The 110,190-nt window shown below is 44.4% G+C and overlaps 3 protein-coding genes across 22 annotated transcripts in view; 2 read left to right on the top strand and 1 right to left on the bottom strand.

Moving 5' to 3' along the window:
* Nucleotides 1–12,037: 12,037 nt before the first annotated feature.
* Nucleotides 12,038–82,525, bottom strand: LOC132383080 (protein FAM227A-like). Of its 10 annotated transcripts, none has more exons than XM_059953840.1 (14): nucleotides 82,474–82,523; nucleotides 82,126–82,263; nucleotides 78,179–78,261; nucleotides 74,026–74,080; nucleotides 70,625–70,677; nucleotides 64,626–64,769; nucleotides 60,450–60,548; nucleotides 56,952–57,056; nucleotides 49,606–49,735; nucleotides 43,710–43,823; nucleotides 36,894–37,003; nucleotides 28,362–28,512; nucleotides 22,283–22,353; nucleotides 16,993–17,128 (listed from the first exon to the last, which is right to left on the bottom strand). In XM_059953840.1, the coding sequence occupies exons 1-14, from the start codon at nucleotides 82,499–82,501 to the stop codon at nucleotides 17,051–17,053; spliced, it is 1,359 nt and encodes a 452-aa protein (XP_059809823.1). In that variant the 5' UTR covers nucleotides 82,502–82,523; the 3' UTR covers nucleotides 16,993–17,050. The 10 variants fall into 10 exon arrangements, 4 of the variants coding, with proteins under 4 accessions (XP_059809823.1, XP_059809822.1, XP_059809824.1 ...); XM_059953839.1 differs by lacking the exon at nucleotides 16,993–17,128 and adding an exon at nucleotides 17,142–21,818 and having other exon boundaries at nucleotides 82,474–82,525; XR_009508539.1 differs by lacking the exons at nucleotides 16,993–17,128; nucleotides 36,894–37,003 and adding an exon at nucleotides 12,038–12,081.
* A 274-nt stretch (nucleotides 82,526–82,799) lies between these two features.
* cby1 (chibby homolog 1 (Drosophila)) lies at nucleotides 82,800–92,971 on the top strand. 11 transcript variants are annotated; one of them, XM_059953844.1, is made up of 7 exons: nucleotides 82,800–82,942; nucleotides 84,222–84,331; nucleotides 85,275–85,421; nucleotides 86,384–86,484; nucleotides 86,797–86,902; nucleotides 89,811–89,926; nucleotides 91,809–92,971. In XM_059953844.1, the coding sequence occupies exons 4-7, from the start codon at nucleotides 86,407–86,409 to the stop codon at nucleotides 91,887–91,889; spliced, it is 381 nt and encodes a 126-aa protein (XP_059809827.1). In that variant the 5' UTR covers nucleotides 82,800–82,942; nucleotides 84,222–84,331; nucleotides 85,275–85,421; nucleotides 86,384–86,406; the 3' UTR covers nucleotides 91,890–92,971. The 11 variants fall into 11 exon arrangements, with proteins under 11 accessions (XP_059809827.1, XP_059809832.1, XP_059809828.1 ...); XM_059953849.1 differs by having other exon boundaries at nucleotides 85,327–85,421; XM_059953847.1 differs by having other exon boundaries at nucleotides 82,810–82,901.
* Nucleotides 92,972–108,261: 15,290 nt separating this feature from the next.
* The window catches only part of LOC132382743 (extracellular serine/threonine protein kinase FAM20C-like), a 43,208-nt gene continuing 41,279 nt past the window's right edge, over nucleotides 108,262–110,190 (top strand). Inside the window, exon 1 of the mRNA XM_059953194.1 lies at nucleotides 108,262–108,928. Within this exon, the coding sequence (XP_059809177.1) occupies nucleotides 108,477–108,928 (452 nt within the window). The 5' untranslated portion in view covers nucleotides 108,262–108,476. The remainder of the gene's footprint in view (nucleotides 108,929–110,190) is intronic.

Consider the following 110,190-nt stretch of genomic DNA (forward strand, 5'->3'; position numbering starts at 1 on the left):
CAACACCAGGCTGCCGAAAGCTTCTTCAACCTTCACGTCCATCATCATCCATGCCTGCTGCCACTTCTGCACCTGTGTGGCTCCTGATTCCAACGAGGTTCAGAGGGAACAATGTGAAGGAAAGGTATCACTCAGATTTCAACAGCTTGGAAAAATAAAGACAATAGGATGAAGTCTTTATCTCACTTCCCACAAAACAAATGTTACACAGCCCCAACACTCACCAAGCCCTGCTGATCGAACCCAAATACTCTTCGGATGCCCTCTAAACCTCCTCCGCTCCAGCTTCAACATTTCCTACTTTCTACCCTCTCCGTGCCTATCATGATTTTGTATACCTCTATCAGATCCCCCTTCAGCCTCCACCGTTTGAAGGAAGGAAAACAAATCCAGCCCACCTGGTCAATGTCCATCCCTGACAATGTTCTGGGGAATCGCCTTTGCACCTAGTTGGATGAGGTAGACTCTTAACCTGACAATCTACCTCATTGTGGCCTTGCAACTTATTGTCTGCCTTCAGTTCCTCTGTAAGACTTTATTCTGCACCCTGGTATTGTCTTCCTTTCTCCTACCTCAGTACTCTGCTGTATCTGAATGAATGGCATGCAAAGAGAGTGTTTCGCTGTACCTCAGTATACAGTGTATAACAATATAAATCCATTTACCATTGACATCACATTTTCCCTGCACCGTGGAAACCAGAACTGCTCACAAAACTCCAGCTGCATCCTAACCAAGCTGTGACATTGAACTCACAACTCCATGCTGATAGGTTTCACGGTCTGGCTAATTAAGGTAAGTATCCAGAATGAAGAAAAGTATCTTGTTGGACTTCTCGCTGCCTCAGCAGAACTGTCAGCATAATCAAAGACCATCAGGTAGAAGGTACACAACCCTGAAAACACATCCCACCAGGCTCAAGGACAGCTTTTAGTGAACGATTGAATGGTTCCCTCGTGCAATAAGATCGCCTTTTGACCACACTATCTACCTCATTATGAGCCTCCACCTTATTGTTTCCCTGCACTGCACTTTCTCTGGAGCTGTTACACTTTATTCTGCACTGTTTTTGTTTCACCTTGTTCTTTCTGAGCGACTGGGTAATGAATAGATCTGTATGCAAGTATCAGACGCAAAATGCTGGAGGAACTCAGCAGGTCAGGCAGAATCCATGGAAATGAACAGTCAAAGTTTTGGGCTGAGATCCTTCTTCGGGACTGGAAAGGAGGGGGGAAGATGCCAGAATAAAAAGTGGGGTGGAAGGAGGGTAAGGTTACAAGTGAAGCCAGGTGAGTGGGAAAGTGCTGGAGAGGAAGGAATCTAATAGGAGAGTAGACTTAGGAGAAAGGGAAAGAGGAGGGATACCAGGGAGAGGTGATAGACAGGTAGAAAGGAGGTAAGAAGCCACTGTGGGGAATAAAAAAAGAGGGAAGCAGGGGAGGGAAAATTTCTTTTTCTGGAAGGAGAAATCAATATTCATGCAATCAGGTTGGAGGCTACCCGTTTGGAATATAAAATGTTACTCCTCCACCCTGAGGGTGGCCTCATTATGGCGCAAGAAGAGGCCAAGGACCAACACGGTGGAATGGTAATAAGAATAAATAAGAATGGGCCACTGCGATGTTCCACTTTTGGCAGATGGAGCGGAGGTGGTATAACTGTATGCAAGACAAGCTTTTCGCTGTATCTCGGTATGGGTAACAATAATAAACCAATTCTGATTCCAATGTCTTTGTCATCAAATTGGACAATAGCATAGAAAATAAGAGCAAGAATAGGCCACTTGACCTCTTCAGTCTGCTCTGCATTCAAAATGATCCTCCTTCCCTTTTTCCTAAGGTCCATTCTCCTCTGCTGAATTTGATCATGGCCTTTTTGAGCTATTCCCCACAGCCCTGATTCCTCGAGCTCTGACCTCTCTCCCCCAGTACTTTATGCCCCAATGAAAGAAGGCAAGCCCCCTGTATCCCTTCTTCACCATCTCATCTGTCTGTGGTGCCACCTTCAGGGATACCTGGACTTGTGCACCAAGGTCACTCGGTTTCACAATGCTCCCGGGGGTCCCACCATTTACTGTGTCATCGCAAACGAGAGAATGTTGGAAACCCAAGCAACACACACAAAATGCTGGAGGAACTCAGCAGGTCAGGCAGCATCAACGGAAAACAGTAACCAGTCGATGTTTCAGGCCAAGACCCTTCATTGGGACTGGAGAAGAAGATAATAATTCAGAGTAAGAAGGTTGGGGGGAAGGGTGGAAGAAATACAAGGTGGCAGGTGACAGGCGAAACCTGGTGAGGTGGGGAGCTGGGAAGTTGATTGGTGAAAGAGATAACGGGCTGGAGAAGGGGAACCTGATAGGAGAGGACAGAAGGAAAGGAAAGGAGGAGCGTCTGATGGGCAGGCAAGGAGATAAGATGAGAGAGGAAAATGGAAATGTGGAATGGTAAAGGGGGGGCAATTACCAGAAGTTCAAGAAGCCGATGTTAATGCCACCAGGTTGGAGGCTGCACAGACGGGATATAAGGTGTTACTCCTTCAGCCTGAGTGTGGCCTCATTGTGGCAGTAGAGGAGGCCATGGACTGGCATGTCGGAATGGGATTGGCAAGTAGAATTGAAATGGGTGGCAACTGGGAGATCCGCCTTTTCTGGCGGACGGAGCACAGGTCCTCGGTGAAGTGGTCTCCCAATCTACATTGGGTCTCATCGAAATACAGGAGACCACACCTGGTGCTCCCGCCTTCTCTCTCCAGTCCTGTAAATGGGTTTTGGCCTGAAACATCAACTGTTTACTCTTTTCAAAATGCTGCTGAGTTCCTCCAGCATTTTGTGCATGTTGCTTTCACTGTGTCTGTCCCAGCCTTACTAGTCCTTCCAAAGTGCACTACCTCACACTTTCCACCATTAACTTCCACCTGTTATCCCACCAATTGATCACTATCATCCTGTTTCCTAAAACGACCCTGCACAATATTGACAGCATCACCAACGTTCATGTCAACAGTGAAGTTACTAATCATGCTCCTACATTCACACCTGCTTTGTTGGTGTAAGCCTCGAAAAACAGCAAGGATCTCACTGGTCACAGGCTTCCAGTCGCCAAAGCAACACCCACTTCTCCTGTCACCAAGACAATTCGCCAACTGACGCTGGATCCCATAGAACATAATGTTCGGCACCGATCTCTTGTCTGGGACCATGTCAGTGGTGTTACAGATGTCTACCTATTCGGACGGGTGTTCCTCCACGTTTCCTTGAATTAATCTCTGCCTTTTCCTATGTAAATTAATCATGCCTCTCAGAGTTTTTATATAACTTTCCCAACACCAACATTAGAATCACTACCTGGTTTATCCCCGCTGCCCTTCTTGAATGGAGCTACCACATTTAATGCTTTCCAGCCTTCTACCTCACCTACCTTCTACCTGTGGTTGGTGAAGGATTTAAAAAATTATTTATTGAGATACCACATGGATCAGGCCCTTTGGCTCTTGAAGCACCACTGTCCAGCAACCCCCAATTTAACCCCAGCCTAATAATCATGGGGCAATTAACTGACCAATTAACCTACTTGGCAGCCTTGGACTGTGGGAGGAAACTGGAGCCAACCAGGGTAGGTCTTACATAGTAAACAGGAAGGCACTGTGGGGTGTGGTAGAACAAAAACAGAGGATGGTCATACAGTTTGGTAGAAGAAACAAGAAGAAGAAAGCTCTTAACTCTGAGTGGAGTCATTGAGATGCCACCGTGATGGCATTTTTTTTTTTAAGCAGGCTGTTGCGAGCCAGCATGCATGGAGAGTGTGCAAGGGAGCCGGCTGGATTTGAACTCAGGAGCCTTCGCTCCCAAGTCCAGTGCTGATGCCACTACGCCACCAGCTGGCAGAGAAGAAATAAAAGCATAGACTATTTTGTTATCAGGGAGAAAATTCAAAAGTCTGAAACGCAAAGTGACTTGTGTAGGATTTCCTAAAGGTTAACTTTCAAGTTGAGTCAGTAGTAAATTGTCATAGCAAATGCAATGTTAGCATTACGTTCAAAAGGAATAGAAAATAAGAGCAAGGATATGATGCTGAAGCTTTAAAAAGCTGCTAGCATAATCAAAGACCCCACCCAGCCTGGATATTCTCCCCTCTCCCCTTGGGCATAAGATGCAAAAGCTCACCACCAGGCTCAAGATCAGCTTCTATTCTACTGTTTTTAAACCGTTGTACGATAAATGGACTCTTGGCCTCTCGATCTACCTTGTTATGATCTTGCACCTGATCATTTACCTGAACTGCACTTTCTCCGTAGCTTTTACCCTTTATTCTGCCTTGCTATTGTTTTACTTTATTCTAGCGCAATACACCGTGTAACCATATGATCTGTATGAACAGAAGCTTTTCACCGTATCCTGGCACACGTGACTATAATAAATGAATAGGAATACCTTCAGCCCATAAAGTCCATTCTGATTATCGGCTGCCTATTTACATGAATCCTATATTAATCCCATTTTCCTCTTCTCTCAACATAGTCATAAACTCCTCTCCAATTCTACCGCTCACCCACTCACTTGGGGGCAACTTACAGTTAAGCTACTAACCCACAGCTCTTTGACATGTGGGAGGAGGCCCATGCCGTCCACACAGACAGCGTCAGAAGTCAGGATTGAACCCAGGCCTTTGCCGCCTGACTGGCCTGCGGCACTCTGCTACTCTCAGGCCAATGCGGTGAGCTTGTGCTGCTGGGATTTCAGCTGATAACCCATGATAATTTGAATGCTAGTCCTTCTCCCAGTGATTTCAGCTGAACTGCTGTGGGTGTTTCTGGGGATGGTAAACAAACACAGGCTCCATGGGGAGCGAGAATGAGAGCAGAGTTTTGGAAGAATGTGTCTATGTATCACATAGATAGCATTAGCTGCTATTGCATCTACACAGGTCTCAGAACAGCAATCCCGACTAATCCCATTTGGCCTGCAGACTTGTAACTTCCTGCACTTCAGTTATTTCTCTTGAAATGTGTTGAGGGCCATTCTGCATCTACCATCCTTTCAGGCAGTGTGTTCAATGTCTCCAGAATTTGTTTAGTAAAGCCATTTCTCAACCCGCCATCATTCTTCATAACCATTCAATGTCTGAAACTGTTTGACAATTATCTTATGCTTCGTTCCATTAAAACAGTTGTGGACCTACCTTACCATTTTCTCTTGCATTAACCTTAGTTATTAACCTTACAGATGAGTCTGCACGTGGGACCTTTGTTGAAATACAAATGGAGTTGCCTGGTGTCTCAGGGCTGGGTGTGTCTGCACCCGAACCAACCACCCCCCCATTCCGGCACACCTTCTCTGCCACCTGTCCCACACCCCTCCCGGGGTGATCCTCCCTCACCTTCCCCAACATCCTTTGCTACCGGCAGGTTGACAAACTCGCCTCTCTGATTCATTTCATCAGGCGTAACATTCTGCAATCCAGTCCAGCCAGACCTTGATAGACGCGTGCCTTTCTCAATGTTGATTTGTAAGTCCAGTCTATATTTTTCAACAAATTTCTCATCAGCAGTGGTGAGGCAACCAGCAATTATTTGGCCTGTCGCTCAGCCCCCCCTTTTAAGAAGTACAAACATTCAAACATATGAATTATGAGCAGGGTTTGGCACCCCAGACCTGGTCTGACATTTAATAAGATCATGGCTGGTAGCATCTGCGTTCCTGTTTTACTGCAGTAATTCCCTCTCCTTCATTCATCAAGAACTTATCTACTTCTGCCATAAAAATATTCAAAGAAAGTTTCTGCCGTCTTTTGAGGAAGAGAGTTCCAAAGACTCATGACCCTCAGTACAAAAATGTTGCCTCAAAAAGACTTTAGTAAGGCCACATCTTGTCGCATTCAGTTCTGATAGCCCTCATTACAGGAAAGACGTGGAGTCTTTAGAGAGTGCAGAAGAGATCTACCCAGGATTACAGTGCTTGTGTTATAAGGAGAGGTTAGACAAAATTGGGTTATTTTCTCTGGAGTGGCAGAGGCTGTAGGGAGATCTGACAGAGATTTATAAGATTACGCGAGGCATAGATAGACGGCCAGGATCTTTCCCCAGGGTTGAAATGTACCAGAGGGTATGCATTTAAGGTGAGAGGGGATAAATTTAAAGGAGATGTGTGAGACAAGTCTTTTTTTTACCCAGAAAGTGGTGATACCTGGTATGTGCTAGCGGGTGAGGGGGTGGCAGGTGACTGGAATGTACTAGTGGGGGGGGGGTGGTGGGTGCCTGCAATGTGCCATCAGGGGTAGTAGAGGAGGGGAATACAGTTAAAACATTCATGAGGCTCTAAGATGGACAGAATCAAAATCAGAATCAAATTTATTATCGCTGACATAGTGTAACGAAGTGAACTGTAGCAGCAGTACAGTGCACAGACCTGAAAAAGCAGATAGTGCAGTGTAAAGGAATAGAGGTAGTCTGCACAGGTTCATTGGTATCTCTGCACAGAGTGCTGACCTGCTGAGTTCCTCAGGCAGTTTTCACACCTCTGTAACTCACAGCTGTGCAGTCTCTCGATGTTTAGATTATACTGTATGTTTCTTTGTTCCCTGCCCATACCATACCCCATTTGCCATACAAGACCATAAGACCTAGGAGCAGAATTTGGCCATTCAGCCCATCGAGTCTGATCCCAGATCCCACTCAACCCCATACACCTGTCTTCTTGCTATATCTTAACCTACTCTCCCCTAACTTAACTACATCTCCCTGTAACCTCCTTATGTCCTCCTCACAACTTGTTTTCTGACATCAATTTAGTGTGAGAGAGGAAAGATTTAAAAAGGATCTGTGGTCAATCTTCTTCACCCAGAGCGTAGTGCGTAAAGGCAACAAGCTGCCAGAGAAAGTGTTTGGGGCAGATATGATAGCAGCATTTAAAAGGTGTTTGGACAGGTAAATGGATATAAAAGGTTTAGAGGGAAATGGCACTAGCTTAAGTGGGCATCTTGGTCAGAAGGATGAGTTGGACTGAATGATCTATTTCCATGCTGTATGTCTCTATCTTTGCATCATGAACACATTTTGCAACCATAATTGAATTATAAATAAAATACATATCTATTTATAAAAGTTAAAGCACTAATTCCATTACACAACACCCATTACGTTTTGCCAAGCAATTAAATAGGATGCCACAGTAACGCAGCAGTTGGCATGATTACAGCTCGGGGTGCCTGAATTCGGAGTTTAATCCTAGCGTCCTCCGTAAAGGATCTGTACTTCCTGCGGAATGCACGGCTCTTCTCCAGGTGCAATTAATCAGATGGGTTACTTGCCCAGTGATTAGTTTAGGGTTAAATCAAGTTTGTCAGGGGTTGCTGGGTGCTGAGACTTGAAGGCCTGGAAGGGTCTGTTCTGCACTGTATCTCTAGGTAGATTTTTAAAATCTGTTTTGTCTACTGTTTCCAGAAAGCCAATCTTTCATCACATCGTGAACTGTATTTTCCACAATGAACTTCATGGAAATCTAAGTGTTTCCTTTTACCCACAAAACTTGTTTCTTTTTCAAAGAACTCTAATAACCTGAACAAACATGTAACCAGTGTAAGGATGCAGCCAATCTAATGAAATGGATTAAAACCAACACATCAACCATCTCATTGGCTACTTTTAAGACCCTCAGATGCTGAATAGGACCCTGAGATACTTCAGCCTGAATTTATCCGATTGATTGTAATGCTCCTGAAATCAGAATCAGAATCAGGTTTATTGTCACCGGCAGGTGACGGGAAATTTGTTAACTTAGCAGCAGCAGTTCAATGCAATACATAGAGAGAAAAGAATAATAAAATAAAACATAATTATAAATAAACAAGTAAATCAATTACATTAATTGAATAGATGATTTTAAAATGTGCAAAACAGAAATACTGTATATTAAAAAAGAGAGTGAGGTAGTGTCCAAAGCTTCAAATTCCATTTAGGAATCGGAATGCAGAGGGGAAGAAGCTGTTTCTGAATCACGGAGTGTGTGCCTTCAGGTTTCTGTACCTCCTCCCTGATGGTAACAGTGAGAAAAGGGCATGCCCTGGGTGCTGGAGGTCCTTAATAATGGACGCTGCCTTTCTGAGACACCGCTCCCTGAAGATGTCCTGGCTACTTTGTAGGCTTGTGCCCAAGATGGAGCTGACTAGATTTGTAACCTCTCTCCCAACTTTAGATTTGCAATCATTTCTGAGATGTTGGTAAATTGGTTTATTATTGTCACATGTACTGAGGTAGAATAAGAAATCTTTCTATTGCACACCATTCATGTGGATCGTTTCATTACAACTGTACTGAGGCAGTCCGGGTTAAAGCAATAGTGGAATGCAGAATAGTGTGTTACAGGTTCAGAGAAGGCCACGGGAGCAGAATTCGGCCATTCCGACCATTGAATCCCCACTGCCATTTGATCATGGCTGATTTATTTTCCCTCTCATCTCCATTTTCCTGTCTTCTCCCCAGTAACTTTTATGCCCTTCCTAATCAAGAACCTATCAAGCTTTGCTTTAAATATGCACAATGAATTGACCTCAGCAGCCGTCTGTGGCAAAAATTTCCACAGATTCACCAGCCTCTGGCTACAGAATGTCCTCCTCATCTCCATTGTGAAAGGAATGGCCTATTCTGAGGCTACTGCTCCTGGTCCTAAATGCTCCCACTGTTGGAAACATGTCCTCCGCATCCACTCTATCTAGGCCTTTCAATATTTGTAGTTTCAATGAGCTCCCCTCCTCCATTTTTCCAAACTCCAGTGAGAACAGGCCCAGAGCCTCAGCATTAACCCTTTCATTCTCAGGATTCCCAGGAAAGTGCAGTGGAACCAGCACAAGGTGTAAGGCCATAACATAGACATCATAGACTGTGATGTCAATAATCAATTATCGCACTATGGAACCATTCAATGGTCTTAAAACAGTGGAATAGAAGCTGTCCTTGACCCTAGTAGTATGTGAATTTGTGTCTTCTGCCTGATCAGAGGGAGGAGGAGGGAGAATGTCTGGAGTGGGTGAGGTCTATGAACATGCTGGTTGCTTTACTGAGGCAGTGAGAAGTGTAGACTGAGTCCATGGAGGGGAGGCTGGTTTCTGTGATGTGCTGAGCTGTGTTCATAACTCTGCATTTCCTATTCCCTGCAGTGAAGTCTGGTGCAAAACTCTTTGAATTCTATCTGCTAGTCTCCCATGATGAATTCTCTCGACTCACTTTCTAAAGGCTCACTCTGTTAACTTCTCTTTTTTAAAATATTTATAGGAACACTTCCCAAATGTATTCATACTTCTAGGCAGCTTTCTCTCAGACTCTCATTTTTCCTTGCATAATAATCATTTGGCCGTTCTTCACTTATTAAAAATTCCATTTAGTCTTCTGATCTATTGCCACATTTGTTCAAAAATATGCTTTTTTATTTAAGATAATCTGTTTAAGTTAATCACAGATAATTTATAATGGAACTTTATTTCTCATTGTAGTTTTACTATTACGTCTGTATGCTCTGTTCTTTCCTGACACCATTTTATTACCTCACTTTTTCCTTTTCTTCAGCCCTCACCAGAAACCATGAACTAGCCCTTAACTAGCAAGCCCTTAACTACTTGTTTTAATGCCCATTATCTTTGTGGTTTTCTTTTAAATTTGGACTCCTTCAGAAACCATATAACAATTACAGCACGGAAACAGGCCATCTCGGCCCTTCTAGTCCATGCCAAACGCTTACTCTCACCTAGTCCCACCAACCTGCACTCAGCCCATAACCCTCCATTCCTTTCCTGTCCAATTTATTTTTTAAATGACAATATCAAACCTGCCTCTACCACTTCTACTGGAAGCTCATTCCACACAGCAACCACTCTCTGAGTAAAGAAGTTCCCCCAGTGTTGCCCCTAAGCTTTTGCCCCTTAACTCTCAACTCATGTCCTCTTGTTTGAATCTCCCCGACTCTCAATGGAAAAAGCCTGTCCACGTCAACTCTATCTATCCCCCTCATAATTTTAAATACCTCTATCAAGTCCCCCCTCAACCTTCTACACTCCAAAGAATAAAGACCTAACTTGTTCAATCTTTCTTTGTAACTTAGGTGCTGAAACCCAGGTAACATTCCAGTAAATCTCCTCTGTACTCTCTCTACAAAGAACATCCCTCTTTGTCCTATTTACATTATTGAGCCCCACCCCAAGCCCTCTGGCTCTGAGTAGTCCTAAACCCAGGCACTGGGTGGGCAAGGTGGCCTTTGGATAACATTTACCTTCATTCCTCAAATGCTTATTGTAATATTTATCCAATGCCTGCACTCTGTCCATAACATTTCCCAGAAATCTGGTTAATCCAGATCAAAGCCTTACTCACCCTGGTGGAAAGGAGCCTGCCCCGGTGTTTATTTTGTCCATCCCAGATGTTGTTTCCTGGAAGAAAAAGTAGAAATTACTGCCAAGGGAAGTGAGAACTTTCGGGACTGGGGACGTACACTGCAAGAGTTGTAGACACAGCTCGGTAATTGTGGAACTCATGGACACTGTCTACGCTTTTCACTGCCTCAGTAAAGCAGCCAGCATAATCGTACACCCCCACCCCTCCCAGATGTTCTCCCTTCTCCCATCAGGCAGAAGATGCAAAAGCCTAAAAGCACGTAGGACAACGTGAGTGGCAGGGCAGAAGGTACTGCTGGTCCTCTATTGAGGGGAAGGCCTTAGAAACGAGAAAAGTCAACAGAAAACCAGAAAGCAACTGAAAATGAATGAGCAACATGGGGATTCTGTGGCCGGAACTGAGTAACAACACAGCTCACGTCACTTTGAGGCCATTTGGCCAGCCATGCCTATCCTAGCTCTCCAAAAGATGTGATCAATAACGTCCCTTATCACCTGGAAAATGCTTTTTCACACCTCCTATGGAATATGATCCACATGCTTCCAGGCCGTGACCACACCTCTGTGTGAGTTAATCTATTGAGTCTGGGGTAGCACAGGTAGCATGGTGCTTAGCACAACGCGTTAGTACCAGTGACGCGGGCTCAATTCACGCTACTGTAAGAATCTCATCACCATGTGCGTTTCCTCCCACAGTCCAAGGACGTGCCAGTTGGTAGGTTAATTGGTTGTTGTAAATTGTCCTGTGATTAGGCTAGGGTCAAGGGTTGCTGTGCAGCGCAGATTGAAGTGCTGGAAGACTCTATTCTGAGTGTATCGCAATAAATAGATAAATTTCCCACTTGATTTATTGCTACTGATTTTAGATTTTGGCCAAACGACTTCAGGTGACTCCATTTTTGCACTACTTGCTGCAATCTCTCTTGCATGATACTTCTCCCTTCAGCCACCCAGTCGAGGTGGCAGGGCCTGTGCCTGACAGCGAGGAACGAGCTGACTTTCGACAGATTTAAGCACCGGGCCATATTGGGAAGGTCGGGTAAGGCTGAATCCAGGCAGCAGGGCCTGTGCCTGACAGCGAGGAACGAGCCGACTTTCGACGGATTTAGGTGCCGGGCCATATTGGGAAGGTCGGGTATGGCTGAATCCAGGCGGCAGGGCCTGTGCCTGACAGCGAGGAACGAGCCAACTTTCGACAGATTTAAGCACCGGGCCATATTGGGAAGGTCGGGTATGGCTGAATCTAGGCGGCAGGGCCTGTGCCTGACAGCGAGGAACGAGCCGACTTTTGACAGATTTAAGCACCGGGCCATATTGGGAAGGTCGGGTATGGCTGAATCCAGGCAGCAGGGCCTGGGTCCGAGTTTGAGAAACAAGCTGAGGTTTGGCTGATTTAGGCGCAGGGCGAAATCAAAGAGGTCATGGTTTCGGGGGCCGAAGGAGAGGGACGGGTTGGTGTTCAGCTCACTGCTTGGCAAGGTTTACTCATTTTGGCTCTGAACTGAGGCTGTGGCCTGCAACTAACGTGCTCTCGATCTGGCTGCAACTGGCTTTGTGGTTGTGAATTTACTTCTGTGAAGCTTAGTTCTTAATGTTATTTGCTTACTTTTTATTGTTGGCACAACTTGGTTTTGTTTGCAAGTTCAGTGTTTGACATCCTCCTTTTTTATGGGTTCTCTGGGTTTCTTTGCTTTGTGGCTGCCTGTATGTACAGAGACAAATCACAAGGTTGTACATAGTATACATACTTCAATAATAAATGTACTTGAACTTAGGTGCCACCAAAATCTCATCACTGGCTGTGATTGTGAATCTCCTTCTACCCACCCACTCCAAATCCTCGACATCCATCGTCAGGGTGGGCTGAGAAATGGTTCTGTTCGTCACCACATTTGTGAAAACAATTACAACTGGAGTGGAGCATAATTGTAACAATTTCTGGAATGAATTCTGCCTTTGATACCACAGGGCTTGTGGTGAACTGCACCTGTGACAATGAAAATAGAGTCCTGTGTTAGATCACAAGGGGCAATACTCTACCCATGCTCCCCTCCTTGGAGTGTTGCCCAGTAAAATGACTCTGCTCACCCAGGCCCTTAGCCGGCTGTGCGCTTCTCCCGGCACGAATGGATGTCCAGTTCGTGGCATCCAGAAATGGAGACAATGCACCAGCCCAGAGCCAGCAGGGATGCGCAAAATTTTTCACTTTTAGCAACCTTCAAGTATTTGTGTACGTTTTCTCAGGTTTGCTTTTGTGTGTTAGAATTGCGAAGGCGGAACTCTCTGTCACGTTGCTTGGCTTGAAGTACGTCACATGGGCACTTTAACACCTTAAATTAGATCCTCCACGCGGCTGCACAGTTCACACTCAGAGACACAAGAGGTTCTGCAGATGCAACAAACACATGCTGGAGGAACTCAACAAGTCAGGCACCATCGATGCAGGGAAATAAGCAGTTGACACTGTGGGCCAAAATACTTCAACAGGACTGGAAAAGAAGATGGTAGAAGGCAGAATGAAAAGTGGAGGGGAGGGGAAAGAGTGCAAGCTGGCAGGTTATAGGACACGGACACACACACACACACACACACACACACACCCCCCCCCCCCTACCTGGAGGAACTCAGCAGGTGAAGAAGGAGGAAAGGGAAGCACCTGGGCAAGAGAGTACAATCAACATTTCGGGCTGAGACTCTTTGACAGGACAGGAGAAAAAAAGATGAGGAGTCAGAGTTAGAAGGTGGGGGCAGGAGAGGAAGAAACACAAGGCGATGGGAGAAACTGGGGCCGGGGAGAGGCGAAGTAAAGAGCTGGGAAGTTGGTTAGTGAAAGAGATGCAAGGCTGGAGAAGGGGGAAATCTAATAGGAGAGGACTGAGGCCACGGAGGAAAGAAAAAGGGGGAGGAGCATCAGAGGGAGGCGATGGGTAAGATAAGTGAAAGAGGGAAAAGGGGATGGGGAATAGAGAAGGAGAGTGGGGCCATTACTGGAAGTTTGAGAAATCGATGTTCATGCCATCAGATTGGAGGCTACCCAAACAGAATATTGTTCCTCCAGCCTGAGTATGGCCTCATCGTGACAGTTGAGGAGGCCATGGATGGACATGTTGAATGGAAATGGGAAGTGGAATTAAAATGGATGGCCACTGAGAGATGCCACTTTTTCTGATAGGTAAGGCTGGGTGAGGGGAAAATTGTGTGGGTGGTGAGGGGGATAAGTAAGAAGCTGGGAGGTGATAGGTGGAAGAGGTAAAGGGCTGAAGAAGGAGGAAAGGGAAGGGAGGAATAATTTCACACTCAGTCTGCTCGCTGTTGCCCGTAGGACTCGATGTACTATTAAACACTAGCCTCAAAATGAGTTGGATCAGTTATTGCCTCAAATCTCCAGTGACCCAGATTCTATCTTGACCTCCAATGCCTGGGGGAGTTTGCATGTTCTCATTGTGACCAGGCGATTTCCTCTGGGTGCCTTAGTTTCCTCCCAAGCCCAAGTGGGTCAGCCACTGTACTTTACCCTGGTTGTGTACATGGGTGTTGGAATCATGAGAGTTGACAGGAATGTGGGGAGACTGATATCAAACTGGGACCAGTGATTGCTCAGACTGGTCTCGGTGCACCAATTAAATCAGTGATCAAATGGCTGACTAATCTTTTCTGGCTAGAGGAGTCCATATGCTTCAACTTCCCCTCACATTCATGTGCCTATCTCAACATCTCTTAAAAGTCCTAGTACATCTGCCTCTGCCACCACACCAGGCAGGACATTCCAGGAACCCAGCACTCTGTGTAAAAAAACTGCCCTTCGCATCTCCTTTGAACTTACCCCCTCTCACCTGGCTAAAGAAATTTCCCTCCATCTCTGTTCTAAATGGGCGCCCCTCTATCCTGAGGCTGTGCCCTTTTGTCCCAGACTTACCCTTTCCACATCTGCTCTGTCTGGGCCTTTCAAGAAGATTTCCCCCTCCCCCCATCCTTCTAAATTCCAGCAAATAAAGGCCCAGAGTCATCATACATTCCTCCTGTGATAACCGGGAATCATCATTGTGAACCTGCTCTGAACCCTCTCCAATGCCAGCACATCTTTTCTCAGACGAGGAGCCCGAAGCTGTTCCCAATTAGCTGAAAGTGCCAAGGCTGCCCTCGGATTGGCCCTTGGGCTGAGTGTGTTACTTCACTAACTTTCTGTGTTGCTGCTGCAGTTTCTTCTTCTTCTCCCTCAGCTTCAGCAAGCTCTGATACCCCTCTTCAATCGCGTCACGATAAGTCGGAGTGTCATCTGTAAATCCAGTGTTAAGAGAAAAGGCAAGGAGGATGACATTTCAAATAATTGATGCTTGACACAGCAAGGCTGACTCTCCAGCCAGGAGAATAGTGCAGAGATAATAAGCTCGTTTTCAGTAAATGGCCTGATTCTTTACTGTCCCTAATGGGCTGGATTTCAAAAGCAATTGTCAAGTCAATAGGTCAAGAGTGGCTCAAACCAGCCCATGGAGAAAGGACTGCGGATGGGAGAGAGATACTGCGTAGGGTCACTGATCAGAGTAGCTCCAGAAAAGAGGTCACCTCATGGGCAAAACACATTTATCAGCACAGTATGCAGAGAAGCTGTAATATCAGTTATTGGAGGGTACATCTTGTACTACCACAAATCCTGTCTTAACAGCAGGACTCAATAACAGATGGTGGTGGTGGTGGTGGGGAGGGGGGATAAATTGATTTTAGCCTGAACTTAACTCTAAAGATATGAGATTCTGCAAGGGTATGAAAGGATAGTACAATATTTATTCAGTGAGAATATAGAACAAAGGACATAGTCTCTGACTAAGGGGCCAGCCAAGGAGAACTGAGATGAGAAAAATTACCGTGGGGCGCCACGGCAACATAGCGGTTGGCGTGAAGCGATTACAGCTCGGGGTGTTCCGGAGTTCGGAGTTCAATTCCGGTGCCGTCTGTCGGGAGTTTGTAAGTTCTCCACACGACCATGTGGGTTTCCTCCAGGAGCTCCCCACAGTCCAAAGATGTACCAATTAGTATATCAATTAGTCATTGTGAACTGTCCTGTGACTAGGCTTGGGTTAAATACATGGGTTGCTGGGCAGTGCGGATCATTGGGACGAAAGGGTCCATTCAGCACTGTATCTCTAAATAAATAATTCTCTAATGACATAGTCGTTGAACATATTCTAGGCTGAGACTGACAGATCGGTGGACAATAAAGGAAGCTGCAGGTGTGGGGATTACGCAGCAAAGAAAAGGCACAGGACCAGCCAGTGTTTTACTGGATGGCTGCTCTGGTGTGTGAGGCCCAAAGATCTATTTGTATTTGTTACATGCTTCTGATCATAAGTCCCGTTACCAACGGTCAAAAACTCAAGATTGGATGGAGCCTTAATAGCAGTATGGGTTGTTCTCCCTCTCTCTCTCTCTCTAAATGTAAGAAAGGATGAGGCCACCCTTGGGGTGGAGGAGTAACACCTTATATTCCATCTGGGTAAATATCAATTTCTGCTTTCGGTGAACAAATTTCCACCCCCTCCTCTATTCCCCTTTTCCTTCTTCTCACTTGCCTATTACACTATTACTTACCCCCGGGTCCCTTCCTCCTATCGTCCACTCTTGTCTCCTATCAGATTCCTTCTCCTGCCCTTTCCCACACACCTGACTTCACCTATCACTTTCCAGCCAGCCTCCTCCCCCACCTACCCCCTTCATTTCCAGCCCTGAAGAAGAGTCTCGGCCCGAAATGCCGACTGTTTGCTCATTTCCACAGATGCTGCCTGACCTGCTGAGTTCCTCCAGCATTTTGTGTGTGTTACATAAGAAAGAAGTTCACTTAGCCCAAACCTTGGGATTGTAGAACCACAAATACCCACCCTATTCACCAATGGCTCCAGAAGTTGCCAGAGCACATTCACATCACTGGTTAAGACAGCAGCACAGGCAGTGCAAGAACACCCAATGCCCTCAAACATCCTCAGGCATGGCAGCTGTCCTCTCTTAGCTCCATCATAAGAGAATTGGCCTTTTCTGGGAAAAGACACCATCAAGCAGCAGTGTGTTTCTGCGTTTTTTACAGAGATGGATACCTGATGGCATGTCCTCAACAGTATAGCTCATTCCATCCTACTTCACAATTTAATCCAAAGGAGCTGCTTTCTAAATATATAGTTGAGTACTCCAAACCAGGATATTATGATGAATTAATCTTACAACAGCACTTTACTCTCCCTACGTCTTCTGGAATTTTGTATTGAAATGAATCCAGTTTGTTTCTCTCCTTTCAGCTCAGTGTTGCGCTTGGACTCCTGTGTGAAGGCTTGACCTCGTCTGCACATGGGGACACTGAGCCTGCCACGAAACACAGGAGAGGGAAACCAACAGCTACACAAGTTCCCCGCGGTGATGCACGTGAACCACAGCCAGAGTAAGAGCGCGATTGTTGAGGAAAGAAAACAGTAAAAGGATATGGTGGAAGATGCTGGATCTCGGTTCTTGTCACAAAGATGTTTTCTCCAGATTTTGGTTCCAGTTTCAGACATTGAAGGAAGTTCAGAACAAGAGGACTGAGGCCGTACAAATTGAATAAATTCCTAACAAAGTCCGGCCCCTGTCTGGCTACTGGGGGCTGTGGGATAGAAGAGATGAAAACACCATGGGTCTTGGCAGTATTCTCAATCCCATTTTCTGGCCCATTCAGAGTCCTCGGTCCCAATCTCTGGGACAGTACACATAAATGGCATGAGAGGAGGCTGTAAAGTTGATGAGTTGAATGAGAGTGTAGGATTGATAAGGTTATAGACACCATAAAGCGTCGGCAACACGCACAACACGCTGGAGGAACTCAGCAGGTCAGGCAGCATCCATGAAAATGAACAGTCAACATTTCGGGGGTCATCCTGACGAAGGGTCCCGGCCCGAAATGCTGACTGCTGAGTTCCTCCAGCGTGTTGTGTGTGTTGCTCTGACCACAGCATCTGCAGAGTATTTTGTGTTTATAAAGTATTGGTAGTTGGTAGATAGAGTCCAAAGTTTGAGAATTTGGATAAATATTAACAAAATGTATTGATTCAGATTGAATTTTTTCTGTAAGGATAAATACATGTACCAAAGAAGGCAGTACAATCGATGTGGACCTCAGTAAGGGCTCACGTAGGCTGACGCTTTTGTTGCAGGAAACAGGGGGTGGGCTTTGGGTTCTGATGTTTCTGTCATTCATTCTTTGGGATTTTTTTTCTGTTTCGTAGATGTCTGTGAAGAATAAAAATTTCAGGCTGTATACTGTATACATTCTCCGATATTCAACGATTGAACATAGCTAACTGATCCAAAGGTTCGAGGACATGGGACTCAAAGCTGGTTGGGAAATTGGACTTAGCAGGAGTCAGAAGGTGGAGATAGAGGGTTGCTTTGGTGATTGGAAGACTGCAGTAAGAGTTGTATCACATGGATCATGACTGAAACCCCACGGTTTGTCATGTACATGAGCAGTTTGGATATGAATGATGAATGTAGGAGGTAGGAATAGCAAGTTTGCAGACAATACAAAAATGTTGATGATGCTGATACTTAGGGGAATAGTCATAATTCACAAGATTCTATCGATTAGTTGGTGGGGTGAGCTGAGAAGTGGAGAATGGAACTTAATCCTGTTAAGTGCAAGGTGGTGCATTTTGTGAGAATTAATCAGAATAGAATATACAAGATGAATAACCATATATAACCATATAACAATCACAGCATGGAAACAGGCCATCTCGGCCCTCCTAGTCCGTGCCGAACTCTTAATCTCACCTAGTCCCACCTACCCGCACTCAGCCCATAACCCTCCACTCCTTTCCTGTCCATATACCTATCCAATTTTACCTTAAATGACACAACTGAACTGGCCTCTACTACTTCTACAGGAAGCTCATTCCACACAGCTATCACTTTCTGAGTAAAGAAATACCCCCTCGTGTTTCCCTTAAACTTTTGCCCCCTAACTCTCAAATCATGTCCTCTCATTTGAATCTCCCCTACTCTCAATGGAAACAGCCTATTCACGTCAACTCTATCTATCCCTCTCAAAATTTTAAGTACCTCGATCAAATCCCCCCTCAACCTTCTACGCTCCAATGAATAGAGACCTATCTTGTTCAACCTTTCTCTGTAACTTAAGTGCTGAAACCCAGGTAACATCCTAGTAAAGTGTCTCTGCACTCGCTCTAATTTATTGATATCTTTCCTATAATTCGGTGACCAGAACTGTACACAATATTCCAAATTTGGCCTTACCAATGCCTTGTACAATTTTAACAGTACTCAATACTCATTACTCAATTACTCATTAGTAAAATTGAGTACTCAATGCTCTGATTTATAAAGGCCAGCGTTTCAAAAGCCTTCTTCACCACCCTATCTACATGAGACTCCACCTTCAGGGAACTATGCACTGTTATTCCTAGATCTCTCTGTTCCACTGCATTCCTCAATGCCCTACCATTTACCCTGTATGTTCTATTTGGATTATTCCTGCCAAAATGTAGAACCTCACACTTCTCAGCATTAAACTCCATCTGCCAACGTTCAGCCCATTCTTCTAACTGGCATAAATCTCCCTGCAAGCTTTGAAAACCCACCTCATTATCCACAACACCTCCTACCTTAGTATCATCGGCATACTTACTAATCCAATTTACCACCCCATCATCCAGATCATTTATGTATATTACAAACAACATTGGGCCCAACCCTGAGGCACCCCACTAGTCACCGGCCTCCATCTCGATAAACAATTATCCACCACTACTCTCTGGCATCTCCCATCTAGCCACTGTTGAATCCATTTTATTACTCCAGCATTAATACCTAACGACTGAACCTTCTTAACTAACCTTCCATGTGGAACTTTGTCAAAGGCCTTGCTGAAGTCCATATAGACTACATCCACTGCCTTACCCTCGTCAACATTCCTCGTAACTTCTTCAAAAAATTCAATAAGAATATGAATGTTCAGTCTATAGAGAGTACTGAGGAACAGAGGGACCTCAGTGTACAATTCTAAGGATCCCTGAAGATGGCTAAAAGTTGGTGAAGAAGCCATCCAAGATACTTGCCTTCAATAGCCAGAGCACAGAATACAAATGTAGGGAGGGCATCATATAACTTTATCAAGTTTTGTTTCAGCCACAGGTGGAGTACTGTGCACAATTCTGGTCACCACACGAGAGGAAGGATATGATTATGCCGGAGAAGGTACAGTGGAGGTTCATGGGATGTTTCATAGAATGGAGGGTTTAGTTATGAGGAGAGATTGGATAGGCTGGATTTGCTTTCCTTGGAGCAAAGGAGGAGAGAAGGAGAGAGAGAAGAACTGAAAGAGATTCGCAAACTTGAGCAGCACAGATTTCTCCTTAACAGAGATATCTGAAACAGGAGGACAGGGGTTAAGCTGGGGTGTAAGAGGTTTTGACAGGATCCAGAGAAGAATTTTTTCACCCAGGTAGCTGAATTCTTGAACGGAATGTAGTGATTCTCACAACAGTTAAGTAGAAGCTGAGCACGGGATTTGCCATGGTAGAGTGGGCTATGGATCAAGTGCTGTCAAATGGATTTAGATCAGATTGTTCAACATGTCATGGTGGGCTGCAGAGCTTGTTTTTGTGCTGTATGGCTCTTTGACTCTAATAGAATTGAGGAATGAGCTGAAAAAGCACGATTATGGTAGATGATGGGAAGATCGAAGAATGGTATCACAGATGGGAGAAGACAGGATGGAAGGAAATGTTAAGTATGTTAAGTGGTGTTGGAATCGGTTGTTTTTTATGTCTTTAGTAAGTTTTTAGCAAGATTAAAATTATAGTTTTACTAACATATAACATAGTTTTAACTTGCATTTTTCACAATAAGTGGTGTTAGACCCCACCTACTGGTGGCAAAGCAATATGACAGTTACATAACGGTTTACCAACTTTTATTTTTCATTGTCTAAAATGTTTTAATTGGCCCTTCGCTGTCTCAAAAATGTGGCTTCACCTCAGTATAAAAGATCAAGTCAACAAAAGACAACATCCTTCTGCAGTTGTACAGGGCCCTGGTGAGACCACACCTGGAGTATCGTGTGCAGTTTTGGTCTCCAAATTTGAGGAAAGACATTCTTGCTATTGAGGGGGTGCAGCGTAGGTTCAAGAGGTTAATTCTCGGGATGGCGAGACTGTCATATGTTGAAAGATTGGGCTTATATACACTGGACTTTAGAAGGATGAGAGGGGATCTGATTGAAACATATAAGATTATTAAGGGATTGGACACGCTAGAGGCAGGAAACATGTTCCTGCTGATGGGTGAGTCCAGAACCAGAGGCCACAGTTTAAGAATAAGGGGTAGGCCATTTATAACGGAGTTCAGGAAAAACTTTTTCACCCAGAGAGTTGTGGATCTATGAAATTCTCTGGATGCTTTCAAGAAAGAGTTAGATAGAGCTTTTACAGATAGCGGAGTCAAGGGATATGGGGAGAAGACAGGAATGGGGTACTGATTGTGGATGATCAGCCATGATCACAGTGAATGGTGGTGCTGGCTTGAAGGGCCGAATGGCCTACTCCTGCAACTATTGTCTATTATTGTTCTTGTTTTAGTATCTTATTCTTGTCTTTTTATTAGGTTCTTTCCTTTAGTTTCATAATGATTTATCATCTTTCATTGGCTGTGTTATCTCCTAATTGGCTCTTCACTTATCTCAGTACAAAGTGCCAGATTCTGCAAATATCACCATCTAGTCCTTGCCTTTTCATTAGGTTCTTTCCTTTAGTTTCAAACTTTAAATAAACAATCGTAAAGCAACAAGTTTTCGACTCATGGACTCCTAAAAGAACCCGCGGATTGAAAAATCCCCCGATCTGATACTGGAGATACTTGGGCGTGGAGGGAGATGCCAGAGCTACGGCGAGGCAGGGATGGAGGGAAGATCGAGGGAAATGGGAGAGGGAGATGCCACAGCTACAGTGAGGCAGGGATGGAGGGAAGATTAGCCTGATCGATAGGTAAAGATCATGATAAAAGGATACTGTGGACAGATGGAAAAAAACAGATTGAAGGTATGAAAGGAATTGAGAGATAAAGTGCTAGGTTTGGTGGAATGTTATTTAGTAGCTGGTTTGGTAGAGTTAATGGATATAATGAGATGAACTGTGTGGCTGAGGGCTTTGATGGTCACTGTTCAGGGACAGGATACAGAACTGAGAGATTTGGGGAGTAGGTAGATAGATAAACTTGAGGAATGTCATCAGCTGCAGGATCGGTAGGTTTCACCGATGTGGGGAACTTAACAGATTCGTTATTGTGGTGGAGTAGTTTGGGCAACATGGTGAGGGGTGACACAGACACGAGAAAATCTGAGGATGCTGGAAATCCAAAGCAATACACACAGACGCTGGAGGATCTCAGCAGGCCGGGCAATATCTGTGGAAAAGAGTAAACAGTCGGCATCTTGGGCTGAGACCTTTCATCAGGTAAAAGGCTGGTTTAAGGAATGAGCTGAGAAGGAGGACTGGTGGCATTGAGTGATATGGCGAATAGCGGGGTTGTGTGTTTGGGATCTATGGGAGGATCTATGTGTAGGTAAGCTGAATTGGTGAGATGGTAGGTTTGAGGGATATGGAGAGACGATGGGAGATCGGGATTGAGAGCTGGATTTGAGTCATAGCAAGACAGCATGAAGAGTGGGACTGGAAGACTGGAAGGTTGGAAAAGTATCTGGTTGAAAAACTCTGGGATATGCTAAGTAAACGGTGAAGGAATGGCTTGTTGGATGTTCAAATGTTCTCAGTTTTGCACTTCCGGTCTGGCTGGGACAGGAATATGACAGGAATGCTTCTGGTGTGGTGTGGTGGGCTGGTAGTGGGGAATGTGTGCATGTGGCTCACCTCTTTCTGAAGGGGGAGGTGGCTCATTCCAGAACTTCTCACGATCTCTCTGCTTACCGACGATACAGCGTCTACAGGGATTGAATCACAGAATTGTAGAGCGGTCACAGCACAGCCCACGCTAACTCTCTACTACCACAAGCCCCTCTTCCACAGCACTGTAAACATTTCTGCACCATATACGCTCAGTTGCCACTTTATTAGGTACACCTGTGCACCTGCTCATTAATGCAAATATCTAATCAGCCAATCATGTGGCAGCAACTCAATGCATTAAAGCATGCAGACACGGTCACGAGGTTCAGTTGTTGTTCAGACTGAACAAGAGAATGGGGAAGAAATGTGATTTTGACTGTGGAATGATTGTTGGTGCCAGATGGGGTGGTTTGAGTATCGCAGAAATAGCTGATCTCCTGGCATTTTTTTATGCTCAGCTGTCTGGAGTTTACAGAGAATAGTATGAACAACAAAGAAAAAGAGTGGTGGATCTGTGGATGAAAACACCTTGATAATGAGAGAGGTCAGAGGAGAACGGCCCGACTGGTTCAAGTTGATAGGAAGGTGGTAATAACTCAAATAAGCACGCGTTACAACATTGTGTGCAATAGAGCATCTCTGAACGCATAGCACATTGACCCTTGAAGTAGATGGGCCACAACAGCAGATACATACATACACACACTCAGGAGGTACCTAATAAAGCGGCCAAAGTATACAGTCAGCCCTCCTTATCTGCGGGGGATTGGTTCCGGCACCCCTTGCGGATACCAAAATTCGCGGATGGTCAAGTCCCTTATCAACCTGTCTCAATGTGGTGGACCTTAGGACCCAGCGGAACCCCAGACCTTATTTAACCTGTCTCAGAGCGGTGGACATTTGGACCCGGTGCCAGAGCTCTGAATCCGCGGTGTTTCTGTTCACAAAAATAATCATGATCACGATTGAAAATAAAGTGGAAATAATAAAGCCATCGGAAAGAGGTGAAACGCCATTGGTCATTGCAAAAGCGTTAGGCTACAGTCGGTCAACGATCGGAACAATTTTAAAGGATAAAGTGAGAAAGGCTCTGCTCCGATGGAAGCTACAATTATTACTAAGTAACGCAGTGGTTTAATTATTAAGAACGTATCTTTCAGTGCTGGGCTCTTCTGCTCTCGAGCCCAGCGCTGAAACATACGTTCTTAAGTGTTTTATATGCATAGAAAGGTAAAATATATACTATATACTAAGACAAATGTTTGACTAACTGACGCTAAATAATACCGGTTGTACCTGTTCTGACTTATTTAGTAAAAGAACTTCCAATTTTTTTCGATCCCGATGCACGATAACCCACGCACATCCTCCCGTATACTTTAAATAATCTCTAGATTACTTATAATACCTAATACAATGTAAATGCTATGTAAAAGAGTTGTTATACTGCATTGTTTAGGGAATAATGACAAGAAAAAAAGTCTGTACATGCTCGAACAACAAGTGCTGGAAGAGCACTTCTGGGTTTTCGCGATTCGCGGTTGGTTGAATTCGCGCATGCTGAATCTGCGGATAAGGAGGGCCGACTGTAATGCTAATGGCACTTTCATGAATAATGCGTGCTAGGTGTTAGAAGGGTGCTCAGAAGTTTCACAGTCTGGGGAAAGTCGCTGTTACCCAGTGTGGTGGTCCTTGTTCTTCTGCTGTGATACCTTCTGCCAGATGGTGGGGGGGGCGAAGACACTGTGGGACTGGTGGAAGGGGTCCTTGACAACGCTGAGGGCTCTGAAAACGCTGGTATATTGGGGTGGGGTGGGGAAGAGAGACCCCAGTCAGGGGGTGTCCCAATCTGTCTCAGGCCCTTGCAGTCAGATGCCTTGCAATTTCATTAGCAGATGGTGATATAGCTGGGATCAGGACACTCTCAATGGTACTCTGGTAGAATGTGGCTAGAATGGAGGCAGGAAGCCTTGTTTGCCTCAGTCACCTCAGGAAGTGGAGGCACTGCTGTGCTTTCTTGACTAAAGAGGTGGCGTTGAGGGACCAAGTGAGATCAGCCGTGATGTCCACGCCAAGAAACTTGGTGCTCCTGGCTCTCTCCACAGGGGAGCAGTTGATGAGCAATAGGGCGTGATTAGCCTGTAACTTCCTGAGGTCTACAATGATCTGTTTGGTCTTGTCCACGTTGAGACTCAAGTTGTTGTGTTCGCATCAGCCCTCAAGTTGTTCTACCTCCTCTCTGTACGCTGACTCATCATTGTTGCTCATGAGGCTGTTGTGTCATCAGTGAACTTAATGACGTAGTTAGAGATGGATCTTGCAGTACAGTCATTTGCAGAGGTTTGAGCTGATCTAATAGTTGTGAGATCACCTATCTCCGTCAGTTATAGTCCTGATTTCAGCTTCACCTTCAGAGCTCATTTTCTCAGACTCGGTACGGCTCCTGGTCTTCTGTACTTCCCATAGATTCTGATTTGATGCAATGGTTGAACAAGGATATGCCAGGCACGAGGTTATAGAATGCTGTGGTGTACATTTCTGCTGCTGCAGATGGTCCACAGGTTCTAATGAAGGCCTAGTTCTGAGCTGTCTTTTGCATTGGTGACCAATCCCATTCAATATATCAGTGGAAGATGTCCCCAGCTGAGCCACTGACTTTTCGGAGTTTGCAGGGGTAAATTACAAGGATAGCATATTTTTTGAAGTGTTCATCTGACATCTTAAGGAAAGGCACTCAGAGAAGGAGTAGGCGACATCCAGGTGGAGGATGGGAGGCAGGCAGGGAAGCCTCAGTCTACAGCTCACTCTAAAACTGTTACACCAAATTGGAAAAATGTTGAGTGAGTTCTATCGCCGAGGACTTGATAGTGAGGGTAATAGACAGGTACTTTGGTGCTAGGGCACATCCAGAATGATGAGTTGCTTCCCTTGTATTAAGGTCAATGATAGCACAAAATAGATACAGGTCGCTCTGAAGGGAAAGACGTTATAGTCTACAATGGTACAATGGCAAAGCTATAAAGTGGATGAGGTCCCTGCAACACAAATTTAGGGAGATAGGTAGTATAGTAACGAGTGGGATATCTAAAGTCATAATCTCTGGATTAGTTCCAATGTCACATGCTTCTGAAAGAATTATAGCTCCAATATAGAGCTAGAGGGAAGGATTTAAATTTCTGGATCCTTGGGTAAGGTGGAAATGTTGCACCAGACCCGGAATGATCCAATTTCCTTGCGCAGAGGTTTACTTCCACTGTTAGGGAGGGTTTAAACTTGGAGTATTGTGAGCAGTTTTGGGCTCCTTATCTAAGAATGTACTGCATGTGCTAGCAGTGGAGAAGGTCCAGAGGAGGTTCACGAGAATGATCCTGGAAGTGAAAGGGTTAATGTATGAGAAGCCTTTGATGGCTCTGGGCCTGTACTCACTGGAGTTTCAAAGAATGGGGGGCTGGAGGGGAAACTTATTGAAACCTATCAAATATTGAAAGGCCTAGATAGAGTGTTGGTGGAGAGGATGTTTTCTGTAGTGGGGGAGTCTAGGAACAGCGAGGAGGAATTTCTTTAGCCAGCAGATGGTGAATCATTGCCATAGATGGCTGTGGAGGACAAATCATTGGATATATTTAAAGCAGAGGTTGATAGGTTCTTTATGTCAGGGCATCAAAGGTTAGAGGGAGAAGGCATAAGAATGGGGGTTGAGAGGGATAATAAATCAGCCTAGATGGAATAGAGGAGCAGACTCAGTGGGCTGAGTGGCCTCATTCTGCTCCAATATCTAGTGATCTAGTCTAACAACAGGGGTTGGGGCACAAAATACGTGTCCCTTTGTGGGATAGATACAGTCAAATAAAGAAAGAGGCAGTTCAATGTGCAGAGCAGATGGAGGTGTAATAAACCATTGGAAGGTGAAATTGCATCTATTTTAATACAAGGGTCTGATTGGTAAAAATGTTAAACTGAGAGCCTGATCAGCACATGGAATATGATACTTTTCCTGTCACAGAGGTCTGATGAAAGGCAGGACTGGTAAGTCAATATTCTAAGATTTAGAATATCCAAGTAAACTAGGACCAGGTAATTGTGAGTGAGGAGTTGGTATCACAAGTCAGTGATGAGTAGGTGCACAAAAAAATTACAGGGAGGTGTGTGAGTGTTTGAATTAAAATATCAAGGACTTCTAACTTCCTCAATATTAACTGACATGGCCAAACTATGAAAGGTTTAGAGGAAATATTCACAGGAGCCTTTTGGAGATAGTCCAACTGGAGAAGGGGCAATAATAGAGGGAATGTAACCAGGCAAGGTCGGAGTGTGAGTGCGAGAGCATTTTGAAATAGTGACCACAGCTCTCTAAGTTTCACGGACTGTATACCTGGCATCTGTGCTGGAACCCTTTCTGCTTACTATATGCATATATAATAACAATTTGGATATGAATGTCGAAAGTAAGATTAATAATGACACAGAAAGTGGCAGTGTTGTTAATGGTGAGGAAAATTGCAGGCTACAGATCAATCTAATGAAGTGCCGTTGATTCATTGCAACCCTGTGGTTACTGAAGTTGTCCACGGGGTTTTTCATGATACAGAGTAAATTTGCCAGGACTTTCTTCTGACCTGGCTGGATTTGAACCCAAGGCCACTCACTCCAAAGTCCAGTGCTGATGCCACTACACCACTGGCCAGTCAATGAAGATTTAGTCTCCTACGATTATCACACTGCTCCTTTGTACCTGATACCATGAGAATGCACACAGAGGGTGCTTGTGCTTCTGTGCATGGGGGTCTTTCACACATGCACACAGAGCACCCGTGCAACCCAATTTCACCCGGATGGAAGACACACTCGCTGAGTTCCTTTTTGCAACATGAACAACCCTCAGAACCAAATGCAAATACAGTGGATTCCGCTTAATTGGACCATCGGTTAATCTGGGAAGCTGCTTATTTGGGACAATTCTTAAAAGACAAAAACTAATAGAGAAAATAGCTGGGATTCCCTTCATTTATTTGGGACACAATGCCACTTAACTGGGGCAGGAGACTTGCCGAACAGTTTTTAACTAGTGTCAATCACGTGCACCTGTCTGGCCATTAGACACTATGTCATGCTTGGACCAAACTGTTTTTAAATATTTTTGTCATAGAGTCATAGAATCATAGAAAAATACAGTGCAGAAACACTTCAGCACATCTAGTCTGTGCCAAACCACTTAAACTGCCTACTCCCATTGACCTGCACCCGGATCTTAGCCCTTCATACCCCTTCCATCACTGATAATTGCTGAGAAATAAGCAGTAAGGAAATTCAGACAACACACACAAAATGCTGGAGGAAGTCAACAGGCCAGGCAGCATCTAGGGAAATGAGTAAATTGTCGACGTTTTGGGCAAGGCTCTTGGCACGAAACGCCAACTGTACTTTTTTCCATAAATGCTGCCTGGCCTGCTGAGCTCCTCCAGCACTTAGTGTGTGTTTCTTGGATTTCCACCATCTGCAGATTTTCTCTTGTTTGTGAAAGTAAATTCCAAACTGTTTTGTTCACTGCAGTTTCAAGCATTCATGCTCGGAGATGCCAGAGACAGCTGGGGGTTGAAACGAATCAGCTTCACTACTTCAACAAGTGGAACTATGAAGAATTTGAAGGTATCAACAATCATCTTGAATGTTAAAATGAAAACGAAGATTTGGAGGAGGCAGTTGTCAAAAGCATTGTATAAAAGCAGTCCATTATCTGCACAAGGAGTTTGAGCTGATTGTGTTCATTTACAGATAATCAAAAGAACACAGCATCATATACTGGATGAATTCTCCATCAATAACCATTAGGAACTAATACACAGTTTTATAGTACTGTAGTAGCAAAGGTAGTGTTCTAATTTGTTCTGTATTTCATTTAAAGGCCCAACTTGTTACTCAGTTAAATGATACTTATACCTTTTTAACTATTTCCATGAATCTTCAGCTATTTAGGGCAACTGCTTAATTGGGCCAAAACGGATTGGTCCCACTGGTGTTCAAATTAACTGGAATCCACTGTACTTTATTCACAGCACTTGATAATGTTTTGCTCATCATTCATGCAATATGGCTCCATTCTCACCAGGGGACCTGGCTGGCCGTTCATCCCTTTGGCAGGTCTCGGTTTCCAGCAGATCTGTAATGGATTCCTGTTGGCTTTCTAAACTCTTCGGTTTGGATGGTGAATCTAGTGGCAGTCTTGACAAGATGTTTTCTTTCCTTTCTGTAGAAAGCTGAACGCAGAAAATCGTTTTAAAATTTCATTTTCAATCTTCTTTTATTGATTTTTAAACAAAAAAAGATGCAAATCAGAGGTTATATCAAATACATAATGCAAAAAATATACAAACAACAAAAGGGATATATACCGTCAAAGTCATATAAATATAATATTAAGCTATTGTGTATAAACAAAGAGCCACAACTCCTTTTGGCAATTCATACAAAGAAAAGACTGGAAGTCCAGATTCTTCAAAGATTCTTGGACATTAAAGATAGATTTTTCAAGCTTCCCATTGGTATCCGTCAGCTTATCAATCTTAGTATTGAGCGATCCAAATTCAAACTTCATATCTTGTATTGAAGAGAATATTCCTGCTAAAGTAACAGGTTCCTCTGGTTTCTTTACTTGTTCAGTTTGTTCCATTTCAGGAAAAGTCTTGCCGCTTCTCAGTTCAATACCAGGTCAACTTCCGGCCGTCATAATTAAATCATAAATCTTTCAACAAAAGTAATAAATTATCAGATTTGAAAGGAGTCTGCCAGTGGGATGTAAAATATATTTTAAAAAAAGTGGAGCCGCTATAAAGTGTGTCTCACTGCATGCACTGCAAAATGGAGTCTGTACGCAGAAAATCAGCATTAGTTGTCAAGTGGAATTGAAACCAATATTCAAAACGTAACTAGTTTTTCCCTGGTCCCTTCACCCTCAAACATCCTCTTTAAATGAAATGTTTCTACCATAAGCATCCAGTCCAAAGCACCCCACTCTTCTGTCTCTTGTAATATATTCAAACAACGTGGAAGTGAGATACCAGAAAAGTTTGTAGTTGCAGAGAACCACGAGGGTGTCAGTACCGAGAGACCACTCCCTTTGCAAAGTCCTCAAAAGCTCTTCCACTTCCAGCAACCACAACCCTCCTCAAGCCACTTTCCATGCAACTACAGAAGATGCAATAACTGCCCTTTTACATCCCCACCATTCAGGGACCCTGTTCAAAGTAAATTTATTATCAAAGTACATACTGTGTATGTCACCATATACAACCCTGAGATTCATTTTCTTGTGAGCAATCACACTAAATACAAGAATTATAATAGAATCAAGGAAAGACTGCACTCAATAGGATGGCGTGCAACCAAAATATAAGAAAAGGTATAAGAACAAAAGATCAAACTGTGGAAATACATAAAGAAAGAGGGAAAAAATGAAATAATAATAAATTGAAAGACTATGGAACATGAACAGGGTTTACATTGTCCCAATCATAATATCTATAGCTGTTATCATCTCAAAGACACTACACAATAGTATTAAACAATTAGGGCTACACATATTTATGTAAATCTTCAGAAAACCACAAATCTAAACACTTTAGAATAGTCCAAAAGTTCCTAGCAATTGAGAAATGTGTATGTGCTTGGCTATACCTGTACCTCAGGTTTTATCAGCTTAAACTGAGAAAAAATATAAATAATAATCATAAATAAGCATTGAGAACATGAGATGAAGAGTCCTTGAAAGTGAGCTAATAGGTTATGGGAACAGTTCAGCGATGGGACAAGTGAAGTTATCCCCTCTGGTAGAAGAGAGATCTGTGAAGGCATGCTGATCATAATCCATCTGTCTGGTGGAGATTTTGATAGAAGTAAACTACTGACCTGTCCACCTCTGGGTTGTCACTTTGGAAACCAGAGCGCCCGAAGGAAACCCACACAGTCACAGGGAAAACGTACAAACTTCCTACAGACCGTGACGGTAATTGAACCCGGTCGCTGGTGCTACCATGCCACCCCCCACAAATAATATTGAGAAGATGAAATGTAGAGTTCTTGTAGTGAGTCTGTAGGCTGTGGAGTTGGATCAGAGCTGAGGTGAGAGTGAAGTTAAGCACAATGGCTTGGGAGCTTGATGGTTGTAGGGAAATAAATGTTACTGAACTTCATGGTGTGGGCCTCAAGGTTCCTGTACATCCTGCCCGCTGGTAGAAGTGAGAAGAGAGCATGGCCTAGATTGGATGTGGGTGGGAGGGTCCTTGATGATGGATGTCGCTTTCTTGTGGCAGCGCTCCTTGTAAATCTGCCGGAAGTCAGGATTAAATCCTGGTCACTGGAACTGTGACGGCTGCTCTACACACTCTCCCTTGGTCTACACCCTATCACTGACTCTCCCTTTTCATCCCTCTACCCCTGCCCCTCTCTTCAGCTTAAAACATATTTTTCCTCACTTTTCCAGTTCTGACGAAAGATCGTTTATGTTATACACAATGTAACACTGCCTCTACTGCTTTGGGGAGCAATAGGCTACTTACGACAGAGATCTCTTTCTTTCACTAGTTCTTACCTTTACTCAAAGTGATTCAATTTCCTGACATACTGAGCCAAGATTTCTCTAAGATCCCAATGTTACCCTTTAACACAGATACCTTTCCCCATTTTCAATTCTGCTCTCTCAGGTAACTTGAATGTACCAGATGTCATCAGTGTTTATATGGGACCTGTAATGTTAGAATCAGAGACAGGTTTATGGTCACTGACTAAGATGACATGGAATTTGTTGTTTTGTAACAGCAGTACAGTGCAAGTTGATAGAATTGCTATAAGCTATTAAAATAAATAAATAGTGCAAAAAGTTACTCCTTTTTTACACTATTTAATTTTGTAGTTCACAGTAATGTTTAATGACTTTGCGCTGTATTGTTGCCACAAAACAACAAATTTCACATTATCTAAGTCAGTGACTACAGCCTGTAATATTATGACCAGGTAGTGTTCTAGGTAATAATTCCAGTAAGATGACAGCACACTCTGTCTCAGCAGCTTCTATGGGGTCAATCAAGGATGTTGTCCTTTTCTGGATGTATTTTTTGACAATTTCAAGACCCGGCTGGACATTAAGAACTCAAAGTGCTGCAGGTCCACCCCATCAGAGAGTTGCTCGTTGGTGGAGCACTGAAGGAACTGGATGGTGCAGATCGTGCTGACGCCTACGTCAGAGGAGTCAGCATGCAAAGGAAGTGTGCAGTCTAACACCGAGTGGCTTTCCTTGTGATCGCAGGACCCTGTTGGACATTGTTAATGTGCAATGCTGCAAGTCCGATTCACTGATTTATTGATGGACAGCGGGTGGGGGGTGGGAGCGAGGGAGCTGCATGGACTCGTTCATAATGAGAACTAGGCCTCAGGCCACAGAGTCGCCTGTGTGCAGCCACCCTGGAGAGAGGAGTCAGAGTTAGAGTCATAGAAAAGAACAGCACAGAAACAGGCCCTTTGGCCCATCTAGTCCATGCCAAAACGTTTAACCAGCTTACTCCCACTGACCTGCACTGGGACCACAGCTCTCCCTATCCCTACTATCCACGTTCCTATCCAAACATCTCTTAAAAGTCGCAATTGAGCTCACATACACCACCTGCGCTGGCAGCTCGTTTCACACTCATGACCCTCATGTTCCCCTTAAACCACCTTTCACCCTTAACCCATGACCTCCTGTTGTAGTTGTAGTTTCAACCAACTTGAGTGAAAAAAGCCTGCTTGTATTTATTTCTTTCTTTATTTATTTCTTTCTTTATTTATTTATTTCTTGTATTTATTTCTGTATCACTCTATAAATCTCTCAATCATCTATGTTCTACAGGATAAAATTCTAGCCTATTCAATCTTTCCTTATAACTCAGATCCAATCTTTCCTTATAACTCAGATCCTCCAGTACAGGTAACATCCTTGTAATTTTCCTCTGTACTCCTTAACCTTTCAAATATTTACCTATCTCCACTTTACTTAAATCTCATGATGTGGCCTCTGCCGGAGGCAACATGGTGTGGCAACATGCTGGAGTTGGTGCTGCCCCCTACTGCTCACTCAGCAAAATACAAGCCGTATTGAGTTTGACTACAGATTGTTGCAACAGATACGCACGCACTCAAGGTCTTGGACTATATTTTTTGTGACTGTATTTTACTGCTATCTTATATGTGCTACATGTGCTTTATACTGTGTGTGACTGTCGGTACTGTGTTTTGAACCTTGGTCCTGGAGTAACACTGTTTCGTTTGGCTGTATTCATTTGTATTCATGTATGGTTGAATGACAAATAAACAAACTTCTTTGCTGCTTTAATTCTGAAAGTAAATATACGGACCTTAGATTTTGATAAGTTGTGCTTGAATTAGAAAATAGCCTCTCGTATAATTACTCTCTTAGTTTCAATCCAAAGGATCATTCATGACAGGAGAACTCAATCCTGTGGTGTGCTTCTCCCTTGCTATGTGGGACATCTCTCGTGGCAAGTGTGTGTGCAGTATGTGTGCACACTGAGCTGCTGACTGACTGCGTTCTACAGCGAGAGCTGTCTCTGAACCCACAACAGAGCATCACATTGTGGACAGCGCGTTTCGTGAGCTGGTCACTACAAAATTGTTGGCTGAACATTATGTGCCGTTCTGATGGTACTGGAGAGGGTGTAGAGGAGATTCACTAGTACAGGAGGTTTCTGTTATGGGGAGAGGATGGATGGGCTGGGCTGGGTTTGCTTTGAGTGGAGGAGGCTGAATGGGGACCTGAGAGGTCCACAATTATGAAGGCATAGACAGGGTAGATAATGAGAAAACTTCCCTTATGCACTGTCTAAAACCAGAGGGCATAGGTCGAAGATGACAAGTTGGAGCATTTGAGGGAGTGTGGTGCAGAATCTGCAAACAATATTTTTCATGCAGATCGAGTTTAGAATCTGAGAAGATGCAAGAAACAATCTGCTGGAGGAACCCAGAGTGTTGAGAAGCATCTGTGGGGGGGGGGGGAAGAGTAGGAATGGTCAATATTTTGGGTCGAAACCCCGTGAGAGGACTGGGTGTAGAGAGGGAAGATAGCCAGTTTAAAGAGGAGAGGGGCTAGGTGATTGGTGGACCAAGGAAGGGTGAAGGATTGAATCAGGAAGGGGGGAGGATATTGCTGGGAGACAGGTGGGGAGAGGAGAATGTGAGAGTGGAGACAGCAAGGAGGATGATATTAAAACTTTACTGTACCTAGCTTCTCATTACTTATGTTTTTACACATAGCTAGGTTTCAACTTAGAACTTAAATATTAAACGGGGTAGGAATAAACCACTTGACCCCTTCAGCATTTAATGTAATTTTCCTGTGTCCCTAGATTCCTCAAATACCCAAAAATTTATCAATCTCTGACCCAAATATACTCTAACTACTGGGCCTCCACAGCTCTCTGGTATAGGGAATTCCAAAGAGTCACCATCTTCAGGGAAAAGAAATTACTTCTATCCCTTCCCTAAACATTCGACCTCTTGTCTGAGACAGTGGCTCTTATTTTCCCAAGCCAGGAGAAACATGTACACTCAGACCATTTTATTCGGTCTAGTAGGTACCTGGTAAAATGGCCACTGAGTGTATGTTCTTGGTGTTCTGCTGCTGTAGCTCACCCACTTCAAGACTGAATATGTGCATTCAGAGGTGCTATCCTGCACACTGTTGTTGTAACGTGTGGACATTTGAGTTATTGCCACCTTCCTCTCAGCTGGCCATTCTCCTTCGATCTCTCACTAACAAAACATTTTCACCCACAGATGTTTTTTTGTTTTCTGCAACAGTCTCATAAACTCTAGAGACTGTTGAGCATGAAAACATCAGGAGGTCAGCAGCTTCTGAGATCCATAAACCACAGTGGAAAAAAACAATTATTCCACGGTCATAGTCACTTAGCTCACGTTTTTACCCGTTCTGATATTTGATCTGAACAACAACTTGATCTTGACCATGGCTGCATGATTGTATGCATTCAGTTGCTGATTGATTGATTAGATATTTGCATTAACAAGGTGTACCTAATAAAGTGGACACTGCGTACATGTCCTATAGTGTATGTTTCAATGAGATCACCCATCATTCTTCTAAATTCTGAAACATCTAGGCTCAGTGTGCACCCAGGACACACCCTTTTCTCATTGCTACCATCAGGAAGAAGGTACAGGAGCCTGAAGGCACACACTCAATGATTCAGGGACAGCTTCTTCCCCTCTGCCATCCGATATCTGAATGGATATTGAACCCATGAATACTACCTTCCTACTTTTTTATTTCCTATTTTAGTATTACTTATTCAATTTAATCAGTGAAATATATAAACTAACTCAGTCTTCTTTTTCTCTGTTATTATGTATAACATTGCAGTGATGCCACAAAGTTAACAAATTTCACGACATATGCCAGTGATATTAAGCCTGATTCTGATTTCTTCTTGTGTGACAAACCTACCATCTTTCAAACTGACATGGCAAATTCCCCCTGCTGTCTTGTTCTCGGACGCAAATCCCTCCTTGGGTAGGGTGGCCGGACCCGCACACAACATCCGGCCTGACTGTTTATTCGCTTCCATAGTTGCTGCCTGGCCTGCTGAATTCTTCCAGCTTTTTGTGTGTGGTGCCCACAGTATTGCAGGTGCAGTTACACCAAGGCCTCTTTACTCTAGTATTCAAATCCTCTTGCAATAAAGACCAAATATACCATTTGCATCTGTTACAAACCCTCAGGTTTCATTTACTGTGGACTGTCGCTTTAAGCGCCTGAGTGAGGCGGGACTATGATGTCAGTCACAGGCTGAAGTGGTTTGTTTTGGATTTTTACAGAGAGAGAGAGAGGCCTTCAGTCGTAAGAGAGGCATGCTGAAATTTCAGCTTGTCACTGCTATGGTTTGGAACTCTTTGATGCCCAAAAGATTGGGTTAAACATCGGCACACAGTGCACAACAAATGCGTGACTGTCGCTTCATATAATCTATAGGAGTGGATTTTGGGATATCTTGTGGGACCACTTATGTGTTAACCCTTGCATGGGTCTGTTGTGTGGTAACCAGTGGAAGACGATATGCCTGTGACAGGTCACTTTTGGTGATAATTCATACGTGGATTTGGAATGGCACGATGGACAAGATCTACGACGATTGTTAACTCGTTTCCAGTGTGGAACCTGTGGAATACTTCGTACTCACCTTTTTTCTCCAGTACAAAGTGGATTACAAATATCTCTCTCCCAACACTTCTTACATGGATGTCTGAACTTTCCTACTTAACCAGCTCAAGACTCTAAACCTTGTTCCCCCAAGACCAATAGTTTGGGAGCTATATTTACACCCATATATACATATAACACTGTTAACTTCTGTTTATCTTGGTTGAGTTACTATATTATAAGTAGTTATTAATAAAGATAGTGGTTTTAACATCAAAACCTGACTCAGTGTGAAATCTCTTGCTGCTGGTTTGTTTCTAAAACGTTACATTTCATAACAAATTTGGGGCTTGTCCGGGACATGGACAGGTTTGGAGCTTATTGATTGATTGATTACCGATCTTATTGGCTACTTTTCTTTTGATTTACTTGGTTGTGGAAATCAGCAGCAATGGATATTGGGGCATTTCTGGAAACGCCAACCCCTGAGGCTTTAGAGAAGGCCAAAAAGGATGAATGGTTGGCCATTGCTATTGAGCTAAACCTTACTGAGATAAAGCGGGCTATGAGGAAGCCAAAGATTCAGAAGAAAATAGTTGAGCACTATATATCTACACAGGTGTTTGATGAGGAGGTGTTAAAGAGGTTTCCTGTGAGTAAAGAGGAGATACAGTTACAAATGGAACAAATGAAGCTTGAAATATTTAAATTAGAGGCTGAGGAAAAAGACAGAGGCAGCTTGATGCCAGAGAAGCAGACAAACAGAGTGAAGAAGCAGAAAGGCAGAGGCAGTTTGAGATGGAGAAGTTAAGGCTCGAGAGAGAAGTTGCTGGCTCTGAGGAACTGGTCATACCGTTTATTGGCAGCCAGGAAATTAAACTGGTCTCTTCATTTGATGAGACTGAGGTTGATAAATACTTCCAGCATTTTGAGAAAGTGGCTCAGAGTCTAAATTGGCCAAAAGAAAGCTGGTCTCTCTTGTTACAGAGTATAATTAAGGGTAAGGCTCAACAAGTTTACTCTGCCTTATCAATTGGAGATGCAGTTAACTATGAGACAGTGAAATGGACTGTACTTAAATCCTATGAATTGGTTTTATAAGCCTTTAGGCAATAGTTTAGAAATTTGAGGAAATCTGTGAACCAGACTCCATGTGAAATCTATTGCTGCTGGTTCCTTTCTAAAATGTTACAATTCATTACAAATTACTAATTGTTTGCTCTAGCTTTGCATTTGCTTTCAATGTACAAGAACACCCAGGTCTCTCTGAACACCAATATCTCTCAGCTTCTCACTATTTAAAGAATACTTTGCCTTTTTAGTTCTGTCACCAGAGTGAAGGACTTCACATTTTCCACATTATTGCTAACAACTTGGCAAAACACTTTAGAATTTATTACAAAATCAAGCCATCATTCTCTGCTCTTTACTCACCTTGTTGCTCACCTTGAGGGACATGGATGTGGGCCTCTTAGATTTTGACGTTGCTGTGAGTGGGCCTAGTCCGGAGGATTGATTTAAGTTGAAAAGGATTTTTTTTATCCCTACAAAATAGATAAATCCATTCACTGAAGCCACTATGTCTCTCTCTGGATGACACCCACACCAGTTCAAACAACCCAACCTACAACCTGGTATTAAAGAAGTAGGGGGTAGAAAAGCAACCCAAAATTCATACAAGACATTTCATATTGAGATTTCACCCCATCTTCCATTCTCTCTGTTATAACTTCCTGTTGACTGTATGGTACACCCCAACCGTGCCAGCATCCGGGGTTCAGACGCTCTGATCTTCCGGAGCAAGGATAGCTGGTGTAGTCCCTTCAAAGATTCTGGCTGCTCTGTTAATTGGCGGCCATGTTTTGGTGCCAGGATTTGGATAATTAAAGAGCACCTGAACTCAGGTTTGGTGCTGAATCGTCCGCTCAACCTTGGTTTGGTCTGCGATTGCATTTAGAATTTCTGTCTTGTTAGGATCCTTGTCTAGCATCTGGTCAAGTACCTTTTTTTACATCTCAGTCTCGAATTCGTGTCTAGGGTACTCCAGTACTTAGGTCATTAACATCCTCGCCTAAGTCTCTCATCACAGTCCCATTCCCACATCAATGCTCTGTTGTACCCCCCACTGTGAAAACTGCCTGCACATACCACCCACCTCATCATACTCCTTCTCCTCATCACTTTCTTCCCACTCTGCTTCTCCCTTTCACCCCTCTCTCTCCTTACTACAGCCTTCTGCAGCTCACCGCCGCTTTCCCTGTCAAATTAATAATCCATTATCTGACACCGAATTACATTCCCAGAAAGTGTGACATGAATCGGAACAACATCGTGAATCCCTTTTCTAGGCTGAAGGTTAAGCCAAGAGACAGGCCAGTGCTAGCAAGTGGTGACCGTGTGGGGTGGGTAGGAGGGGGCAGATAAGTGACAGAGGGTAGTGGTTTGGATGAAGAATAGAGCGTGAATAAAGCACTTACCTTTGCAGTTTTCAGGTTTGGGGTTGCTCTACACTCAGGACAATGACTGAATAGATGACACCATTGCTCATCAATACCAGGCAAGGTGAGTGCTGATGGATTCAGTTTAGGCAATGACGAGTGAAGCAATAATGAATAAACAAGGTTAAGGCGAGGACTGCCTGTACTCTCAGCAGTGATGACCATGATATGACTTTCTGGTTAATTAAAAGCCTATCAGGCAAGGAAGTCTGCCGACCTTAGCCAGTCTGGTCCATGTGGATATTTTGTTTTGAATACAACTGACAAGGGCAGGATGATGGGCATCTTAGAACACAGGACAGTAAACACACTACAGGCCCTTTGGCCCACAATGTTGTGTCGACATGTTAACCGATTCCAAGATCAATCTAACACTCCCCTCCAACGTAGGCCTCCATTTTTCCTTTCATCCATGTGCCTATCTAAGAGTCTCCTGAAACCCCCTAATGTATCAGCCTCTACCACCAGCCCAGGTGGTGCATTCCACAGACTTACCACTCTCTGTGTAAAATAACCTACCTCTGATATACCCCTAAACTTTCTCCTCATCACTGTTGGATCTCCATTTATTTTCTGATCCTTGGGGTTCAGAAATGATGAGTAGTCTTAATTCCATGATTTTGGTTTAAGTTAGAGTGCAAACAAGCATACAAACACTAAGCAACTTAAGTAAAGAGCCAAGAAATGACGCCAGGAGGTGTATGGGCACGAAGACAAAGGAATAATGAAGCCAAGATGGCACCTCTGAAAAATCCTTCACTTTTATAGATAAAATAAGGGAAATTCCTTTGATAGAGAATAAACTAATTAATAGGCTATATAATTAAAACAATTACACCACATGGGTGATGTGCTGGTAATTAGCCAATGAAAAATGAGAAAGGTTAGAAACCGTTAGTTTAGCTGCTTTACCACTTTCTGCCAGTGAGTGGGGATGAACCACCACGTACATGAGCTTGTTAAAAAGTACCACTCTTATAAAAACAGTTACTAAAAAAACAATGGCTTCCAACATCATCTTAAAAATATGCCCTCTTGCATTAGCCATTTCTTCCTTCAGAATAAGGTGCCTGCTATCCACTCTGTTGATCTTGTGGATCTATATCAAGTCTCCTCTCATCCTTCTTCACTCCAAAGAGAAGAGCCCTAGCTTGGTTTCTATATGGACTGAGCAAGGTCTTTGACGAGGTCTCAGATGGAAGGCAAGTCTGGACGATCAAACGGCATGGGATCCAGGAGGAGCTATGTAGCTAGGTGGACACAAATGGGTTTTATGGTAGGAAGCAGAAGGTGATGGTTTAATGTATGGTGACGGCAACAACACTAGAAATACCTAAAAATGATGAGCTGCGTGCCCAGTGATGCTGTAACATGCAAGTGCTGAACAGAGATCACAATGTGAAATAGCACGAGCTAGACAATTCCACAACCAAAAGCTCTGCAGTCCTATCACAACCAGAGGTGAAGGGCGGTGGACAATTAAACTGCTCACAAATAAGCACCAAAACACCTCCATCCTCGTTCCTGCTGGGGCAAATCATGATCCCAATAACGAAAATCAAACAAAAAAAAACCTGCAGATGCTGGATATCTTAAATAAAAGCAGAAAACATTGGAATCACTCAGCAGGTCAGGCAGTATCTAATGGAAAGAGACAACTGATGCTTCAAGTCCTGCACCCTTCTTCAGATCTGGGAAGAGATAAAATTTCTGCAACAGCATGGGTGGGGGAGAGTTGTGTAGAGCAAAGGGAACTCCCCAGATCAGGCCAAATGATAAATTGTGGCAGGTTATGGTCCTTTGTTTATGGATTGTGTAAGGATAAATAGTGGGATTTTCCCAGCAGACCAGACGATACAAATAAAAAAATGATGACATGCAGAAATAACTAGTTCTGATCCAGAAAGAAAGAAAGAGATACCTGACATTGGTGAATTTGAGACTGAATTCTGCGTGTGATGCTGTGGGTGCAGTACTGAAGATCTGCACCCTAGAGCTTACCATGTCTCTGGTCCAAAAGTTCCAGTACAGGTACTCACTGGCAAACAGGGTCTTGGTTATGATAAGGATTTTGTCAAGAAGAAATCTTCAATGAAGCCAGAAACAAAAAATAGAAATATGCTGTATATACTCGGCAGATGACAAGGATGGTTAGGACCCAAATGCTGGAGTATCCAAAGCAAGGATTGAGAACTGAGTACAAAATAAATGCTAGACGCTATCAACTTAGGCTTACAACTGAGCACCAAACCTCAGTTCAGGAGCTCTTTAAGTACTCCATTCTTGGTGTCCAAATCACAACTGCCAATTTGTGAGACCGCCCTGAACCCTCAAAGGGACTGTGCCAGATATCCATACTCTGGAGAGTTAAACCATCTAAATCCCAGAAGCAGGCATGGCTGGGAGCGTCTCATAACAGAAGAACCAGGTTAACACTTCAGATTAATGATCATGCCCTCTACTCAAACCTCTTATCATGTTAAACATCCCATGGTGTTTGAGGTAATTTATGAAAATGGACAGAAGATTAGCTGACCAGCAGAAGGCAGAGAGTGCAGATAAGGGGGTCCCTTTGTGAGTACAGTGACTAGTGGGATTCTGTATGGGCCAGTGTTGGGACCACAACATTTAACTTTATACATTAATGATTTGGACCATGGAACTGATGGTAATGTGGCTATATCTGCAAACCATACCAAGATACTGGTAGTGTTGTGGAGGTAGGACGTCTGCAGAAGGACTTCGACAGGTTAGGCGAGTGTGCAATGAAGTGGAAGATGGAATACAGTCTGGGGGGGAAGTGTGGCATTTTGCACTTTGGTAGGAAATATACAAAAGCAGACTATTTTCTAAATGGGGAGCAAAATCACAAATCAGTGGTGCAAAGGGACTTGAGAGTCCTAATCTGGGATTTCCTCAAGATTAATTTACACGTTGAGTCGGTAGTAAAGAACGTAAATGCAATGTTAGCATTCATTTTAAGAGGAACAAAAAGGTAAAAACCATGATGCACTGCTGAGGCTTCATAAAACGTTGGACAGAGCTCATTTGGGATATTGTGTTGGTGCTGGAGAGGAACCAGAGGAGGTTCACGGGAATGAAGGGCTTAAGAAGAGGAGTGTTTGATACTTCCAAGCCTATAGTTGATGGCGTTAAGAAGGATGGGGCAGGGGGAGGGGGTGAATCTCATTGAAACCTGCTGGGACCTGAAGGGCCGGGATAGAATGGATGTGGAGAAGCTGTCTCTATCATCAGGAGAGTTTTGGATCTAAGGGCACAGTCTCAGAATAAAGGGACAACCCTTTAAAACTGAAATGAGGGATTTCAAAAGCTAAGAGAGTGGTGAAACTGTGGAATTGGTTGCCAAGGGGACTATGGAGGCCAGTTGGGTGTATTTAAGGCAGAGGTTAGCAGATTATCAATTGGTAAGGGAGCTAAGGGTAATAGAGAGTAGGAGGGAGAATCCAGTTGGAAAAAAAATCAGAGCTGACTTGATGTGCATATAGAACATACAAATCTACAGCACATTACAGGCCCTTCGGCCCACAATGTTGTGTCGACCATGTAACCTACTCTAGAAACTGCCTAGAATTTCCCTATCACATAGCCCTCTATTTTTCTAAGCTCCATGTACCTATCTAAGAGTCTCATAAAAGATCCTCTACCACCATCGCTGACAGTGCATTCCATTCACCCACCACTCTCTGTGTGAAAAACATACCTCTGACATTCCCCCCATACCTACTTCCAAGCACCTTCAAACTATGCCCCCTTGTGTTAGCCATTTCAGCCCTGTATGCTCGAATTCCGCTCGCAGCTTACAATCTGCGTGAGTCTGGTTCTCTTGCTATGCTGCCCAACCTGCTGAGTATTTCCAGCAATATCTGTATTAATTTCTGTTTAGAACCATTTGCAAGTGTTACGTATTCAGGCAACAATAAATATATGAGTTCGGCAAGGGTTTCTTATAACCAACAACACGTTTATTAAACACAGAAAACAAACCCCCCAAAAGTAAACAAACACTACCGTAACCGGAAACAGCTGCTGAGCGGCTGTTCAAACAGTTCTTAAAGTGATATTCCAAAACAGTTCTTTAAAGTGGTATTCCAAAACAGTTCTTAAAAGTGGTATTCCAAAACAGTTCTTAAAGTGATATTGCCAAAAGTTCGATATGCTCACAGTCCATTTAAAAGGAGAGACTTTACAGGACGATTTAGGTTCTCTTTCACGTCGCTTGCTTCGATCCCCGACGTCGAACTTCCCACGAAGAATTTACGAAACAGAACGGCTTAAAGGCACTGACCTTTCCTTCCTCACTATCCTCAATCCTTTCTGGTAAACCCAGGGATTAACACGAAGATAGTCAACGAAATCTTTAACTTCCAACTTTGAATCTTCACTCTCCTCTAATTCTCAAACTAACAGAATCATAAAGAACCTGCTGGCAATGACCTTTTAAACTTTAGGCATTAAATAAAAACTTCATCCTTCAACTAAACTGCGTCATCACTTCAAACACGCAGTGGCATGAAGTCAACCTGGCAAATCCAGCCACGAACTGCCCCTCCTCACAGGGTGGGGTCTACCTTTTATAACCTGTAAAAAAAACCCGTCACATGATCTCTACTGGCGGGAAAATGACGTCATTCCACCATCACCTCAAGTCCAGTACAGCTTCAACCCCAGTCACATGACAAGGGCCCCACTGTCATGTGTCACGAGTACGTAACACAAGTTTTACTTGAACAGTGCGAACAATTCCCTATTCCTTCTATACAATACATTAAGCATGCAATTAATCATGTTGAAAGTAAAAAGGAGACATTTAAAGTCTTTATGTGCATCAAGGTAGCTGAATCCTTGGGGTCTGAAAAGATGTATCCCCATAAAAAGCTTCCTGCAAAAGCAGGAAGAGAGGAGGTTACTGGGGCCTTGACAGGGATATTTAAATCTTTGTTGGTCACAGATGAGGTGCTAGATGACTGGATGTGCTACCTTTATTCAAGGACAACAGTGATAAGCTGAGTAATATTATATTAATAGCATGGAAATTTGTTGATGAAGTTGTGAAGTGTAGGATGAATCTGCATTTGGAGAGGTCGGGATTCATCAGGGATACCAACAAGGACCCTCTGAATAATCCCGTCGGCCTTATTTAAGATGTTGTTACATATATTGATGAAGACAATGTAACTTACATGTACCATATTTTCTCCTCCCACTTCTCCACTGTCATCCATCCCTCCGATCGTTACTATCCTTTCCCATTTCTCCACCCCTCCTCTTCCATTTACCCCTTTCTACCCATCACCATTACCTTCTCCCCAACAGTCCCTCAGCCAATTTCCCTCCCCTTCACTCACACCCTCTCCTCCCTCTTCAACTTCTTCCCTTTCCTTAACTTTCCCTCCCTCCACCTAACTCATCCCTCTTACCCTTTTCTTCCTGTCCTCTCCCTCCTCCTTTCAATCATTCAAACCTTCATGTCCAATTCACATCTACAATGCTCCCTGTCACTATTCTATTCAACATGAACTCCCCTCTTGTTCCTACTCCTATCAATCCTCTTTCCCTCACCCCATCAATCTCCAACTCTCTCCCATTAATTATTAATCCTGCCCCTCCCCTGCACCAACTTTTCTCAACAGCCCTACATTTCTTTCCACCTCCCCTTTTAACTCTACCCCAGTGTCTTCCCAACATCCTCTCCCCTCCCAACAAGAACCCTCTCTCTTCCCCTGCCAATTACCTTTCTTATTTTGCTCTCCATCCTGTGCTGTGCGTGACATTGCGTCTTTAACTTCTTGTGACAGTAAAGCATCACAGTTCCAGTTCTTAAATATTTTCGGGGTTGGACGAATGCCTGGAAGGAAGAAACAAGATCTAGCATGGCACGAACACAAGAGAGAATGCAGATGCTGGAAATCCAGTGTAACACATGCAATCTTCAATGGGACCCTACCACCAAACACAACTTTACCTCCACTCCCACCTCTCTGCTTTCCACAGGGATTGTACTCTCTGTGATTCCCTCGTCCATCTGTCATTCCCCACTAATCTCGCTCCTGGCACTTATGTGGAAGAAGTACAACACCTGCCATTCACCTACTCCCTCACTTCCATCCAGGGACCCAAACAGTCCTTCCAGGTGAGCTAACACTTTACCTGTGAGTGTTTTGGGGCCTCCTCTACATTGGTGAGACACAACGTAAATTAGGGACCACTTTGTCAAGTACCTTTGCTCCATCTGCAACCAGCAAGATTTCCTGATGGCCAATCATTCTAATCCCCACACCGGTTCAGATACATGTTGATGGTCTGCAAGGCAAGGGTGGGCGCCCTTCTCTTCATAGGTCCCTCAGTTCCAATACACTTCCTGCCATTCATAGTAAGTCTTATGCTGGTTTGACTTTCCAAAATGCATCATCTCATATCTGTTTTGAAATCCATTTGTCATTTCTCAGACCACTTCCCTATCTGATCAAGATCTCCTTGTAATCTACGATAATCGATTTCACTATCAACATCCTAATTTTGTGTCATCCCCAATACTGGACATTGGGTATAGCATGAAAACATGGGGCCAAAGAATTATATAGTTTTCTGGTAAGGGGTTCACGAGCCTCTAACAGACTGGAGGAGTGCAGTTGAGGATGGGGGACCTAGGCCCAGGAATTAGTGTTGAAGCAGCATTGTCAGTCATTTGTGAAATTCATAGAATTGAAGGAGGCCACTCAGCCCATTAGGTCTGTACTGGAGCTAACATAGGGTTATTCACCATGTTAAAAAAGGCCCTTCAGCTCACCTTGTCCATGATGACCAATGTGCCTTCCTGAGCTGCTTCCATTTGCCTGCATTTGGACCGGAGACCTCTAAAACTTTTAAATATTGTAATTGTACCCACCTCTACCAGTTCCCTTGACAGCTCCTTCCATGTAATCTCCACCCACTGTATGAAAACTTTGCCTTTAAACCTTTCCTCAATCAACTTAATCTTGCACTCTCGAGGAAATCTGCAGATGCTGGAAATTCAAGCAACACACACAAAATGCTGGTGGAACGCAACAGGCCAGGCAGCACCTATAGGGAGAAGCACTGTCGACGTTTTGGGCTGAGACCCTTCATCAGGACTAACTGAAAGGAAAGACAGTAATTGATTTGAAAGTAGGAGGGGGAGGGGAAAATGCAAAATGATAGGAGAAGACCGGAGGGGGTGGGGTGAAGCTGAGATCCAGACAGATGATTGGCAAAAGGGATACAGAGCTAGAGAAGGGAAAGGATCATGGGATGGGAGGCCTAGGGAGAAAGAAAGGGGGAGGGGAGCACCAGAGGAAGATAGAGAACAGGCAGAGTGATGGGCAGAGAGAGAAAAAAAATCTAAATATATCAGGGATGGGGTAAGAAGGGGAGGGGCATTAACGGAAGTTAATTCTGCTTGCAAGTATAAGTGTCACGCCTGCCCTTACACTTCCTCCCTCACCACCATTGGGTCCCAGACAGTCCTTATAGGTGAGGCGACACTTCACCTGTGAGTCGGCTGGTGTGGTATACTGCGTTCGGTGCTCCCGGTGCGGCCTTCTATATATTGGTGAGACCCGACACAGACTGGGAGACCGTTTCGCTGAACACCTACGCTCTGTCCGCCAGAGAAAGCAGGATATTCCAGCAGCCACACACTTTAATTCCACGTCCCATTCCCATTCTGATATGTCTATCCATGGCCTCCTCTACTGTCAAAATTAATCCACACTCAGGTTGGAGGAACAACACCTTATATACCGGCTGGGTAGCCTCCAACCTGATGGCAAGAACATTGACTTCTCTAACTTCCGTTAATGCCCCTCCTCTCCTTCTTACCCCATCCCTGATATATTTAGATTTTTTTTCTCTCTTTGCCCATCACTCTGCCTGTTCTCCATCTACTTCTGGTGCTCCCCTCCCCCTTTCTTTCTCCTTAGGCCTCCTGTCCCATGATCATTTCCCTTTTCTAGCTCTGTATCCCTCTTGCCAATCACCTGTCTGGCTCTCAGCTTCACTCCACCCCCTCCGGTCTTCTCCTATTGTTTCGCATTTTCCCCTCCCCATACTACTTTCAAATCTCTTACTATCTTTCCTTTCATTTAGTCCTGATGAAGGGTCTCGGCCCGAAACTTCGATAGCGCTTCTCCCTATAGATGCTGCCTGGCCTGCCGCATTCCACCAGCAATTTGTGTGTGTAATCTTGTACTCTCTAGCTTTAGATTCCTCCATCCTGGAAAAGTGACCATGACTATCCACCTTATCTCTGAAGCCTTCCAATGAGTTCCTACGCAGGAGGTTTGTCAGCATGTTTCGAGCACATCAGAGTGTATTGGAGGTAATATACTGGACTGAGGATTGGTTATCTGACTGTGACCTGCAGGGTACCATAGCGATTGGTATTTGGTATTTGCAACCTAACCTTCTTTTGCCGAGAGGACAAGATGCTACTTTTCTGAGTTTGCTGATGGTGTTGTGAGGAAGAAAACAGATATAAAGAGCCTCCACTGAAGCACAGGGAGGCTGAGTGAATGAGTTCATGGCAGATGGAATATAATGTGGAAGAAAAAAAATAGAAAAGCAGTGTTTGTGTTAACTTGTCAGAGATTGGGAGTATTGATGTTGAAGAGAGTTAGGTGTCCTTATAAACTCTACTCTGCTGACACAGCAAGCAATTAAAGCAGTAAATCATACATTGGTCTTTGTTAGGCTGGGATTTAAAGACAGGAGCAAAGATATCACAGAGTAGGTATGTGGGGCATTGGTATCTTGTGCAGTTTTCATTTATTTAAGCAAAAATGAACCTGCTGACCATAGAGGAAGCACAACACAGGTTCCTATGACAGCAGAAAGAGAGATGAGGCTGACTTATCCTTAACTTTTTAAAGTTTAGAAAAACTGAGAAGCGATCTCATTGAAACCCAAAAACTCTTTTACAGGGCTTGAAAGGCTAGGTGCAGCAGGAGATTTCCACTGGTTTAGGAGTCTCGGGCCAGGGGACACAGTCTCAGTGTAAGGGCGCAAGTTTAGTAAGTCTGAGATGTGGAGAAATGTTTTCATTGGCAAATTTTTAGAATCCCCTGCCCCAAGAGCTCCGGACACTCATTCATGGAGTCCATCCAGATCAGGGATTAGTAGATTTCTTGATATTAAGGAATGTAGTGACAGTGCGGGAAGGTGACACTGAGATAAAGTTTAGCAGTGGTTTCAGTAAATAGCAGAGCTGGCTTAAAAGCTTAAATGCTCTGCTCTTACTTCAACTGCTTTTTGTCTCACTTTCTTCAATGAGGAGGGAGATATCTGTGTTGGGAAGGAGCGCTTAGAGAGAAATGAACTGAGAACAAAAAGTGCAGCTTGAAAAAGAATCCTGTTGCTGGCTTGTCTGACAGCATGAAAGATCTTACACACTTGTAAGGAATGTCGGAAGGAACAACGTTCTTGTAAGCTTCAGTGTCATACACTTGTTTTAAAGTTCAAAATGAATTTATTATCAAGGTACATGTACGTCACCATATACAACCTTGATATTCATTTTCTTGCGGGCATACTCAGTAACTCTAAGAACCGTAACAGAATCAAGGAAAGGCAACAAACTGTGCATATACGAAAGAGGGGAAAAAAGCAATAAATATTGAGCATGAGATGAAGAGACCTTGAAAATGAATCCATAGGATGTGGGAATGGTTCAGTGATGGGGCAAGTGAAGTTAGCCCCACTGGTTCCAGAGCCTGATGGTTGTGGGGTAATAATTGTTCCTGAGCCTAGGAGTATGCGTCCTGAGCCCCCCCCCCCGTTGTACTTTGTTCCTGGCGGCAGCAGCGAAGAGAGAGCATGTCCTGGGTAATGGGAGTTCTTGGTGATGGATGCTGCTTTCTTGTGACAATGTTTCATGTAGATGTGCTCAATGGTGGGGAATGTTTTACCCATGATGGACTGGGCTGTATTCACTCCTGTCTATAATATCTCGTTTCCATATCAGGCTGTGAATCGAACAGTCAATATACTTTTCACCAGACATCCATAGAAGTTTGTTAAAATACTAGGTATCAAGCTAAATCTTTGCAAACTTCTAAGGAAGTAGAGGCGCTGCTGTGCTTTCTTTGTAAGTGCATTTATGTGGTGAGCCAGGAAAGGCCCTCTGAAGTGATAGATAACACAGAGAAATTTAAAATTGCTGACCCTCTCCACCTTTGATCCCCCAATGAGGACTGGCTCATTGACCTCCAGTATCCTTCACCTGAAGTCAATAATCAGCTCCTTGATCCTGCTGACATTGAGTGAGAGGCTGTTGTCAGGGCACCATTCAGCCAGATTTTCAATCTCCCTCCTATATGCTGACTCGTAACCACCTTTGATCTGGCCAGTGATAGATGTGTTGTCAGCAAACTTAAATATGGCATTGGAACAGTGTTTAGCCACACAATTGTAAAGGTAGAATGAGCAGAGCAGGGAGACTAAGCACACAGCCTCATGGTGTAGCTGTGCTGATGGAGATTGTGGAGGAGATGTTGTTGCCAATCCAAACTGACTGGGGTCAGCTATTTACAAAATTTTAGTTACCAAATGTTATTTACAAAATTACAATGGTCACACCTCCTTCTTGTGACCATCTATCACTGATCTTTCACTCCTCTTCACTTCCAGTTCACCAGCAGTCCGACTGTACACAGCCCACCTATTCTTCTGCAAATCAGTGAACTACCCTGCTGACTATTATCTGTGCACACGTATTGTATCATAAAACAGTCACTCCTGCTTCTGCTTAACATGTGATAGCCTTTTCAACTTTATTGGCTGGGAGAGCTATTTTGTTGCATTGGAAAGGGCTGTCCTCCATTATGTCTTGATTAAGCTTGGAGAAAATTAGAAGTCAGACGTTTGATACATCTATCAAATTTGAGCAAACCTGGCGACCTTTTAGTCAATATTTTCATATGATCTAATTTTTTTTCTTTTCCTTTCTATTATTTTAGGTAAATTTTTTTCTTCTCCCTCTGCGAAGTTTCAGATTTGACCAGAAGGATGTTTTCTGTTTTTTTGTAACTTTATCCTCAAATGGATTGCCAAGTTCCTTTTTTTTTGTTTTTGGTTAGTTTAGTGGGTTTTTTTTCTTAATAATAGAAAATTTCCAGTCTTTTTTTTGTATGAATTGTCAAGAGGAGTCGTGGTGCTCTGTTTATTAATACTAGCCTAATATTATATTATACATGATTTTGACAGTGTATATCCTTTCTTTGCTTGTACATTTATTGTATTATGTATTTGATATAATTTCTCCTCATTTGTATCTATTCATATAATTTTTTTTAAATCAATAAAAAAAGATTGAAAACAAAATGAAAACAGTCACTCTGGCTAATGGTTCACAGTGCTATAATCTCTCGTCTACTCTTGACGAAATCCATACTCCACCAACTACCTGAAGATTTCTACCACACTTCACTCTACATTGCGCTGTCCATACACAGCTAGAGCCCCCTGTTTACCACCATCCCACCTCCTCACAGTCCATACCATCAGCACCAAATCCAACTCCCCTCCCCACCCAACCTGGACCCCATCTTACTCTCTGTCTGTATCAAACCTTGTGCAGATCCATTTGCATTGTATTACTCAGAGTTCTTTACCTCCAAACCAACGGTAGACAACATCGCACACTTTAGCTTTGAAGTCATTGTTGTGGAACTGAATCCAGGACTGGGGGAAGCTGCAGCAGAAACTGGTGTACACAGCTTGACTGAGAGTGCTGGGAAACTCCTGGGGAAAATGAGGGCAACAGTAATATTGAGATCTGGGAGCACATTCTTTCCATAAGCAACAAGCCAACACAAGTAGTCCCGATGAAGTGTCTCGGTTCAAAACATCAATTGTTTACTCCCCTCCATAGATTCTACCCCACTTGCTGAGTTTCTCCAGCATTTTGTGTGTGTTGCTTGTGTTTAAAATCAGCAAAAGGTTCCTTTGAATCCATCGGCCACAAGCAAGGAGATGGATCACCCAGTGCTTATTTATCCTTTCTGATAGAGCACGTCACCACTTTCCTATCCTATCTCCACCAGCCTGAAAGGGTTGTGGGACAGGTAGACATACTGTACACCTGTGGGAAAAATGCAAATGCCAAAAATCTGAAATAAAAACAAAATGCTAGAAACACTCAGCAGGTCAGGCAACATCTGAGAAAAGGAAACAGTTAAAGTTTTGTACCTCCAATCTGCTAAATGTTTCAAGTATTTTCAGAATTACATACCTAACGCATTATCAGATGCCATACTTGGCGGCAGGCTTGGGCGGTCTACAGACAGGCTTAGGAGAAAAATACACCCTGAAAGCATTTATGTGTAGGAATGGCTGATGACAGGACATCAATTATTGTGCATTCAATAACTTTAGTGTGCTAGAACACCCTAAAGCATTTCACAGAACTGCTATCAAACAAATTTAGACATGTAGTTGTATCATGGCAGATGACCAAAAGCTTGGTCAGAGATGCAGTTTCTCAGGGTGTGATGCTTAAGAAAATAAACTCTAAAGCTTAGGGTTGTGGAGGTTGTTGGCACAACTGCCAATGGTAGAGGAACAAAATTCGGAGATGGGCAGACAGGCTGCTGGAATTGGCAAGGATAGGAAGGGAAATGAAAACAAGCCTGCATATCTTAAAATGATGGCAGAATTAACTGGCAGCCAAATGTAGATTGGCAAAGAATTTATGAATAGGACCTTGACTGTAGGTTTATGGAGGACAAATGAAGCTGCTTGGTCAAAGGTGCAAAGACATAATTAAACCAGACAGAATAAGGGCAAGGGCTTCAGCATCAGGGGAGAAGAGCTGGTGGAGCCGGACAATGTTACACATTTGGAACTCTTGGAGGTGGTACAGATGTGATGAACTCAGGCAAAGTAATTACATGGAGGCTGTAATCAGTCTGGTTCCATTTTAGATGGGTGTCTGAATCAGGATGGATTCAGTAACTGAGGACAGAGGCGATGGCGTTGTCTTCCTGATGCTTAGAGAAGAACTCTGTTCATCCAATACCATCAAGTTAGAGACCATGAAGGGGTCGACTGGTTAGTGGGGGATGTAGAGATGCGAGTTACCATTACCACTATACTTTATTGTCACCAAACAATTGATACTAGAGTGTACAATCATCACAGTGATATTTGTTTCTGTGCTTCGTGCTCCCTGGAATACAAATCAAAGTAAATATAATAAAAATTTAAATTATAAATCATAATTAGAAAATAGAAAAGGGAAAGTACGGTAGTGCATGTCAGGTCTGTATATTTGGAAGGTACGGCCTAGATCCGGGTCAGGATCTGTTCAGCAGTCTTATCACAGTTGGAAAGAAGCTGTTCCCAAATCTGGCCTTACGTATGTTCAAGCTCCTGAACCTTCTACCGGAGGGAAGTGGAACAAAAAGTGTGTTAGCTGGGTGGGTCGTGTCCTTGATTATCCTGGCAGCACTGCTCCGACAGCGTGCGATGTAAAGTGAGTCCAAGGATGGAAGATTGGTTTGTGTGATGTGCTGGGCTAGGTTCACGATCTTCTGCAGCTTCTTCCGGTTTTGGACAGGACAACTTCCATACCAGGTTGTGATGCACCCTAGAAGAATGCTTTCTACGGTGCATCTATCAAAATTGGTGAAGGTTTTAGGGGACAGGCCAGTTGCCTGTGTGTGTATGATAAATGATGCCTGTGCTTTCAGATTAAATGTAGGAGTGGCTGCAGGGAAAGCAGATATGTAGGGGATGTAAATCCTTGCAAAGTTGAGCAACTATACCCTTGGAGCAGAATGCTCAGGCAACAGTGAAATCACCTCATGTTCCTTTTAAAGTGAAGGGCAAGATTGGTAGGCTTAAGGAATCCTTGTTGATGAGGGATACTGAAGCACTAATCGGGACAGTATGTTTCAGCTAAGGCTACTGGAATCACTATTATGAAAGAGGAGGTATAGATGGTCTTAAGATGCAAAAAGGTGGATAAATCCCCTGGGCCTGACCAAGTGTATTCCACCACATTGTGGGAACTAAGAGAAGAAATTGCTGGGGCCTTGGCAGGAGTACTTACATCATTATTGGCCAAGGGTGAAGTACTGGAAGACTGTAGAGTGGTTCATGTGCCTTTATATAAGAAGACCAAGAACAAGCCAGAGAACTCCAGACCAAAGAGCCTAACATTAGTGGTGGGAAAGTCACTGAAGAGGGTACTGAGAGACAGACTAGTTAATTAAGACAGCTAGATTAAGCATAGTCAAAATGGCATTATACGAGGGAAGTTGTGTCTCATGAACCTCACTGAGAACTTTGAAGAGGAGATCAAGAAGATTGATGAGGGCAGGATGATAAGCATTGTCTACACAGACTTTAGCAAGGCTCTTGACAAGGTAAAATATGGTAGGCTGGTCTGGAAGGTGAGATCATGTGGAATTCGGGGTGAGCTAGCCAATTGAGTAAAAAATTAGCTTGGTGGAAGGAGTCAGAGGTGGTAACAAAGAGTTATTTTTTCAGATTGGTGATCCACGGCCAGGGGTGTGCCGCAGGGATTGAGGCTGGGTCCACTGTTTTTGTCATGTTATTATTCGATTAAAAACCGAGATAGCTTGACTAGTCGTGTGCCTCAGGGGCCGGTGCTGGGCCTATTGTTGCTTGTCATTCATATCAACAACTTTGATGAGAATGTACAAGGCATAGTTAACAGGTTTGCAGATGACACCAACATTGTTCATGTGGTGAACAGTGAAGAACAGTGTTTCAAGTTATAACAGGATCTGGATCAACTGGGAATCTGGGCAAACGAATGACAGGTGGAACTTGACTCAGATATGTGCAAAGGATGTACTTTGGGAAGTTAAACCAGGGCAGGATGTCACAGTGAAGCACCATGCCCTGGGGAATGTTATCAGACACAGATACCTTGAAGTGCAAGTACATAGTTCCTTAAAGTGGTGGCAAAAGTAGACTAGGTGGTGAAGGTATACGACAGACTTGTCTTTGTCGTAACAAACACTGAGTACAAAAATTGAGACATCCTGTTACAACTTTACAAAAAGTTGGTGAAATCATTCCAGAACACCGTACTCAACTAAAGATCTATCCTTGTTCTTCTCCAAGGATCTTCACCTATTCGTGGCAGAGAAGATTGTGGGAGGCTCCAGGCTAAGAGCGATTTAACCAAGACCTCGCTGGCAAAAGGTGATCACACATCACCATGGAAATAAAAGCAGAAGGCGGCTGCAGTGGTGAAGGGTTCCCATGTTTTGGACTCTGACTTCGACCTATCAAGGCCAGTGGGGTGGCTGACCATGCATCAGCCTCCCAACGTTAAACAAAGTCACGGTCAGGCATTAGGGGAATCCATCCTAGCACCCGGTTATGCAGATCCCGGGTCAGTCTGTACACTCACCTGAGGACCCATCAATAGACAACCCCTCTGGAGCACATCACACTCGACTCGAGTGAGTGCTACCCTACCATAGGTAAGATATGATTAAACTGGAGAGGGTGTGGAAATGTTTCACACGAATACGATGGGATTGGAGGGCTTGAATTATAAAGGGAGACTAGATAGTCATAGAGTACTGTAGCACAGGAACAGGTCCTTCTGCCCATCTAGTTTGTGCGAACCTGTTTTCCTGCCTAGTCCCATCTATCCACACCAGGACCATGCCCCTCTGTCATTCAAACTTTTTCTCTAGGGAATAAATTCCTAAACCATTAAACTTTTCTGTATAGGGAATAAAATCTTAATCTATTCAACCTTTCCCTGTAACTCAGATTCTCAAGTCCTGGCAACTTCCTGCTGTACTCATTCAATCTTATTGATACCTTTCCTGTAGGTAGGTGACTAAAACTGTAGCAAATACTCCAAACTTGGCCTCACCAACATCTTCCATGTAGCATGCTAGCCCTTGTAGTCAGTGCTCTGATTTATGAAGGCCTATGTGCCAAAAGCTCTCTTTATGAAACTGGTACTTTTAAGAAATTATCAATCTGTATTCCCAAATCTGGGTGCCAGGGTGGAAATGTGTCCCTACCAAAGGAGGTGTGAGGCACTCCTTCCCTCCGCTAGCCTGCAGGTCACCCTTGGGCAAAGTGTAGCACCTGCTTAGCCCCCCGATCAGGGTCATGTGACGCCATCGGAGAAGGTGGTGGATGGTTGTATGAGCAGCCGGTGCATATCACGTCCTGGTTATGTGACCGCTGATGCCAGGCAGACAATCTCTGAAGAGTATTGGGATCGCCCGTCTTGTAAAGACACTGCCCGGAAGAAGGCAATGCAAACCACTTCTGTAGAAAAATTTACCAAGAACAATCATGGTCAAGACCATGATCGCCCATGTCATATGACACAGCACGTAATGAATGAATGAATTCCAAAATCCCTTTGTTCCAACACATTCCTCAGTGCCCTACCATTCACTGTGTAAGTCTTACCCTGGTTTGTCCTCCCAAAGTGCAACACCTTAATTTTGTCTGCACTAAATTCCATCTGCCATTTTTTAGCCTATTTTTTTCCAAATGGGCCAGATATTGCTACAGATTTGATAGCCTACCTCGTTGTCCACTACACCCCAAACTTAGTGGTCATCCATAAATTTTCCGATCCTGTTTACCACATCTTCATTTAAATCATTAATTTAGATGATAAACAATGGACCCAGTACCAATCCCTGCGACACACTACTAGTCACAGATCTCCAGTCAGAGAGACAAGATCAACTTCGCCCACTTAGCCAATGCCGAAGCCAATTTCCTACTTTATCCCGAGCGCCAAGCGACTGAACCTTCTGGACCTGCCTCCCTTGCACAACTTTGTCAAAAGCCTTGCTAAAGTCCATGTAAACAACCTCCACTGCCTTTCCTTCATCAGCCTTCATTTTAATCTCAGGAGAGCTCTATGAGATAGGTTGGACAAGTACAAAGCCATGCTGACTATCCCAGACTCAGGCGGATAAGTCTGTGACTGTTTTCTTTGGAGTGAAGGAGGCTGACAGATAATGTTGAAGAGGTTTACAAAATCACCAGAACCAGGATATATCCTTTCTCCCAAGGTAGGGAAATCTAAAACTACAGGGCGCCAAAGGCAACCCGAGGGTCAAGTTTTTCACACAGATGGTGGCAGGTATGTGGAATGAGTTGCCAGAGGAAGTGGTAAAGACAGGTACAATTACAATGCTTGCAAGACATTTAGACATGTTCTTGGGTAGGAAGATTTGGAGGGACATAGGCCTTGTACAGGCAAGTCAGGTTCAATATGACTGGCATATGTTGTAAAAATTGTTCTTTTGTGGCAGCAGTACAGTGCTGTACATATAAATGAAAAACAATGAAAAACTATAAATTACAATAGTATGGGTATATACATACACACATGAAATATATTTAAATATATCATATATAAATTAAATAATTAGTACAAAAAAGAGAGCAATAAAAATAGTGAGGTAGGGAGATGATGGCATTAGCTCAGGTAGGTGGAATGAATGAGATGGGCCAAAAGGCCTTTTTCCATGATAGATAACCTTATGACTATATGACTCAATGGAAGTTCCTGGATAAGTAACTGATGAGCTGCCTCTGATCACTAGGCCATTTGAGTGTTTTTAATAACATCACAGTATCATACAGAGTGCATCCAATCAACTTCACTGGAACTGGTTACGATTGTGATATCCTGGTTCTGTTTTTATGCTAGCTTGCTTAAGCTCCCCTCCATCCAAAGGGACAAGTCCAAATTCCAGCAACCTGTCAGCTGTAAAATCAATTAGTTGAGCCCCACCATTGTTCCTTTGAGCATTCTCAAGGGAAGATGTTTAGAGCCTCGTATCAATCTACTTCGGACTCTCCAAGTGACAACATCACCTTTGGCAACTGTGCCATGAACAGAATTGACGAGTCTCCAGGTCTGGAAGGACGGCACCAGAGAACAGGATGGATGGTGGCAGACTGTGGGATAGATGATGAAGGTGGGGCAGAGCAGTTGGTGCTTTGGTGTGAATGGCCAGTGTAGGGGTTGGAGTATATGCTGCACACAGACACTAGATTGACGGTGGAAGAGGTCAACATTATCTAGTCTAGTCACTACACGTGCCAGTCTCACAGCTAAACTCTGCGGGAATTATTGCCTGTTACAGCTATATAAGATCTTAGTTAGACCCTACTTGGAGAACTGTGTTCAGTTCTGGTCACCTCACTACAGGAAGGATGTGGATGCTATACAGAGTGCAGAGGAGATTCACAAGGATGTTGCCTGGATTGGGGAGCATGCATTATGAGAATAGGTTGAGTGAACTTGGCCTTTTCTCTTTGGAATGATGGAGGATGAGAGGTGACCTGATAGAGGTGTACAAGACATTGATCGTGTGGATAGTCAGAGGCTTTTTCCCAGGGCTGAAATGGCTAACACAAGGGGGCATAGTTTTAAGGTGCTTGGAAGTAGGTACAAGGGATGTAGGAGCTAAGCTTTTAACACAGAGTAGTGGGTGTGGGGATTGCACTGCCGGTGGCGGTGGTAGCAGCGGATACAATAGGATCTTTTATGAGACTCTTAGATAGGTACATGGAGCTTAGAAAAATAGAGGGCTATAGGGTAGGGAAATTCTGAACAGTCTCTAGAGTAGGTTAAATCATCTGGACAACTTTGCGGGCCAAAGGGCCTGTAATGTGCTATAGATTTCTATTTTGTATGTTCTATGACCCCGGGACTCAATGCAGATTAGAGAGGAGCTAAGGAGGAACAGGGAATCAGGTGTGGAACTGTGGAAGAATGAAAGAAGGGGTTTGTGGAGGGCATGGGGGTGTGAGGGCACACAGTCTGCAGCCTCCTCAGCAGTGAAAGGTGATTCTAACTCTATCCTATCCATCCCACACTAGTGGAGGTTGTGGGGAGCGGCAGCTAGGTTAGTGTATGAACAGGAAACTGCAATAATGGAAACAGCTCATGGCGGAGGGCTGTCCAAACTGCATTGCTAACCTGAAGGAAACGGTCACCAAAGGACCAGCTCCAGCTTTTCATGATCAGCTGCACGTAATTCTTGGATATCCGATCGAACAGTCGGCACTGCACAGAGCTGTGGGTCTGAAAGGGAAGAAGATTCATGAGGACCAATGTTGCAGGACTGGTGACAGAGTATCACTCATCACACTAGTCATCACCTCACAATCACTTGTGGGCACATTTTTTTGTGAGTGGCAGCCCTTGCATTACACTCACCATTCAATGAAAGAGACCATGCACTCTAGGGGAGTGGCAGACCCCACCCCTGCACTCTAGGGGAGTGGCAGACCCCACCCCTGCACTCTAGGGGAGTGGCGGACCCCACCCCTGCTTATCACTCTCAGAGAGCAACGGCCTTACTTACGACTTACTGCCCACTACGCCACCAGCGTTTGGAGCAACAATGAAGGTCTCCATCCCTGGTGGTGTTCAGGGGCTTGCTTCATGCCAGTAGCTTCTTCTCGGTTTTCACTACTGTCAATCATACAAGTCCCGGGTGGAGACTCAGGAATACCGTTGCACTCAGATGTAGAAGGATTCTTCATTGCTGTTTCCGTAACAAATCCGTTTTACCTGAGCTGAACCCCTGAACCTGGAGGACTGGTGGACCACTCTTGGCTTGGCCTCTACCCTTTGACCTGTTTGACGTGGGTGACCCTACCAAGAGCCAAAGCACAAGGCCCTCCTCCAGCCAACATAGCTCTCTGGGTTATTGAGGCATGCAAACCCTCAAACCCCATGACAAGGTTATGGTCCTCTTGGAGGAGAGTGATGGTCTATCTGTGGTTAATCTTGCTTTTCTGAATGTAAACTCGTCCTGTCTATCAGAAATTCCCCAGAAAACACTACCCCAGCACTGACCTTTGTAAATCTGGCAGGAGCAAAGGATATTAGGAATGGTGAGGGTGGAGCACCGAGGGAGGAATAGGTGGCAGAGAAGGAGTGCCGGGGGCGGGGATGGCGCTGGTGCAAACACACCCAGTCCTGAGACACCAAGGAAAGGTCATTTGATTCCAAACAATTTGGTTCCCTGCACATTACAGGATGCCTCTCTGGTGCTTCCCACTCCTTCCTGTCTCCCTTCCCCTGTTCCCAACCGTGATTCCCCTCTCCCTGCCCCCTTCCCACTCTCAGTCCACAACAGAGACCCATATCAGACCCATATCATCACTCATATGTTATGAAATTTGTTTTGCAGCAGCAGTACAGTGCAATACATAAAACAATCTGTGCCCAAGACTTTTGCATTGTACTATATACATTTTGCATTGTACTATATATCACATCAGATGCTCAGGATTTATCCATCTTTAAGCCCACTAATCTTTCTTCCTTTTTATTTGCAACTTGTTCCATAATTTCACTGGCCCTTAAATTCTTCAACAACAGTCAGTGACCATTTTATTAGATACACCTGTATACCTGCCTATAACCATATACAATTACAGCATGGAAACAGGCCACCTCGGCCCTTCTAGTCCGTGCCGAACGCTTACTCTCACTTTTTTTTTGTTAATAATTTTTTTGCCTGTTAATACAAGTATCTAATCAGCCAGTCATGTGGCAGCAACTCAAAGCATAAAAGCAAGAGGTTTTGTTATTGTAGATTTAGTTAAGTATTGTCCAGACCAAACAGCAGAATTGGGAAGAAATGTGATCCAAGTTACTTTGTCTGTGGAATGATTGCTGGTGCTAGATAGGGTGGTTGGAGTATCGCAGAAACTGCTGATCTCCTGGGATTTTCACACACAATATCTGGAGTTTACAGAGAATGGTGTGAAAAACAAAAAAAAAATCCAGTGAGCTTTCTGTGGGTGAAAATGCTTTGTTAATGAGAGAGGTCAGGGGAGAATGGCATGATTGATTCAAGCTGACAGGAAAACGGCAGTAACTGAAATAACCATGCATTACAACAGTGATGTCTAGAAGAGCTTTGATAAACACAGAACACATTGAACCTTGAAGTGGATGGGCTACAGCAGCAGAAGACCACATAAAGCAGAAAGCCACTTTATGAGACCGCTCCTGTGCCTAATAAAGTGGCCACTAAGTGTATACTTGCAGGGTCTAATACTCTTGAAAGTGGGTTCAGATGAAATGCACCCCAGACTCTGAGGAAAATTTGTGGGCTCTCATTACCGTTCCAATGTTTGTTGGCACTACAGGACTGAGAGTTTGCTGATATGAAATCAGTGAAAGAGATTTGGCAGGATTCAGACCAGACTGAAAGTGGTGGCGGGAGGAGGATAATTGTTGGAGTCATCCCGAAGGTTTCAGAAATCCACATTTAGAGGCAGAGGTTACTCAAGGGCATTCAGCACAGAGAAGGTCGAATCTTATGAATAAGTGAATTTTAAAGACGAAACCAGGAGACTCTGTGAGGGTACAACATGATGACACAAAGCAGCATGCTGGTCAAACAGGTAAAAGGATGTGGGGCTCAGAGGAAAGAGGAACAATGGAATAAAATTTGGTGCAGTGGCTAAAGATAATGGGACAATGAGATAATGAGACAAGAGATTCTGCAGATGCTGGAAATCTAGAGCGACACACACAACGCTGGAGGAACTCAGCAGGTCAGGCAGCACCTATGGAAAAGAGTAAACAGTTGACGTTTCAGGCTGAGACCCTTTTAGTCCTGATGAAATGCCTGTCACTTTTTGTACACGCAATCAATGTACATAAGCTATCTTAGATATTTATAGTCACAGTGTTTTTCTAATTATTGAGTTCTTCATCTTATTGTGCTGTATCAGATCTGGAGTAACAATTAATTCGTTCTCTTTCACACTTGTGAACTGAGAATGACATTAAAAACAATCTTGAATCTGTTGCATTGCATCAGAGAAGCAGTACAGTCGGGCCCATGCAGCATTGTGTAAAACCTTCACGGTAACGACAGGCATGTAGTAACTATAGATAGATATAGATAGCTAGAGTGCCTAAGATTTTTACATAGTACTGTTGTAATTTTACGTTTTGTTTTGCACTGTACTGCTCCGCAAAAAAAACCAATTTCATGGTATATGTGAGTGATAATAAATCTGATTCTGATATGGGTCTCTATTGTGGACTGAGAGTGGGAAGGGGGCAGGGAGAGGGGAATCATGGTTGGGAAAAGAGGAAGGGAGCGGGAAGCACCAGAGAGACATTCTGTAATGATCAATAAACTAATTGTTTGGAATGATATGACTTTGCCTGGTGTCTCAGGACTTGGTGTGATGACACCAGCGCCACCCCATCCTCTGGCACCTGCTCAAACGCCCCTCCCACGGTGCTCTACCCTTGCCACTCCCAACATCCTTTGCTCCCACCAGATTGACAAACTTACTCTCTGTTGCATGTTGACAGATACAGTACTGTGCAAAAGTCTTAGGCACCCTAGCTATATATGCACCTTGTGCACCGTACTGCATGGTGAATGGTGTGAGCAGCCTTTAAACCAACCCAACATTCGCTACAGCGCAATCTCACCTTCTGCTCACGCAGGAAAAACCACCAGAAGCTGTCTAGGAGGATGTCCTGCACCACTGTGGAGCTGAGCATCTGCCGAAACTCAGCAATGTAGCCGGTCTGCATTGGAGAGAAGTCGGAGTTAGCCAGAGTGAGTTTAAGAATTAAGCATCTGGGGAGACCAGTCAGGGAATTGGGGCAAGCAGCAAGGAAAGTGCAGGCAAGGGCTAACATTAATGGAAAGCAGAATGCAGTTTTAACCCTCCGCATCTGACAGAAGATGAATAGGAAGGATTAAAATAAAATTCAAGTGTGATATTGCAAGATATCATTTCCTTTCTGAACCCTCGTGATTCCTCGACTGACGCCCACTTCACTTGTCCTGCTTTAAGGGGGCAAATTGAGCTCAATTACATCAGAGCTGGAATTTCAGTCTAGCTTTCACAGTGGCTTCAATCTGGAGCCTAGACCCTGGTCCTAAAACCCAGTTCTGACTCTGACCTGGAACTCTAGCCTGGGTCTGACCAGTGAGTCCATCATGAATCCCAGACATGGTCAGAGCCTCACGAACACCAGTGTCTTTGTTAGCCAGTGATGTTATTGGTGATGCACCATCAATAACTCACTCTGAGACGTAAAGGTGAGATATCGGCTTTTATTGACTGGAAGAAGGAACAAGCAGTGAGTGACCACCATACTACATCCTTGAGACTGAGAGGCCGGGCTCAGGCCTCAGATCGCCTTTATACAGGGGTCTGTGGGAGGAGCCACAGGAGCAGTCAGCAGGGGGCCTGTCCAGACAGGTATACGTAGTTCACCACAATTGGCCCTCTCTCCTGCCACATTTCACATTTGCCTGTGAGTAACTCAGGCAGATTTCTGGGGGAAAGTGGAGCTGAAATCTGAATCCACAAGAGGTGGGGATTATAAGCATCCAGAAGTACCTATGGGAGGGCAAATGGAGGCACAGCCGGAGTAGTTGGAACTGTGGGGTGTGGGAAGTCATTGTGGGTAGCTGCAGGAGGCAATATTAATAGGACCTTTGAGGCATGTAGGAATACAGAGTTGAAGGATTAATGTGGTGAGTACAGGAATTCATGGAGGAAGGTTGTGGAGAAGTGTTGTGGGGCTGTATTTAGATTCATGCCATTCCCTCTCCTCTAGGCCCAAAACCCTCCTAAAGAAACAAAAAACTATAGTCGCTGGAAACCTGAAATAAAGACAGGATACACCCATCAGGGGGAAGCTGATAGGAGAGGACGAAGGCCATGGAAGAAAGAAAAGGGGGGTTCCTCCTTCTCCAGCCTTGTATCTCTTTCACCAAACAACTTCCCAGCTTCACCCCTCCCCCCAGTTTCACCCATCACCTTGTGGTTTCTCCACCCCTCCCTCCACCTTCTTACTCTGACTCCGCATCTTTTTACTCCAGTCCTGATTAAGGGTCTTGGCCTGAAATGTTGACTGTACTCTGTTCCATAGACGCTGCCTGGCCTGCTGAGTTCCTCCAGCATTTTGTGTGTTGCTCGGATTTCCATCGGCTGCAGATTTTCTCGTTTGTTCTTTCAATCTCTCCATCTTTGTTCCCTCCTTTAACATATCTTTCAAACATACAGCAGCTTTAACTAATCTAAATAATCTGGAACACTAACTTTGGAGATATGTTGGAGAGAATGGGAATAGCTTGAAACTTCACTAAGGATATTAGAAGGGGCGGAGAGTTTGGGCTTGATCTCCTCAGAGAATAAAACATTAAAGGGGAGATATACTGGAGACTTTAAAAAACATTAATGTATTGGTAGATTCTATACAGACAGGCTATTCAAACTTCAAATTATATTTATTATCTAAGTACACAGTCACCATATACAAACCTGAGATTCATTTTCTTGCAGGTATACTCAATAAATTCATAGAATAATAACCATAAGAGAATCAATGAAAGACCTCACCAACTTGGGTGTTCAAATTGTGTGTAAAATACACCAAACTGTGCAAATACAAGAATGAAATAATAATAATTGATAAATAAGCAATAAATATCGAGAAAATGAGATGAAGAGTCCTTGAAAGTGAGTCCATTGGTTGTGGGAATATTTTAATCACTGGTTAAGTGAAGTTGAGTGAAGTTATCACCTTTGCTTCAAGACCCTGATGGTTGAGGGGTAATAACTGTTTTTGAACCTGGTGGTGCGAGTCCTGAGGCTCCTGGACCTTCTTCAGCAGGGAGAAGAGAGCATGTCCTTGGTGGTGGGGGTCCCTGATGATGGATGCTGCTTTCCTGCGACAGTTTCGTGTGGATGTGCTCAGTGGTGAGGAGGCTTTATATGTGATGGACAGGGCTGTATCCACTACTTTGATAACTAGAAGACACACATCTTCACATGATTTTCTCATTCACACTCTTAGGCGTGTCCATCTGATGCTGGATACCAATGTCTCCACATCTCACTGCTGCTTAAATCCTCCACTACAACCTTCAGTCTCAAGTTCTTCAACATGACCTTTCCAATGTTAACCAGTTCAATTGTCTAGACTCTAGTACATCTCCCCTTGATGCTTTGGAGATCACCCCCAACCTTGCAAGCTCTCCATAACCCTGACCTCTATTTTCCATACCGAAATTTCAGTCTATCCCCACACTCTCTCTTTTTAAGGCCTAGCATCCTTCCCAAAATTGGTGTTCATGTTCAATTGAACAGTCCCTGATTAAATCTGACTCACTATTGTCCTTGGTACCCCTCCCTTTACTCTCCTTTGTTCTGTGCCAGCTCTCCAATTATACTTTTGAGTTCATTCTTCCGGTTAATCAGTACAATAGAGAGATAAATGGAAATTGGGCCTTCAGCCCATTGAGTCCATGGTTACCATCAACCATACAGTTTCATTAATCCTACATTGAAACCATTTTTTTCCACCCTATATTCCCCCAAACTTCTCCAGATTCTACCATTTACTTACATACGGTGTGGCCAATTAACCCACCAAGCCACGTCTTTGGGTGGGAGGAATCTGGATCACTCAGGATAAACTCATGAGGTCACAGGAAAAAGAGGCAAACTCCATTCGTGCAGTACAAGACTACTTCAGACAGTTCACAAAACAATTTATTTCATTTTTTTATGTCTGCTTTTACTTCCAAATGCGGTTACACTGCTCTTGGAGCCTGTGATCTACATTTTGATAGTGTGTTATCAGGCTTTCTGTCTCTGAGCAAACTCGGGAAGGTTTCAAGCAAAGTGAGCGGCCTCGAGGCCAAGAAGCCTGCAGAGGAGGGCGTGTGAGCCCATCATCGGCACCATTTCTCGCTGATCTCAGCATCGAGGGTGAGAGTGGAAGGCGGGTGTGTATTCAGCGCCATCTACCTGCGTTCGAATGGTTTTTTTCTCTCTCTCTCTCTTGCTCGCTCGCTGCTCCTGCAGGAAGTTGTCTGCGTTTGTCTGGTCTCTCTGGCCCTCTCATCCGCTGCTCTCGGAGGAAGCTGCCCGTGTTCAAATGGTTTCTCTCTCCCTCTCGGCAGGGGGCAAGTGCTGGAGTCTGGGTCCTGGGCAAGTTTTAACAGATGCATTTGTGGACTGGACTCTGTAGTTCATGTTATGATGTGTTTCTGGTTTCTGGTCACTCCTTTATAGTTGCTTTTTTGCGTGGTTTTGATTAGGGTGGCTTGAAGCTAATGAATGATACAGCACTAGATTGAACCGAACTGAACTAAACTGAATATGTCTGGACTCTTTTGATGACTTTGTGGTTTGGTGTTTTGTATTCTGTGTTTTTCGCTCATTTTTTTGCTATTTGCGTGTGGGGGCTTTTCATATTTTTTCTTTGAATGGATCCCGTGATTTTCTTTGTTTGGTGGCTGTCTGTAGGAAGGCAAATCTCAAGGTTGTATACTGCATCCATACTTTGATAATAAATGTACTTTGAACCTTTGAACCCAAGGTCAGTATTGAACCTGAGTCTCTGGTCCTGTGAGGCAAAAGCACTACTAGTTGTGGACACAGTGTTGCCCCACAATCCTCCTTCTTCACTGCAGGAGGGTAGAGCCCTCAAATCCACGCTCTCTCACTAAACTTCAATGCCTTGCCTCAACTTTCACATGTTAATCAACCCAATTACAATGGGAACCTGGTTCAGACCCATGCAGACCAGAATGCATGTGAGCTGATTGAGGAGGAATTGTTGAGTGAGATAACAACTGACCTGTTTCTTCAAATGACCACGAGCTTTCAGCACATTATCCAGGATCTGGTCCAGTGAAGTCTCATTGGGCAAGGGGGTGGGCTGCAATGCGCTGAACCCTGGGTAATGTTGAAGTTCCAGCAATTTGGGCTTCTCATCTGAATGCTGAAATGAGGGAGAATCAACAGTTAAAGCAGATACAGACAATAGAGGCCTCTGGTGCCTGTTAGGGAATTGTCAGATATAGGTCATTACAAATAAGAACCAAGCAGTTTTCTAAAATCAGCCACTGAAATGTTAAGAAAAAACAACAAAAGATTTTGAACTGAAAAGGCACCTACAAAACACAGGCTGCTTGCCCTTTGCAATGCTCTAGCTGCTCAAGATAAGGTTTGAAAGTGAAGTGACCATGAGCCATCTTTGTCTGCAGCAGCCAAACATAAGACAATGGGGCTGTGTTAATCGGCCTGCATTCAACAAGGCACCCCTAGCTAAATTAGTTTGCATTCATCTTCCAGTGATCGAAAAGGGATGCCAGACCAGAGTACATTTTGTCCCTTTGCATATCAAACATGGTCATAGGTATATTTGATCTATCAATAATTGGAATATAACCTTGACATATGGGTTCTCTGTCCTCAGAAGCTTTTATATCGTCTGTGTGATTTAGCTTATTCCAGCAAAATTGTTTGAACCTCCTTAGGTACCATGTCAGTTATAACATGCTCCCACTGTAAATATGTAATTCAATGTAACAAAATATTAAAGTAAACAATGTCATTGTATTGCGTCACCGACTGTTAGCATTTATTTTAATAGATAAAAACCTGATGAATTTTGAGTTTGGGAGTCTCTAATAAAAGGGTTTACAAGAGAATGTCTGCTTTGAGTGATGAATAGACTTTCATATCCATTTGGTCACGGACACAACAGTGTCATTAGTGATATAATTGGTGACATTCTTCAACCCGTATTGAGGGAAAGGTCAGAGAACACGAGAAAAGGTCAGTGGATGTGGAGGAAGTTATGGGAATGCTGATAGAATGCAAAGCGATCATGTTTTTAGAACATAAGGGTGTTGTATTTGTTACACTAGCACTCAGATGAACTTTCTTGATAACCCTTCATGTACTGTATGCCAGCTCCTCTCATTGGGGAGCGGCTAACTGAGTGGCGTAGGAATAACATCATTAATTACCACTACACCTCCCCTTCTTGAAAAAAAGAAAAACTAGGTATGTACCTCTTGTCTATAGAACTGCTTTGAAATTGTAGTCACTGAAGTTGAGCAATTCAGTTCACTTTACTCAGAGCCTGCAGCTTATGCTTCTTACACAAACATGAAAAATTGCCAACATTATAACCATCTTTCTCTTTGTTTTTAATGGTCTCTTTTTTTCCTCCTATTCCATTCAGTTATTTTTAAAGAACAGTCTCGTTTTGTGAAATGTTTTCTGCATGACAGCCCTCTTTAAAAAGCACTAAATCTAATGGGAGTCAGGGTAGACTACCTGAACACCCCAGCAAAGTGAGATGATTATTTTTCTCCCTTGGTCACTTGCTCTAAGCTACTAGGCTGTGGAGTATATCACTGTGGTGGGACAGATAAGCAACCCGATCTGGTATAGGTTCTGGAAGCGTTAAGAGTGGATTGGATGGATATCCTTGTACAGGTACGTCCATCCAGGTCAATGATCCTTGTCATAAGGACCAGGCCTCTCTATTTCTTTCTCTACCTTTCATGGATTTTGAAGGCACACTAGCACAGGCCTGTTCCACCTGATTTCACTTTGTGATGATCACAAACGATCATGGTGTACACTGCCGGACTATTGTTCCTTTGGTGAGTTGGTCTGAAACCCGAAATATCTTTACCACTCCTGGGGCTGTGACAAAGATTTTGCTTTGTGTCTGTGATCATGAATGCGCTTTGCTTTCTCATGCTGTGTTGTCTCAAAGTTTCTCACTTTGTCGAAGTCTGGTAAGTGAGGTTGGAGAAGGGAAGAAAGAATAGGCAGGCTTGTTCTCAGTCTCCAGCCTATTGACAGCTCTGCTCATTCGCAAAAGGTGTGGAGCAATAAGCTAGCAGTGCTTTGTATGGGTCTTTTGACTTCAGTGGCCGACTTGTGACAGTTTACAGTGCTCTTTCCATTTCTCCATTTGCTTGTGGGTACTGTGGACTGCTTGTCTGGTGTTTGAATTCTGAGCAGCTGAATTGTGGACCTGCCAAAGGATCTTGGCCCGAAACGTCAACTGTACTTTGTTCCATAGATGCTGCCTGGCCTGCTGAGTTCCTCCAGCATTTTGTGCGTGTTTTTCAGATTTCCAGCATCTGCAGACTTTCTTGTTTGTGAATCGTGGACCGTTGTCTGACACAAGTGTCTCTGGTATTCCATGGTGAGTGAATACAGCTTTCAGGTGCTGCACAACTGTTGCTGAGGATGTAGAGGACAAATTGGACACCTCAACATTCTGTAAGAATGAGAAAGTATTTGTCTGTTTTCAGCTGGAAAGTGTCCATGTCTGCAATTTGCCATGGAAGGGCTGGGAATTCTGTGGGACAGAGAGGTTCAGCATGATTCTTGTGCAGATTTCAGCATGCGTCACATAGCTCCCAGCTGTGTGCTCAGACCAGGCCACTACACGGATTGTCTTATTCTTAGGTGACTTTTCAATGCCTTGATGTCCTTGGTGGATTTGACTGATGATTTTGGTGTGCATAGAAACAGGAATGATGAGTCCGGAGCCCTTTAGCAGCAAACCATCACAAATAGTGAGTGTGTCTCTTTCAAGCCAGTAAGGTCCGAGTTTGTGAGCTCCTTTTGTAACAGCTGGCCATCCATGCTCACAGTATTGCTGCAGATTTGGTCCTTTTTCAACTCAGTGTGAATTTTGTCCAGTTTACTCTGTGATGCAGGAAAGCTTTCATGTACCTGAGCTACATAGGTGTTGTTATCATCCACAAGGGCGGGGTCAGCTTCCATCCATTCACTTTTGCATGGCATCCTCGATAGAGTGTCTGGTGTTGTCAAAGAATTGCTGGGGACACGTTTAAGGTAATAACAGTATCACATAAGCCTTATTCTGAATCTTTGCAGACGTGAAGGTAAGTCTTTCAAATGTTTCGAACTGAGGGGGCTGACAAGTGGCTTGTGGTCTGTTTCAAGTCGGAATTTAGTGCCAATTAAGCAGCAGTTGAAATTTTCACAAGTCCATACGAGAGCCAGCATCTCCTTTTCGACTTGGGCATAACGTAGGAGTCAGTGCTCTTGGTGCATATGCCATCGGTTTCCATCCATCACTGCAGTTTGTATGACACTCCCTCTAGGCCAAAGGAAGAGGCATCAGCTGAGACCTTGGTTGCTTTGGTTGATCAAAGATTGAAAATGTTGGTGGAGAGATAAGCTCTGCTTTAATTGATGAGGATGACTTCTGCTGTGGTGTATCCCAAGTGCAAACATTTCTCTGAAAGAGGAGGTCTCACAGTGGTTTTGTTTTCTCTGCCAAATCTGGAATGAACTTTCCCAGCTGGTTTACCATACCAAGGAAGTAGTTCCACGTTCTGAACTCCAGCCACTTCGTCTGATTCTGGTTGCATTCCCTGAGTTCAGTTGGTGACTGAAGAAGTTCACCTCCAACTTTGCAAATTTACATATTTATTTTTTGGTTCAGGGTGATTCCAGCCTGTTTCTGTTTCTCTAAGGTAGCAACCAGTCTTTGGCCCTGTTCCTCACTTGAGCCTCCGAAGATGAGTTGATCATCCATGTGGCAAACTGCTCCTTCCAGTCTCTCCAAACTTTGGTTCATCCCCATCTGAAAGAGTTCAGTGGCTGATGAGATGCCTGAAGGGAGTCTTTTGAAGGCATAGAGTCAACAATATAGTGTGAGAAAGGTTGTCAACTTCTGAGCTAAATGGATTTGCCAGAACCCTGAGTTTGCATCTAGTTTGGTGAAGAACTTTGCTCCACCTGGCATACCCAATGTGTGCTCAACAGAGGGCTCAACTTCTCCCTGTATTATTCAATTTTGTTAGATCAAAATTGATGACACAAAGGTTGGGGGTGTTGTGGATAGTGTGGAGGGCTGTCAGAAGTTACAGCAGGGCATTGATGGGATGCAAAACTGGGCTGAGAAGTGGCAGATGGAGTTCAACCCAGATAAGTGTGAAGTGGTTCATTTTGGTGGGTCAAATATGATGGCAGAATATAGTATTACTGGTTAGACTCTTGGCAGTGTGGAGGATCAGAGGGATCTTGGGGTCCGAGTCCATAGTACGCTCAAAGCAGCTGCTCAGGTTGACTCTGTGTTTAAGAAGACATACAGTGCATTGGCCTTCATCAATCATGGAATTGAATTTCGGAGCCAAGAGGTAATGTTGCAGCTATATAGGACCCTGGTCAGACCCCACTTGGAAAACTGTGCTCAGTTCTGGTCGCCTCACTACAGGAAGGATGTGGAAGCCATAGAAAGGGTGCAGAGGAGACTTACAAGGATGTTGCCTGGACTGGGGAGCATGCCTTACGAGAACAGGTTGAGTGAACTCGGCCTTTTCTCCCTGGAGTGACAGAGGATGAGAGGTGACCTGATAGAGGTGTATAAGATGATGAGAAGCATTGATCATGTGGATAGTCAGAGGCTTTTTCCCCAGGGCTAAATATGTTGCCACAAGAGGGCACAGATTTAAGGTGCTTGGGAGCAGATACAGAGGTGTCAGGGGTAAGTTTTTTTACGCAGAGAGTGGTGAGTGCGTGGAATGGGCTGCCGGCAAATGTGGTGGAGGCGGATACGATAGGGTCTTTTAAGAGATTTTTGGATAGGTACACGGAGCTTAGAAAAATAGAGGGGTATAGGTAACCCTAGTAATTTCTAAGGTGGGGACATGTTCGGTACAACTTTGTGGGCCGAAGGGCCTGTATTGTGCTGTAGGTTTGCTATGCTTCTATGTTTCCAACACAGGTCCTCACTATGCCATCTGGCTTGGGAACAGGATTAATCCCCACACACGGTCAGTAGGTCCATTCACTCTGGTTATGATGCCAAGCGCCTCCATTCTCTCAAGTCCAGCTTTGACTTTGTTCGTCAAAGGGACTGGTATACACTACGCTGTGGTCAGAGAGTAGGGTGTCACTCCTGGCCTCAGTTGGAGAAGGTACTCTTCCTTTAGTACCCCCAGGCCTGTGGACAAAACATTCTCCTGTCGCTAAACATTCTTTAGCAAATCCAAACTTGCAATGAACTTCTCGGTGGCATGTCAACCCAGCAGTGGTGAGAAAAGATTCTGAACAATATAGATTCCACTTTTACCTGTTTCTCATTTTTCCGGATGGAAGTCGTGAACATTCCTTCCACACTGAGTTTATGTTTCCCTGGCCCCGTGAGCACTTTCTTCGTTGGGCTTGTGTAATACCTGTTCTCTTCACTAGTTTTGCTGGGCAGAGCTCTTTGATATGGAACGGAGACTTGCCACATCTCCTGCGGTTGGAGATTTTACCTGCTCATTGCTTTGCTTGTTTTGTTTGAGTTGAGCTCTACTGTCACCTCTTTCCGTAGTCATTCTGACTGTATCCTGTTTCGACCTTTCTCGTTTTACCTCAGTATTGTTTCAGTGACTGAATGCTGCCTGATGCTTACAGATATTCTCACTCTGCCTGACCATAGACATGATTTAGAGGCTTCTGTGCCTCAATGACCCAGAGAACTATGTTGTCTGGAGTCAGGGGTTTGTGCTTTGGCTTTTGGTAAGGTTACATATGCCAGACAAGTCAAAGGGCAGAAGACAGACTAAGTTGACCCAGCAACAAGAAGCTACTTGCATGATGAAGGAAGCCCTGAACACCACCACAAATGGAGGACTTTCATTGCTGCCCTGAATGCCAACGTAAGGAAGCGGAATGTTTTGCAGAAGTACTTAGTTAGAGGGGAATTACTGGTAGCCACGCTTCTTAAAATAAATTGTAATTTTTGGTCAGATTTGTTCTAATGTTTTGAAATGTAAGCAAATCTGGTGAAAACATACCGACCTTGCTCTTTGTCTTTTTCTCTTCTTGAACCTCAAGAAAATCCTGCACAGTTTCTGGGGAAAAAATATAGAAAGGGCAATATTGGTTCCTGCTGTGAAAAAGCCTCACATCCCACTCCAATGCAATGAACAAGAATACAGTCCCTGATTCACTACGGCTGAACTGATCACTAACCTCATGCGCAATCCCTCTAAACTCTGATGACTATAGGCCTTGCACGTACTTACGGACTCCATCTCTACACTGCTGAGGTAGAGAATTCCAAGGATTCACAATCCTCAGAGTAACGGTTACCTCAGTCTTACGAAGAACCTGCTGATGCTGAAATCCAGGACAAAAACAGAACATTGGAGGAACCTGGCAGGTCAAGCAGCATCTGTGGAGGCAAAACTTGTATGTTGCAATTTCTAAGGACTAAGGGGGAAAAGGGAAGATTCAATACCTCCTCAGTTCAGAGGAAATTAGGAATGGGCAATAAATGTTAGTATTGCCAGTAATGCCCACACTTCGTCTACAATAAGCTTTTAAAAATGCATTTGAGGGCAAGAAGAACACAGTAAATAGTTGGGTAAAGTGTGGAGATACATGAAGGAGCACAGACCCCTATCCACAGCAAGACGGTTAAAGAGGATGGGTTGTACCTGAACTGGAACTACTCCAATATCCTGGAGACAGGGACTGCAGATGCTGGAATATGAAGCAACAAACAATCCACAGGTCAAGGAGAGGAACTGTCAATGTTTCGGGTTGAAACCCTGCTTCAGGACTGAGAGTGGAAAGGCAAGGTGGCCAGTATAGAGAAGGGAAGTGGTGAGAAAGGAATATGAGATGATTGGTAGACTGGGAAAAGGTGTAGATTGGGGTACTGACCACACTTGTTTAGCACCAGCCTTAGATTGATTCTTTTATTTGACATGTTGGTTAGTCTTGTGTTTGGGTTGAGTGGTTCTCCAATCTTGGCAATCCATTTGCAAACATTTCATCACCATACAAGGAAACATCATCAGTATGCTGCTTATTTGTGGTTTGTCCTCTGAATGCTTGTCCTTTATATACTTATCAATCAGTTGATTGGTTATCATTATGGAAACTCAATTATGATGTAGGAAGGGGGTCTCATCACTGATTGGTTGCACAGCAGACTCTGTGCATTGTGGTCTGGAAATTTGCCTGCATTGGCTCACAAATAAGATCAAGGTCTACCTGTCGCTTAACATAATTGTTTGTGGAAGACCATCCTTCTATGAATTTTCTTGTGTGCCATGTGTTTGCATGCGCCATGACTTTTTCTGACGCCCTGTCAAATTGTGCCCCTCTCGATCTTCATGGGTAGAGACTCGGGAGAGTTGGTCATGACGCTTCACAGCCAGTTACTGCTCATGGATCCTTATGGCTAATATCATAGCATGCATACTGTCAGAAAATGCAAACAAGTTTCTGCTTGTGGCAGCCAAAATGAAAAGCATTGAATAGAGTTGAAAATTGTGCAATCCCTTTTCTGACTTTATAATGCAAAAAGGGTTATTTATAAAGCAGCTGAAAACCACTGGGGCCAAGGACACTGTTCTGAGGAACTCCTGTAGTGATGTCCTCAGGCTGGGATGACCAGGCTCCTGAAAGTACAACCGCCTTCCTGTGTGCAAGGGGCATTTCCCACCATTGGAACATTTCCCCCTTGATGCCCATTAACTTTAGTTTCACCAGGGCACCTTGATGCCACACTCAGTCAAATGCATCTTTGGTGTAAAGAGCAGATACTCTCACCTCACCTCCGGTCCAGAAATGCAAAGAGGTGTGGAGGCAAGTGGACGTGGATAACGATTCCAAAGGGACTTGACGTGGGGAGACACTGTTTCTTTTGGCTGGTTGGTCAGGAACAAGGAGGCATGGTCCCAGCAGAAGTGGTGAGCCTTTCAGGGTTGAAGAGAAGCTCCTTCACAGTGAATTGCAGGTTAAGGGCATGGATGATCAATTTTTGACCCAAAGGTAGGGAATCAGAGAACGAGAAAGAGCAAGATACAATCCACGTATTGAATCGTAAGGCCGGCTTGCTGCCTTATTTCTATTTTGGATTTGTTTAAAAGCAACGCCAACTTTACTGAGACAAAGATAACTGGAGCAATGAGAGTGACCTAGTCACCATAACCTGCGCTGACATGTAACTTAGTAGTGCCAGTGGTATAATAACTAGTATTAATTACACAGCAGCTATAATTAGTACCTGCACTTCAGACACTGCAGTCACGGTCCACATCAACACAATTGATGGCTAGTGTTGAATTAGTGTCTAAATTGTTATTTTTCTTTGTGCTTGTTTATATGCTTGCATAATCACCTGCTTCCCTGTAAATATTCAGTGGATTTTCAGTATAGTCGCTCTGTATGTCTGATGTTTGTGAGCCAAGGATGTCAAGGGAGTGTAAATGAAAACTGTCCTTGTCTCAGAATCAGAATCAGAGGCAGGTTTAACATCGCTGGTATATGTTGTGAGATTTGTTGTTTTATGGCAGCAGGACAATGCAATACATTATAATAAAACTGTGAATTACAGCACATTCAGTATATGTATAAAGTAGTTGAATTGAATAAGTAGTACAAAAAAGTAGTGGGGTAGGCTCATTGATGGCAGAGGGGAAGAAGCTATTCCTGAATCATTGAGTGGATGCCTTCAGGCTTCTGTGCCTCCTGGTAGTAATGAGAAGGGGGCACCTCTTGGGTGATGGGAATCTTTAACGATGAATGCTATCTTTTTGAGGCATCGCTCCTTGAAAATGTCCTGGATGCTATGGAGGCGAGTGCTTCTGATGGAGCTGACTGAGTTCACAACTTCCTGCAGCTTCTTTCAATCCTGTGTGGTAGCCCCCACCTCCCATCCCACAGAATGATGCAGCCAATTAGAATGCTCTCCACTCTGTAGAAACTTGCAAGTGACTTTGGCGAGATACCAAATGTTCTTAAACTCCTAATGAAATATAGCTGTTGTCATGCCTTCTTTATAGTTGCATCGTTGGTCACAGGCTGTTCTTATCAGAGAATTCCCTTACCTGTCCAGATTGAACATGACGCAGGTTCTTGGTGGCAGCTAGTCAGAGTTACCTGCTGCTGTGATTTACTGTTGTTAGGGAGTGAGTTGGTTACAGTTTGGATTAGTTACCTGCTGCTGTACTTTTGTTTTCAAAACAGCTGTAACCACAGCAATCGCGCCTTGCCTCAGCTTCCAAAGAACCTTCAGGACAATATCATCTCCAGATCAAACATTAGTCACATGGTAACTTGTCAGTTCCAGAACTATTAAAATATTTATGGCTGAATTTACTGATTTATGATCACGCCCAGCACACAGGATCTATTGAAGGCTCCTTTGCTCAGTGATTACTTTGCCATTTCCTGGTCATACTTACTTTCTGGCCGTATCCTGGGTGGAAATGCACCGTCTCTGGCCCGTGTCTCAACCAACTGCAGAGATGAAAGATACACACTGTTACAGAGAAGTGTAACCTGGGCAGTTGCTTATTTGCTGTGTGTTTTGACTGTGCTCATGCACATTGTCACTTCATCTGACTAACCTAGATGGAGACTCGACTGTAGACTCAGCCAACTCCATCACGGACACTAGCCTCCCCAGCATCGACAAGATCTTCAAAAGTCCATGCCTCAAAACAGCAGCATTCATAATTAAAGACCCACACATCGCCCAGGATATACCCTCTTCCTATTGCTACATTAAGGAGGTGCTACAGAAGCCTGAAGACACACACTCAATGTTTCAAGAACAGTTTCTTCTCCTCCACCATCGGATTTCTGAATGGACAATAAACCCATGTACATTACCTCACTACTTATTTAATTTAGTTTTAATATGTATTTCTTACTGTAATTTATGGCTTATTTTATTATTATGTTTTGCAATGTACTGCTGGTGCAAAACTACAAATTTCATGAATATGCCAGTAATATTGAATATATCTGAGCTAGTCACTCTTGCTTCTGAGGGCACATATTCAGTCACAAAATAGCAACTAAAATTTGATTTTATATCACAGCTTTCATGTTACAAAATGGCTCATGGTATTTCACAACATGGTCATCAAGTAAAATTTGATACCATTCAAGGAGATCTAACGACAGGCAAACAAATGCCGAGTCAAAGAAGCATGCTTTGAGGAACATCTTAACGGGGAAAAGGGAGGTTGAGAACCAGAATTCCAGAGTTTCAACTTTCGTAGCTCTACTTCACATGCGGTACTAGTGGGCTAAAGGCAATCATTGATGTCTATGAATTCACAGTAGAAGCAGTGAGGATTTCTCAGAGATGAATGACTGCTTACTGAGATAAGGTTGGAGGGTTTAAAAACTGAGGTGTTGCTAGACTCGGAGTCAACACAGTTGGGGCAGCACTGCTGACGATCTATACCAGTCACTTACATGTGGAGAGCACGTCGGATATATCCAAGCTTACTGATGATAAGAAGCCGGTGGCAGAGTGGATTGGGCAAAGGATGGAGATGCAGGTTAAGTGAAGGGGCTAGAACAGATGGATTATTGTGTAAAATCATCGATTTTGGTTGAAAAAGAACCAGAAATGTGGAGTGTTTTAGAAATGGTGATAATTTGAAAAGTGTTGATATTCAGATGGACCTGGGTATCCTTGCACACAAATATATGGTTAAAGCAAGCAATTAATGGACTGGGTTAATAGTCACTAGGAGGAAAACTGATTAATCAGAGAAAGCCAGCACAAATTCAAAAATTCAAAGATTCAAATTTAAGGAATAATTGTCTTTAACCACTTTGTTAGAATTTATTTTTATAATTAAAGTTGGTTAGAGTAATATAATCAATGCATGTATGTGGGCTTCCCAAAATGTTTTTGATAAGGTGTCACGTTTTGAGTCCTGGGTGTAAAGTGAAGATCAGAAATAAAATGACACGAAGCCATTTTTTTTCCCTCACAGCACATGGTTACAATATGGAATTTACTGCCTTTAGATGCCGTGGAGACAGGTTCTGTTGTGGCATCCAAGAGGGAATTGGACAAATATCGGGGAAAAATATTAAAAGGCTATCGAGAAAGGACTGGGCTGGAGATGTGCTGTTTGTGATCCAGTGCAAACATCATCAGCCCAGTGGACTTCTGTCCTCTAATCGTTCTGTGATACTATAATTAGGAAATCAAACTGTATGTTAACCTTTACTGCAAAAGGCTTTGAATAGAGCATTGTGCAGGTCTCTGGGGAAAATGCACCTGGAATATTGTGCACCAAATTAGTTTCTCTACACAAGGAAGGCTATATGGTGCTAGAGAGCAAACGCAACGAAAGTTTATCAGATTGATTTCTGGAATGGGGGCTTGTCCCTTGAGGAGAGAATAAACAGAATGGGCATACTGTATAGTCTCTTGAATATAGAATTACAGATGATCTTACTGAAACATACAATATTCTTTAGGGGCTTGAGGGTGTTGATCTAGGGACCCCTTTGTCAAAATCAGAAGCTGGCTATGCACAACAAACATTAGCAGGAACTTTTTATCCCAAGGATAGTGTTTTTTTGGGGTGGCAGGATGGAGATACATCTCTACCAAAGGAGGTGTAAGGCACTCCTTCCCTCCACGAGCCTACAGGTCGCCCTTGGACAAGGTGGAACATCTGTGTAGCCCTCCGATCAGGGTCACATGAGCAGGTAGTGATGGCCGTACGAGCAGCCGGTGCAGATCACAAGACCTGATTATGCAACCACTGACGCCAGGCAGACAAACTGAAGAGAATTGATCATGGCTGGGGTCACCCGTCATGTAAAGATGCAGCCCAGAAGGTGGCAATGGCAAACTATTTCTGCAGAAAAAATTGCCATGAACAAGGACAGTCATGGAAAGACTATGATCACCTACATCATACAACACAGCACATAACTTATGAGTGTGTCTTTGAGAATTATATCCTAAGTGGGCCATAGTGGCTCCCCACCAGAATTATTTAAGAAAATGATCAGAAGATCTTTAAATATTAGAAAGGTCCAGCATTATGGGGTGAGTGCTGGAAAGAGCCAATGAGGAGCATCCACGCTCATAGTGAATGGTGGAGCAGCCATCTCCTGTTTCTATTCCTCAAGCTCTTATGAGAGAAGTCAGGAGAACTTTGTGTGAGTTTGGATACAGCTAGCTAGTTTGGATTGAACAAATTTACAGCGAGGTCAACTGTGGGAAGACGAATCTTGAGAGTTTGATCATACTTCGATCATAAATGAACTTTGAATCTTTTGACTTCGAGACAGTGTCCATTGGAACAAGCAAAAGTCACTGGAAGTAAAAAGTTGCAGCCGAAGGTGGTTGTTGCAGCTTCAGCCTAACTAGAGAGTATTGGTAATGGACAGAACACAATGATGAGAGCTCAGCTCTGGGTCAAAGGGGACACCAATGCTCCCAACTGGCAGACTCAGACAAGACAGTAATACCATAGTTAGTACCTCATCACATAGTCACTTACGATTGACTTAACACAAGATTAAACTTAGATTGGGAGACCACTTTGACGAGTACCTACGCTCCGTCTGCCAGAGAAAGCAGGATCTCCTGGTAGCCACCCATTTAACTTTACTTCCCATTCCCATTCTGATATGTGAGTCTATGTCCTCCTCTACTGTTGCAATGAAGCCACACTCAGGTTGGAGGATGATGCACCATCAATAACTCTCTGAGACGTGAGGCGAGATATTGGCTTTTATTGACTGGAAGAAAGAACAAGCAGCAATTGACCACCACGCTACATCCTGGAGACTCAGGCCCCAATCGCCTTTATACCGGGGTCTGTGGGAGGAGCCACGGTCAGTGGGAGGGGGGGGGCGTGTCCAGACAGGGTTATGTAGTTCACCACACGGGAGCAACACCTTAGATTCCATCCGGATAGGCTCCAATCTGATGGCATGAACATCGATTTATCTAACTTCAGGAAATTGCACTCCCCCACTCATTCACCATTCCCCATTCCTGTCTCCCTCTCTCACTTTATCTCCTTCTCTGCCCATCATCTCCCTCTGGTGCTCCTCCTTCTTCCTCTTCTTCCATGGTCTTCTATCTTCTATCAGATCCCCCTTCTCCAGCCTTTTATCTCTTTCAACAATCAATTTCCCAGCTTTCTACTACCTATCACCTACCACCTTGTACTTCTTCCTCCCCTCCCCCCACCTTCTCACTCTGCCCTCTTTCTACACGGTCCCTATGAAGGGTCTCAGCCTGAAATGTTGCCTGTTTACACTTTTCTATAGACGCTGCCTGGCCTGCTGAGTTCCTCCAGCGTTTTGTGTGTGTCGTTGTGATTGACACATCCTGTCAATTACAGCAGAGACCAAAAGTGCCACCCACAGCCCCCAAACTGGCACCACACCACCCTGTCCTCACTCCTCCACCCACTCTTCCCATTACCCCACACCTCCTACACCCGATTCCCACTTACTCCGTACCCCCACACCACCTCCACCTAAACTGATCCCCTCCAAACTGCCACGGGCACCCCTCCCCACCCGAGGAGGTCACCGGGCCAGGAGCGTCTGACTCACCAGAGCAGCAGGATGTGCCAGGAACGTTCCGCTCAAATGCTGCAGCTTCTCATTCACCTGGTTAATGGAGCCAATCACAAAAGCTGAATGAGTTAAGTCAAAGAATTTGGCGAGGTTTGATGCAAATTTTTCAGTGTCAGTCTGGCAAGTCTCTCTCTGCCTGCCGAACACGTCATCACGTTATACTGGCTGTCTACACTCTACTCTGCCAGTCCAGGTGAAGGGTCCAGACCTGAACTATTGACTGTCCATTTCTCCACAGATGCTGCATGATTCGCCGAGTTCCTCTGGCTTTTTCCCTGTTGCTCCACATTCTAGTAACTGCAGTCTCTTGTGTCTCCAGCCTACTAAGATACAGTTCTTTGGGATGTGGGTGGAGACCAGAGTACGCAGAGAGGTGTAAACTCTGTACAGAGAGCATCGGAGGTCAGGATTGAACAGGGGTCAACGGAGCTGTAATATAGCAGCTCGAAGTAGTCGGGTTGCTGTGCCTGTACCTGTTCAGAGCTGAACCAGAACTTAAAGTCGTACAGCACAGGTACAGGCCCTTTGGCATACCATGTCCATAGTGATCATAATTTGCCAGCCAGTTACCTTCTAGGCTTTGACAAATCAAATGCTTGCTTAGCTACTTAAATGTTGTAGCAGTCTCCCCCTCCACACCTCTTTCAGGCAAAACATTCCACATTACAACCATTCTCCTTTCAAATGATTCTCCTCTAATAACCCATACCTCAAAAACTATGCCCTTGAGTTTTAGACTACTTGAAAGTTTCTTAATTACAACCTTATCTACACTTTTCAAAATTTTGCATACATTTATCATGTACTCAACAACCAAACGACCTCCTCTTCACGGACACAAACCCAGCCTTTCCAGTCTCCACTTACTTCTGAAACCCTCTCCTCAGGCAAAACTTTATGGTAAAGCATTATGGACAATCCTTCTCACCCCCTCCATGACGTACTGGATGAAAGACAAGCACCTTGAGATCCTTTCTCCCTGTGACTGTAAGACTCTACAACTCCTCCTCCTTAAGTATATGGCTTCATTGCACATTGGTATTTTGCACTATAACTTTTTAATGCACATTTTGTATTTTTTTCATACCTCAATGTTTACATTTTGTATTTTAAAGTATATATTTCTAACTGAGGAACCTTGCAACAGTAACTTCCTTCAGGATAAATAAAGTTTTATCTTATCTTACATTGTCCAGTGCAATCACATCCTTCTGATAAAGTGGCAATCAGAACTGCATAGAGTACCTAGCTGTAGCCTAACTTATGTTTTGTATAACTATTGTAACTCCCTATTCTTGTACTTTGTGCCCCAGCTTCTGGAGGCAAGAATTCCATGTTCCTTTTCACACCTTGTCTACTCATTCTGCCATTTCAGAGGTCTTTTACCTTTGGTGGGGGAGTATAAGACCAGGGGACACTGCCTCAGAATAGAGGGATGTCCATTTTGAATGGGCACAAGGGGAAATTTCTTTAACCAGAGAGTGGTGAATCTGTGGAATTGCCACAGGGGACTGTGGTGGTCAAGTCATTAGGTATATTTAAAGCGGAGTTTGACAGATTCTTGATTGGTCGGGGGGGGGGGGGGCATGAAGCTTTACGGGGAGAAGGGAGGAGATTGGGGCTGAAAGGAAATTGGACCAGCCATGATGAAGTGGCAGAGCAGACTCAATTGGTCAAATGGCCTATTTCTGCTCCTATATTTAATGGTCTTATGATCTGCAGATGTACACCAAGGTCCCTCTCTTCCTCAATACTCTCAAGGGCTCCTAACTTTCTAATCTTATTCAGTCCAACCAAAGTGCCTCTACTTGCATTTGTCAAGATTTAACACCATCTGCCATTACTCTGCCTGTTTTACAACTGATCACTGTTGGTACTGGCCTGTAGCTCCTGATTATCCTCACTGTCAAAAACAGGTCTTATTTTATCGTACTTATACCCCATGATGGGTTGCAGGATGGAGATACATCTCTACCAAAGGAGGTGTGTGTGAGGCGCTCCTTCCCTCCACTAGCCTGCAGGCCACTCCTGGGCAAGGTGTAGCACCTGCTTAGCCCCCCCAAGATCAGGGTCACGTGAAGCTGTGGGAGCAGTTGGTTGATGGTTGTATGAGCAGCCAGTGCATATTACAAGTTCTGGTTATGTGACAATGACGCTGAGGCTGACAATCTCTGAAGATAATGGTTGGGGTCTTTGTCTTGTCTTGTGAAGACACTGCCCAGGAGACAACAATGGCAAACCCGCTTCTGTAGAAAAATTTGCCAAGAACAATCGTGGTCACGAGACCATGATCGCCCACGTCATACGACACTGCACATATGATGATGTCAGATGACACCTCACAAAATGATGTCACACACCACACAAAGTGATGATGCCGTACGACACTGCACAAAATGATGATGTCATATCACATGGTACATGACGATGATGATGACCCAGTATATTTTCTTAATGCATTGGAAGTTGTTTGGCCCATCAAGTCTACACTAATTCTGAGAGCAATACCATCAGTCCCTTTACCCTTTACCAATTTACTTCCCAGCCCTTTACTTCATCCTCTCCCCCTTCAGGTTTCACCTATCACCTTGTGTTTTTCTCTCTCCCCCTCCCCCCACCTTTTAAATCCACTTCTCAGCCTTTTCTTCTCGGGTTTTGGTCCTGAAACGTTGACTGGACTCTTTTCTGTAGATGCTGCCTGGCCTGCCGAGTTCCTCCAGCATTTTCTGTGTGTTGCTCGGATTTCCAGCAGCACTTGTTTGTGAGTCCCTTTGGTAATTTCACTGTAACCTTCCTCATGCCCGTCAACCTCCCATGGATCATCCTACCTAGTACGCCCACTGGGAGCAACTTGCAGCGGCCAAGGGGCTTACCGATCACCATGTCTGGACAAACAGCCTGAAACCTGAATTACAGTTAATGGCCACTCTATTAGGTACATCTGCTGATAAATGCAAATATCTAATCAGTCGATCAAGCAACAACTCAATGAATAAAAGCATGCAGGCACGGTCAAGTGGTTCAGTTCTCGTTCAGACCAAACATGAGAACGGAGAAGAAATTAGATCAGAGTGACTTTGAACGTGGAATGATTGTTGGCGCCAGATGGGGTGGCTTGAGTGAAGGGTTAGCACAATGCTTTATGGCACAGGCGACCCAGGTTCAATTCCTGCCATTGCCTGCTAGGAGTTTGTATATTTTCCCTGTGACCATGAGGGTTTCCTCCTAGTGCTCCGGTTTGCGCCCACAGTCCAAAGACATACAGGTTGATTGGTCGTTGTAAATTGTCCCAGAATTAGGCCAGGATTAAATTGGGGTATTGCTGAGTGGTGCAGCTCGAAGGGCTGGAATGGTGTCTTCTGCGTTGTATCTCAATGTCTAAAATCCCAGAAACTGCTGATCTTCATATATTTTCATTGGGATTTTCATATACAGCAGTCTCTAGAGTTTACAGAGGATGGTGTGAAAAACAAAAATAAAGCAATCCAGTGAGTTGCAGTTCTCTGGGTGAAAACTTTGTTATTGAGAGAGGTGAGAGGAGAAAAATCAGACTGTTTCATGCTGACAGGAAAGCGACAGTAACTCGGATCTCTGAACACCCATCAGACCTTACAGCAGCAGAAGACCACGTACGTACCCTCAGTGGCCACTTTGTTAGATACAAGTGGTATCTTTAAAGTTGCCATGGAGTGTATTAAAAGCTTCTGATCCTTCTGATTGTTTCCAGCATTTTCTGTTCTAATTTATGTAACACAGACTCCTCATAGTCAAAGAAAGATGTTCAGCACAGAACTGCTTGCTCAGAGCCCTGCCAAACTGTGACAAACACACCCTGAAAAGGCAGTGAGCGACTTGCCCCTTGTTCTGCACAGCCCCTTTCCCCTCCAAAAGCCCTCCCCTATCCATAATCGATAGAAGGATACGTGCAGGCGCCCTCTCCAGATTCCGCTGCAGAGTCTGCTTCTGCTGGGCAGCCACATCCAGAGGTACGTTCAAATCTTCCTCGAAGATTTCCAGATGAGTGAGGCGACAGTTGATCTCCACCATCGTGCCTCTGCTCCCTAAGAGGGGAACAAATACTTGGTGAGACCCAGCAAATCTCTTTCAGTGGAATATGTGTGTGTGTTGGACTACGTGAACCCTGAGGGAGTGGGGCAAGGTTTTAGGGCTGGGATTTGAGGAGCGAGATGGGAATGTGTTTGCCACTCCACCCCCTCCCTTATCCTCCTTATTCCGTGTCCATCATTAACACACTTAGATCCGCACTCTACCTGTGTCTATCTTGCCTCCTTCCCCCATTCTTCCTCTCCTCCTTCCAAGCAACCCTCTCCCCTCCCTTTCCGCCCCACCTACATTCCCCTCTACTCCTCGCCCATCCCTCTCTCCACCCTCCTCCCTTTCCTCTCCCACTTACACCTTCCTGCCATCCTCCTCCACTCTCCTCTTCTCCGTCCTCATTTCCCGCTCCCCATATACTCTTCCTCATCCATATCTACTTTCCAGCTCAGTATTCCCCTCCCATCACTCACTATCCCCGTCACTCCCTCCCTCCCTGCCCGCTCCCTTCTCTCACTCTCTCGCCTGCTCTGCCAGTCACGTGCCCCGCTGTTGACGGTTGCCACGGTGACCCGGCGCGTCCGTGTGACGCGGCAGCGGAAGGGGGCGCCTGCGGCCTAATCCATCTTCGAGCCCGTGCGGAGTACGGATGCTGGTATCCTCGGAGCCGTCGGAGTGTGGGAGGTGAAGTGGGAAGGAAAGGGAAAAAGTGGTGGCGTGTAGGGGATTGAGAGGTAGGGGCAGAGGTAGTGAGGTGGAGGATGGAGTGAGTTGGGGAAAGGTGCAACGGGAGTGAGGTGGGGGTAGATATGTAGGGGGATGTGAGTTGAGGGGAGAGTGAGTTGTGGGGAGGGGAGAGGGAAGAGTGATGCGAGTTGAGGGGAGGGGGAGAGTGTTGTGAGTTGTGCGGAGGGGAGAGGGAAGAGTGATGTGAGTTGAGGGGAGGGGGAAGAGTGATGTGAGTTGAGGGGAGAGGGAGAGGGAAGAGTGATGTGAGTTGTGGGGAGGGGAGAGGGAAGAGTGATGTGAGTTGAGGGGAGGGGGAGAGGGAAGAGTGATGTGAGTTGAGGGGAGGGGGAGAGTGATGTGAGTTGTGGGGAGGGGAGAGGGAAGAATGATGTGAGTTGAGGGGAGGGGGAGAGTGATGTGAGTTGTGGGGAGGGGAGAAGGTGGTGTGGGGAGGGGGAGGGTGACATGAGTTGTGAGGAGAGGTGGAGTGAATTGGGATGGAGGGGACGTGAGTTGAGGGACATGGTGGACAGGGGAGTGAGGTGGCAGGGGCTATTAGTAAACAGAAATTCCTGACAGAAAGGTCAACCTCGATCAAGCGGGCAGAAGAAAGGACGGGATAGAATCACGCTAATATATTGGGATTTTCATCGGCAAGCTTAAGCCAAAATTTGTGGGAGTTGGAAACAAATAGAATGGATAGCAAACTGGTCCGAGCCTGAAACCAATGGGTTTTAAAGGGGGCAGAGGACAACATCGGAGGGGTGATAAATGGGGATTGTTCTGGGACCACTGTGCTCTATTTATATCAATAGTATGGGGTTAGTAATTGAAACTACAATCCAAAATGTGAGGATGGCAGCTAAATCGAGTCTGGTGGATTATGCAGTTATTACTGAGAATGACACAAGAAGTGGGAATTCATTACAGGAACCCAAATAAAATATGATGTATGTGGGAGTAAACCGTTGCTATAGCTGGGCACTGTGGGATCAGTAGACTCAACCGACCAACGCGGCAGGAAGTGCTTATGGATTATGCTTATGGAATGGTCATATGGGAGGTGATCTGCTCCTTTGGCTGTTTGCACTGTATGTGTCTGGTGCACAGGCCTGAGGTTTTCAATACCATCTCGAACGCTGAAGCTCCGCGTGTAGTGATTGTGGGCCAGGGACTCCCATTTTTCCAGGTGCACCATAAAATTTCAGTAAGGTGTTTTTTTTTTCCTGCCCAGATCGTCTTGCAGTTAATGCTAATGTACAGTCAGGCTTCTGAAGCAGACTAGAGGGACAACGCCTTAGATTCGGCCTGAGTAATGTGCAACATTGAAGTCTCCAATTTCAGGTAAGCTGCTCTCCCTCTGTCCCTTTCCTCTCCTCTCCTGATCTTAATTCTTAGAGTTACTCCATATGCCCCCCATATTCTTTCCACTGGTTCTCCACCCCTCCCCCCACTGTTGCCAGGTGCCCCCCCCACCCTGCCCACCCTCACATTTCCCTTGCGACACCATGCTTCACCTTCACTCCTACGAGATTTCATCATCATCTGCAGCCTTCTGTTGCTTCTACCTATCACCTCCCAGCCTCCATCGCTGTCTTCACTCTTCCCCACCTCCATCACGTCTCCTCACCTGGATCCACCTGTAGCTTCAAACGTGAGGAAATCTGTAGATGCTGGAAATCCAAGCAACACAAAAACACTCTCTCCCTCTCTCCCAGAAAAGAGTAAGCAGTTGATGTTCCAGGCCTAGACCCTACAGCAGGACTGGAAAAAAAAAGATGAGAAGCCAGACTAAGAAGGTTGTGGGAGGGTAGGAAGAGATACAAGGTGGTAGGTGAAGTCAAGAGCTGGGAAGTTGGTGAAGGAGATGAGAGGCTGGAGAAGGAGGAATCTGATAGGAGAGGGTAGAAGACTATGGAAGAAAGGGAAGAGGGAGGAGCATCAGAGGGAGGTGTTAAGGAAGGGAAGGAGAGAAGGTGAGAGAGGGAGACAGGAATGGGGAATGGTGAAGTGGGGAGGCAATTACTGGAAGTTTGAAACATCAATGTTCATGCCATCAGGTTGGAGGCTATCCAGACAGAATATAAGATGTTGTTTCTCCAACCTGAGTGTGGCCTCATTGCAGCAGAAGAGGAGGCCATGGACTGACATGTCGGAGTCTGACTTATCTTTTTTTTCCAATCCTGATGAATGCTCTCAGCCCAAAATATTGACTGGTTACTACAGCTTTTGGTCCACCTCTTCCATTGATTTTTTTTAAATATAATGTCTCCCTTCTATCTTTCAGTTCAAAGGAAGGGACTCAACCCAAAACACTGACCGCCCATTCCCTTCCACAGATTCTGCCTGACTGACTGAGTTCTTCCAGCATCTTGTTGTTCCAGAATCCAGGATCCGCAGTCTCTTTGTCTTCAAGTCTTCAGACTTGTTTGCGGTACTTATCCAATAACTTTAGAAGGTCCCCCTGAACACCAATATCTTTCAATTTTCACCATTTAATAAAAACTACCATTCTATTTCTACCAAGGTAATTATCTCATATTCTAATTCTCTGCCATACCCCTGCCCATTCATTTAGCTTGCCCATATTCCCTGGAAGCCTCTCTGCATCCTCCTGTCAGCCCACACTTACACCATATAAATATCATTTACAGGCACAAATTGATCGCTCCCCTCATCCACATCATTAATGTCGATATTGGAGCTATGCTGGTTTCAAAGATTCCAAACCCAAAAATGATCTGTCTATTCCTGCTCTCTGGATTCTCTCAGTTTAACAACTTTCAATTCACCTCAGCATGTTACTTCCATTTTGTTTAAATTGCCTCCCGTTAAACTTTATTGAAGTCTTTCTGAAATTACAAATCACCATATCCACTACTTCTGCATGGATACAACCTCAAGAACTTTTATAGAGCTGTAGCACGTGATTGCACTTTTGTAAATGCACATCGACCGTGCTCAATCTTATTATTTTTAAGTGTCCATTAATCATTTCCTTAATCATAAACTTCAGCATCTTCACTATTACTGATGTGTAGTTCTTCTCTTTAAAGTTGTCGGATTATATTTGATGCTTTCTAATTCATAGGAACAATTCTGAAATCCTTGGAAGTTTGGGGAATAGGAAGTTCATTTGATCACTCTATTAGCATTTAATTCATCTGCGTGAAGCTGACTGACTGCTGTATATGATATGTTGTATTTTGCATCTCTCTTTAGTCTCATTCTTTCCAAAATGTACTCTTCGCTTTTAGTTAATTTTGATCCTCTCTGTTAGACCTTTGCCTGCTGGGATGGGGGAGGCAGAAAGTCTGTCGTCTTCCTGTTGCCGTCTAGCCGGTGTGGCTGCGTTTTGATCTGCCTTGGCTGATTATTTTATTTACCCACCGACAGATAACCGGGTCTGAAGCGGAGCCATGCCTCTGTTCGGCAATGTCTTTAGCCCAAAGAAAACACCGCCCAGAAAGTCAGCTTCTCTTTCCAGTTTACATACGGTACGCTGCAATTTGGGGGTTCTGCTCGTTCATTTCCTGAGAAATCCTACTAAAAAACTGTCATTCAGAGAAACATTTAACATTGTAGATCTATAACTTTGTTTAGAGAGAGTTATTTCTATCTCCAGATGTTATGATCGATAATTGGAAGACCTGATGGTTGAACTTGCAATCTGTCTGTCTGAGCCGTAGGCTGAAGCGATGCCCTTTGGGGACAATGTGGGGTGAGGGAGCTGGCTGATAGGTCTCCTGTATGAGGAATTGTCACTTGTGTTGCCCTTCTGAGTGTCTGGTGACTGTTGTGTTTTACAGCTGGACCGCGTGACCCGGGAGGTTGAACTGGGACTAGATCACGGTGCTCCTGTGATGAATATTGGAGGACAGAGCCTGAAGTTTGACAACGGGCAGTGGATATCAGGTTTGTTCAGCTAGTTCTTAAACATTAACAGAATACAATTGCAGCAATGCTCTTGCCAATGAACATGAGAATCTTCATTCAGTTTTAATTTTTTTTATTAGTTTGTTTCCCTCGATCAGGGATTTTCCTCAGCTGTGTGCTCACTGTATCCATTCTGTTTCCATTATAGTTACAAAGCATGTAAACTGGCACCTTAGCCCACTGAGAGTCCCCATTTTACACAACCAAAGGGTCAAAATTAAGCCTAATGATGAGGGTTTAAAAATGCTAACTGGACCTTTATAATTACCACTGAGAATAGGATTGTTCACTGTTAATTGAACAGGGTAGCACAGTGGTTTGTGGTTTACAGTACCAGCGACCCAGGACCAATTGCCGCCACTGCCTGTAAGGAGTTTGTACGTTCTCCCCGTGACCACGTGGGTTTCCTCTGAGTGCTCTGGTTTCCTCCCACAGTCCAAAGACGTACCGGTCAGTAGGTTAATTGGTCATTGTAAACTGTTCCGTGATTAAGCTAGTTTAAATCAGGCCGCATGACTTGAAGGGCCGTAGGTGTTTACTCCATGCTGTATCTCAATAAATAAATAAAATTTGATCCAGACTGGGGAGACCCACTTAGCCAGATACAGAAGAGATCACTGAAAACAATGCGAAGTAGGGAAGCTATGACTTATTTAAACTTAGATGCAGCCTTGTGCCCCACCCCACCAAGTCACCCTCTCTCTAACCTTAAGCTCCACGTCCGTCACTTCTGCAGCCTCTCACATCCATCTCTCATACCTACCCTTAACCCTGAGCTCCTCATCCCTCTCCCCTCCAGACTCTCATCTGCATCCCTCAACCCTGCCCCTTTCTCTAACCAAATCCCATTTTATTGTCCTGATGTTGCAATCAGCCTTCCCCAGATTTCACTGCTCACCTGCACCAGAGGAACAGTGCTGTAACATGCCAGTCTGTACATTTTTGGTATCTGGGAAGAAGAGCTAGCATCTGGGGGGGAAGCCACAGGGGAAGTGCAAAAACACCACGCAACACCAGGCAGCACTCGAGATCGGGAACTGCAAGGCGGCAGTTCTTGTAGCTATCCCACCCCTCAGCCCTTCTTCCCCCCCCCCAACACAAAAAAGTCAGGATTCCCCTTACCCTCACCTCCCTCTCAACCAATAACTTGGAGTGATGTCACACCCAAACTTTTCCCTCTCCTCTTTCGGCGTTAAATTACATTGTGCAAGGAAGCCATTCATTTGGTGTTACTATGGGTGTCGGTTGAAGGAGAGACATACTAAACTCATTGCCACCCTCCTGCACCAGCTTCATAGTCCAGCAGGGCATGGTTCTTAAGAGACCTCCAAATAAATGTTACGGCGGGGGGGGGTTCCAATTTGGTGAAAGTCCATTCCTCTTAAGGCACAGATTTCCACCACCCTTTAGAAAACTCTTTTCCTCATCTTTCTGCCCTATTCATATAACATAGAATAGCGCAGCATAGTGTGGGCCCTTTGGCCCATAATGTTCTGCTGACCTCTTTCTACCAATTCCTTCATACATATATCCTTTCATTAATGGTGTCTCTGGTGTTCTCTTTGGAATGGGACGATTCACTTACCTGTCATCACCATGATTCTCAATCATGCAGCTGCGTGAAGTTTACCAATGACTTCACATTGTCTTTCTCCCTCAGCCTACCTGCCCCTCGATCTCAGCATCTCTCCTTTGAAGGAGTGAGAAGACTGCAAAGGTTGGGTTGGAACTTTGGGAGGGAGCGGTGTCAATTTGAAAGTGGTTGAGTCAGAGTGCAGACCTCTCCCCTCTTTCCTGCCCATTCCCTGTTTGGGTCTCCTCCCCCCTTTTCTTTCTTCCATGGCCTTCTATCCTCACCAATCAGACCACCCCCTTCTCCAGCCCCGTATTTCTCTCACCAATCAACTTCCCAGCTCTTTATGTCATTCCTCCCCCTTCTGGTTTCATCTATCACCTTGTGTTTCACTCTTCTATCCCCCACATTTTAATGTTACTCCTCACCTTTCCTTTCTCCAGTTCTGCCGAAGGATCTTGGCCTGAAACGGTGGCGGTACTTTTTTCCCAAAGATGCTGCCCAGCCTGCTGAGTTCCTCCAGCATTTTGTGTGTGTTTCTCAGATTTCCGGCATCTGCAGATTTTCTCTTGTTTTTGACTCTCTTATTTCTGCTTTTCTCCCACTGCCTTTAAATCTCCCTGACCTATCTGTCCTCCAGTTCCATTAGCCAGGACTTTGACATTGAATTTCTCAAAATAGTAGTGCTTTGCAGCATAGAACGAGCCCTTGGTGCTTCTACCAGTCTACAGCAACCAATCTATACTAATTCTATTTGCATTTAGCTTTCAATGGCATAGGGTTTTGGTGCTAAATAGTTTCTAAATGTTGTGAGAATACTTGCCTCCAGCGCTTCCTCGGGCAGCATCTCCTCTGCACTCTCAACTTTCCTATAGTGTGACGACCAGAACAATGCACCTTACTCCAGTTCTGGCCTAATCTATCTTGCGTAAGGTTGAACTCCCTGCTCCAATATCCCTGGAAAATAGAGACAAGTACCCAATATTTAGTCTTAACCACCTTGTGTTGTTGAATTCAAGGATCCTTGGATGTGTATACCAAAGTCCCTGTGTTCTTCTTAATCTCAGGGGATCTTGTTCTTCATTGTGTACTTCCTGGCCTTCTGAATCCATCAAACTGCATCACCTCACATTTTTCAGGATTAACTTCCCCATGTCATTGCTCTGCCTGTCTTCTTGTGAACTCAGACTGCCTTCTCGCGCCAGCAATTGTAATGCCCTCAGCAAGCTTCCAAGTTCCTCTTTGATCCTGTCCACATCGTTATCGTATCCAACAGTGAACCTTTCTCTATCCTGTGGTCTTGCTGTGCTTCAGAGTCTGTGCGTGACGGTGGGCCACACAAGGAGGTTCAGCGCCTGCGGAAGCGTAACCAGCAGCTGGAGGAGGAGAACAACCTTCTGCGGCTGAAGATTGACATTCTGCTGGACATGGCGAGTACCTGCGAGTCTGGGTCTGTTGGGGGAAGGGGAAGAGTGTGGGGTTGGCATGGGGCAAGCTGAGAGTGTAGGGCTGGGGAGGGGGGAAGGCTAAGAATGTGGGGTTGTGGTGGGGCAAGGTGAGAGTACAGGGAAGGGCAAGGGTGTGCGAGGGGAGGTGGGGAGTATGAAGGGGATTTGTGAGGGTGAGTTGGACTTGAGGAGTAAGCCCCTCAAGCCTGCCCCGTCATTCACTGTGCCTTTTCTTGACTGATTCCTGTAGCCCTTGATCCCAAGATCTTTCATTGACATCAGCCTGTAACACCCCCAGTGATCAAGACTTCATAACCTTCCAGGATAGAGAGTTAAGAGATTTGCCACCATCTGCAAAAAGTTCCTGTAAATCCCAGTTTTAAATGATCTTGTAACCATGTCCACTTGTTCAAGATTCTCCCATTGGTGGAGAGTCTTGAGATCTATCCATTAAAGCCTGCTTCTGATCTCTTGTACTTCAACAAGATACCCCCTCATTCTTCTAAACTCCAAAGCCTTCAGGTCTAATTTCTTCAGGACAATCCTCTTATCTCAGGAATTAGCCCAGTCAGTCTCTTTAGGGCTGTCTCCAATGCAAGTATATCTTTTAAATAAGATTAAAACTGCATCATACTGCAGGTGTAATGTCACCAATATCTAGTATAATTGTGCAAGATCACCCTGTATCTAAACCCAGCTCTCTTACAGCAAAAGCCTTATATAATGCTGAGGCATTGGTCAGACCGCACTTGGAGTATTGTGATCTGAGAAAGGATGTGCTGGCGCTGGAGAAGCTCCAGAGGAGGTTGACGAGAATGATTCCAGGAATGAAAGGACTAACGTATGAGGAGCATTTAATGGCTCTGGGCCTGCACTCGCTGGGGTTTAGAAGAATGAGGGGGAGAATCTCATTGAAACCCATCAAATATTGAAGGGCGTAGATAGAATGGATTAAAGATGTTTCCTCTAATGGGAGAGTCTAGGATTAGAGGGCACAGCCTCAGAATAGAGGGACGTCCATTTAGAGCCGAGATGAGGAGGAATTTCTTGAGCCAGAAGGTGGTGAATCTCTGGGACTCATTGCCACAGATAGCTGTGGAGACCAAATCATTGGGTATGTTTAAATTGGAGGTTGATAGGCTTTTTGATTAGTCGAGATATCAAAGGTTAATGAGAGAAGGCAGGAGAATGAGTTTGAGAAGGGGTAGTAAATCCATAGAGATGGAATGGCAGAGCGGACTCAATGGGCTGAATGCAGTAATTCTGCTCCTATGTGTTAAGGTCTCATTGCACCTGCCTGCTGGATATTCGCACAGGAACATTAAGGTCCCTCAGTGTTTTGGCTTATCAGCAATCTCTCCTCATTAAGGTGCTGTGGGTCGGGTGTGGTGATATGGAATGAGGATGGGGTCAGGGAGGGAGATGTGGTCCAGAATGTGGGAACAGGAACCCTGAGTCCATTCACGCTACGTGGAATGAGGGGACTGCAGCTGAAACAAGGCTCACTAGAATTGGGGATTGACGGGGTAGTTCGTTTTCATGGAATGAGGGGACTGCAGCTGAAACAAGGCTCACTAGAATTGGGGATTGACGGGGTAGTTTGTTTTCATGGAATGAGGGGACTGCAGCTGAAACAAGGCTCACTAGAATTGGGGATTGACGGGGTAGTTCGTTTTCATGGAATGAGGGGACTGCAGCTGAAACAAGGCTCACTAGAATTGGGGATTGACGGGGTAGTTCGTTTTCATGGAATGAGGGGACTGCGGCGGAAACAAGGCTCACTAGAATTGGAGATTGACGGGGTAGTTCGTTTTCAAGATGGTAGAATGCTTGGAGAGCTCTGGGTGATAAATTTTTCTTCCAGCTCTCTGAAACAACGGCAGAATCACACCTGATGGAGAAGGAGCTGGAGGAACTGAAAACTCACAACCGCAAGAGGAAATGAGAGGAGCTACAGTGAGACTGCAGACCCAATGACAGAAGCATTTTGCCTGGGGAGACGGCCAAGGAAGGACTGCTCGTCAGCACTAGGAATGGGTGGCTGTGTATTCAACTGCATCTGAGTGTCCCCACACAAGGCCCATCACGTTGTATCTCCAGTCAGTATCTCAAAGTGGCACCATTGTCCAATAGCCAGATCCTTCACCCAGTGGGGCAGAGTGAGACTTTGAGAACATCAGCAACATTGTGTCCTTCGTTGTCAGAAACCTCCAATGTTCTAACAGTGGTGTGTGCTTTAGGCACAGGGTACCCCACACAATCATCATTCAACTGTTATTGGCCTGCAAGCCAATTTCATTAATGACATCTCTGGTCTAATTAACGGTGAATCCGTGTGTAGAGACACACACAGACTCATCTTTGCTGACGTGCCCTCTCTTTACACTCTGGTGTCTGTCTAGGAAGGTTGTCCATTGCCATTTGCCTGAAGTTACAATGCATCCATTCCTGAATCTCTTGTAAAAGGGATTGCTGATCCAGTCCTGTTTATATCAGTTAATCTTCACCCTCAAAGCAGCCCCCTCAATCTTCCCCTTAGTGATATACTTTCTATTATTTTATCTGTTGATTTAATAACTTTCTGCATCAGACTTTGTGAGCGTCATTCTGGACCAGCCAAGTCCTTCCCACCCACTTGTGGGGTTTATACAGCGGCAATGGAAAATAACCCTGAGTACAAATGGTGCCTTACGCCTTGTAGCTGCTCAGTGCTAAGCATTGGCATGTACTATTTGTTTATGTTCCTTTGCCCCTCATCTCCCAGTCATTACATTCACCTCTTTGCTTTCCCAGTTGAATTTCTGTACAACGAACAAACTTGCTGCTGAAAAGAGCAGCTTTGTCTTTTTTCTGTTTGCTTTTGTGATTTCTGTTTTACTCCTTTACTGGTGTGATCGCAGAGGGCATTAACAATTGTTTTTGTTTTAATTTTTGAGTTGTTAAGCAATACATGTGTTTTTAAACCAAAGCCTTATTTCCAAGTGATTGTATTTATTTCAGATTTGAATTAAAATATTCCCAAGTGCTTATAGTCCCAGAGTTGCCACTTCCACCACAGTTTTGTTACTCTGGAGTCAGTGATGCTATGGATGGGTGATGAAGCTGAAATTCTGCAACAGGTTATGAACCATCCAGCTAAAGCAATGAGGAAATTGAGCAAATTTTGGTGGAAGTGGTTCAGGTTGAAAGTTGGCCAGAACACGGAGAACTCCTCACTCAACAGCCTTGTCCCGGGACTTCTAACAGTCACAGAGGGCTGCAGCTTTGCATCTTGCACTAGTCCTTGGTTGAGGGTTAACTCAGCTAGAGCAGGGGCTCCCAAGCTGGGGTCCACGGACTCCTCGGTTAATGGCAGTGTTCTGTGGCATTAAAAAGATTGCGAACCCCTTGGGCTAGAGTATTGCTGGTTCAGTAAGTAACGGCTGAATGTCAGGATGGTATCCAAAGACACCATCCTGGAATTATCTAACAGTACAGAAGTCATTTCAGTCCATAGTGCAGAGACGGAAGACTGGAATCTGGAGCTACAAACAACCCACGGTTGTGATACAGGATTTCAAACTAAAATGTTGGTAATTTCTTCCCCTTTCTCCACTACCCCCAGAGATACTACTTAATCCGCTAAGCTTCCCCAACAGATTGGTGCTTCAGTCCATAGTACCTCTGCCAATTTGGAACTGTTTAAAACATTAAATGGTTGAAATCTATGTATTGCATAATTGCACAGGAAGATCTAGATTTAGTCAGCATTAATAGAAACCCGACTAACTGGGCAGGAATGAAGACTGAGCTTTTTAAGATATATGTAGGAGGAATAGAAAGATAAGAAAGGAGTCAGAGAACAATGATGGTTGTAGAAAGGATAATATAGCAAGGGAGGAGGAAATCAATATAGTTGGAGCTTTAAGATAAAATTGGTTTGTTCCAGTGGTTAAGTGTGGTTATCAGAAATCTCCAGATTTCAGGAAGAAAATGGAATAGTGTGATTAGAGAGATGAAGTAACAGAATTATTGTTCTGGTGGATTTTAATTGTCTACATGTTGATTAGGACATGAAAAGAAAATGGAATTTTGAATTGATACAGGGCAAAGGTTGGGTCATTGGATCTGCTTATGGTGAACTCCATCAGGTAACTAAATATGACTCTGAGAGGACTGAGCCAATTTAAGATTGCAGATCAAAATAGAAAAAGAATTTTCAATTAGACCAGGGGTTTCCAATCTGGGGTCCATGGACCACTTGCTTAATGGTATCGACCCGTGGCACAAAAAAAAGGTTGGTGTCCCTTGATCTAGACTGAGATCAGTGAATTGATGATGGTAGACAATGAGTGTGCTGGATGGGGTGAGGTGCAAGGAGGAAACGGTGCAAAGTTTGGAGGAAGATACCTTAGTATGTCCAAAGCAGCTGGCAGAATCAACGTGCTTCTTGAAGAGTAGTTACGTCTGAAACACAATTGTTTTGCATAGCAAGGTCCAAAATTAGCAAAGTTTATAGTGCACAGATTGCAGTTATACAGAATAAGGTTGTTTCCTCAGGAAGGAAACTTGGCAAATTTGGAAAGCCAGGAATAAATAGAATCTAAAAAAAAGTTTATAGGTCTGTGAGAGCAATAAATTAATTAAAATAGAATGTGAAAAATTAGTCAAGAGTAGGATAAGGGAAGCCAGGCAGTTCTGGGTAAAATAATTCAGAAACCGGTGAATGGAGGAGTGAATGTATAGATGGTCGGTATAAGTTCAGATGGGAAGCATGAGGGGAGGAGAATGAGTGATGTTTAGGGTAAAGTTTATAACTAATATAGGCTGGTGAAGCTGGCTAGGTCAGGCCATAGAATAAAGTTGAGATGTAATGTTGCAACCTTTCAAGACACTTGGAATGCTGTGTGCAATTCTAGTCTGAGAGGGATGTGATAGGGCAGCAGTAAATGCAGAGGCAATTCAATATGATCTGAAGAGTCCTGAAGATGGGTCTCGACCCAAAAGTGTTTATTCAGCTGCCTGACCTGCTTAATTCCTCCAGCATTTTGGGTGTGTTGCTATAGATTTCTGCAGACTACTTCATGTTTATCACCGGGATCTTGCCTGGACTGGGAGAGATTGGGTGGGTGTTGGTTTGTCCTGGAGTGGAGGAGACTGATGAGTGACCCGATGGAGGTATATAACATTCTAAGAGACTCTAAATAGTAGATAGTAATGAATCTTCTCCATGGTGGGGGTTTAGAAAAAAGGCATAGGTTTAAGGTGAGAGGAAGGAGATTTAATGATAAAGGATTTAAGGATATCTCTGCAGAGGAGGTGGAGGAGTCAGAAAGAATGCCTCTTTAATAGGCTTTGGACAGGAACTGTAACAGGACAAATGGGGTTAGTGTTAATGGGCAAATTGATCTGTGTGAGCATGGGTGCAAAGCCTCGTTCTGCTATGTGTGATTATATGACTGACTCTTGGAGGGAATCTTGAAGGATTGTGAGTACGGTAAGTGATATTCTTTCTGATTTTCTGGGTAGGTTGAGGGAAGATGCAACATCCCAAGGAAGATAACTTCTGGAAGGAAGAAATAACAGGGCTAAAGATTTTAGTGCAGGGTTTACCGAGTCAAAGAGAATGAGAGAGCACAAAAAGGGCTTTCACAAGATCACAAGACAAAGGGGCAGAAGTAGGCCATTCAGCCTATCGAGTCTGCTCCATCATGAGCTAAAATATTCTCCCATCTAGTTCCAATTTCTGGCTTTTTCCCCAGATCCCTTGATACCCTGACTAATTAGATACCTATCAATCTCCTCCTTAAACACCCTCAATGATCGGACCTCCACAGCTGTATGTGGCAACGAATTCCATAAATCCATGACCCTCAGGCTAAAAAAATTTCTTCTCATCTCTGTTTTAAATGGGTACCCTCTAACTCTAAGACTGTGGCCTCTTGTCCTGGACTCGCCCACCAAGGGAAACAGTCTTTCCACATCAACTCCGCCCAACCCTTTCAACATTTGAAATGTTTCTATGAGATCCCCTCTCATTCTTCTATACTTCTTGACCCATGGAGTCTGTGCCAGCTATTAACCATCCTTTTACACTGATCCTGTATAATCCTATATTTTTATTCTTCCCTACACCCTTCTCGACTTCTCCCCAGATTCTACTACTCGCTTGTGTTCTAAGATAAATTGCAGTCACTGATGAACCTTCTAGCTTGCGTGTTTTTGGAATGTGCGAAGGGAACTCGAAGGGTGCGAAGGGGGCGCTTCTTCACTCAGAGGGAGATGAGAGTGTGGAACGAGCTGCCAGTGGAAGTGATTGTGACATTTAGAAGTTTGGATAGAGCATGAATGGGAGAGCAATGGTTTAGGTGTGGGTCAATAAGGCTAAGCACAATAACAGTTCTGCATAGAATGGGCTGAAGGGCCTGTTTCTGTTCTCCAGTGCTCTATGGTCCTATGAATCTAGAACAGCTGAAGGGAACCCATGTGGTCACAAGGAGACAAAGCAAACTCCACACAGACAGCATCCGATGTCAGGACTAACCCTGAGGCAACAGCACTGTTGGTTCTACCATTGTGCTGTCCATCCAAGTGCATTTTTTTTTATAAAAAAGGAGCCAAAACTAACCCAGGCAATTCTAGGGCAGCCCTACTGTCTACGTTACTGAGATTACCATTTAATGATATAAAGATAATGGGTTGCTCCGTGTGTAGTGAGGAGTAACCCTAGGAGCAATGAGCCAAGGGTCCAGAGAAACTTCACGTTCTGCCCCTCAGCTGTATGCCAGCAACAGCTGGCTCATCTGGAATACTTCCTTTGATCAGAATGTGGTCATGGACCTTCATTAAAGGTATATTTGACTGACTTATTTATTTCTTCTTTTAATTATATATTTGTTAATCCTTAAGGTTGTCATAGACGGGGATGGTAGTGGTAATAAGCTCTCATTACGTATTAAATATTCCCAGTGGGTGTGTCTCAAATAGCCTCTGACAACCAACTCCAACTCATGCCTTCTCATATGACTTAACCACTGAGCCCAACAGAAACATTTCTACCAACAGGAGAATGGACAAAGGTGGGTGTTGTGGTAGTTAATGGGTTATTCCTACGCCATTCAGCCACTCTCACATGGGAAGAGTTCACATACTGTACAAGCAGAGTTATCACTGAAGTTCAGTTGAATATCCTGCAAGGCTGATCTGGTGTGCTCTGCACTATCCCTCAATATCGAACAACATGGTGTCAGAAGTGGTTGATCCATCAATGAATTGGTGCTACAGACTAAGTGAGATCCCCAACAAGAAAGAGTTGACTTGAAGACTGTTCTTGTATGAAAATAGCCAGAGACTAAGCGACCTAAATTACCTTTGCTAGTTACTGATTGTATGCACTGCATGAGCTGAGAACTGGCCAGTGTTGCTAGGCAACACCTTCAGGCTGTACCTAAAAGTAATAATCTGTAGGCCACTAGCCTAGGGAAGTGCAGAGAGACACAGACACAGCAGAGGAGTCAGTCAAGCTCTCAGAGAGAAAAAAAGACGTAGTCCAAATAAATAATAAATAAACAAGCAAGAAAATGGAGCCTGCAGTACGTGCATCAACTGACCTAATAAAGACCCCCCCCCAAAAAAAAACATTTGTTTTCTCTGAGCTAGGAGACCTTCAGAGATGACTCAGATATGCTTTGGGAAATTTAGGGTTACAAGCAATCTCACTCAGATTTCAGAAGAGCATCCAATAGGCTCACTGATATACTGCACGGTTGACAAAGTAGAAGATGTCATGCATGGATTAGGACTGCCAGATGCTCAGAAAAAATACAAAACAGTGTAGGGCAAATTCGAAGAATATTTCACAGGTAGCCAAAATGTGATAAATGAGAGGGCGAAGTTCAACTCCATAAAACAGGAGCCGGGTAGAAGCGTTAATGACTTCATCACAGCATTGTCCGCCCTGAGAGATGAGCTCATTAGAGACAGGATTGTTGTTGGGCTACTGGACACCGAATTGTCAGAGAGACCTCAGTTGTGGCAAATCTCACACTAGAGAAAGCTATTACTATGGTCAGACAGAGTGAGAATGTTCGCCAGCAATGGGTAGAACTCAGGCATAAAAACGTTGCTGAAGAAAAGCTAGAAGCTGTACAAACAAAACAGACAAGCCAAAGAAAAATCAGGCAAAATATTCAATTGCAGGAGATGCAGTAAATTTTCATTCCATGTCAAAGAGCTCTGTCCAGCAAAAGAAGTGAAATGCCACCAATTCAGTAGAGTTGGGCATCATAGAAGCCAGTGTCACTCAAAAACAGTTCTTCAGGAGGTTAAAGAAGACCACAATTCAGATGAAGGAGAGAGCTTTCCTTGGGGGCTCTAGATTCAAACAGACAAGTTCTGCCAGCTGTGCGACAATTGCAAACTGAGGCAGCGATGTTCAAAATGGACACGGGAAGATGTCACAGCTCTCCCCAAACGTCATCACAAAACTGGTGAAGAAAACGAGCTTTACGCTAAACCCAACAAAGAAGGCACTCATGGGGCCAGGGAAACATAAGCTCAGTGTGAAAGGAATGTTTACGAGTTACATCTGTAAAAATGAGAAACAGGTAAAAGAGGATATCTATGTTGTTCAGAATCTCTTCTCATCCCTACCGGGATGACATGTCATTGAAAGGCTGAACCTCATTGCAAAGGTTTTATTCGCTAAAAAAATGTTGAGTGGCAGTGTTAGTACCCAGAATTGTTCACAGGCCTGAGGATACTAAAGGAAGAGTACCTTATCCAGCTGAGGCCAGGAGTGACTCCTTACTCTCTGACCACAGCGAGATGTATACCAGTCCCATTGATGAACAAAGTCAAACCTGAATTTGAGAAGGTGGTGGTGCTTGACATCATAACTAGTGAATGGACCTACTAACTGGTGTGTGGGGATTGCTCCTGTTCCCAAGCCAGATGGCACAGTGAGGATCTGTGTTGATCTAACAAAATTGAATCGTACAGTGAGGGTACACTTTGGGTATGCTGGGTGGAGTGAAGTTCTTCACCAAACTAGATGCAAACTTAGGGTTTTGACGGATCTGCTTAGCTCCAGAGCCAAAAAAGGCTCCCAAATTTTATCACACCATATGGCCTTCCAGAGACTCCCTTTTGGCATCTCATCAGCCACTGAGCTCTTTCAGATGAGGATGAACGAACCTTTTGAAGGGACTGGAAGGAGTAGTCTGTCACATGGAGGCTTATATGATACTGCTGTGACGTTGAACATGTCCCTCCCTGGCAAATCTTTCACAACACCAGACACTCTGTCGGGGATGCCATGCAAAATGACTCCGCCCTCATGGAAGCTTCCCTGCATCACTGAGTAAACAGGGTGAAGCTTGCACTGAGTTGAAAAAGAACCAAATCTTCAGCAAGCACATGGCAATACTGTGAACATGGATGACCAGCTGTTCCAAAAAGAGCTCACAAACTCAATGTGCTGGCCTGAAAGGGACGCACTCACCATTCTTGATGGTTTGCTGCTAAAGGGCTTCAGACTCATCATTCCTGCCTCTATGTATGCAAAATTATCAATCAAATCCAGCAAGGACATCAAGGCATTGAAAATTGTCACCTAGGAGCAAGGCAATATGTGTGGTGGCCTGGTCTGAGCACACAGCTGGAAGATCATATAAAGCAATGTGACGCATGCAGAAACTGTACAAAAATCATGCTGAACCTCTCTTGTCCCGCAGAATTCCCAGACCTTCCATGGCAAATTGCAGGGGCAGACATTTTCCAGCTGAAAAGAGGCAAATATCTTCTCACTGAGGATTACTTCTTACAGAATGTTGAGGGCTCCAAGCTGTCCTCTACATCCTCAGCAGCAGTTATACAGCACCTGAAAGCTGTATTCACTCACCATGGAATACCAGAGACACTTGTGTCAGACAACGGTCCACAATTCAGCTGCTCAGAATTCAAAACTTTTGCTAGGAACTAGAGTTCAAACACCAGACAAATAGTTCACAGTATCCATCAGTAAATGGGGAAGCAGAAAGAGCAGTGCAAACTGTTAAGAGTCTCCTACTGAAGGCTAAAGACCCCTACAATGCATTACTAGCTTATCACTCCACACCTCTTGAGAATGGCTACAGTCCATCAGAGCTGTCAATGGGCTGGAGACTGAGAACAAGCTGCCTGTTCTTCCTTTCTTTCTCCAACCTTACTTACTGGATTTAGACAAAGTGAGAAATTTTATGACAACACAGCACGAGAAAACGAATAGCATGCATGATCTCGGACACAGAGCAAAATCTTTGTCGCCGCTCAGGAGTGGTGAAGGTGCTTGGGTTTCAGACCATTTCGCCAAAGGAGCACTAGTCTGGCAGTGTGCACCATGATTGTTTGTGATCAGAACATCACAAGGTGAAATCAGGGAGAGCTGGCGTGCACTCGTACACCTTCAAAGTCCAAGAAAGGTAGAGTATGTAATAGTGGCCTGATCCTTATGACAAGGGCCTCTTACCTGAGATGGGCACACCTGTTCAAGAATCTCTATTTGCTCCAACACTTCCAGGAACCTCTACCAGATCGGGTCGTTTATCTGTCCCACCATCTTGTGAATCTGTCCCAGTCCACAGCCTAATAGCTTTGGGCAAGTAACTGAAGAGACAGAATAATCCTCTCAATTTGCCATAGTGTTCAGGTAGTGTACCCAGACTTCCATTAGCGCTTATGTTTTTAAAAAGAGTTCTGAAGTTAAAGACATTTCACACAATGGGACTGCTTTTTAAAAAGAAAAGGAATTGGTGAAAAAAGGAAGAAGAGAGAGATAGAGTGTGTTATAAACAATGAGAAAGACTTATAATGTTGGCAATTCTTTTTCATGTTCATGTAAGAAGCATAAGTCACGTGCTATGGGTAAAGTGAATTGAATTGTCCAATCTCAGTGACTAATTTCAATGGAGCTCTATAGACGAGAAGTCCAGGCCTAGTTTTTTTTTCAATAAGGGGAGATATAGTGATAGTCAATAGGTTATTCCTGTGGCACTCAGTTAGCCACCCCCACATGGAAGGCATTCACATGCTGTACAAGTAGTGGTATCAGTGAAGTTCAGTATCCTGCAAGGCTGGTGTCCTGGTGTGCTCTGCACCATCCCTCATATCAAGCACAACAGCAGGAACTGGACAAATGGAGACGTGTCAGCTAGGATTGGCAGCACATCTAGGAGAAGGAAACCTCTGATCTCAAATCTCCTTTGCCTTGCAGCTATACCCACTCATGGGGAAGGATTTGGGACTAAACCCTGAGGAAAATCCAGAGCTGGAGTCCCTAAGGCAGTCCAACGTTGAGTTCAAGGCTGACTGGCAACTCCTGCTACGCCGCTAGTGCCAAACTGTATCGGTCTCTGCCATTTCTACGGATTTATCAGCTGTGGGGAGAGGGGGAGCCTGCTGCACGAGCAACTGCCTGCTCTCCGTAGCGTACAGCCCTGGCTTGTGTATCACACACACAGCTAGGATGCAACATCCATGGTTAACTGTGACCAACTGAGGGCCTTATTTCCTCATAGTACTTTAACTACACATATTAATATGTTTTGAATGATTTTAATACATTTTAACTTTGAATAACAGAAGTTTTGATGCAGGCTTTTGACCACAGTGCTGGGCTTGGGGGCTCATGTTCTGAGGCCTGGAGGCCTCTGTAAGCCCGCTTGTGGAAGGGCCAAGAGGGCCAATTCAACCCAACCTATGAGCGCCATGGCCAATTGGAGTATTCATATGGGAGTAATGCTTGTGCCAAATAAGGAGGCTCAAGTTTATTGTGATGGGCGTACGTACCCTGGAGAGAAATGCTGTGAAAATTTGCTATTTGTAGCAGCAGCACAGCAAACACACACACAAACAAAAATAAATTGACATGAATTATGCATAACCTACGTGACCTAAAGAAAGGTAATGACATCAATGCAAGTTGAGGGAAAATAGAGTTCAAGGTAGTGTTAGGGTTTTTCAGTTAGGTCCAACCAACCTGATGGCAGAGGGGAAGAAACACTTGTTAAACCTTGAGGAGCAGATCGTCAGAAGGTGACAAGATGGTGGGACCCCCCCCCCCCCCCCCAGTGATGGATGTTGCTTTCCTCAATAGTCCTGATGAAGGGTCTCAGCCCAAAACCTCGACTGTTTGCTCTTTTCCATAGATGCTACCTGGCCTGCTGAGTTCCTCCAGCATATTGTGTGTGTTGTCAGGAACACTTATTACCCATCGACCATCAGGCTCTTGAGCCAATGGAGATAACTTCAATCAACATCGGTAAGACCTGACGCAGATTGGGGGACTGCTTCGTCAAGCACCTATGCTCCGTCCGTCACAATAGGCAGGACCTTCAACTCTGCCTCTCATTCCCATCTAGATATGTCCATACATGGCCTCCTCTACTGCCATGATGAGGCCAAACTCAGGTTGGAGGAGCAACACCTCATCTACCGTCTGGGTAGCCTCCAGCCTGGTGATATGAACATTGAATTCTCCAATTTCCGGTAATTCCCCCCCCCTCCCCCTCCCCCTTCCCCTATCCCAGGTCCCTCTCTGCCTCTCTCCCCTTTCAACTTTCTGCTTCTTTATCTCTACAGTTCTTTCATGCTTATCCCCTCCCCCTCCCCCCTTTATCTTTCTTCTGATTGGTTTTCCACCTGGCACCTCTAGCCCTTCCCCCTCCCCTATCTCTATTACTGGGCTTCGGCTCTCTCTCTCTCCCCCTCCCCCCATTCGGGTCTCGGCCCGAAACGTTGGCTACTCTTTTCTCACGAATGTTGCCTGACCTGCTGAGTTCTTCCAGCATTGTGTACGTATTCTTTGGTCCACAGCATCTGCAGTTGTATTTTTGTGTTTCAATCAACTTCAATCACTGAAATGTTCCCACAACCAATGGACTCACTTTCAAGAACTCTTCATCTTGATACTTATTGCTTTATTATTACTATTATTATTTCTTTTTGTATTTGTAGTTTGTTGTTTTCTACACTCCGGTTAAATGCCCTAGTTGGGTGGTTATTCATTGATTCTGTTATAGTTATTATTCTATAGATTTATTGAGTACTCCCAAAGAAAGATAGATTTCAGGGTTGTAAATGATGACATAGATATACATTGATAATAAAATTTACTTTGATTAGACTTCTTGCTCTTATATGGATTATTGGTGAGGCATTCCCTTTTGCCATTTGTGACTCTGCATCAAAGTAATTAGGAAGGTTTCACTGTTGGACCAGGTGAGCATCCATGGCTCCTTCACACCTCTACATTTGTTCTCTCATCAAAAAGGGAGAAAAAGAAGAAAAAATACTAAGGTAGGGTTAATGGGTTCATTGTCCATTCAGAAATCTGATGGTGGAGGGGAAGAAGTTGTTCCTAAAGCATTGAATGTGAGTCTTCAGGCCTCCTCCTTCTTGATGGTAACCATGAGAAGAGGGCAGGTCCTGGGTGATTCAGGTCTTTAATGATGGATGCTGCCTTTTTTGAGGCATTGCCTTATGAAGATGTCTTCTGCGCTGGGGAGACTAGTTTGCAACCTTCTGTAGCTTATTCCTCTTCTTCTTCGGTGGTTGGAACCCAGCTTAATGGTGCTTTACTCCCATCTTCTGCTCTGGAGTGTGGATCAGATGATAGACCTACATTCTAAATCCCGTCACCCATTCTCTCTCTCTGTCTCACACACACACACACACACACACACACACACACACATCTACACTTTATCCTTCCTTCTTTGGCCATCCTAGTACCTTATTCCTGCTTAACCATCATATTCTATTAAAAAGACCCTTGTACCCCTTAAGAAAGCTAAAAGAACCCTGACTTGTGCTCTCTCACCCCATGCCCAGTAACCCTTTTAAGGTGAATTCCTCCGCCCCCAATTCCCTTAGATTAATTCTCATCATCTCTCTGTATCCCATACTTCCTGCAACTCAGAACTACATGCTCTACTGACTCCTTTTCCTGATATTCCTCACACAATCCTGTCTGGTGTTTCCCTACAATTTCAATGTTTTGTTTAGTGTGCAGTGCCCCAGCCTTAACCTAGTCCACACAGTTTCCTATCTTCTGTATCCACTGCCTACCCTAGTACCTGTAACACTCTTTTGAATTTGATATAAATGCCTCCCTTTCCCTCTCTTTCCCATCTTTCTTTCCCCATTTGGATGATTTTTTCCCCAGATTACATACTTAGCTTATTCCAAACCAGTGCAGTAGTTCCTCGGTACTAGTGTGTGATCCCACGACTTCCCCTTCGTGAAATCCAAAATGCCGTGAGAGGTATAAGAATTTTTCAAACTTGGCCAGCAAACAAACTGCAAGAGCTGGTACGCTGACCTAGTAAACACAGGACACCTCCTCTTCTGCAATCAGTCTCCTTTCCAGAAGCCGTGTTTGTAGAGGAGCAGACTGTTAGCAGGCTTTTTGCACTGTGATTGACTCATCATCGCTTCCTGCTATAATGACCCACCCCATCTCCCCCCCCATCCCTACCTCCTCCTCTCCCCCCACCCATCCCCCATGAATATTCCCCGTAATAGTTCTGATCAGAGCCAGCGTTCCCGACTCAGCTGGATTTCAGCCAAGATCCAGCCAAATAGTCATATTTTTGAACTCTGCTTTTCAAATTAATTAATATATAACTATCAAGAGAGTTCATGCCGACTCTCAATGGCCTGAGCTGTCACATGTAAAAATGTGGAATTCAGAAATAATCACTTGGCCTTTCATGCCTGCTCCACTCATGAGCCTTTGATCTCACCACTCGTCTCCTGTACTCACTCAATATATCCCGATTCCTTTTAATATCCACAAACCTGATAACCACATTCAGCGGCTGAACATCCACAACTCCTGTGGTTTCAAAGATATGTTACATTCTGGATAAATAAATCTCTTGTTATGTATGTCCTGTGTGGCTAATCCCCTAGTTTGATTCTGTGACCCCCCCCCCCTCAGTTATGGGCACCCCAACCACTGGGAACCTCATCAGTTCTGTCCTGTGTGTTTCAATAAACTGATCTTTCATTCTTCCATGCTCATGTGATAAGCGATTTCAGAAATCAGGCCGAAGGAACCTCACACAGAATGCTGGAAGAACTCAGCAGGCCAGTCAGCATCTACGGAAGACAGAAAAATGTCGATGTTTTGGACCGAGATCCTTCAGGATCCAAGGCCATGCACACAAAATGCTGGAGGAACTCTGCTGGCCATTCAGCATCTATGTTTTGTCTTTTCCATAAATGCTGACTGGCCTGCTGAGTTCCTCCAGTATTTTGTGTATGTGTGTGTGATTTTGCTTTGGATTTCCAGCCTCTGAAGATTTTCTTGTGCTCCTGATGAAACCTCACTCCACTTCATCGACTGTAAATGCATCCTTATTAGGTTAGGAGACCAAATCTATTCACAATGTCCTGGTAATACACAGTTCCATTGCCAAGCAGGCCATACAAATTGCGGATCTATGTACAAGGTCAGACGGGGCTATCTGAATACCATCTCTTCTCAATCTCTTATCGTTTAAAAGACGCAAAGTGCATGATCTGATGTTTCCACGTTACCTTCTGTACACTACGACCTTGCTTGTCCGCTAACCTATTTCCCCAGAAGTTTCTCTGCATCCTCCTCACAGCTGACACTGATACCCTACCTTGTGTCTCAGCAAACTTCACTTACAACCTGAAAGCGATGAGGATATTCCTGTTGTGTTATTCCATCCCGTCAACCTTTGTCCAGGCCTGTGCCCTGGACAGGACACTTGCAAGACCTTCCAGGCGCAGATCCATGGTCTCGCAAGACTAACGGATGCCACCCATCCAACCTGTTTATAAGTTTCTGGTTTGTTATACTTCACGACTTGCACTGTACTCTTGCTGCAAAACAACAATTTTCACAACATGCGTCGGTGATAATAAACCTGATTCTAAAGTTCAAAGTTCGTTTATTATCAAAGTATGTGTATATTATACAACCTTGAGATTTGTCTCCTTACAGGCAGCCACAAAACAAGGAACCCAACGGGACCCATTTAAAAAGACTGACAACCAGGCAATACGCATAGAGAGAGAGAGATTTAAAAAACACACAAACCATGCACACAATAAAAGCAAGCAACAGCATGCGGGATGAAAGTGAGTCCACTGGGATGAAGCCGGGAACAGGCCCACAGCCTCAGCCTTGGTGGAGCCAACACTGTGGAGACTGGACTCAGACTTCTGAGGTCGAGAGAGTGGACCTGCCCCAGTGCAGCAGCTTTTCCACTTTAAAAACTCTCCAGACAACGTCAGACACGATGGACAACCACCATCTCTGTGGTGGTGAGGTTCTCAAGAGAAAGCTGAGACACATTACAAAAGACAATACATTTTTAGACATTGTTGCTTCCTCAGAATTTTATTTTGTTTATGATCGACCGCTTGAAGTTGAACACAAATATAATTTCAGACTACTTGTATCACGTAGAACTTCGGAGAAACAAAGAAATGAACTTTCATTGAATATGATGTGTTTAACTGCACAACAGTGCCAACGCTTTGCAATAGTTTACCTAAGCCAAAAATAGTTTGATGATTTTCATTTGTACTCAGTGTCTGAGGCTTCTCGCTTACGTATCCAACAATAACCAGCTAGCATTGATGGATTCCAGTTGCCCTGATACTGTTTCTCCATGTTTGCAATGTCCTGGTGAAACCTTTCACCATGCTCGTCACTGACTGCGCCAAGATTTGCAGGGAAGAAGTCTAAACAGAGATGCAGAAAATGAATCTTTAGTGAAATGTTGCACTTCATGGTTTTGCATGCTTGAAGCACGTTGTCAACCAGCTGCACATAATTTAGTGCTCTGTAATTGCCAAGAAAACTTTCAACTACATCCTTGAACGCCTTCCATGCAATTTTCTAGAAGTTCTTTGAATCACCTGTCATTGATGACCTGTTTGATCTGTGGACTGACAATAATGCCTTCCTTAAACGTGAATTCACTGTATTCACTGGAATTCAGAAGAATAAGGGCCAACCTAATTGACACCTATCAAATGGCGAAAGGCTTTGATAAAGTGGATGTGGAGAGGATGTTTCCTATGGTGGAAGAGTCTAAGACCAGAGGACGCAGCCTCAGAATAGAGGGACATTTGTTTAGGATGGAAATGAGGAATTTCTTTAGTCAGAGAGTGGTGAATCTATGGAATTCATTGACACAGGCAGCTGTAGAGGCCAAGTCTTTATGTATATTTAAGGCAGAGGTTGATAGCTTTTTGACTGGTCAGAAAATAAAGGGATATGGGGAGAAGGGATGTTGGGAGATTGGAGCTGAGAGGAAAATTGGAACAGACTGGATGGGCCAAATGGCCCAATTCTACTCCAATATCTTATGGTCTTCATCTTGGCACTAGTTATTCTAACTCAAATTATGAATTGTAATAGCAAACATAGGGATTCCCAAAAATGGTGTGTGATAGGGATATGTCATGATCAGCCAAAATCCGTAAGGTACACCCAGAAGTATTGGGGAAACAAAATCTTTGTTGTTCAGTGTTATCTCCTCAGCACCTTAAGGTAAACATAACTTCAGCCTGGTCTAACGCTCTTAGACCAGGTCCCCTTACCACTGGAGATGGGGTTAATGTTGGGTACACCTTCACCTTTTAACTATTTAATTATCCGTTGCCATTCGTTAAAAGACAAGGTAGGGCTTCTCTGTTGGTTGAGAGGTCGCTCAGCTCTATCACCCGCACGCCCTGTTTGTGTTTAACCAGCACGTAGTCCTTCACCCTGCTGCCGTGTTACCTTCACATCTCTGAGCTGTAACAGCACAACATTCCTGGTCTGATGACAGTGGCGGAGAGAGGCAGGAGCCAGCTTACGAACCGCAGCTGGAAGGGAAAACAGAAGGAGACCGCAATCTTGTCGTCGGCCTCAGGGACCTGCCTGGCTCAGCGACCCGGACAGCCATGCTGGCTGGGGTCAGGGCTTGGTGCTTTGGCGCCCACCCTTGCCAAACAGGTCAGAGGGCTCCACCGACCCTCCAGGTTCGGGGGTGCAGCTCAGGGCCAACAACCCCGACTGGTCAAACAAGACTGTCACGGAAACAGCAATGGAGAGAATCTGTGAGCGACAGCATGGACAGACAAAGATGGAAGATCTTCACCGATGAGCTCACGGTCGGCGGCGTTACTAAGTAATCCAGGGAAAAGTAAATGGAGTTAGTGACCCAACTCCGCCAGGGGTCCGTGCCCTCTGGCGTCCATGTCCTGTCAGATTCATGGGGGGGGGGGGGGGTTGTGAAATTACCAGTTGTTGTTTCAGCTGAGGCTTGGCATTGGTGAACATGGGATCTCTTCTTTGTTTGCAGAGTGATAAGTCGGGACGGTCAAACTGACCAGGGTTGCATTAAACAAACTTCAGCCATGCACCTCAGAGGTAGCCAACTTGACCGTCCTTTGCTGCTGGGTATGTTGTGTGAGGAAAGCAGGTTCTAGCAGCCGTCGATGCTGTGTTGAGAACTTGACTCGGGGTTTCCAGAAGTTGTCTGCAATGTGTCGAAGAATCCCGGTTTTGGTGTCCTGGAAATCCAAAGCGGTGCTTCTGTTTTTACTTCTGATCAGTCTGCTACTGCACGTCCTGATCGCGCTGCTGCCTGTCCAGGAGTTAAATGTACAAATATGTAGCCCTGGCATACAGGGGGGTCACTCTCTCTCCCACCGGCTGCCGCTGAAGGGCAGTGACCTGCGGGGCTTTGCCGGCACCGGGACCCTGAGCCGCACATCTCAGTCCCCGGGAAAGGCGAGGGCTTCGATGTCGGCCCCTGCTCTCGACGGCACTTGGCAGCGGGGTCCCACCGGGCAGAATGCATCGAAACTGGCAGCCTTGTTTCAGCACCCGCTCTACAACATCCCCAGACCTCCGCTGTCACCCGATGACCAGCTCTTCTCAGTGAATTCGGCGGAAAGGTTCACGGCAAAGAGCAGCGACAGTGACGGCTGGTGAGTGGAACGCCGTTCAAACGAGCCAGGATTCAATCACCGGAGAGAATGGGACAGTCCGATGTGTCACTGTATGCATTTCCCAACTTCGACAATAAGCATTAAATAAGTTAAACTCAGCCAGGAAAACAGAACACCCTCCTTCAGGCAGGCCCTGCAGTCCAATGTAGAACACAAGCTCAGTTGTAATACCCATGATATACAAAAAAAGGAGCCAGTTTAATATTCTGGACTATACCCTAAATGAGGGAGTGCTTTAATGTACTGGCTGTGCAAATCTCAAGAGATCGGACGCGGTCAATAATCGTAAAGTAATATGCGTGCCGCGGAATACTCTGATCCGCATGCCACATAATAAGTCAAATCAACTCAAGTTTGTCACCCAACCATGCAAGGGCACAGTCGAAAGGGCCAAGGTGCAGATGGTACACAGCGAGGAAAGAAGCATATTTACACCAAAAACAAAGCATGTTTCCGTATTGTCCAATGACATATTCCACAATTGACGGTGCAGTCTCTCAGCAGAGTACAGTTGATTATGCACACTATATGAACTGTAGAAATTCCAGGGAAGATTCTGCAAAGTGAAATACAAGACACAGACTATATCTCACTGTTATGCCCATGCCCTATGACATCATCGTTAAGTCCATTTTAGTGCCAAGAAGTCATAGTGTGGCCCATGTGTAGTGATTGGGGTTTTGCTGGTTGGTTCGAGAATTAAATAATGAGGCTTCAGACCATGAAGGGAGGTTGTATTTGAAGTCCTGAAGCACATTTGTTGTTTCAGTACGAGTCGTATCGTATGACGTGGGCAATCATAGTTTTGACCATCATTGTTCCTGGCAAACTTTTCTACAGAAGGGATCTGCCATTGTCTCCTTCTGGGCAGCGCCTTCACAAGACAGGTGACTCCAGCCATTATTTACAAGACGGGTGACTCCAGCCATTATTTACAAGACGGGTGACTCCAGCCATTATTTACAAGATGGGTGACTCCAGCCATTATTCACAAGACGGGTGACTCCAGCCATTATTTACAAGATGGGTGACTCCAGCCATTATTCACAAGACGGGTGACTCCAGCCATTATTCACAAGACGGGTGACTCCAGCCACTCTTTAGAGATTGTCTGCCTGGTGTCAGTGGTCGCATAACCGGGACTTGTGACGTGCACTGGCTGCTCACACGAGCTGATCCCATGGCTTCACGTGACACTGATTGGGGGCTAAGGGAGTGCTACACCTTGCTGAAGGGCGACTGCA

The sequence above is a fragment of the Hypanus sabinus genome, chromosome 29, assembly GCF_030144855.1.
Source record: "Hypanus sabinus isolate sHypSab1 chromosome 29, sHypSab1.hap1, whole genome shotgun sequence".
NCBI lineage: Eukaryota > Metazoa > Chordata > Chondrichthyes > Myliobatiformes > Dasyatidae > Hypanus > Hypanus sabinus.

What these genes read in the sequence shown, in the direction of transcription:
- cby1 (XM_059953844.1), top strand. Translation starts at nt 86,407, where the DNA reads ATGCCTCTGTTCGGCAATGTCTTTAGCCCAAAGAAAACACCGCCCAGA. An exon ending in CTCTTTCCAGTTTACATACG is followed by an intron (nt 86,485 to 86,796) that starts GTACGCTGCAAT and finishes TGTGTTTTACAG; the next exon opens with CTGGACCGCGTGACCCGGGA. An exon ending in TTGACATTCTGCTGGACATG is followed by an intron (nt 89,927 to 91,808) that starts GCGAGTACCTGC and finishes TTTTTCTTCCAG; the next exon opens with CTCTCTGAAACAACGGCAGA.
- LOC132383080 (XM_059953839.1), bottom strand. Translation starts at nt 82,501, where the DNA reads ATGGGGGAAGGAGGCAAGATAGACACAG. An exon ending in TTGGTGACCGTTTCCTTCAG is followed by an intron (nt 49,736 to 56,951) that starts GTTAGCAATGCA and finishes CATTTTCCCCAG; the next exon opens with GAGTTTCCCAGCACTCTCAG. An exon ending in TGTCTACCGTTGGTTTGGAG is followed by an intron (nt 43,824 to 49,605) that starts GTAAAGAACTCT and finishes TCTTCCTTCCAG; the next exon opens with GCATTCGTCCAACCCCGAAA.